We start from the raw sequence: 115,829 nt of genomic DNA, 5'->3' as shown, positions 1-115,829 counted from the left end.
CAGTTCCGCGCAACCAATTCAATTGGCGACATCTTCTGCATCATTCAGATGCAACTCCTGTAATACGAGAACTTTTACCACATATAAAGGTTTGAATATTCATCTTAGAACATGTTTACGAAAAACAAATGAAGCGACAATTACAACCTCTTCAAGCCAACCAGCTGCCGAACGAATTATTCCAACAACTGTAGTAAATGAAAATTTTTATTGGAAGAACATTCCAGGGTGAAAATTTACGCATGATTTAGACTATACATATGAAAGAATAGTTTATTGGAAAAAGAATTTGTTTTTACTACCTTCTGGTGCGGCTGGAAAATCGTTTATTCGAGAAATGACACGTCTTATAAATCTTTGGATCGACGATTCGCCGATGAAACCTATTTCGTTAAAAGCACTTCATGTAATGCCTTCACTGTTGTTACAAAAACCCAGCAAGAAGTCGAAATCAAAAGACCATACAAAAGCTTTAGAACGGCGCTTGACACTATGGGAGAATGGTGAATTGTTAAAACTTTTTGATGAAGCTGTCGCTATTCAGGAAAGATTTCAACCACCAAATCCGAAAAGTGATATTTCATCTATTTCGAAAAAGTTTCGATTGTTCATGCAGAAGGGAAATATCAACAGTGCTTTGCGATTATTAACTGACAACATGACGCAAGGTATCCTTCCACTTAACGACGAGACATTATTATTATTGGAACAAAAACATCCAGATCAGGGGAATCTTAGCGAAGATACGTTAATAGATCAACCGTCACAGCGAATCCATGATATTGTTTTTAATATCATTGATGAAGACATGGTATTGAAAGCTGCCACGTATACCAAAGGTGGTTCTGGTCCGTCAGGTTTGGATGCTGTCGGATGGAGACGTATACTTTGCTCGTCCACATTTGGTACAACCAATACTGATCTACGTAAAGCCATAGCCGAGTTAACGAAGAAGCTGTGTATTGAATCTATTCCAGAATCTGATAGATCTCCGCTTGAAGCTTTTGTTGCTTGCCGTTTAATACTGTTAAACAAAAATCCTGGTTTACGACCAATTGGTGTTGGTGAGGTGCTTCGTAGAATAGTTGGGAAGATTGTGATAAACATATCTAAAAATGACGTAATTAAAGCAGCAGGTTCGTTACAAGTTTGTGCTGGTCAAAATGCTGGTGTTGAAGCAGCCGTCCATGCGATGCATGACATTTTCGACAACGATGATACTGAGGCTGTTCTTCTAATCGATGCTGAGAATGCCTTTAACTCAATTAATAGAAAGGTAATGCTGCATAACATTTCGAAGTTATGCCCAATGATTGCTACGTTCATTAACAACTGTTATGCTGTGCCTGCACGTTTATTCGTGATAGGCGGAAAGGAGATTCTTTCGAGGGAAGGCACCACACAGGGCGATCCGACGTCGATGGCTGCGTATGCTATTGGAATCATACCATTGTTGAAAGCACTTTTCAACAATACACGTTCGAATGACCACACCCTTAAAGAGGTTGCATACGCTGATGATTTTACTGTTGCTGGAAAACTTTACGAAATTAAAGAATTTTGGTCGAAAATCGTTGACATCGGTCCGAAATACGGCTACTTCCCGAAGGCGACTAAATCCCATCTAATTGTGAAACAAGAGTATCTACTTAGTGCTAAGCAAATCTTTGCAGATTCAAATATTTTGGTAACATCGACTGGTCAACGTCATCTCGGTGCAGTCATTGGTAGTCAGTCTTACAAGATTGAATATCTTAATAGCAAAGTTGCAAGTTTAGTTGAACAGCTAAAACTTCTATCAAAGATTGCTGAACTAGAACCTCAATCATCTTATTGTGCGTTTGTAACTGGTTTTAAAGCTAAATTGACATTTCTTCTCCGGACCGTTCCTGACATAAAAAAATTACTTCAACCGATAGAGACAGTCGTCAGAAACGAATTCATACCTGCGATAACTGGTGGTCATCTATGCTCCGAAAACGCAAGGCTTTTACTATCACTTCCCACACGACTTGGAGGATTGAATCTCACTATTTTTCCTGACGACGCACAAGTACAATTTTATAATTCGAGAATGATCACAAAATGTCTTGTCGACTCTATCAAAAAGCAAGACATAGACGGTATCTACGATGTTGGAAAAACAAAAACAGCTAAAGCACAAGTTAGAACTTTAAAATTGGATATCCAGAAAGAGAATCTGGCCCTATGCAGAAATAACATGACGGTGAAGCAAGTTAAGGTAAACGACATCAACCAACAAAAAGGAGTCTCCAATGGGCTCAATGTATTGCCAATAACTGAGCAAGGTTTTTATCTCAACAAGCAAGAGTTTTGGGATGCTATGCGTCTACGCTACAATTGGAGCATTCCCAACTTACCCAGCAGTTGCGTTTGTGGAGCTCGATTTGACGTTGACCACAGCATGAAGTGTAAGATGGGTGGCTTTGTTACGAGACGTCACAACGACATTCGTGACCTCACATCAAAGTTACTTAAGGATGTTTGTCATGACGTACAGTTAGAACCGAATTTGCTACCGCTGACTGGAGAACGTTTCGATTTAAAGAGTGTAAAAACCGGTGATGATTGTAGACCGGACATTCGTGCTCGTGATTTTTGGATAAACGGCCAACAGGCATTTTTTGACGTAAGGGTTTTTGACCACACTGCCTCGAGGTACAACAACCAAACTTTACAGCAATTTTTCATTTCAAACGAGAACGAGAAGAAAAGAAATTACAATCGTAAAATTTTGAGTGTTGATAATAGCAGTTTCACGCCGCTTATATTCTCAATTCACGGAAGCATGGGTCGCGAATGCATCACTTTTTACAGTCGGCTTTCGGAAATGATAGCGGTAAGAAGAACATACCCATTTCAACTGCAGTCACACATATACGCACAAAACTTTGTTTTGCTCTGTTGAGATCTGGTTTAATATGTTTAAGAGGTTCGAGAAGTTTATATAAAAAGTTCGGTGTAGGAGATGATATTGTGGTTGATCATGAAATTTCAAAGTTGAACTGTTAAATCGTTAGCTAGGAATATGTTGTGTTATGTAGTAAATTAGTCCCTTGTAATCATATAATGTTCTAGTTATTGTTGTAAAATTGAAAACCTGTAGTGTAACCTAAGCCTAAACTAAACCTATCGGCTATCGTGAATAACACAGCCTTGCTTATTCATCTCAAAACGGGGCTTAACGCACAGAAAGTAAAAGATCGCTAAGTAAGGTCTTTTAAGCAAAGCGCCGCGGAATAGAAGGTCTGTGTCTTCTTAAGAGTTTTGTAAGATTTATTTATTCAGTCAGTCAGCAACGTTTTTACGTTAAAACTTTATTCAGTAATTTTAGTTGTAACCTGTTTTTAAATTATTGAAAAAACAGGAGAGGGGTCCCCCAGGTATATATATCAAATAAATATATATTCTCGGATCCGGGTAAGATTATCAAATTTTGAAAAAGAAAACAAGGAACTTTTGAGAACAATGACTGGCATATTTGGATTTATCAGCAAAAATTAAACAACATAGGAAAATTAGAATACCAAAGATTATTAGAACAGAATTTATTGTAATTTCTTTATAGAACATCGAAAGTTTGGCTACTAATAGAGGCAGTTGTACTTAGTGTATAAACTTGAAAATTTGCATGTTTCCATAAATTTTGTTGCTGAATTTAAATATGTTGGTCATTTTTGTTGAAAATGATCAGAAAATTTCAAGCATGTTAACACAGATCCTAGAGTAAAGGGTTGCAGAGCAGGAACAGGTTCCTAAGATGACTTTCAATGTTAACGTTTTTACGATATTATTGAGCATGTGTCGAGAAAATCAAAAAAATTGACAGGAAAAAATGCATGCAGACCTTAGGTAAGGAAAGTAAAATTATGGTCAAAAACTTTTGTACTGTGGCTACTAGCATCTTTTCACTGATATATGATCTAAATCTAAACTACATGCAAGCTTTATTCTAATTTCAAGATAAAAAGATTCCTCTAACTGAAAAAAAAGTTTGAAATTGACTAGTTCGCGACTTCGTGCCTGCATTATTTTGCCAGTCGATTTGCGTAAGAGATCTGGGGAGTATAAACAACATGCGTGACACATGAAAGTTGTCTATTATGTTCGCAAGTAAAATATTTACATCATACTCCATGACAAATATGGAGAGAACTTTTATTTACTCAAAAAAGACAGGTTAAATAAAATCTTAAAAAAATGTTTTTAGAGTAAAATGCAATCTTGCCCGCAGAGCTTCTTTTTTACTTTCTTGATGTATGCAGCCCTAACCACTATTAGATTGCAAAAAAATAAGCCATGTGAAAAGATTTTTACAAGTTTTCAGAGCGTATGAACAGTAAACATTTTGCAGCATAGATCCTTATAAATTTCTATAATTAATATGCGCTCAAGACGAATAAGTTCGCCAACATTTTTGTAAAACTTCTAAAACATCATATGCTTATTATACTACTGTACCAGTTTTTTTACTAAATAATAGTTAAATCGTGCTGCGTAACAATTCTTTCACTTGGATAATGGCAGAAACTATCCACCCCTTCAAAGACTCATACATTCACCAGGTTATGTGTAAGTTTCCCAGATTGATTTTTAAATGTCTCTCTATGTGTTCAAATTGATTTGAATTTGATAAGTATAAATGGAAATCAGTAATAAAAGACAGTTATATAAATTATATAAAACCAGAAAACAATACAAACAACAAACATATAATGCATATTTAAAGATTGCAAAATCTTATAAAAATTAACATTTCGATTCGTAAATTCAAGAAATTAAATTTTGGCGAGAATATACTTTTGCCAGGTTATGTGTATGTGAAATCAAGAAATTAAATTTTGGCGAAAAATGTATTTTAATAAGGTATACATCTGTGTATACAACCATTGTTTTGGTTCTTTGGTTGGAAAAATAACTATTTTTATAAAATGTCCACATGATAAACTTCAGTGTTTTATACCCCATTTCCCCCTAACAGCTGGCAACTTGAGTTTGGACCCTCCCTCTAAATCAGAAGGCATCAATCTACATTCAATAATAGTTGAAAACCCCAACTATGTCACCATGAGAAAAAATCTGAAAGAAAAAAATCTCTGTTCAGCAGGCTTTTGCACTTCATTTCATGCGAATGTTAGAGCAAAAAAATCTTTCCACTGAAAAATAAATAATGTTTCGATTAAATTTATCTAAGTGTGTAGTAGTCACACAAATCAATGGAGACTATTGAAAGGGCAATAGAAGCAAAATACATTAAATGTTTAAATCAAACAACAATCTGATAAAAAGTAATACGTTCTAGATGAATTTTAGATGAGTTTATGGCATGACGTGACGAAAAAAAAAATAACAAAGTTTTGTAACAGTGAAGTTTCCATCCTTGTAGTTTCTGTACACTATGAGATACAGCTTAACAAACTCAAACAAGAGAAATATAAAAAAGTAACAAGTGCATTTATTAAAATGATAAAAAGCTGTATAAATGTTCGAAAATTTATTTTTATGACTTGAAACTTGGTGCAGGCATTGTTTTGATAAATACGATCACAATTTCTCGGTTATTTTTTATAAAGCAAGCAAAATGATAAATCTGTAACAGAAAACATACTAAGATGTTAGGTTTTTATCTGAAGATTTCGATGTTTATTTTTTTCATTTAGAACATAAATCAATAAAAAACAACAGTTTCAACATAATTTTTATTTCATGTTGTAGCATACAACATGAAATAAAAATTATTCAGATTTGAACACAAAAAAATGATAAATATGTAACTAAAATAAAGTTATTGTTCTATATCCTACATTGTTACTTTATTGATCAGTAGTTAATAAAGAAATGTTTTTCTAGAAAGTTATCCTTTTAAGAAATTAACTGGGTAAGCTTAAAAAAAGGTTTCTAAGAATAAATATTGTGATAAACCTGTAACATTGTGTGTCATTGATAAAAATGTAACCTTGATTGCATTCTCAGTTACTTATTTATCTGTATATTGATAAAATTGTTTTTAACTTAATTACAAAAATTAATTTATTAAAAATGTTACGTTTTTATCCCTGATTTGAATGAAATTCACCTAAAATAATTATTAAAATGTAGTTATTATAATGTAGTTTTCCCATGAATTACTAATCAAATTATTTCTAAATATTAGATTATATAACAGTCTTGGTCATAAATATTTGCACCCGCGTGGGGTGGTACGTACACCTACACTAATACACCTTGCTTACGATTTTTGGCATGCAATTATTACATTCGGAAGAGCTGCAGCGCGGAGTTTTTGAATCATAGTAGTTGGCAAAAAAATTGCTGACGTAATTACATGAATGGTGATATTATGAAGAACGTAAGGTATAGAGAACATTAAAGTCGGCCCCTTTCCTTCATGCTGACACTCTTATGCTCGGCTGGTGCATTACACTGAGATTCGAAAGAAAGACGGAAGACCATTTGGAATCATGCCACAAGTCAGTCCGACCTTCATCGTCACAGAGAATACTGCGAGAAGAGTGCGCACCCATGCAAGTTAAATATAACCAGAACATGGGAGAGGTTAGGTATCCTGTACCTTAATACACCTTTCGGACAAATTTTCTTGTGATGTAATAATACCAAAGAAAAAACATGTTCAATAAAGTTTAAAAAATCTTTTTAAAAAGGGAAAGAGAAATCAAATATGTTTAGTAATAATAATCAAAAATTGTATATTGGATTAAAAAGAAGTCCAGAAGTTCTGTCTCCCACATGACACAGGAGGCAATAAGTCAGCCCTGACCTTGGATTTGTGAGAAGAGGTGTTCTGCGAAGACTAACAATTGAATCTCCTGCACAGTTTTGCTTTGCATTGAAATGTGCTTGTGACAAGCATTTTCGAAGCATGTCTCCGGCGACTTCTGCGATATTCAACTTAATGACGCCCTGACCTTCAGTTCGTAAATAGCATGTGTACAACTTACTTCCTAATCAGTTGAAAGGTATTTGGGACAGAACTATTAACTTAAGAAGTACACCATCTTACAAAGTTAATGAAAAAAATATTGTCGACGCAATACAACACAAAACATTTGAAATGTATCTCACATCAGGGATTTTAATGAAGGTGGGTATTTAATAGAAATACATTTTAGAGATACATTTTAACACGGAAAAACAATTATGTATTGAGTAAAGTTTGGGTAACGGATTACTCTAAAATAGCTCAGTTCTGCTTGGCGTGTGTACGAAGTAGAACAAGACGTGTTATAAGGAGCACACCTGAATTTCACATGGCGTGTGTGGAGGCGTGTGCGTGCGATCGTATGCCATTTATGACCAGGACTGTATAACAATATATACAAATTTTGAGTCCAAAAAGTAACACACTCATAATATTACGCTTGTTACTTTGTTATCACATATCTTTCTGGGAATAGTGTTACTTTTCTTGTCTGATGTTATTTTTAGCTTTGAATAGGATCGAAGCAAGCAGTTTTGGATGTTTTAGTGCTACGAATAATCTCAAAACAAAAAAAAAGAGATATTTAAGTAACAAAGTTACTTTTTTACCTTACATAGCTTTAGATTTTGGAAGAAAAAATAGTGCATCAAATAATTATCATTTTTTATACAAAGTTTCATGAAAATCAGGGAAATAATTTTTAAGTTAAAATTAGAACAAGGCGTGTGATAATTCAAGTTAGTTTCAAGTTTCAAATTTGGCATTTTTTGAATGTTCACACAAGAATGCATATGCACAGGCAAAAAGTCTACTCTTAAACAGAGAAGATATATAATAGTTAAGAAAAAAGCAATTCCATTTCCAATCTTGCATTCCCAAAAATCTCTAAATTAACATAAATAGCCTATGTGATCCTTTATATTTCCCTTTCAAGATGCAAGCACATACATTGAACTTTGTACAGCTCTTTAAGGTTGTTGAACTCTGGAAGCAGACGCTAGCCATAAATGGTGATGATTTTGTTCATGGCATATGTTTTTTTAATAGATAAAAAAATGAGTGAGGAAAACTGGTTAGAAGACAATGTGACTGCTGATGCTGCTGCTGAAGATGCACTAACAACAGCAACTGAAGATGAAGCTTATGTTCTGGGTGATGAACCAGTCGACTCCTCAATAAATGATGATGCTGAAGATCCTGTAACTATTTTACAATATTGCTTTTGTAACAAACATGTTTTTTGTCTTACTTATTTCTTGTTGTATATACCAAAAAGGAAATCGAAGCCATCAAAGCAAGAGTGAAAGAAATGGAAGAGGAAGCAGCTAAACTTAAAGAAATGCAAAAGGAGGCAGAAGATTCTTTGATGAGTCCCTCTCAAGCGGGAGGTATTTAAGTTTTTTTGTTCTCCTTTGTACTATATGACAGTTTACCGCAAGTTACCGAAACGACTTGTTTCTGCAGTTTCTAACTAATGAAATCTAGGAAAAAATTGAAAAAAATTGAAAAAAGGCTTTGTAAATTCCGGCAAGCAGTTTTCATGCAATAGCCAAAATTGTTTTTTTGAAAGCAACAGCCTATAATTTTGACTTCAGTTTATTAGGCAAAGGTTAGCGGGTTTGAACATAATGTGGCAAAAAGTTAAATGATGAATAAAAACTATAAAGAACAAACATCCTTATTATTTGAAAAAAATGCCCTAATTTTTATTTTTTATTGATGTAAAAAAGCTCCATATTTGACTTGATATTACCAAAGTATCTGCATACAAAGGCGGATACAAAATAGTAAAAGTTTAGTGTTATAAGATTTTTATGTTATGAATTTTGAATTTTTAGCTGCTGCAAATGGAACAGATGACAAAGCTGATGTTGATTCAAGGTCGGTTTATGTAGGAAATGTAAGTAGTATGTGCACTTGATAAAAATATAATAGTTTTGTGAGCAATAATTTGCCAAATTCGAAATTTTTACATTGTATATATAAGCATGAAATATGTCAAATTTTTAAGCACGTACTATACTTATTTTCTCAGTAACAACCTAGGTAAATCTTTGGAAACTACATGCATTTCACATAGTTATTTTTTTACAAACTGATTACATACTGATATTTTCAAATACTACTTTTTAAATAAGTCCAATTATAATTAGGTGCTTGAATACTAGTATTAAACACATAATTTATTTATAGGTGGACTACTCTGCAACTGCATCTGAACTGGAACAGCACTTTCATGGTTGTGGGTCTGTGAATCGAGTGACAATTTTATGTGATCGATTCACTGGCCACCCTAAGGGGTAGGAGTTGTGTATTTATTACATCATCTCAATGCAAGTCAACACCTTACCTTCTCAGTTCTTAATATTTTGGCGTCTGTATATTTTTAGGTTTGCTTATGTGGAGTTTGCAGACAAAGAGAGTGTGGAAACTGCTTGTCAACTAACCGACTCTTTGTTCAAAGGTCGTCAAATCAAGGTAATTCTATGTTCGACTGTCCTGGCAATTCACTTGAAATGAGATTATAAATTGTCCATCATTGTATAATGCTCAGGAGACTGAGTATAAAGCCATTATTCGAACAAATATTAAAACATTGAGATAGACAAAAAAAATTTAATGTGTCTTGTGTTTCAAGAAACGTAAGGAATTATTGTACCTTGCTAAGACAAGCAACTAAGACAGTTTTAAACAGTCGGAAAGATCTTTTTTTAAATTGTGAAATCTTTGTTTTGTTATACAATTGTGGAATGACTTTGTGAGAAAACACCTTTGCTGAAAATATATGAAGCTTTAGAGTTTCTGTTTCGTAATTTACCGAATAGCTGAACCGTTTTAGAAAAAAATGATTCCTTTATGATATTTTTGACATGTAGGTTAACGCCAAGAGGACAAATGTACCTGGAATATCGAGTACAAATCGTGGGCGTGGGCGAGGAAGGGGACGATCCTCGTATCGTGGGTATGGAGGTTACGGTGGATACAGTCCACGCTCTCGAGGAAGGGGCGCTTTTAGGTAGGGGCAGTGTAATTTTTTATTAGTCATCTGAAGCCACTCCATGAGATTCTGTGAAGCACTAATTCTTATCATGCTTTTTTTCTTAGATCTCGTCGCGCTCAGTGGTTCTCGCCCTACTAGAAGGTATGTTTCGCTATATGTTTGTTGTTTCCTGCTGAATATTTTTTATGTTATGCCTGTTTTGCAGATAGATACACTGCAGACGAGCCTTTGTTTACAAATGAACTTACTTCCTATCATAGGTTAAGAAAAAGAGAGGGAAAAGAATAAAAAAAGAAGCGAAAAAAAAAGCAGAAAAATAATGTACCAGAGAAAAAAGAATACCGATAATTCCCTCAAAGAAAAAAAATACGGTACAAAAAAAAACAACTGCTCTAACTTAGGGTTGTTTTTGGTTTTTTAATGATAACTGGTTATTTTTTTCATTCTTTTGCGTTGAATTCTATCTGGTGGTAACTGCAAACACGATAACCACGTTAGACCGGATGTTGGTTGAAGAAAAGTGTTATCTATTTTCGCTTACGCTTTCACTTGTATATATGTTTTTGAAGCAACAGATGTGTACTTTGTTGTTACTTTGGTTTTTGTTTGTTCTTGCCGTGTCCCGACCTAAAGTGAACTCTTGCAGCGTGCATCCAATTTTTAAAAAAATTCCGGACATTATATGTTCATCGGCGTTTAAGTTGTTAAATTGTCCAGATCTGCTCAGGAGTGTCACACCCTATCCTTTCTGATATCGGGACTGCATTTTCCGTAAAACGAATTCTCAACATTGCGGAATTTGTTAGTGCTGTTGTGGACAGTGGGAAACTAATTAGTGCGAATTGTCATTCTTTTAGGCGTTTGGGCGAAATATCACACTGAAACCTTATAACAGACATTCTTTATAGTGACACCTCTCTACAACGAACAGTTTCGTCAGAAAGGGATGAAATGGCGGTCTAAACTTACTCTGTCCCCTGGAACTCACCTCACTACAACGCACACAGTCAACAGTTGGCCACATAAAAAATTGAAAGTGTATCTGCAAAATTCTAAGTCTCAAATTGGCTTTGCTAAAACAATGCAAAAAAGTTGTTCGTGAGCGTTTAAGTTAAAACCAGCACAAGCATCCGGTCTGATCACACATATTAGGATAGCGGAGAATTATGGGAACATGAACTTAAAATGTTCTAGAAAGTTTGGGCCTAACTTTAAACGTATGTCGATGAAATAGGCTGTAACGTGACATCCAACATTCGAAGGATCGCGGCAGCCAAACCACCAAAAATTGGGACGAGATTTGAATCAGCTCAGAATCGAGCATACATAGGCGCTAGGTGAACGCCCTTCTTTGGTTTCTCTGCAGTAAGATTGCACGAACTCACTCAGCAAAAATAAGTTCTTTGCGCATTTTAAATATTGTCTCTCCCCCAAAAAGCTTTTACAAAAATATTAAAAAGCCATAGTTTGAATATGGATCAAAGTCATTTCGGTTGCATACCATCCTCTCCCACAAATACCGTAATTATTCTAATTTAGTGCGGCCGAAAAAATAATTATTTTCGACATGCCGCACTAATTCATCAGGAGTGGAAAAACCAGGCTGTTCTTCAGTGATCTCAGCAGAATCAGATGAAGAACTTTCATATGTGCTTTCAGAATCTGTTTAGACTACTACTGGAAATGCTCTTTTCTTCGGACTTTTCCTTTTTTGTGTTGTATTATTTTGTTTGAACGTAAATATATTTAGCACAGAGCCATTGATTAATGTTTTCCGTCCACAACTAAAACCCAATTTTACGCAGTGTACTTCAAAGTGGACTTCGCATACTTTTGTGTTCTTGCTTACTGCGAACACATCACACCTCCCCTTCTACGATATCTTGAAATCATGCTTACCCATTGTTTTCTCAAACTTGGATCCGATGGAAATGAAAACATTCCAATGCCAGTTTAACTCTGGGTTTATTAAGAGTAGAACTTTTGCATAAAAGTGCGCAACAAAAGATACCAGGTCGAGAGGTCGATTATACCTGGATAGATTAAATTATGATCAATTTCTTGCTGACTTTTCTGACTGCTACTCGTCATCACAAATACATATTCTTCTTTTACATGACAAGTACGTTTTAAATACATTATAAGTAGTTTCGTTAAGAAAAACCTGCAATCCTTTAGAAAAATACACAATAAAAGATCATTCACAACGCATAAAAGTATCACACTCACCAGCCGTACTTTTAATGTTTACAAAGTTTACTAAGAAGTGCCTCGTTTTTATGCCGATGATGTAATCTATAATTAAAATTCGGGAAAGGTGTATTAGAGAAGATAAATTACCATCAAATCATCAACTGAAGAGCGCACTAAATAAGAGAAAAAAAAATATTCTTTTTAATTCACTTCGAAACGTATAATACCCCTTCATTTATAGTTAAAGTTGAAGTTTCTGATACGAAAAAGATGATAAAAGAAAGAAACTTATGTGTCCATTTTATTTCCTCTTTGATAGGAAAAATGTCAACCCGCACTATAATTAGAGGAATTTTTTACCCTTCCCGCACTAAATAAGAGGAAAATTGAAAATTACCAAAATTCCATCCGCACTAATAATAAGAGGAAAATAAATTGTTAAATTTTCGAAAAAAGGCCACCTCCCTTATTAGAGAGGCCGCACTAAATTAGATTAAATACGGTACGCAATATGTCAAAATTAACCGGTTAACAACACAAATTTTTTTTGGTATGCTGGATACTCCCCTTTACCACACATTTTAGTACGGCGTAAAACGTTTTAGCCAAATGATACTTGCTGTTTAGACATACAGTGGCATAAAAACACATTTCTGATAATTACTATTTTTTACTTACTTAGGAGGGAATTTCGAAGTACCTCATCTCGCGCGATCGCGCGAAAACTATTACATGCAAAATCGATATTTTTTTTGCTACAACAAATGATTGTATACGTGTAAATAGAAACTCCTTTTTTGGTTCAGATCATGTTCTTACATTTAAAGTTCTTTGTTACGTAAAACATCGAGGAATTGATTTGATATTAAATCCAGAATCCCTCACCTCAGGCTCTTAACGTTGGTCGTCTAAGCTCCTCAAAATGACAAAATTACTTTAATGCCCTTGAAATGAAGTTGTATTAACGGTAAATAAACACGCAGTATATATTTCGGCATATTATTAAACAATAACATTCGGAATTCGATATAAATATAAAGTTCTTTTACATATATAAATTTAGAAGTTATAATTTACAATAGAGAAAATATTAAACATTCATAAAAATTGCGTGACAGTTGGACTTTTTATTTCTTTGTAAAGACGATCGGTATAAATAACGTGCATCACTGCATGGTATGGTATTCAATCATTACTTGGTATGGTATTCAATCTTGTGTGTACATAGCGCTTGACACTTCAAACATATATTGAGATTGTTTTTTTGTGATAGTAACTGTTTTAATTTCTCAATCTCTTCTGATTGCTTCTTTATGATGGCTTGAAGATCTTCGCACTCCTAATAAATAACGATGCAGAATTGCATGAAATATAATAAACGTGCACTGCGTACGCCAGGTAAAACATGTGATACGAATGTTAAAGAAGATGAAAGAAGAAGATGTCAACTTCCTGTAACTCAATAAAAGTATGTGTATAACAAATACTGTCAAAAAGAATTCATATTGTCTAAAAACAAGGCTATTTACATCTATGCGTCTAAGTTTAAAACGGACCTCAATTTATTATGGTCACCGGCGTCCTGTCACAAGATCCCATAGCACTCTTTCAGTCAAATCAATACGACCCCAAATTTTATTCATGTTTCTGTTAATAGTTAGAATTACTTAGTCATTCTTTTTTCGCCGTTCAAATTCTGTTCTGTTCATAGTAAGTCCAGCAGTTGCGAGTAAAACAATTGTGTAAATGACGACTTACGTTATTTTTATTTAAAAATAAACTTGACGCCAACACTTCGCTCGCTGACGGACGATCAGCGGGATACAGCGATGTCATCGATAATACAAATGAACTCTAGTATAAAGAAGGTTTATAACATGTGATATTTTCATTGACAATGATACAGGTAACAAAGACAGTAAGAAAAACAACAATGATTACAGCACTGATAATGAACGTTCGAAAAGCTTATGCGAAATATTTAGAAATATGTTGTTTTGAAATTTAAAGATGTATAGTCCTTTTCCATTTTTTGATATTGACGAAAGGATAACAAACGCATCACTCAATAATTGATGCGTGTCTTGCATTATACAAAGAGACTAGTCGTCAACCCGTGAAAAAACAGAGCCGCTCATCTTTCAAACCCACAGAAACTCGCAATAAAAATATATCCCATTCGACGACTTTATTTCTTGCGCGCAGAGACAGAACGTGGGTATTATTAATAAAGAGAATATCTAAAAACGAGCCAAATATTCACCTCTTTTACCCAAACCTTTTTCACATCTGGACATAGGGTTCCTTTCAGTGCTGCCTTTATTGAGAGAATTCGTTCCATCTCAGTGTCAAATGGCTTTATAAGCTCGTATAATATAATTCCAAGACTGTATATGTCCACCTACATGAAAAAGTTTAAAAACGTTTAGTGTTTTCAATTTGAACAGATTTCATTTTCCCATTAATTTAAAACTACAAAAAACCGTACTAATCCACGAATTTTAAAATCTAAACCCGAACCACTTTGAAGAAATTCATTTCACAAAATTTAATACACAAGAGTTTATGTTCTTACATAAACGCAGGTGTCTATTTAGTAGATAACTGTTCCAAATGAAGAATTACTTTATAACTAATTCACATTCTGTATGAGCAGCAGTAAGAGAAATATTTAATATTCCGCATGTTGGCTACAAAAAGTATACAAGACGACAACTGATAAACAACAGAAACACGTTAATCTCTTCTAAAAGCTGCCTCGGTATGATACGATTTTTTCTTTTCACGCAACACTGAAAACCTGCGGATGACTTTTGAATTTAAAAGCCTAATATGTTCTAAGATATTTTTCGAAACAACAAAAGGAGTAACGACATAGATCATTACATTTCTCTACAATGTTCTTAGATAGACACGAACCTAATGGTGAGAGATACAGCTTTCTATATTCGCCAAATAAAAAGAACTCACCTTGTTGGTATACTCATGACTGACCTTCTGCTCAGGAGCGGCATACGTTGTCGTCCCAATACCTGCAGTTTGATGGTGTTTACCACTCTGTGACCATTCTAAAAAACAGCAGCGTGTTCAATTTTTTAAGCGTCACCGAACTTGACTTCACCACAACTGGTAGGAAACTTTAATCTTAGCTAAGCGATGTTTTTCAAAATGTATGTTACCTGAATTGTCATTCGAATCTGCCGAGCTAAAACGGAACGGGCCGTGATAATCGGATGGTGATTTCGGATTATTATCATGTCTCGCTAGCCCAAAATCGCCAATCTTTACAAGGATTTTTTCTTGATTTTGAACATTGATAAAAATGTTTGCAGGCTAAAATATGATTAAAAAAATATATACTTTAGTGGTGTTTCGTGAGCAAAAGTCTACATGCATTACTGTTTTAAGGAATCGGGATATCCGAGAAATTATTACAGTACCAAAAGCAAGAAACATCAAATGTTATTGTCATTGAATAATATAGATATTATCATGTCATGAACAAGCGAGTTTATTCTAGGCTACGTTTTAATCGTATCATCTTTAGCTATTTATTATTTAAAGAGATAATTAGAGGATCGAAATCAATCAATCAGATCACAGCAATTAAAGTAATTAACTTTTTCACGGACCCAGATGGAAGCAATAGATTGATTAAAATCTTTCCTTTTTCTAAAAGTTCACTTTATGTTACGTTTCTTTTTCTAAAAGTTCGCTTTATGTTACGTTTCTTTTTCTAAAGGTTCGCTTTATGTTACGTTTCTTTTTCTAAAAGTTCGCTTTATGTTACGTTTCTTTTTCTAAAGGTTCGCTTTTTTGTTAAGTTTGTCCCGCAGCATTTTGCACTTTTTTCTAAATATTCGCTTTCTGAAGTTTCGCGTTTTGCTACTTTATAATTTCCAAAGGCATAAACTAAAAAGCGCAAATAAACAAGAAAGTTTCTGCCCTTAAAGTATATATGTGGATGTATTTTGCAGTAACAGAATGATGGTACTGCTCGAAATCAAAATAACGTAATTTCAACGGGCTGTAAGTGGGACTTTCGGCTCCTCATTTTGTATAGTTGTAAGAACTTTGATAAAAGAAGTTTGGCGAATTAGTAAATTTTGAGGTGTATTTGCAACACATTAAACATGGTAATAATAACAAAGAAAAGAAAAAAAGGCAAAACATTTTGACTGACTGTTCAATTAATTATATTATTCATTTTCGCAAATTTCATACCTCATTCGTGAGCATTTAGTGTGGGGAATCAAAAAATGACATCAATATAGTAGAAATACTAGATAGTAAAATTATGTCAGTAAAAATGAAAGAAAAAAAAGAATTGATTAGCAGCGAATACTTACTTTTATATCTCTATGAAGTAAATATTTTTTGTGGATGTATTGAACACCTAACAACAACTGGTTGAAAATTTCCATGTTTAAAACAGACTCAACATCTAAACAGAACTGATGCATGAAAGAAGAAACACAACACAGGATAGGATGCATACGTTTTTTTAGAAGCATAAAATTTTGTAGTCACGTTAAGTATGTGTTTGCAGGGCTCTCAGCTGAAGTAATTAAAACTTCCAGGAAACTTCCCCTCCTCATAAATTCCAATATAACATCTTGATTTCTTTTTTCATAGTTAAAGCTTTGATATTTTGTTGACCCAGTTCAAGGAAGCAGAATTTTCATATTAAAAATAAAAAACCTTGCTGCCAGTAGATCGAAGTTCTTGTTTTCAGAAGATGGAGTAAGTTATTGGAAAAGTACTGACTAACACGATACAATAAGAAATCTAAAGTAGGTATTTTTAAACCACAGTTCAAGTTCTCACTCACAACACTTCTCAAGAAAGGAGTCAATTCATCTCCGTTACTTCCCTGTTTTTATTCCTGTATTCCAGGTCGACTGTGAGTAGAAAATACTGTGAAAGTTATATCGCAACAACTTTGTGTAGCATTGTATCACAATACACACCAAGTGTAAATATAAATTCAATTTAGAAACATATTACAGCAGCTAAGTCACTTCAACCTTTTTTAGAGTAGTGTGTAGATTCAGCTTGAAAACACTCTCCAGCACAATCATGCATTAGCTGCATTAAAATTCAAACAAACATAACTTACCTCTGGTATGTTTTATTTTTGAATTACGATCTCTTAACCAATCTTGAAGAGTGCCGTGACATAATTCCATTTGAATATACAAAAACAATTTCATTGAAGCCTGGATTGTGTTACCAAAATAAAGGACAAAACAAAGCATTTATAACTCTTTATTAGCAACGCATGTGTTCTTTTTTATACCAGGCGAGAGTAATTTTTACACAACGTAGCAACCTATACATACATCCCTTACATCAGGATGATTTTTTCTAAACTATCAAAATATTGTATTGTTTCACCCACACTGAGATAAGCTACTAGCATGTACGACCTTCAAGAAACATGTTTTTTTATTATAGTGTTTCTTACTAGTGCATGAATTTTACTAAAATTTTCGTGCTTAATTCCAAAAAATCAACCTTTGTCTTACATGTTTCCTAGTTCCTTTTTCATTGTGGAGAGATTTATAAACACTCCTACCTGTTTGGACTTTTTCCGTGTTTCATTTTCGCTTGAATTTATGCAGTAACAAACGTCATCAAAAGACTGGGCACTATATGGCACGTTCCCATTTGATATACTTCGTCTTAGTAAGACCGTCTTCTTAACAACCTGGTTGGGAAAAGCGTGTGAGTCTTTTATTGCAAGTTTGCTTTTAAATGTTAGCGGATTTAAACCAAATTTTCCAATAAAAATGTCGTTTTTGATTGGTTTATCATCATATGTTGAATGTTGTCGTGTTCTAAACACACCAAATACATGTCTACAGTGAAATTATTCCATAACACGACGTTTTTCCCGCGGGAAGACAGACAAAATACAGCTATTATTATATAGATGAACATTAGCTACCTTTGAGAACTTTTTATCTCCTCCATACCTAAAAAAAAAGAAAACAGATTTCTAACAAATACTAAAAATTTAATTAGACTGCTAAACATGTGCATAAAATGTTTTGGGTTTGCACACAATTTTTTCCAAAAATTCCTGTTTATTCGAAAACTACGTTTAAATAAAACATTCCCATCCCCTGCAAGTACACTTAGACAAGAACTGTCTGAAAATTAACAACACATTTAGTGCTAGCTGAAACGTCTGAATTAAGAAACATGGTTTAAAAGAATTTAGATATATCCTTTACATAAGCAAATTTAAAGACTTGAAAACTTTTGCTATTCTTGAGTGATCCTTAGAATATATTTTCTTTCTTATACTTTCCACATACAATTACTATATGTACTCGAATGACTATATCGACACTCTTTTTATTCGGAAATTTTGGGGACGGGCGGTCATTGGAAGAGAGCTGCTCTTTGCCTATTAAATACATTGAAAAGACATAATAATTTTAACATTTTAACTTAAATTAATGTGAATTAAAGAAGGAAACTGAACAATATAAAAAATTTCAATAATTGGAAAACGCTTTTCTTCTGAAAACCTCTATAACATAAGCTTTTAGGGTGAAACACATCTATCCACTTATTGTCTTACTACGCGTTTGAAGATGTATTTTACATACCAAACTTTTCATCTTCATCCTGCATGTCAGAACCATACTCCAGCCATGATGAATGGTATCTTACAATGTTAGGATGGTTTAAATTTGAAATGATTTGTACTTCACGTAACGTCTGCAAGAAAAGTAGGCTGGAAAAACTTACAAATGAATATAAAAAATGATACTAATTCCCCACCCCCTCCTGCATATAAAAACTTAAATTTACAACACAAATCAATTATTGTGCTGAGTAAAGGCGATGTTTACAACACTGCATCTATTAATTCTCTTTCCTAAATGTTGATGTAATCACCAAACATAAAAAAGTCAAACTCAGAATTCACATAGCGCGGAATGGTCTGCAATTACCTTCAAACAAGCATCAGGATGCGAGTCCAATAACGTTACTCGCTTGATAGCGTAATATTTTCTATCCAATTTATTTCTGACTTTCAAAACATGACCGAAACCACCATGACCAATGTTTTCTTCACAGTCAAACATATCATTATACCAAGAACGATATCCAAATGATGCCACATCCCTACTAAAAGCAACAGAAGTATTAAAAACCCTTTAACAAACCAGGAAAAATATTGATAAACAAAAAAGAGACCTACGTCACTTTAACTTGCCATAATTTTTCAGGATATAGTGAAGATACTCCTCCTGTCTAATAAAAAACAAACAAAAACCTATTGGAGACAGTTTTTCTGGATAGTTTAGATAGTAACAAGTAAGACATTCTTATGGCCAAAGTAAATTATTTTCAGATATATATCCATATTTTTTTGTTATAACACTCTGGTCACAATTTTATAGCTATAATACCGTTGTCTACCGTAGTACTGTACTGCACAATTCTTCATAATTTTCCAACATGTCCGGTAAATTATGCAGCCATGAAAAGGACAACTAAATTTTTTACATTTTCTCAAATTAAAGATGTACTTCATTCACGGATCCTCGTGAAACAATTATGACGCATGATGCGCGAGGGTAAAATGAAGTTAGCAGCCACGAATGGGCTAGTGATGGATAGTAACAAAGAAAGTAGTTGTGATAATGAAAATAATGAATTATATAGTTCTAAAACAGATAAAAGTATTTGCAAGGGGATTATGAGTATACTGAAAGTCAGTTGGAAAATATTTGTTCCACAAAACCTGAGAATGATATATCAGACGTCAAGGATGATGATTTAGACTCGAGTAGGTTAGAACAATTACATTGGTGTAAGTCTAAAAAGTGTATCATACACGAGTTAATAACTGTTGAAAAATGCAAGTGTTGTTTGGTTGTTGACTGGAGAAAAACTGAAAGATATTCCATGCAGTACCTTGCATAAAGATTTTGATATGCTTTTGTTTAAATCGCACCGAGAGTGCGAGTATTTGATATTGCAGATATCAAAAAAGCTTCAAAGATGTAAAATCTTTAAAAAAAAAGTAACGTTATACTACCAAAATAACTTTTCAAAACATAACACATAACATTTTATTTAGAGCATGTGAGTCAAAACAATACTTAAAAAATATACGTCTTTTGTAAGTTCCACTTATATTAAAACATATTAATTTATTTTAGGCAACTACGCTTTTCAGCATACAGACAATATACAACTTGGATACAAAAATATATCATTCACATAATAAAAGTAAAATTCATCTCTTCCTTTTATCTTCATACATGAAATCATAAAAAAAGTGAATTTTGTTGTTTTTGCTCTCTATCATAAGCTTACGTTCCTTATAACCTTTTTCACCCTAAAATCCTCATAATATTGCTTTTTTTTACAAAAAATAATTAGCTACTTTTTTGTAAATAGTTTAATAAACCTTTTCAAGAAAAAAAAATCTTAACCTTAGTTTCCCTTTACCAGTGTTCGATGCAGGAGAGGTTGGTACTCAAAAATCTTTTAAAAAAACTTAAAAGCTTATTGCTTAATAAGAAGACATCTGTTTTTCCTATAAAACTGGATTTTACCTGCATACTTTGAATGGCTCCCTTCATTAAGTCTGTGAGAGCAGATTGATGCTTTATACGAACAGCTTTAAATTCATCAAGATACAAGTTTTCTGGCATCAGCTGCACAAAAATATAATTATTAACTAAAGTATTCTACTATAAATAAGAAAAATACAACTATATAACTATATGACAGCGAACAACTTAAAAAACAAATAAGAAACATATCTTACCTTCATTTTAGAAAGTCTTTCACAGACAACTAAAATAGAAAGGGTTTACATCATATATATCATTGCTTAAAAAATATCTTGCTCTTATATTGTCCACTAGATATGCCAAAAAGGAAAAATTTGTTAACAATCAAAAACATGTATTATGTATTTTACTTCAGTAATGATGTAAAAATGCTAACAAAGTGTGATATATAAAATGGATGTCTGTCTTGAAACCATTGCCCGAGTCACAGTAACAAGACATCTTACAATAAAAATATATTACCCATCTCAAGATTACTCATCTGTTACAGTGCGTCACATTTTTAGGTTCATTTTTTACTGCAGGCTACAACTTTCGTTTACATCTTGCAAAATGCTTATGATGCAAAAGGTAAATTTGTCTAGAACAATTTTGCTTTAGTATAAAAATATGTCCCAAGCTGAGAAGGTCACGTGTGTTGTGTGTTTGCATAAAATTAAGCCAGAAATGAAAAATAAAGTCAGGGCTAAGATTCTAAGACCAAGAATGCTATAGCGCGCCCACTTTAAATGATTATATCTGAGAATTGGAGTATAAATTGGTAGCAATAAAGTTTGAGGATTAGTGGGGTCTTTCTTACTCAATTTTATTTAACCAGAAGAACAAAAATCATTACCACTTATTGCATTTAAGCAAAAAAAATGTTCATTGTTAGATATAGTTAAGTCTGTACATAAACATATCACACTTTTGGCAACACAGCATGAACTTTTCGTTTAACACTGCAAGAATCAAGTCAAAATTACATTGACAATAGACAATGCTGAAAAAATTGGACGGCATAACCCAAAGATCAAAATTTAGAGCATACTTTTAAACAATTCTCCACTGTCAGTCTCATCTTGAGCATGTAAGAAACATATATATTCCAATAATGATATCATCATCAAATGGTGCGTCGTGTTACGTTCAAACATGTCCAAAATTGCATTTGGCTGTTGTCCAATGCTTATTGCTGATGTCGAGTCCATTGAAGCATCTTCAGATAAAAGAGAAACAAAGTTAGAGTTACATTTACCACTATATTTGTAATATTTTTGCGTTTGCAAAAGTTATTACCTGTTTATGTGAAAGGAGTGAATACAAAAAAATAACACCACTACGTGACAAGTAATGTTTATAAAAAATTATTTTAAAAATGGCCTTGCATGAAAAGTTCATGCAATGCTAGAATATATTCTTACTTCACAAATATCAATAAGTGTGTAAATTACTACAAATAAGGTATTATTTTATAACTACATCTAAACGTAAAACATCATACCATCGAATGCATTGTATCTCTCGAAGACTATCGAATGACTTTTCGAACTCTCTTTCAGCCACAAATCTGTATCACTATTGCCATTGTTTCCAGCTTTAAATGGATCTTCAAATAACATGTTGTGCTTATTTTGTATAAAAACCTTGTAAATTCTATGTAATAAAGAACATACGTAGAATAGCTTAATATTTCTTTTTTATATAAGAGTTAAATTATTGATCTTATTAATAATAATTAAAACTTGCAGAATAATAATGTCAAAGTAAGTGAATGCAGACTTCTATCTTGACTTAGTTTTTTTCGTGTCTCTAAGTTGAGAAATGTTGAGGACCATGAAAAATCAATATTCAAAAAACTGAATGAAACATATGTATTTTTTTCTCAGGGCAAGCACAGTTTTAAAATTTTTACAATTTTAAGAGATTTTAAGATAAATTGAGAAACTTGGGAAATAAAGAGTCAACAACAACAATTAAGCCTTTCCTAATACATATACAGTGGTTGACTTTTTTTTAAATAATAAAAAATACTTCCCACTTCATAAGAAAAAAAATGTCAGGATAAAAATTTTTCTCCGTGTTGATAGTTCATTTAGGAGATTTTAGGTTTTTGGAGTCTCCATTTTCTTAGACTAGGTTTACATGTAGCCAGGATGAGATTTTTCATGTAAACACCACCTTAGTTAATTTAGGAGATTTTAGCAAGTCTGTCACTTTGTCCCTTGTGGCTTGTAAATAACAACTTTGAATAATATCCTCTTCTCAAGTAATAAATCCAGTCATGGTACCGACCGTTTCATGAATTTCATTGTAAAGGAGAATAACAATTTTGAAGACATCGTCGCTCTTCTGAAGTTAAATCTGGATGCCAAAAATCCAGCAATAAAACAACCCTGTCAACTTCGTCTTCACTGTCTGTTTTATACCTGACGGAATGTGGAAAACTGTCATCAAAAAACACACCTTTCTGGTGTAACCATTGGACATTTTCTCCATCAACATTCATAAGACAAGAAGTTTCTGAATCTGAATTCTTATTGGGTATTTGTAATGCTATGTGACAACGTAATCGAACATTGGTTGGTCCTCTGTGTTTTAAAATAGTAGTATTCGGTGGTAATACTGAAAAAAACACATAGCCAAATAGACAACCCTGCATAACATTACAACATTGTTTTACAATGTTATAAGTAACTGCACATAACTTTTCATTGTCAGTATCTTTCGTGCCTTGATTTACAAGATAAAACTTAGACCAGCCATCAAAATCTTGCAGTTTAAGATTTATGTACTCTTTTAAAATGACATCAATATTTTCAGTTAACAATCTATAATCCTCTTGATATGACAAGGGTAGATCATCATAATTCCATACTGGCCGTGATGACAGCCTGGGGTAATACAAAATAAAATCTTGAGTCTCAGGACTGTAAGAGATTGATTTTGTTAGGTTTTTCACATACATTCTGTTTGCATATTTAAGTAATTTATTTTTTGCTCTTTTTTTTATCTCCACATTATTATGGCATCGAATACAAGCAACTGATTCACATAATGAGTATTGTTTTTCTAAGGGTTTATATAATCCAGCAAACATAACAAATTTCCTCACCCATTCTTGTAAACTACTCAAAATATATAACATGTAATTTCTAGCGTTGTGTAACCAATGCATACTTAAACACAGCAATGTAATAACAAAACAATTTATTCTTTCTTTTTTTCTACAGTTTAGACTGAAAAGCAGAATACAAAACAAACAAAATGGGAAAATCGATTGCTTATTCAGTTAATTAATTAAAAAATAAAGATATGAAGATGTAAAGGTTAAAAGTTTCTCTGCAAGTACCATAAAATAGTTTTGTACCTGTACAGAATGGCCAGCAAATTTTGAAAACCAAATTCCAGGGCGATCCATGGTCTTTTCAAAAGGTGAACTACAAAGGTCGACCTTGCGATATTTAAGGATATAGTGTGCAAGAAAAATCTCATTGAATCAACATCCAAATAAATTTTGCTTCGAAATCAAAAATCAGTGAACATAATCAATCATAAGACACTACTTAAAAACTTTTTTTAATGGTGCAACAGAACAGGCTGTTGATTTTTGACTTTAGTGACTTACATGAGAGTCAAGCTAATGGCAGTGAAAAGATTTAGCACTATAGTAAAAAACAACATCTAATATCAACTGAAGTGTCACATTGGACGTCCAACTATAACTAAAAATTTGTAATTGACATCCATAAATTATTCGATATAAGCATTTACCATGCTATTAAATCAAGTCTTCTGATGAAACAAACTTTGAACTGTTTTGAACTAGCTAGCTAGCTAGTTAGTCTAAATTTTGCATAGAAACACACATAATTATTACACATAAATCCAGTCTAAACAACAGCAATGACGACTTTAAAATATTTTTAGAAGCATTAATTACCTTTTAAAAGCTAGCAACATTTTTTTTAACAAATAAAACCCCTTGTGTTGTCCTTTTTTTCTTGTTAAAACAAACTTTTGATTTACTGATATTCAATATATTTTAGGGACCATAGCTTATTTTAGCAGCGAAAAGAATACTAAATGGAAATGATTTTTTCTTTGGAAATTAGCAATGAAAAAGTATAAATTCATCATATCAAAAGTAATTGTTCATGAAAACGTTGTCTGTATAGCAGTAAAGTGCGTATAATTTTTTGTACTTGACCTTTCTTTTTATTACACACCTTCACTCAGAATGCGCGAAGATGGAAAGTAATATCCATGTCGGAGATCTTACTTGAACCATTTTGTAGCCCCTTTAATCATAAGAGTCAGCATTCAAGATTTTTTTGTAAAGGTCTGCTTTTCTACTGTAGTAAGACTTTTTTTGAAATCGTTTTCTTTTAGATTTCTCAGGCTAAATCAATTTTTTAAGGATTTCCGACCTTTTCCAGCCACTTTTTTCAATGCTATTTTATGCTGCTTATGCACAAACCCAACATAACAAACCACTATAAAATAGCATTACAATTATGTGAAGTTTTTCTTATATGAAAAAAACAATAGGTTTATAAGCATGTGCAGGGTTTACATTGCATACAGAGACTTGTGTGTATAAAAATTTGGTCAACTTTAACAGCTTTATATTATAATTACTAACTTCACAACAGACAAAAAAACGCTTTAACTTACCAAGTAAACAAACATAGTTTTAGAGAGCAAATAAATCTAACAATCTAACAATATCAGCCAAAAGAAAACGTTTTTCCTGCATATCTCTTTCAGTGAACAAAATACTTACAATATTAAACGATATCTTATGATAAAAAATTTTAACAGAGTTTTGTAAAGAGAATTATTTGGAGTTCTAGGTCAAAGAAAATGAATTCACAAAATGTTTTGTAATTGACTGAAATCTAAAAAGTTCTTCCTCAATATAGAGTTGTAATAAAAACATCACACAGTATAAGCACAATGATCCCAGCTGTTATAACAACAGGAAAAAACATTAAAATATTTACATGGAACAAGCAAAAATAACTTATGGAAGTCATCTTATCTACAGAGATCAGACGGTATACTTCATTTTATTTAGGTGCGATCATTTACTGTTGGATTCTGTATTACGATCAACATGTACTCCTTATCTAAAAAAAAGAAGCAACAGTTCACATACATGATTCTCATTTTAATCTGCAATATTGTCAGACAAGATTGCTATGAAGATTTTTTATGCGAATTGTGGAAAGATATGAAGTTTACAATGGTCTATAAATTTTTTTCTAGCTATTTTGGTTGTATTATTTTTGTATATTGAATATTTCCCAAAATAAGCACTTCCTACAATCACTATTTAATAGAATTTGAATAACTTGTTCATCAAAAAGGAGAAAGAGGGGGGTGTCACTTGTTTACTCTAATAAGCAAGGGCATTCATGTTTTTGCTAGTTAATACTTTCCTTGCTTAACTTTAAAATAAAAATTTTAATTTAAATTTTCTAGATTTATCTTTAGTTTTAGACTATGACTCAATTATAAAGTGAAATTAAGGCATGGTCATCACATAATATACTTAACTAATTGATTAAAAAACCTACCCGGTGCAACCATGATTTCATGTTTCTTAGAACGAATTCTCAAGAAGGTTAAATCATTCTGGAAAAACAATACAGTAAATTATTAAACATTCTATAAGCTAAAAAAAAATGTTTTTTAGCAAAAGAAACCGTACCTGCGGGTCAATGTCACGGACAGTGCTACGTGCTTTTGCTGTCAGCTGGTGAATCAGTCCAGCATACTGTACTGTGGTAGAGTTGTCCAGTGTTGTTCTTATTGGAATACCTAAACATAAGTGTGTGCATAAGTTATTTTAAGCATAATGTGTAATAATATATAATCATGAAAATCATGCATGTTAGTTGTGAAGCACCACCACCCCTAGCATCAGGTAAACAAATTAGTGCCAGAAAAGTGGGAAGAATAAAAGTACTTTAGTTAATTAAGAGCAACACAAAATACATCACGTTATAAAATGCTTTGCAACTATAGTTATAATAAACTATTTTTAAGAAATAAATTGTGTTAAGCTTTGTATTGCAATTACTAGAAAATTATATTTTCAAACTTTAATTACAGGTTTTAAATTAACTTAATGTCCTGGGTAGTTATGCTAAATGTTAATTTTGTGCTATTTTGTAAAGATTTCCCCCCGAAAAAGTTGTGTCCTCATAGTTTGAGGAACAGGAATTAATGTGGAATTTCTAATTAATCCAATACTAGCTTTATAATCAACAATTTCTCACTTTTTAAAAATAGAAGAAATTCATTTTCACCAAGGACAAAAACAAAATTTCATAATAAAAGATTGTTTTTGGCATGAATTTTATATGGAGATATATTTGGCATATTTTAAAAAAAAATTAAATTTTACTATTTTTTTACATCAAAAATGTTCTGCTTGGGTAATTTTATTTATTATTTTTTACACACTATTTATACCTTCTTGATTAATCACAATGATTCCAATAACACCTTTGTGACTACCAATTCTTTTCAATGTTTCTTCAACTTCAGACTAAATAAAAAATAAGAAATAAAAAAATAAAAAAATAACAAACTGTTTTCGGTATCCTAGAATAAGATTTCAGTTGACTTGGGAAATGGTTTCACATTTTTTTGCTACTGTACGTGCTGGGCAATAAATGTTTCCTAATTGGTTATCATAAGTCACTCCCTTTATAAATAGTAGATTTTGATTCAACTGATCCAGTAGCATAAGCAATCTCCTCTATGGCAAGGGCATGCTCACTCTGTGATAAACCTGAAAGCAACATGATGACAATGCTTTCCCTGCTAAAGTTTTCGCATTTTTTGCAATTGCTGTAAAGCAATTCAGGATACTTTTGGGCATTTTGTGTTCACCTCTTAGTGATGCTCAAACAAAACAAAAATTCAAATGCTGTCACTTTATTTAGAAAGAAAATTCAACGCGCCTATTCCTTTCGATATGTTGAGATAAGAATAGTTTTACAATGCTTTAGCTTCATAGCTTTAAACAAACACACACGAAAACATGGTTTAAATTTCAAAAACTGAAAAAGGATACAAATGACTTATCTTTGAATATACAACTGCTTTGAGAGGATATCATGTATATCGTTCTGAACGGAAACCTTATTTGGACCAACCTACCACATTTAAACAAGAGTTGGAAAATCCTCAGGATCGTTTTGATGTGGCTGGTTACTACCTAAAAAGCTTTGTGCAGTTACTGTTTGTTGGCCATGTACCAACGGAAACGAGTTTCCATATTTGGTATGCTATAAATATGGTATAAAGAAAGATGCTGAATTTTCTGCAAAAGTTAAATTTGTGTCACCAAAGCCGTCTCCACTCAAGCAAGGTGGATTAGAGATTACCATAACAATGACAGTAAAATAGCAGAATTCTAGGACAATGAAAGTCCTGAAAACATATGTCTAAAAAGTTGTCTAAGTTGCTGCGTTAATTTGATGATTTGTTAATTTTCGTGCAATAAGGTATATTAGAAAAATCTGTTGCTACTAATGAACATTATCATTGCTGAAAATGGTAATTTTTTAATAACCTTTTAAATTTGGTACTAGATTGTGTTTTTCTTAAGGTGTCAGTAAGTTTTTTTTAGCTGATTTTTTTGTTCATTCTTATTTTTTTAACAATAGCCTTTTGTGGTTTCAAAAGACTTTTTGTTAGCATCCACTGCTGCATCGAACACTGTTAAAAAAATATATTCCGAAAAAAAAGATTTCTGCATCATGGCCGCATGGTTCACCAAGCATGTCTGAAAATTTTAAAGTTAAAATTTTAAAACGAAAATGCTATCGAAAGTTAAAGCTTGTGCAGTGTAGCACAATGAAGATCGTCTTAAATTTCTACATAATATGCCATCTCTGTTGTTATTAATGTTTCTCTTTAATAATTACGTCATTTCTTTCTGTACAATTTCGCAAGCGCATAGACTTAAACTATATTCGGCAGAACTAATGAATTATTCATAAATTTTATTTTAAAGAGGAATTGTTGAGGCTGAATATTCTTGGTGAAAGATAATATTATTTTAGCCATTAAATCGTGACAAGTGTGTTATAACAGAAAAAATATGGATATATAGTCTAAAAAAAACCTTTCATAACTAATTATGTAAAAAAAATTTCCGATATTTAAAAGGGTTACTGCCACCTTAAGTTCAAAGGATGTTTATCGTAAATTCTGGCACTCACAAGATAAAAACTTTTTATTTCTGGTGTTTCTAGGGTCATCATGCTTTGCAAAGTAGTTAAAAAATCAGAACAAATATCACTGATGATACAAATGCAAATATGCTATGTTTCTCATTATCTTGTTGTGTATTGAAACAAGGTCATGATCTTTTGTTACAATCCTTGCTTGATTGTCAATCATCATCATTCTCGGCTTAACGTTCGTTTTCCATGCTAGCATGGGTTGGACGGCACCCTTGAAATTAGAATTTTTTTACGTCAACAATAAACGTGAGATACATTTCAACTGATTTACGTCGGCAATTTTTTTTAGTGAAATTTTTTAGCTGGCAATAACTTTCGTCATTCACGTTTTATTATCTCATAATTTTGATGCATTGATCTCCTAAGACAGTGAAAAACGGGAAATAGCATAACTTCAGGATGGTGAACTTTGTTAGTTTAAAAGTCCAATGCCAACTGGCTTTTTATGTTTCGAGATAAATTCATTAGGTTAGAGCATCATTAGGTCGAAAATGCTTGTCACTGGCACAGTTTAACATGAAGCAAAACTGTACAGGAGACTCAATTGTTAGAGTCTTCACAGAACATCTCTTTTCACAAAACCGAAGGCAGGGCTGACTTATTGCCTGCTGTGTCGTGTGGGAGAAAGAACTTCTGGACTTCTGTTTAACATGATATACAAATTTTTCGATTATTATTACTAAACATATTTGATTTCTCTTTCCCCTTTTAAAAGGGTTTTTTAAACTTTATTCAACAATTTTTTTTCTTTGGTATTACATTACGAGAACATTCATCCGAAAGCTGTATTAAGGTACATGACACCTAGCCAATCCCATGTTCTGGTTATATTTAACTTGCATGGGTGCGCACTCTTCTCGCAGTATTCTCTGTGACGATGAAGGTCAGACTTAATTGTGGATTGGTTCCAAATGGTCTTCCGTCTTTCGTTCGAGTCTCAGTGTAATACACCAGCCGAGCATAAGAGTGTCAGCATGAAGGAAAGGGGCTGCGACTTTAATGATATCTATACCATACGTTCTTCATAATAACACCGACCATTTTTAATTTTGGCATTCATAAGCTTTTTGATTTTGGTGACACTTTAGTTCAGCCTAATGGCCTAGCTTACTGAAAATCGAATTTAATTATTTTGTAGTCACATTGAGTGAAAGAAGCTCAAACAAGACCAAAATTATTGTTATTTAAAAATTTCACAACAAGATACAGCGGTATCTTCGTAATTTATGTTGGCAATTACGCCGGCAGTGCCAAATGCCGATGCTAATTTTAAGGGCTGGGACGGAGTATATTAGTGACCCTCTCGGAGTATATTAGTGATCAATCTGATCTAGACTGTGTTAGATCTAAACTCACCTTCCTCTGTATCAAGTCTGTCCTTATAACCTCCTGCCAAGTCTTTCTCGGTCTGCCTCTGGCCTTTGTCCCAGGAACTATCAAGTCTCTACACTTTCTTACCCAATTACCCCCCCCCCCTCCATTCTTTCCAACTACCCCAGCCAATTCAATCTTCTTATCTGGATAACATCTTTAATTCTACGGATACTTAGCCTGCTTCTTAGCTCATCTGAACTCTTTCTGTCTCTCAGACTGGCGTTACACAACCACTTAACCATTCTCATGTCATTCCTTTCTAAACAATCAAGATCTTCCTGCTTCACTGCCCATGTCTCACTACCGTACAACGTAACACTTCTTACACAGGCCTCATACAACCTACCTTTTAACTCAATTGACAAGACTCTGCTAGTCAAAAAAGGAAGTAAATCTCTGAACTTTTTCCAAGCAGAACCTATCCTGCAAGTACTTCTTCCAATACCCCCTCACTGTCCAACATATCACCTAAGTAACAGAAGTTCTCAACTATCTCTAACGAGCCACTGCTGTACATCATTGAAGCTGGAAATACTTCTTTCTCTATAATCTCACCTTTGCAACGCTTACATACAAACTGAATGTCAGCTCAATCTCCCACCAATACTACTGCACTTCTTATGTACACAATGCTTGCAAGTTTGACAAAAAATTCTAGTCTAGTAGAGCGTGGGCCCTACTAATTGGGTCTGCGTAGCTCAAAATGAGCATTAAATACTCTAGGACTCTCCATCTAAGCCATGGCCCCTCCTGGAAATAATAGACAGGGTATATCCCTCGATATTTGTGAGGCTAGCCATGTAAAATATGCACATCGATCTATCTATCTATCTAATCATGACTTTAGACTTTGCTGTGTTCACCCAATGGAAGTGAGTTCATCAACTGAGTTTCTTTAAGCTTCAATATTACGATACCATTGAAAGTTAATAAAGGTACTTCCATGGTGTTATATAAAGTTAGCTGTCACATCATCTACTTGATACTTTTAAGCATTTAAAAATCGAAGTCTTGCAGATGCTTTTTTGCACATGCTATCAAAATTTTCATTCATTAAAACTTTGGAGTCGATAATTGAACCCATGTACTTGTAGGTAGAAGTGGTGTTAATCTCAACTTCAGCTTGAAGAAGGACATCTTGAAAATCATTGAAAAATATCAAAAATAGAAAGTCTCACTTGCATCTATCCCTGATTGTACAATGAACTACACTGAAATTGTTTGAGCTGACTTTTCTGTAGCTAAATTACGCAAATTTGGTACTAGTGAAATTAGGTTATTATGATATATCCTCAACTTGATGAGGATGATGTTATACCATATGCTTCACAAACATTATAAACTTTTTGAATCGGTTCATACATGGCTATATTTATTGACCCATCTTTATGGTTTCATAGGATGATTTGGTACAAAAAGCACAATGAACCTTTACCTTCCTGGACAATCTTGGATAGGCTTAATAGCTCCAGTTTGTTCGAATTAGCCCTTAAGACAGACACTGCCCATCTTTTAACACATTATAGTGTGTCTGTTGTTAAAGTGGAGCTCCCCTGCTAGTGCCCAGTGTTTACTGTCTAATGACAGAGTTAATGTTTAAAGCATTAAGATCCTTTTAAAATGTTTGTGGTTGTATTATAGCACCATTTTTTTAAAATGGAAATTTGTTAGGTCTTCTACATTTCCTTTAAATTGTTTACCAAACTGTTAATGTGGTTAGCATAAATTATGTTTTTAACACAGAGTTAATGAATTTTTTTCTGTTTTTGAGCAAAAGAAACATGGCAATATTTAAAGCAGCCCCTAGCTACATCTGGGGTAATTTGGCAAGTATTGCAACCAAATAGGCTTTAGAAATAATTCCAGTAGATTTTAAATTGAAATAAACACATCATTGAATTGTGATGTAAATCACAGATTTAGGACGTTTCAGCGAATTCCTTTTTTGCATGATCCTTTGCAAACAACTGCCCTGTTCACTGCCATTTTTCGAAAGTTATTTTAAAGGTGATCGATTGTGCACCTTACCTCCAGTTCAACCAACATACCCAAATCCCGCTTAACTAAAATGTATAGGAGTTTGATTCATGTTGGTCCAAGGTTATTCAACATTTGCGGGACCTCTCTGGAGTACCACTTTCTGTTTTCAAAAATCATTTTGACAAGTTCTTAATCCATGTTTCTGTTGAACCCTTACTACCAGAGGTCACCAAAACAATAGAACTTATGACACAAACAGCCTTTTGGCTGTTATAAGAATAGATACTCCTGCTCTCCCTGATCTTCATTTCAAATGTTGTAGCAGAAGAAGTCACCGGTATGGGCTGAAAGATTTTCAAAGGTATCAAAGGTAAAGATGACTTATAGTCAAAACGGTAAAGTTCTGTAGGAAGCAGAGTTGCTAAATCGTTACAAGAACCATTTATGTAGATAATCACATAATATGGACAGTATATTTATATGCTATCTAGCTATATGGGTGAACCCACTTGATACTGCTGTTGTCCCAAACAAAACAAAAAGGGGAACAAAAGTTTTTTATTGCACATTCATTACAGCTCAAAATAGACAAAACTGACTCAAACAAAAAAATACTGGATCAATAGTGGACAGGTGTGTATAAAACAATGGAATTACCTTAGTTAGAATTAAAGGATCAAAAAAATGTGACAACAAAAAGGAGTATAGCTATGTGCAAAAGATCTTCTCACAACTCCAATATCAACATATTGACTGAAAGCAGGGATAATGGCGTGTCTATGTAAGGAAGGAGTACACCTACCATATTTTAAACCAGTGAAAAAAACCAACGTTGTCACTAATGAACAGATAGAGGCAAATTTTCAGTTTGATGCAATGCAATGGAATTAAATCTTTACCATTGATGTCTCATTCATTTCATGGTTTGTCCAATCGAGGCACGTACAAACGAGGCTCTGACCATGACAACCCGGACGCGAGCAGCCTGCACCTAAATAGCCGACCTTTTATAATATTTTTAAGTGTTACCGTGGTTTTTGTTTGTGAGATTATGTTTGTATTTGACAATAGTCGACTCAATTCAAGTAAAATTTTGGTCGCCTCCTTGTTGGGGGATGGAGATCATCTTTGTCCCCAGGGTTTGTTTCTTGGTAGTCAAAAGGAGCTACAGAACTTCTGGCGTCATCTTTTAGTCCATCTACTCATTATCATCGCTTCTCTTTGCAAAAGAGAGCTTTTATTCAGCCGCTATTAGATGTCTAAATTAGCCAACACTCTACCCGGACGAATGTGAATGAAAACAATATATATATACTACCAAGACATTATCGGTTCTTTCTCTCGACTACAGGATACGAGGAATCGAATCGATGGCTTTTATATGACCGATATGTATGATTTAATCATAAAAGATAATCTGCCACGAAAAGCTTGATGGACTCCTTCGCCTCCTCCCCACCCTTCTGAACGATTTGGGACATGCTCTATCGTTTCACTCCGTTCAAATTGGCCTGTAAGATAAACTCTACCCATTCGACGCATCATTTAGACTAAACACATTAGCTTCATACGCATTTGCTTGGTATATTAATTGGCAATTTAAGACAGTGTTTCCAAAATTTGTAGCGTATTTTAGCTAATCTGGAGGTGCTTCAAAATGTTAAAAATTTAGCCATGTTTCGTTGATCCTTACCATGGTGGGACCTAATTAGACATTTATGTTTATCGATAATTTTAGAATCTCTGCCCTCTAAGTAATAACCTATGAAATGATGCCATCATTTTCATAAGTTTTCAGTTAATTAGTGTAAATGACTTTTTTTTAAATTTCCGTAATCTATTTTTGCTAAATTTAGTGAGACACTCTTTTTGACTAATTCACTAATTTTTGTTTTTCCTCAAATTTAATCCACTCATAAGAAAAACTATGACTGTGATTTAATGCAACTAAAAGGTCGAATTTTTTTTAGAGTACGAACGAGATAAGTTAGGGAACATGTCATTTTTTTTTTCTGTTCATTTTATTTTTACTGATCTATGATAAAAGATAAAATAGCCTTAAATATTCATAGTTTGCCTAATAAAATGGCACAAGCAACTTTAACAGGAGTAAATAAGTACAATAAAAAACGAAAATCAATAAAAAAGAGTTATTTGTCCGCCATGTAATAACATCTCCTTCACTTACTTTGAAGTTATACAGGTAATACCACCCACCTTCTCACAAGTATCACCACTTAAGCACATATTTGTCAGCGACGTGAGCACTCGGTGCTGAATCCTAAACCACGACTTTTATACCCCACAAAATAAAAAAAATCCTTTCTTTCCAAATTCTATCCAGTAAACTTTAAGCATACGACAATTAACTTTTGGTAACTCAAACCTCCAAGAAACTGGTTAAGGAATGTTCGAGGTAAACGAAGCCTTCGTCAAGTCGAATTTAGCAAAAACGCGATAAATTCAGGAGCAAAACCTTAAAAGTGCAATTCTGGCGATGAAGAGGGCATGCTCCCTTTTTATAAAATAATTTTTTTAAGACAGGCAACATGTATATCGATATTACGTCAAGAGCTAATGAAAACCAATAAAGTTTAACTTAAGCTAGTCTTTGATTCATTTTCTCGAGGAAAAAAAATGAGTTAGAAAGAAATTAGCAGGGTTACAGAAAAAACTTAACCTGAGTTTTTTAAAAGATAAGTGTTATCAAGAGAATGGTTTGACATTATGAAAGTTCGAGTTCAACTGGATAAAAATAATTTTCGGTATAGTTTAAGTCCTGTAACCTCAATAAACATTGAAATGATGATTTGAAACTTGATAAGATCAAGGAGGTTTAAGCTCCATGATAAAATATATTCTTAGACAATTAGTCTGAGAAATTTGAAGCATCGCAAATTTCTGAATTTAGCCGGTAGATTTGCTTAAAATTTTAAAAGCAATCCTCATTCCCAAGTAGGTCAGATAGATTTAAAATAAAACGTGTGGTTATGTTTGACGCAAAATGCTTTAACCTGTCCGCAGAAAGCGACTTTTTAAAGCCCTGTGCCGCAATTCCCGGTGCTAAAAAGTCCTAGACGTGTGTTATCAGAGCAAGCTTAGTCTATCACTTTTTGCAACTTGCCGATCAAAGAAATTAAAATTTCGAAAAATTCGGAAAATTCCTTCCCTTTCTCGCCCCTCAGAGAAATCTCGTGAAAAATACCTTATGGCCCCAACCGTAAAATAAATCCCGAGAAAATAACCAACCTCAAAAGAGAAATGAAGGCACTTAATTTTGATGTGACGTTTTAGTATGATACACCATGATGTAAGCAAAAAATGTGTTAAAAAACGTGCAAATCGATCGATTCTTTGATGCCCGATGAAAAATCGAAAATAAATGCAGTTCACGAAATTAAATCCTCGCCACAAATTTAAAATAGTTGTTTCGCAAAATTAACGCTATTTCTCTCCGACAAGGTGATAAAAACAGCAGCAAGGCGAAAAAAAAAACATTCTTCTAATGTTGGTATACATATGGTAAATATATATATATATATATATACGAAGTAGAAAAGAAACAAGTATTCGATTAATTTTATACGTTATTTTTTCGTCAGACCTGATGAAGAAATAATCGAAACATTGTAATAAATACTTAGTTTTTCTGACTTCATATACTTATATTTATTTATATTTATATATATATATCTTTTAGCTCATACAAACAATGAAAGAATTACAATAACAATTAATAATATTATATTGATTGGCTTTTTTTTATTCTACAACCGAAAGTCCAGGTCAATGTACATAACATTAAAGAATGCGACAAAAATTTTTTTTTTTACGTCGTTCACTGACAGCAAAATACATGGTGATGTGACCCGTTAGAGTATCCTTATGTACGACTTTTGAATCATTGTGATCTCGGTAAATAAGAAGCACGTCGCTGTAAGTTGCTTAGCAAAAAAACTTGAACTTACTGCGAAAATGCGAAAGTACCGTCGTAAACATAAATAGAAGAAACTTGAGAAATAGTAATAATTTCTTTACATGTCGTTTCTTTAGAACTATATGAATATATATGTATGTATACACTGGATGCAGTTGGAGAATTAGACACGAAAGTGGCTGCAAAATGGCACCAGGTGAGTGAAAAACAAAATGGCGACTGTAAGCTAGCATTCCATGTATTATGTATAATAATAAAATCAAGACATTGGAAAGCTACCTAGCCTAACATACCAATCAGTCTTTTACTGTCTACAACGAGTACAAAATTTCGTGAATATGACCAAGCCAACAGCACCGCTTTTGGAGGAAAACTTCGGCAGATCTCGATTTAGATTTCGTCTATACTCGATTTAGATTTCGTCCATACGGACCTTCATTGTGCTTCACCTCGTCTGCACACGCTCATAAAACAAAAGATACGGGACCGAACCTTGTTGATGTTTTAACACCTGGTTGACACTTGTAGTCTTTAATAAGTTGTCATCAAAATGCACCCACCCAAATGGGTTCCCATGATGCACAGCGGCAGTATAGTGTCCACCGGCTGCATATTTTCCATGATGGTAGATCACTAAAACAATGAAAAAAATCAGATGAAATAGCTGAAATGTGTCCACAACGTTCAACACCTAACAAGAGTCAAAATTTCTGACATTCATAGAAGTTTCTTGTACATGGAGACATTCGCAAAGTGGATTTCTTCAAAGTAAATGCAACACATTACTTAAACATGTAATAGATGCAAATACGTACCAGCATAAAGTTTGTAACTTCTCATCCCAGCACCTAGTTTCGATTTCTGCGATGGTGACAAAACCTCTAAACACAAAAATATAGGGAAGGTTAATTCTCACACTTAAGATCATTTTACCTGAGAAAACAAGAAATAAATTTCGGCCGTATAAGTCATACCATTTCTCTCTCGTTTCAGCCTACAGGGTGTGTTGGAGGTGAATATAAGGGCTAAAAATTTCATACCTTTTGGTATTTCTAAATCGACCGGAATGTCCAACGCTTTGTAAATCTTTTGACAACCGCCTTTCAAATCGTAAACAAAGTACTTTAGATGGAATATCATGATAAGTGGCAGTTCTTCCAATGAACTGCGGCGCGAGGCTTCAACCTGCCAACGAAAAAATAGGGAAATTGCAAGAAAAATCATTACTGCATATTCTAAAAAATGTCTTCACATATCCACGGGACATTCATTACAGCAAGAGTTTTATAACTAATTTAACAAGCATTTCCAACAAGTCGGGTAAACATAACAGAAGAACTAACATGTCGGGTACTACCTTCAACGCATCGTGTTTATTTTCTTTTTAACCAGTGTGTCAAAAATTAGTACATTAGTACACAAAAATATATCTTTATTTGCAACAATATATTATCATTCGAGCTTTTCCAAATTCTTTAAAATGACATTAAACGAAAGTGGGCACAACCAAGATTTTTTTTTTACATTTTTTAAAAAGTTATAGACGCGATTTAAAATCTGTCATTTGCAAAAAAATGTTACTGGCGAAATGCGAGAATAGGTCACACAAAAAACACGCTAGGACATCTCCATCAAATGCTAGATGCTATGAAATTTCAACAAAATTTTAATCAAATCCCGTAATATTCCAATGGAATTCTAGATGCTAATAAATCTCACTAAAATTTTAGGAAAAAAAAAGGGGAACAACGAAATTTGGTTGATACGGTAACTGTTTATAATCAACGTGGTGGATGTTAGTGATAAAATTATACTTTCATATACAGGTCTAGAACACCCTAAATATGCTGGCATTGTACTCTGGGAAAATTTATTTCCAATCTCAGCAAATGCACAAACAATACAGGGTACTGTACAAATTTATACCTCTGTGTTAGTCTTTGAACAATTGAATCCTTGCAAGTTTTCTTTCGTGAAATAACATTGTATGGCATCAACCAATGTCCAGATTTGCTCAGACTAGAAAAATAACTTTTACTACCAGCCTGAAATCATATGGCAATTTTTTTATAGTTTTATCAAGATATTTTCTTTTTGATATTAATATTTTATATTTGACAGTGCATATTATAAGAATCATAATAAAGGCAAACAAAGATCCAATATTAAATTGTTTCTCAAGTTAAAGTGAAGCTGATGTTTGCCAATTTGATGGTGATTGCAGAACAGTACAAACTGTCTACCTGAATGTCAAGTTGAAGTGTGAAAAAAGGTTGTAGTGTTGCTGATTCTTTCATCCCTGTTTGATGTACAGAAGATCTGATCACTCCACCAAACATGTGTTTAATTAGCGATTCCTCAATCACCGCCTACACAAGTACAAAATTAAAAAAAAGAAACATATTAGAACAATAATAACTGAGATGAAGACCAAATTTAACTCCACATATCGTCTATTAAAGCACATCACAGAAAAAAGATTCTCTCATCTCGACAATTTCTCTTGTTTAAAGGCCACTCCATAAAATAAAGAACAGTCACCTTTGTGCAAATCTTCACCAGTGCACAACTAACTTTTCAAAGCATACAATAAATCTTACTTTTCTCATTGTAGAAGATTTATTTTTTGGCCCAACATGTTCCCAAGACTCGTCGTCTTCTTTGTCTTCCACATGGTCTGCCAAAGAAGAATCGCCATTTACCAGAACACCATCATTTGGATGTATTATCTTATGGAGAGCAATAAGTTCATCGTGCATGCCATTTAGAAGAAAAGATAGGAACTCTTCTGCATCCTGTTGACGACCCTAGATGGTGCAGTAAAGTTTTTCGGGTTTACAGACAGATAATAAGCAAAAAACAGAACATTTAAACGAAACCTTTGCACAGCTAAATATGCATTTAATCATATTAAAGCATAAATACTGTTAACAAAAATGTGACCTATTCATAGGTATTGGGTACATACCTTCTCTGATAAAGAGGTTTTCATGACAGGCAGAACATCATACACACAGGTTGGCTCAAAAGCTGCACCAGCCCGCAGATCATCAGTTTGCTTTTTCAATGATATTTTTGGATTGATCGGTTCAAATTCGTTAAAAAATGCAATCCTAAAACATCATTAAATTTAGTCATTAAAACATGCTGCATAAAATACTCTATGCTTTTTTGGTTGCATGATTTCCAGAGGTCAGTTACTGAATTATCTAATTGAAACTTGGTTCTGCGGGTTATAATTGGTAGTTTACCTGACCTAGAAGAATTACACATTAAAACAAAAGGATTATAAAATGACGAATGACTCTGCCTAAAAGCAGTACCAGAGGTACATGTAAAAAGTTAAAGAGCGTTGATTTTAGCTTTAAAATTTTTAAAGACAAGCAAAACTAAAATTTATGTCAACAAAATAAACCATACATGCTATCTGTTAAAGGTGTTGATGTACATTTTGCTTTCTTGTTCAAAAACTGTTTTAAAGACTTGTAAAAATGTGATATTGGTGCAATCCCCAACAGTGCTTGCAAGGTTGTGTTAATATAACACCAATTACTACGGTTAATTAACCCACGCAGCTGCAAATGATGTCGATTATAGTTTGGTGATAACGTTTTGATTAAACCTGAAAAAATACATATGATTCAACATTAACAAAACGTTCTATCCTTTATACACATGGCTTCAGTTTAATATCTAATGACGCATCTAAATCGCTCAATAAACAGAGCAGTTACTCTTTAATCTATTAATAATTTAAACTTTTTAAGGATCTCTTAGAAACAGAAGCCTAACATGCAAACATTTGTATGCAGTTACATACCGTTGGGTACGCATAAATAAAGTACTTTAACCCTTTCGGTTCGCGGGGCCTAATACTTTGACTCACCAACATGAACCGGAGGCAGCTGAAATAAACCAAAACATTGTCAACCCTGAATGTGACGTTGATATAAATGAACAGGAAGCAATTTGAAACGACCTGACAGAGCCCCCTACGGACACTAACATTGAGACAGTTCAACAAGCCTTGCATTGTTTCTGTTACAAAATAAAACTCATTTATGTGGAACAATAAGAACCAATCAAGAAAATTTTCAAAGCAAATTGTGAATGCCAATCTTGAAAAAGGAACGCCAGTGTTTTATATTACGTTGAATCACACAGTAATGTTGGCTTGTAAACACCGCTCTCATAAAGATAAAGGTGGCAATCAACCAAAGGTCGTTCATATGCTGTCCACATATCACCAAAACAGAACACAGATGAACAGTGATGCCATAAAAACTCAAAGCAGTTTGGAATTACAAACTCTACATTGTGAAAAAATTCGAAATGCAATTATTTTTTTTTTAAGCATTTATAAGACTTTTGCAAAATATTCAACGAATGCAGTTGCTGATCAACACGATCCACTCCTTTCCATGCTTAATGCCTCTGCCTTGGCAACCTCTTCGCAACACATTTCATCAATTTGTGCACAGTGTTATATCTTCACTTATAACAGAAGAGCCTGCTAAACCTGAGTTGCTTGATCCTGTCAATGAAAATGTGCTAAGAGTCAATGAAAACATTTCCAGACTCAATGGTCGACATTTCATGATTTCACTGCAAAACCGTCAACAAAAAAATGCTGGGTTTTTTAAGCTTAAAAGAAAAAACTGCAAATGGCCATGCAATCAAGAGATCCTTTATTTGTAAAACTTGCCCAAGTAAACCAGGACTTCATCCTGATACATGTTTTGAACTATTTCATACAAAAAAAACTTTATAGAATAAATGAATGCAACTGTAGCTTTGAGTTTGTTAATTTTACAGACATTTATTTGAGTTCGAGTTTCAATTTTTTGATCTGATTTTGTCTGATTGTAAGTATGATTTTGATATTTTTTGCTAGTTTTATATTTTCAAATTTCAAAAGGAAATATTTAGAGATATTTTCTTTGTTATAAAGCACTCAAGTTATACTTTACTTTCTTGAAACTATTGAAAAGTTTAAAATTATGTTGTTTTTATCACTTGCGGTGTTCACTTATTCAAACTGTGGTCTTCAATGTGAATCACCACTATTGGTGAGAATTTTCTTTTTTTTTTTAATTTTCTAAACAAGTATTACCTTTGAGTGAATAAAGAGAGAAATCTTTGTGAATCTTTGTTTGTCCATATTAGACCCTATTTGATGTTTAGTCTTTTTTATGCTTAAAATACAGTTTTTGAAAATCTTGTGCAGGGTTCATTTCGTCATTTTCTGTCTAGTCCTGTCATTTTTAAAGGAACATATTTCAATAATATTTTATTAAGAAAAGAAACCATTCTAATTAATTCCTGCAGGAACAGGACACTTCAAAGTTGATTTTTTACTTTCTCTCTCATTTTGATTTTGCTCAGTAAAATAGTCATGCATAACTTGTAATAATCAAGCAAGAGAGGAAAAAAAATAATTTAGATATTCTGAATTTTTCGCAATTTTATTTGACAATTTTTAAAAAAATGCTTTGTAATTACACAGGGTGTGACCTAGTGTTAATTGAAATTTGGAGCCTGTAGTGAGGTAATTGAAATTAATGCAGCCATTTTTAAACAAGAAGCAAGTAACTGACAGAACTAATATAATTAACAGAACAAGCATGTAGAGTAATGCAACTTGTTAACCAAAAAGTACCTAACAGCAAACAAATAAAATATAATTTTTTGAGGAAACAAGATATCAAAAATTAAAAATTGAAATTTGTAAAAATAAAAAAGTTCTGAAAACAGGAGAATAATGTCTAGCATTCATTGATACATATAATAAATAAAATGTTAAATTAATGCTTAATAAAGGTAGTGTCTGCTACAAAACAAGAACTTTTGTATTAACTGATATTAATACACAAATTAAGAGATCACATACTTTTTTATCAATAATATCTGGAAATTTATATAAACAAAACTCTTTTTAGTTCGCCGTGTCAAAGAACAGCTAGCTTCTTTCTGAAAAACGTTTGTTGAAAAATGCCTGGTATAAATTTTATTAAGTGCAATTATGCGTTGGGGCTGTCCTGCACTATATATGTAATTTTTCAAAGTTATTTTTTTTAATTGTGACCTTCTTACAACAGGGAAACTGTTTGACAGTTTTTACAAAAATATTCGTTTTATATAACTAAAATTTGTCCTGACGTTTTCTGTTCTTACTTTTCCAACCTTTTTCTGTCTGATATGTTCTTATTTTGTTCTCTTAAGGTTACTGTGAAGGAAAAAACTCACTTGATGAGTAGTCTCAGAAAAACCCTTTTGATCGTGTTTAATCGTGTTTAATCATGATCGTGATCGTGTTTCGTGAGATGGTAATTTTCCAAAAAGAAAATATAATTAAATAAACACACACCAAATTTTTTTTCATCATACATTTTAAAATGGCTTCTTTTTACAAACGCGTGGTCGCAGACTTCTCATTTGCGCACCATTATATTTAGCATAAATTAAATTCAAAAAGGTTCCCGGTTTTTTTTCTAATAACGTCGTTATGAAATTATTTGTAATTATATATAATCATTAAAAAAATGCATATTTTTTTTCTTTCTGTCGTCATAATTCGCTAATCAGTAATTTATACAAAAAAATCCGGGAACCTTTTGTGCATAATTTATTCAGCTTTTCATTACCGAAAATTTTAATGAGCCAATAGGAAGCTTTCGGAAAAAGAGACCACAAACGTAAAGGCATGTATGCGGAAATTTACTAATGAGATATTTGTTTTAAAAGATTTTCGTAGGTGTTATAAAAATGTGTGAACTGAGTATGCAGAAAGATGATAGAAGTGCGAACTTTTTCTTTATGCTGAATATGCGTGTACGCGTTCAGAATTATTAATAGACAGAAGTCAGGTTTACAAGAGACAACTTGTATGCATATTCCTTAATTCCATTTTTTTTTAATTCGATAGTGAAAGTAAACTATCTAAAAAATATTATTATGCATATTTTTATACGGGAGTTCCATATTATGCATAATGTTTACAAAAAATATGCTCAACTCATTTTGCACATATTTTTTCAAAGGTGTGAAGGATATAACACCCCTAAAAAGGCTTTTTCCATAAAAAAGGGGTGTTCCAAATATTTTCATAGAATACAAAATATGTCATTGGAAAGAGAATTTTTTTTTTGTATCTCATGAAATTTTTGCAAAAAACCTAAAAAAAAAAAATGTTTCCTTTACAGTAACCTTGAAGGGAACCTTTTTTTGCTAACGATCAGTAACTCGATCTGCAACTTGGTTTGCAATCAAATTTTGTGGGAAAGCTTGTATAAGCCCTATACGTTTACTCACAAAATTTGATTGCAAACCAACATGCAGATCCTAAGTTACGAGTTCACCAGCAAAAAAATAAGAGGCCTGGGACGAGCAAACAAGTGTCATTTAGGCAAAAAAAATTATGGTAATCAATTAACCTTTATAATATTAATGCATTGATAAAGTGTGAATGCACACCCCTTAACAGGTCTAAAATTACTGATGAAAGAAAATGTATAAATTTGCTATTACTGAAATATGACATCATAATCCATGCAGCATAATTAAATCTGAAATTCTTTAAATGTGAATATCTTGAGAACAAGAGCTTTGTAAAAAATTTAAAAAGACTTGTTAGCTAACTTTTTAAGCTCTATAATATATTTTCAACATCATTTTATACCTTGGGTTCCCTTTAATAACAAGGACACAGTTGAATAAATCAGCCAACACGGCTGCAATTCATCCCTATTTTGTTTTTTGCTTTAAATCTCAGAAATGATAAAATCTAATTTCTGGTGCAACTCTATAACGTGTTCATAAATAATCGCACCCACATGATTATTATTTTGTAGTTACTGTAAATTCTGCAATCAAAAACTCAGGCGTTTATTTAATTTTTAAGATTCTTATAGGGGGGCGTTTATTGAGATGGGTAAAACATGTCCCTCAAAAGCTAGTGGCAAAAATGAAATTGCAACTAAGCATATGCTGAAACATTCTTTGCATATGATTATGTCATCACATTTTTTCGAGAAAAATATTAATAATTCTTATGCAAGAATTTTTTATCCATTTAATAATTTCCATATAATATCTTTTTTATAAGCACATGTAAACAAAAATAATATTAGAGTTATACTCAAGAATAATATTGGTAAAAAAACAAAGCTTTAATGAATGATGTTTAATGCTTACATCACTCAGTAAAGAAGAAAATATATGTTTTAAATACCTCTGCAGGTGAACATTTCAGTTTACTAAGAGCGATGTGTACTTGGTGCAAGAGCGTGTCAAATCATATGCATCTCATGAAATTCTTTGTATTTCTAATATACTTCGATGACTTGGAGGAACCTCTTCAACATTTAGATATAATAAACTTTGCAGGCAATAAGGTCATAAATGTTGCAGGTAAAACAAAACAACAAAAATCAAGATGAACCAAGATTTGAAGAACGTTCAATCATACTTTACTATATATAACCCCTCTAAGTTTCAATTGTTTTTTTAATTTTTTTATTGTAACTATTTTCTGCTTCAACAGGTATTTATTTACTGTATTTATATGTAAACTGTAGCTAACGTCTTCTTACTTTGCTAGTGACAAGCTAATTGTAAATTAAGTCATCATAGAAATAAATATTAATCGACTATACAACATACAAGATACATACTTTGACTTCATGTTGTTACTATATTTTACGGCACAGTAGACTTCCGTTAATTCGAATGCCGCTTAATTCGAACTTTCCGTTATTTCGAACAAATTGCCAAGTCCCTTGAGTTTGGTTTAATAAAGTCTTATATAATATATCTTTTGTGTATCGATAAATAAAATCTTCTGGGGAAATAAAAAAAAATCGTTTTTGTTTTTATTTTTATTTTTATTGCATCAATGGTGGCAATCTTTCTTTCAATTTATCGATTAAATTGATATTTCCAATAAAATGAAGTTTAGGAATTTGGAGACTTGCCCATCTCGAAGCAAACAACGTTAAAAGATTTTTATAAAAAGTTGTAGTAAAGTTGTAATTGAGTTATATTAGCATAAAACCTTTAAATGTTTATTAAAATTCTTGTTTTTTCTGAACTTCCGATAATCCGAACATTTGTTAATTCGAACAAATAATTTAATCCCTAGCATGTTCAAATTAACGGACGTGTACTGTACTTTCAAATGAACTTTTAAGTTTGTAATTTGTGACTTTATTTTTCCAATGTGTTAATAGCCTTTTGAGTACAGGATTCAAAAATGCTTCTAGCAGTAATAAATTATTTATTTGAAAGTGTCTAGCTCGTAGCAAGGGCTAATTTTTAAATATACAGAGTTACAAATTCATTTTTTTCTTTATAAGTCTCCGTGTTTTTTCAGGCTTGATATTGAAACTTGTCGTTGACGTAGGCAGACATTAGATAAAGCTCGTTTTTGTGTGCATAGTGTTTACAAAATGGAGAACGAAAGTAGCCACACAATGAAGGAAGCTCTAAAAGTTTCATTAACAACAATGCTTTGGTACATGAATTTTTAATTTTTAACCTGATTTGTTAATAATAGTATGTAACTTTCAGTTTTTAACAGACAATACCTTTAAACTTACATCAGTATAACGAGGAAAAAATTCTGCATCAGCACAAAACTAAAGCTAGTGATGATACTGTGTGCTGACACAACATTAACAGATCAGATGAGGATTAGGGGGTAAGGGTTTGCTTAATTTTAGTGGTTTGTTATAAATGGTAGAAAACTTGAAAAAAGAAAAAAACACACCAGCAAGTCGATGAGCCCGCTCATCATTCTCCATTGCAATCAAAGATAAATCGTTATGCAGAGTTGGTGTCATAAAAGTGGCCTTGGATCTCTGCGCATCCATTTGCTCAGACATTATTACACATGATTCATTGCCTTTTCCTGTTTGATTTTTTCCAGATGTATCTGATCCTTTAAATAATGATGCCCATGATGAAGGCTTTGGATGTTTTTCAGCAACAAAAGCAGTTTCTTCAATTTTTAAATCAGCAACAGATGCTTGAGGGTGATTATTTACAGTTCCGTTCAGACTGCAACTTCCAATCTCAGTTACACCACTATCATCCTTGTGTGGTTGTTTGGTTTCATATTTTGGCGCATTGTTTTCAGTTACGGAAGTTTTTACTTCATCATCTATTGGTTCCAATGCAAAGCTATGCTTACACCCTGAAATTAATATTTAAATACTACAGAAGGATTTTCTTCTTTTTCGAAGAAAGAAAGATACAATAGCAACAGTTCAAAACAGGAAAAGATTGGGAATTATATATCCAATTTTAAAATTTAAAACTTCTTTTGGCACCATATTTTGAAAGACATTAACTACATGTTGATGACCTAAGTGAAGTAAATCTACTATGCTAGTAATAGAAAGCTACTGTTTACTCACCCAACACAATAGTTAATTTAATTAAACGCCTTTTGCGTCTAAGGCGCCAAGAGCCAAAAAAGTTCCCTAATAAAGATTCAACTTATAGTTTGCCGTTTTTTGAGCATGCCAAACGAGAATCTGTTGCAATAATAAAGAAGGTGAGCAAAAATTTTGTAGACAGATGTCAATGAATATCAGAGATATTTTTTGGTAAAAAAGGAATAGCTTGTTAAAAAAACAAAGTGAGTCTATTTACAAGCTTAACTTTCTGAATAACTTTCTGGGTTTTCATAATATAAACATTATAATTGAACTGTGGCCAGATCTTTTTTTCTGCAACGAAAATACAAACTGAGGCTGAATAGCATTCCAAAGGCTATTTATTTGCACTTTCGCATAACTTACAATAAAATTAATGTCATTTGTATGTTTTTTGTTGATAAATATATTTCGTTTACTAACCACACTTTTCATTGCCAAAGCACCATTTTTTAAATTTATGCCTTGACTATCTGCTTCTTTGTGGTTGCATGTGCTTCAATTAAAAAACTGCCTTTTATTATATTTTTGATATCATGCGTTCAGCCATTGATCACGAAATAGTAGGGTAAAATTTTGCTGCCTGGCTGAATTGAAGGCAAAAAATAAAACAAAATAAGACTGAAAAGTGAGTAAAATATAATAACTAAGGTAAAGAAAAAAACAGTCTTTATGAAAAAGTATTTGCCATAGTGAAATGTATTACCTTCTTCGACCCATGTCTTCGTTGCATTGTAAGTGTCACAAAGAAACTAGATAACAAAAGAATCAATTACAAAAAGAAATAATAATTAAACTGTAATTCATTTTTCATTTATTTATAAATATATGATATAAAATTATTTTATATGATATAAAAATTAACCAAACAAAGGTTAAAATAGAACTTTTAGTGAAATTATTTTGATAGCCAATACCTTATGCATTGTTTTGCAGAAAGATTTGAGGTATGTGAGATATACAATGTAAGGATGGTTTTATAAAATTATATAATTAAATGTTTTATTTATTTTTATTCATCAAAGCCTCCTTTATCCAGGTTTCCAGGCACCATGTGAACTTTTCTAAACATCTTAAAAACCCAAGAACATGCTAGGATCACTACAATGCAAAAAATATTTTAACTTAACTATCAATTATAAATACCAACCTCAACACCAACATTTTGAACACCATTGTTTATAAAAAACTGTTCACATTCAGCTGACTCAAAATCCCCAAAGAACACCACCTGAAAAGTAATATGTACATTAAATGTTGCGTCTCTCATATCAATACCAAAACTTTGTCGGTCTGTCAAACTGGCAAAGTTAAATATATTTTTTACAATTTTCTTTAAAAGTTTCCATAAAATATCCCCTATATAAATGTTCTGTATTTTTATGAAAGTTTTGCTTATGTTTTTTTACGTTTTCTGCATGTGCTCAAGATAAAAAATATATCTTATATACTTATACTCTCTGTCTGTCTGTAACAGGCAAAGTAGATGTTTTTATGTCTCATATATATAACATCTTTGACCTTTTTTAATTCGATATACATCAGTGGGACTTGCACTGCAATAATTCTTTTTCTTTATTCTCGCTTAGTGATAGTGGCCTGACATAGCTTATATTTCAGGTGAAAGACCTTTAGGCAAAGCATTACACTCCAGGGTACTTACTGAATTTTCATAACGTTTTTCATAAGATTTTGTACCCAATATATTTCATGCAATAATTCTTAGCAAGCACAGTTTTTTAAGAAACAAAAATAATATTGGTAGTACAATTAGGAGAGATAATTTGCATAATCTTGGCTATTTTGTGGTTATTTCTGATTGATAATGGCACAATCATTTCTGTACATGCAAACTCATCATCCCCCACGCATTTAATTTTTTGAACTCTTGCAGGTCACCTATGCTTACTGTTGATATTAATATGTTGTCTCCATCATATAGACTGTAAACAATAGTGAATGTTCTTGGTGGGGCCTCAAGTAGTTGTGCAGTTGTGTTGATATCCAGTTGTGTTGTTGTGTTACGGATCAAGTTGTGTTGTTGTGTTCCTGCTGGTTGTGTTTGTGATACCGCAGAGTAATCAAGTGAGACAATCAAAGTAAGTCATTATTGTTACTTAACACTTACAACAAATGACTTTATCTTCATAAATTGGAAAATAAGCAATTGGTCAATTATGTACTTTATGAATGTCCATTATTACGCTTTTCTACAAAACTAGCACTAGCAAATATAAACTTAAGGAATAAAAAAGCTTTGAACATAGTTTAGGGGCCACTCGCAAATCAAAAAGGAGGTTTCACTGTTCTACATCGTCTTTGTTGTAAGGACAACTTCATTGGCAACCCTAAAGAAGAACCCTACCTTCCTGCGAGTACTACTGGCATATCGTTAGGTGAGTCTATGACTGGCTTTTCATTAAGCTTTCTACAACCATTTGTTCGATCTTTGATCAGTGCGATAATCGCCGGTACAGGCAATTCTTTAAATTCTAGGGTGATGGATCTTAATAAAATTCATCAATTACAGGTAGGTTGTCATTTCTGAGCTTGTTCCACAAGGTGGCCTATGTGGCATTTCATATCATTGTTTGCAGTCTTCATCTCATACCACAGGGGTCCAGAAACTTTCGTATGACAACAGGCAGCCATCTCAGTCCTGATGCGAGTTACGGACATAAACATAATCTTCACTTTGAAACTTCTTACAAAATTTCAATCATCATCGAGGTTTCCAGTGTGAAGAGTTATTCTGTATGTAAAGAAGAGTCGATTCAACTTCACATTGAAATCCTCAGCAGAAGACTTCTATATGTGTGGAATGAAGGTCTGAATAGCTCACTCAGCTAACCCACTTGATGCTGGATGATACTGTGCTGCCAAAATCTGTCTGATTTCATTTATTTGAAGAAATTCCTTAAACTCTTTCTTGATAAATGCAGGGTCATTATCCGACACGCAAGTTTCAGGTAATGTGTGAATAGTGAACACATGACACAAAGTTCCAATGGTTTCTGTTGACCTAATGGAAAACACTTGAACACTTTCATTCAGCATAAACCTGGATAAGATTCATGCAAATCAGTTAGTATTGCTTGTTGAAGCGTTTTCGGTACGATCGCTTGTGTTCTCCATTATTTACCTTTAAGCTAATATATAAGTAGCTTCATTGACAAAGAAATCCCTACACAACCAGAAACTATCATCATCCTTGATGACTGGAACTATGGGTGTTGCCCACTCAGAAAATTCTACCAGTTTTACAATACAGACGCAATTAGGTTCTGCGCCAGACAACTCCCTGCAACATCCAACGAGGCTCTTAACAAGGGTCTCTTTGCTTGCGGTAAAAAACTATCCCACTATGGTCTTCGTGGTATTCCACTTTTCTTAATTTGGTCTTTTCTAACAAACAGAAAACAATTTGTAATGCATTAATATAACTCTTCCTGTTCTAAGAAAACTACAAATGATGGTGTTCCACAAGAGGCTGTAGAGTACTGAATGTAATCTACCCCGTACATGCTAATATCACATCTTTGTTTGGAGGACGACAGTTGTTTATCTAAATCCCTTAAGGGTTTCTCGAGTTTATATTTGCGTGTTAAAAAACAATGTGCTTGCGAAGAAATATCGGACCAATTATATTTCTTGTAAAGCGAGATACATTGTGTGAATGTATTGATAAGCTATTCCCTTAAGTATTAGCGTAAAGTAATTAAATAATAAAATCTTTCGCGAAGTTTTATAATACATTTCGCAAGAATGTATTGTTGATTTAATTACTTAAAAAGATCCCAGGGCGTTTAATTTAAAAAACATATGAGAAGCATTGTTCGCAACTATTAAATGCCGCTTTTCGTTTATAAACTTTTAAAATGCCATCTAAAAGAGCATTTCTATTGCCGTTTTTCGTTTTTAAACTTTTAAAATGCGATCTAAAAAAACATTTCTATTGCTGCTTTTCAATTTTAAACTTTTAAAATGCGATCTAAAAAAACATTTCTATCGTCGCTTTTCGATTTTAAACTCATACAAGAAGCCCTGGGGGCTCTAAGAATTTCCGCTCGCTACCAAAATATTTGATGAAAACCTGCTAATTCGTTGTGTTATTGTGCCAAACATTCGAGGAGGTTTGGTGCATGAACCTCTGAAGATAAAGCACACAAGTGACATTATATCTTAAAACAAACGCAAACAAAACGAAACGTGTCATAATAAACTCACATTTAAAAAAAAAAGCTAACAAAAAATACAGCCTATCATTCATGGTTGAAAGTCTTGCGATTGAAACGTTTATGGTCTTAAACGGCATTAAGTTGACAAAAAATCAAAATTTCGATGTCACCATTATGTTCAGCATACTTTTTTTGTTAACTTTGCCAATTTTTGTTTAAAATGAAGTAGTTTTAATTTTTGGACCAATTTTGTCCTAAAATGACATTTAAGGTGGCAAAAATCAAAATTATTATGTCACCATTATGTTCAGCATACTTTTTTTGTTAACTGTGCCAAATTTTGTCGAAAACAAATACTAATTTTGTCCTGAAACGTCATTTAGATGAGTTCCCAGTAGTTACATCTGTGACGGAGGAACGTGTAATCCCAGGGTCGATTTTTTCTCAAAAAATGCTCCAAAAGAAAAAAACGACGGTTTTAAAGAATTTCCTACGCCTTCGGGCGCGGAAATACAAAAATGTGATCTAAAAAAACATTTTTATCACCGCTTTTCGTTTATAAACTTTTAAAATACGATCTAAAAAACGCTTAATTAAAAATTTCAAAAGAGTTTGTCTAGGAGATATGTTTTGTATATATACCTGTAAATTGTATATAGTTTGTTATATTTATATCTCAGTGTTCCCTGTCCTGCAAACATGGCATTTGTGTATTTGTTTTGCAGTGAGTCAGCCATGTTTGTTTTGCTGTTCTGTCCTGTACTTTCCCCTGACCACCTGGGCTCTAGTCAAGCCTCTCCTTTAGCTGTAGGATGGAGAGTCCAGGTATGGTCAGTGGGTGTGCTAGCTTGTATCAGTAGGCAAGAGACATGTAACAAGTGAGGATCTTTATAATATATTCAACAACATATAAAGTGTTCTTGTCTGTCCAACGCCTTACAACATTTGCGCAAAATAGCTTGCTAAAATTGATCTTGCAACATATTGTGATTAAACAATCGATCGGGTCATTGTTTATCAGAGAGGCAATTATTTTCTTAAAAAAACAAAAGATATCGCAATGTTATTGTCTGTGTAACTACAGACTGTACTGTACTTGGTCCACTTTTATTTTAAGTGTACATCAATGATCTGTGTATTGCTATCGATTTTTCTCTAATTCACCTTTTTGCTGATGATCAGAAAATCACCTAAACAACTCGACTAGCATATAAATATAGATATCAAACTCCTTTTTCACTGACTTTGCAAATAAAATTCCTCTGAATAAAATAAAAACAGAATATGCCTCTTCATTTCAACTTTAAATTAAATAAAAAACTATTCTAGTGATCAAGTAAAATAACTCGGACCCATTCTAGACTCTGATCTAAGTTGGAAATCTCAAATAAATTATACTATTGCTAGTCTAACAGGCCATTCCTTGAGACGAGTGCGATCACACGCGCACTCGCCCGCACACTTGTAAAAAAATTTACGAGTGCTAATTATCTCACTCGTGAATTTTTTCTTTTTTTAAATATTATAGAGCAATGAAAAAGGCTATTACGCTGATTACATAACATTCATTTCTTCGTGATTGATTTGTTTAAAAAGTATAGAGAACATTAAAGTCCCCTTAAAGGCCCCTTTCCTTCAAGCTGACACTCTCATGCTTGGCTGGTGCATTACACTGAGACTCAAACAAAAGACGGAAGACCATTTGGAACCATGCCACAAGTCAGTCCGACCTTCATCGTCACAGAGAATACTGCAAGAAGAGTGCGCACCCATGCAAGTTAAATATAACCAGAACATGGGAGAGTTTAGGTGTCCTGTACCTTAATACAGCTTTTGGACGAATGTTTTTGTGATATAATACCAAAGAAAAAACATGTTGAATAAAGTTTAAAAAATCTTTTTAAAAGAGGAAAGAGAAATCAAAAATGTCTAGAAATATATTTAAGGCCAAAAACATATAGCAAATCTGCCAACACATCATCGCGTTCAACGTTTTTTCAACCTTGCACTTGTGGTTAATACGTTTTACAAAATTCATTTCTATACAGCTTAAATAACATATAACGTTGTGGTAAACAAAAAATAGTTAAGTGTGAATCACACTTGCAAATATTCACATCGCACTTGTAAATTTTGTTTACGAGTGCAATTTTTCAAGAAATGGCCTGGTCTAAAGAAAGCTCTTGGAGCTCTTGCCGAAATATGTCAATTTGTCTCCAAAAATATACTGCTGCTGATTTACTATGCCATATTTTATTCACATATTTTTTACTGCTCACAAGTTTGAAGTCAAAAAAGTTATCGTACACATCATATTGAAATTCTTCAAAATCATGCTATTAGACATATTTATTTCGAAACTGCCTTCACACCAATCAGTTTACTCTATTCCAATCTCAAATTTCCTGACATAATCTCTATGCAAAATATTATTTTTCTGCATAACTTAGCTCTTAATAACCTGCCTGGCACTATAAAAATTAATTTTCTCATTATCAACAAGGGCTTTTAAAATTACCTTTTGTTTCTTCAACATCATTTGGTAAAAAGTTCATCACATTTCACTCTCTAAAATCATGGAATTAATTGCAAAAACCTCTTCCTTTCAGCAGTGCAGCACTTTTCCGATCCGGTGAGTCTCCCCCGATCGGGGTAATCACCCTATTGGGCGAGTCAACGCGGACGCTAACTTTTTGATACCCCGATCGAGAGTGGCGCTTTGGAACTTGTAATCACTCAATCGAGTGACTCTCCCCAATCAATGTTACGACATATTTCACAAAAGTTTTGGCCTATCTTTCTACATTATAAATGGGTTCGCCTGCTCAGAGTTTATTCTATATATGTGAAACCATTACACCAATAACATGTTTCTTATGTCTTTAGCTAGCTAGCGATATAGGGTATCAATCATTATTTCTTTCACAAATATATTTTTACATTAGTTTTTTGCTTTGGCTAGCCTAATTAATCTTATTTGTCACCTAAGCCGTTTGTCACCTAGCTGTTTTGGTGTATCCTGTAAGTATGCAGTAGCTGTCATCTGTACACGTAATAAAAGACACAAATATAGTTATTATTCACAAGCTACCCACTATTGCTTGCTTCAGGACATTAATAAAATCTCTCCAGCATGTTAGCCAGAAACAAATAGTATTTTAAACATAATTGTGCCAGAACGGCATGGTGATTTTTTTTTAATTGGTGAATCGGCGCCAAATACGCATGTGACTTCATATAAACAAAATTGGCACGCACTTTTGTCCAGCGGCTTGCGACTCACCCGATCGGGGAAAAGTGTTGTACTGTTCAGACTTCTTAGTAGACGTACTTTTGAGATCAAACAAATTCCATAAAAACATTTCTTAGCCAGCTACTAAATTTAATTATATTTCATATTTGTATCTGCCTCCTTATTTCTCTCGACTCGCTTTGTGTTTGGATATTGACCTACTTCTCTTGGCGAATTCCTTATGACTAAATTTATCTACTTAAACCCCTGCTTGTGCATTGTATTTGTCCCAGTCCTGTCCTTGTACCTTGTCCTATTGTGATGTTCTGTTCCTTTATGTGGTCACCATTTTTATATAAGCTATTTGCTTTATGGTGATTATAAAATATTACTGCAGAACAATATTTCTTATTAAATCATTAATGAAACTTATTTACTATTAATATCTTTGTTAAATTTTTGGAAAGAAAAGTTAAATCGGGAAGTTTGATATTATAATACAGAATTCACACTACATTTATATCAATGGGTGCTTCGTGCTTTATCAGTTACACCAATAAGTATTGTCTTTACCTCAACATTTTCCATGGGATCAAAAGTGACCAATTGATTTTGTTCTGGATAATAATTCATTTCTACAGCCCACCAGAATTGGCAGGTCAACAAGAACGCCACATTTTAGAGTAATTCACAGTTATCTTTCTAAAAGTAATTCCATTCTCTAACACAAAATACTCTTAAAAATAAAATACGGTTGTGATAGTTTCTTTCTTCAAAACGTTGGATCAGGACGCCATTTTACTTCGCAATGGAGGATAGTGGTTGACTCTATGTAAGGAAGTCCTTAAAGTACTGATGCAAAAACAACAAAAAACTTTAAACGAAGAAAAAAGCGAAAATCAATTTTTTAAAGGGAAAATATTTTACTCTTACTCATCAGTGCAAAAAAAACTGCAAGATTAAGAAAACAAATTAATCTTAGCTCATTGATTCTTATAATTTACCCCCCGTGTGAAAGTTAAATGCAGGGCCACGGAAACGTTCACGGGTGAGCATGTGAATATGATTTCACCACTACGTGACGGCTGAATAACTACCACACCACACAAGTCTTTTTTTGTTTGACCGAATTATAATAATTTGTAACAAAAATTTTATTCAAAAAAATTTTCCGATTTAGGCAAGAACCTTTATGAGGATCTCACTTTTGCTCTTAACACATCCCATTAAATATGCGTATAAACCGCATTGGGGGAGATTTGTTGACCCGGCACCTAACCAAATCTTATTTTAAAGCTCCGCAGGCTTTTTGCGATATACAAAAGCTGACTCCCATCATCGGCTATCATCTCTGATTATCCATCACCCTCAAGGATGGTAAATACCAAAACTTTAGATGAAGTCAAACAACACAATGATGGAAAATCTTGCTGGTTAGTGATACACGATAAAATATACGACGTAACAAAGTTCCTTGAAGAGGTAGAACTATAATTTAATAATGTAAATTTACTGTGAGGCGTACCAACTCAGACTGTACTAATGCTTGCTAGAAGTTGTCTTGGATAAATTACCTGTGGCAACATCCACAGTGTCATTGTTCAACCTTGGAAATTAGAACGGCTGATATTAATTACCTTTAATTGCAAAAATTAGTAGATTAGATGTGCATATTTTACATGGCTAGCCCCACACAGTGCGCCATCTACCCAATTTCCCTCACATGGCTTGGGTTAACCCAGGGCTATCGTAATATTCAATTACCCATATTGAATCACTGCCAAGGGGAATCAAACCCTGGTCTCCCGCACAAAGTACGGGAGTGATAATCCCTAAACTTCTGCCCCATATGTTCAGCCCTTAAAATTATAATTTTTTTATGTTAAGACGAAAATGATAATTATCACGTCGGCAGTTTCACTGCCAACTTGCTTTTTATGTTTCAAGGTGAACTCATCAGGTTAGGGCATCATTAGGTTGTATATTGCAGAAGTCGCAGGTGATATGCTTCGAAAATGATTGTCACCGACAAAGTTAAACATTAAGCAAAACTGTACAGGATACTCAATTGTTAGAGTCTTCGCAGAACATCTCTCTTCACAAAACCGAAGGTTGGGCTGACTTTTGCCTGCTGTATCGTGTGGGAGAAAGAACTTCTGGACTTCTTTTCAACACCATATACATTTTTTTTTATTATAGATGACTTGCTAGAATCTTTGTTTACATTTTATTTCGGCAGGCAAATAGTTTTTTAACCAATCAGATCTTCTAAAAAGAATTATTAGCCAATTAAATTGCTTTATTTTGCCTGCCAAAAAATAAAAACAAAAAAATTATCAAGATAGCAAGTCATCTATTATTACGAATAAAATGGTACTATGGTATTTCTGTAGCGTGAATGATTTTAGTTAGTAATAATGGCTTAACTTACTGAAATCATCATCATTCATTCATCATTCTCGGCTTAACGTCCGTTTTCCATGCTAGCATAGGTTGGACGGGGTATATTAATGACCCTCTTCCAATCTGATCTAGACTGTGTTAGATCTAAACTCAACTTCCTCTGTATCAAGTCTGTTCTTATAACCTCCTGCCAAGTCTTTCTCGGTCTGCCTCTGGGCTTTGCCCCAGGAACTATCAAGTCTCTACACTTTCTTACCCAATTATCCTCCTCCATTCTTTCCAAGTGCCCAGCCAATTCAATCTTCTTATCTGGATAACATCTTTAATTCTACGGAGACTTAGCCTGCTTCTTAGCTCATCTGAACTCTTTCTGTCTCTCAGACTGGCATTACACATCCACCTAACTATTCTCATATCATTCCTTTCTAAACGGTCAAGATTTTCCTGCTTCAGTGCCATGTCTCACTACCGTACAACATAACACTTCTTCAACATAACACTTCTTACACAAGTCTGACTAAAAATTGAGTTACTAACAACCCCTTTCCTGCAAACTCCACAAGGCCACTTTTCAACTACAAGGTTGGAAAGTGGCCTTGCAATGCTACTAATCATGACTTTAGACTTTGCTGTGTTCACCCTTAGCCTTTTCTCTTCTAGTCCTTTCTTCCACTTCTCAAACTTTTCAACCAATTCTTCTATCGACTCTGCTATGAGAACCAAATCATCTGCATACAATAACTCCCATGGACAACCTGTTCTGAACTCCATCGACAGTGCTTCTAAGGCTAGAACAAACAACAAAGGACTAAGTACAGAACCCTGATGTACACCAACATTTACACTAAATTCATCAGTAAGTGAATCGTTAATCTTGACACGACTTCTAGCATTGCTGTACATAGACTGTACAGCAATCAAATGTAATTATTTTGTAGTTGAAATGAGTGGGAGTAACTCAAACCAAACAAAAATTATTGTTATTTAAAAATTTAACAATGTATTGTCAAACCTCTTGCTTTTGTTTCACTAAATTTTTTTGTTTTGATTTTAATAAACCACACAATTTCTTATACAAACACGTGCTTATTACAAATTTATAATTTTTTTAGCATCCTGGTGGTGAAGAAGTTTTGTTGGAAGTTGCTGGTAATACTTGTTGTTGTACAAAATATAACCTTTTGCCATTAGGTCTTTATATGACCATGTGACGAGGCTTCAAAATTAAGCATATGCTAAGCTTGGTGGAAAGAAGATAAAAAAATTTAGTGTATGGATAAATAAATGTTTTAGGAAAGTATAAGCAGAGGATGAGTTTTCACAAAAAGCAAACATGCAGGCAAAAGCATAACCAATAATGTAAATAAGTGAATGAAGGAAGAATGAATGAATGATACTGTTGTTTTTATAGGAGGAAATGCGACAGCACCTTTTGAAGAAACTGGCCACTCAACAGATGCACGAGAACTTTTGGAACAATACTACATTGCAGAACTAGATGAAGTAAAAATGTTATTGCTATTTTAGTTTATATCGCTGCAGGTTTTTATTAACTAAGTGTGTCTACTCTGTCAGCAATTTTGAAAACATAGACAGTGTCAAGAAAATTTGGTCGTATTATAAAAGTTAGGATAAGATATCTTCAGCTTGTATATACTTCATCCTTTGTTTTTTTCCTGCTATGTATATATATTTTGCATTTTTCTTCCTTGAACAGTCAGCTAGTTCATCAACCATAACGATATGACAAAGTGGGGAAGTAAATTTAAAAATATAAAGATTTTAGCTCAAAAAATTGGATGGCTAATTTTTTCTATTTATTCTTATATTTTTAGAAAGACAGAGTTGACTCAAAACCTACCCCAAAGGTATGTGTTTCTATGTGAAGGTAGGACTTCACGAATCTCCTTTGTAAATTTTCGTTTCTTGTAAAAATGCCAGTTTTTCCCATGAGAAGTTTCATGATTAACTATTTGTTTGCGGTCAATATAAACTGGATTATCTGTTCTGTCAGAAAGGGCAGCATTTTTAAAAGAAACGATTGTCAGTACTTCAGGACATTAATTTTTGTGGGGAAGATGAGTTGAGGGGTTGACTGCGAGAACCTTGCGATATTTGACTCTCTTGAATGCACAATCATAAGAAAGGAGTTAAAATCGGGTAACTTTTTGCCAACGCAATGATTTAACGAATGCTTTGTGTAGAATTTATCAGTAATGTGACAAACATTTTTGAGTGTGCAAATTTTGCCTAGTTTGCCTCTAATGTGTTTCTTCTTCTGTAATTTTTTATTCTTAAAATGGCATGGTTTCCATAGGTTGTTAATAAAGCTTGTACAGAAAATAGGCCTTAAACGCATGTACCTACCCAATACGTAGTATAGAAATGAATTTTGCTATTTTTCAAGAAAAATATCTAAACCTTTACAAGCGTATAAATTACAACCTGTTGGCAATCCTCTTGTATTTTGCTGCATATTCTTGTTAATGTATTGCTTTTTTTCTTTCAGGTTTCAAAAGCACCTTCAATTGACTCAAACTCGAAGTAAGTTGTGTAGACTTCCATTGCGTTAAATTCAGGGGGTCACTTAATTTAGAGTGTTGGACGAATCAAATCTATTCGGAAAACAATACATGTCAATAGACACTACATGTGAATCTTTGACCCATGTACGAGGCTTATTAAAAGTTTATAACAAATTATTTTTTGTTGTTTTTTTATAAGCCTTATAAAAACACTGGGCAATGGACATTTGGTTGTCGGTACATTCTGTCTGTTATAACTTTCGTCCTCTTGCTTTTTAGTTTATCCACGATCTTGGTAGCTGTTTCACTCTTAGCCGTTGGTGTGGCTGTTGGATACTATATCTTTATAAATAAATCTTGAAAGCATCGTTAGATTCCCTGCAAACAAATAACAATCAAATGCTAAGCTTACTCTTTTCTTGAAAGCATCCTTAGTTTCTCTCCAAAGTAACAATAATCAAAAGTGGAACTTACTTTAGTCTAAATTTCAAGCATTCTAATTTTTTTCACATGTACACATCTCGACATATTTCGGCTATGTTGCTTCTCCTTCATCCTAGCTATTTTATTTAAGAATCAATGATGTAGTGTATTGAGTCAGAAAAGATATTTTTATTTTATAACTAGATGTCAATTGTTATGTTTTAAAGGCTGGTTTTCACTTATCATCGTAACCTTACGTAATGCTACAACCACCACAACCCTTACGACAGTTTTAAGCGACAGTGTGAACATTAAAAATTGTAACTTCGTCGTAACTGTTAACAGTTGTCTTTATTTTCAAAATAGTGTGAAAAAATAGCGCGCAACTCGTAATTCGTCAATAGGGCGCCACATTCACTTCAAAAGAATAAATTTAGCACAAATACCTGTTATAAATGATAAACATCTAACTTAAACAGCTGGTAGAAAATTCTTAGTGGGAAAAATGTTGCAGAAAAAGAAAAACTGGAATTTTCCATTATCTAACAAATAAATGAGGTCATTTGATCTTCTGAAAAAACAAATCTGTAGTAGTTTTATCATAAGATTTCCTATTGTATTGAGTTATTGAATTATTTCGATCAAACAGTTTTTTTTCCTTCTCGAACACTAAATAACGTCATTATCACGAATTCAAACATTTTTTGCTCATTCAAAAATATTTCTGTCGCAATTTTTTGTTATTAGTGTAAGGCTTCGATCCTCGTATCAAAGGGGTGCGACGAAAAGTGAGAGCCAGCCTGATTTTTATTCCTAAACGGTCTATTCGCTGGATTTTTGAAAATTTACATTTTGTTACACGAAAGCATAAAAAATATCACACTATGAAGTTGTGATGTCAGATGGTACATCTTTTTCAGGGATCATAATGACATTATGCTTGCTTTTTCTTCGTCATTAAATTGTCCTTTTAAAATTCAAGCGCCGAGGAAGTTTTTTTGTATTTCCCGGTATACTCTATTGTTTGTAGCGACTCGTGGTTTAATCTTTTTGCCTGTTTTTCTTTGCCACCCATTACATAAGCGAAGTGTCACTCACTCTGTTTCTTCCTAGCCCAAGAACTGAATACACCCAGAAGAAATCACATCTGCTGTGTGGCCATTATGAATTTTAAGCTAGAAAGTTTACTTTTTGCAAGTTTGAATGCTTGTACAACATGCCTTGAATTTTATTTGTTTTTTACGTTTACCAATGACTACGTATGATTTTTTCTGTGAATGTGTGCGCACGCGCACTTTAAAATCATAAAATATGGCAATAGTTAAAAGACCTTAAAAGTGTTTGTAAATGTGGTCCAATGCACGGCGCCTGCTAGCAAGACAGATATGTCCGTTTACACTGCAACGCTGAGACTCAGCTCAAGGAACTACAGCTGACGATTTGCTGTCTAAAATTCTAGTAGGATTAGTCGTTAGCCCGTGGAAAATCCACAGACAGACAGACAGACGTATACGGGTATTATAATATACAAGATACAAGAAGAGCAGCGCACATGAAACTACATGATGAAAATGACAATACATAGAAAGTTCGTCACACCGAAGGAATCTCCTTTAGCAGGTACTTTTACAAATATTTAGTATACTGAAAAACCAACCGAATATTAATCCTGTCAAGATGTCGACCTTAAAAACATAGTTAAGCAGAAGAATATGTTATCATTACAACCTTGTTCCCAATGCTTTTTGGTTTTTCATCAGAATGACACAAAAAAGAGCACTGTGGACTTGTTTTTGTTCCTTGTCAGAAAAAACACGAAATGAGTAATCTATCAATCAAGATCCTTGCAAATCATCTGGTATAAAATCACTGTAAAAATCATATAAGTATATAAATAAATTACAAAAATCATTTCCATTTCCATACCTCTTTTCACCAAATAAGTTAAACTTAAATGAAGAGAAGATTGGAAACGAAACAATATATTACTTCTCCACACTTTCAGTGCTACAAATTTTATAACCTTTTTTAAAAAATCATCCTTTTAAAAATACATATGAAGTGAAAAAATAATTCAACAATTTTCTTATGATTCTATGTGCAACTTACATGAAAACACTGAGCTAAGTAACAGATAGTCACTCTTTATGAGAAATCAACCTCGTTTCCAGGGATCATTTTTTCTAACGGAACGTCATAAAATACATTCTTTCAAAAAGCCTGACCAACAAACATGATAATTAATCTGGTAGATTTATTCTTTTTTCTTTTTATTAATTTTACTACGCAACTTGACCCTTTTACCTTTTTTAAAGAACAACTTTTGTCTTTCGTACAAAAATATATACAGGCCCATACAACTCTTCTTCAAGATCGATTGGATCACATGACACTACACGCTTTACTTCCACTTGGAACTTTCACATCGTCCGTTTTAATCTTACCCCCGTTCTTCGTCGCGTCCGGCTGATTTTTTAGGTACTAAAATAAAAAAGGTGTTTTTAGAGGAGAGCAAAATGGGGTATCAGTTTCAATTTCATGATTTACACCGAACACTAGGTTGGCCTACAAGAACCTTGACATTGACGACATATTTAAAACAGTAAAATTTTCTATATGCTTCGAAAAGATGGCGCAAATTCTTAAGAAAATCAAGGTGCTACTAAACCTACTCAAAATATCCGTGAACTGTTACGATTTTTTGTGACATTGGCGCATTATGCGAAACTTATTTTTGCGATTAAAACTTCTCACAAAAAAGAGTATATCATAACACAGCATCAAAATCGAATATCAAATAAAATATGTATTTTTTAAACATTATCCTTCTGCTCATCGTCTTCAAGAATTTCAAATATATTTGTGTTTTTAAAAAAAGTATAGTTTGTTAGAGATGTAAACTCTTGTAACATTGAAGTATAGTTTGTTAGAGATGTAAACTCTTGCAACATTGAAGTATAGTTTCTTAGAGATGTAAACTCTTGCAACATTGAAGTATAGTTTGTTAGAGATGTAAACTCTTGCAACATTGAAGTATACTTTGTTAGAGATGTAAACTCTTGTAACATTGAAGTATACTTTGTTAGAGATGTAAACTCTTGCAACATTGAAGTATACTTTGTTAGAGATGTAAACTCTTGCAACATTTAAGTATAGTTTCTTAGAGATGTAAACTCTTGTAACATTGAAGTATAGTTTGTTAGAGATGTAAACCCTTGTAACATTGAAGTATAGTTTGTTAGAGATGTAAACCCTTGCAACATTGAAGAATAGTTTGTTAGAGATGTAAACTCTTGCAACATTGAAGTATAGTTTGTTAGAGATGTAAACTCTTGCAACATCTCTAACTAAATGTCATTATGAATAATACTTACTGATTGTAGAAGATTTACTTTGTACTTCAATCGTCCTCTCTCGTAAAACGCAGCAGCATGAATTGCTCGATGGAAAGCATCGAAGTCCTTCTCGGGTTTCTTACCCCACTCTTCCACCAAGTTCTAAATCAGAAATAATATGGGGAAAAGTGTAGATCATGCTCATTGTTGCTTACTGATAAATTTGTTCAAGTTGCATTGCTGTTTCTTGCAATCTGCTCCATTTTGAAACAAAAATTTGATATATCCAAAAATCGTAAATATGGGAATACAACCAGGTTTACCTGTATTCGTTTCTCCTTCTGCAACATTCGTTCGTATCGACGTTTGTATAAAATCACTTCAGATTTCAACTGGCCAATTTCACCGAAACTTTTATCGCGAAACGTAGCTTGCTTGGCTGCTAACTTATTGTTTTGAATCTGCTCCTTCTGACGAAGTTCCTTAAAGAAGAACAGAAGAGCATCATTCATCTGTTCTTATTTTGACATAAACAATAACAATCCTTCATTACATTATTGGAGGGAAGGGTAAAACGATTCCTTCACCTCTGCAGGAACAATATTCGCTCTATTATTTTTAGCCTTGTATTATTTAAAAAAGCTACCAAAATATGCTATTTCCTATTTCTCTCGGAATTCACAGACTAAATAACAAGTTCATCAATCACCGTTCTGGTCAAACTTACTGCCAAATAAGTTTTATTGACTAACTTTGTATAACTTGCTGGGATTTTAATACTCGGACACGAAGAACCGAACACGTGCGTTCACTTCAATATTTTATTCGCAACTAATTAGAGATCTAGAAACTAAACTAATTTACATAAAAAAACTGGGCGCTATAAATGTCCCGAATATAAACACATGTTATGAATATTTTACAAACTTTGAGCGAGAATAAAATTTAGGAGTATACGTTGTTCGTATTAAATATAAAGTATAATATTTTTGCACAGGGAGAGTAAAAACTACTTGAGGAGATTTTTTATTAGAGGGAAAACACATACAAAAATTGAACAAGACAGACAAATTAGATTAAGCAGATTTCATTTCCACATTAGCTGACGCAAAATATAAATATTTTGGACTATATTCCACAAAAAGAAATACTGATTACAAAAATTTAGTTTGACAAATGGATGTTCCCAAAAAAATTAGGAGATTTAAAAAGGATTTCACATTTTTAGGATTTTTAGGAGACGTGGAAATCCTAAGGGTGGTATTTTTGAAATTACTTTCTGTTTTTTGCTCTATTTGTTATTATCTATCTTATTGACATCGCTATATCTGAATCGTAATTTATTATTCATCCTCAAAGTTACAGACTGTAGATTATGGTGGTAGAGAGGTACAGAAGGAAAGAAAAATATTACTACTACAGATGTCGTCCAAATTGATTGACCAAACACAAAGAAATAGAAATTTTTAACGAACATCAGAACCGATATAGAGATATGCAAGAGATAATTTAGAGATATGCAAGAGATAATTTAGAGATATTAAAGAGACCACTCACCTTCGTTGTCATTTTTGCTAAACGTTGATCAGTGACTTTATCGTTCTGTTTGCCATACAAGTTGAAGGACAAATTACCAAACTCAAACCATTGTAGATGGTCCTCACCAATAGCTGGTATGGAAAATATTTTTGAGAAATTAAACTCAGGCGATAAAGTGTTGGCTTTTACAGGCGTTTCTGCTTCCTTTGTTTCACCGTAGCTTTTGAATTTCACATACAGTCCGTGGCTGTATCTGCTCTTTTGAACCTCAGCATTGCGAATCGTCACCTGCAAAATTACAGCGAAAACAAAACTTACACAAAACACGAACACATGTTGAAAAAAAGAGGCGAAAAATATATATATCTAAAATCCGCGTCATTTACATTTCCCCTTAAATTTTCGCGCTCAGAAAAATTAACGGAAGGAAATTAACTTGTTTGTGATTAGTTGTCTTCAAAGGAGAGAAAGTAGCATCAGAGTTTGTTTAATAGAGAATAGAAATTCCGTTTCCACTTTTCATTTTCGCTTTTCACTTTTCGTTCATACCATAAAGTGGAATGTGATCTTTAATCAAATTAGGCGAGTGAATCTTATCAGTACTATCCTTATTTTATTTTTGTTAACCAATCAAGGAAAACATGTGTGTGAGAGAGCTTTCGTTAAATTTATGAAAAAAGTACATTATATCAAAAAAGAAATAATTTCTCGGACTGATCTTCGTGAAAATTAAAGACAACATTACATGAAACAGGAAAAAAATATATGGGTGCAAAAATAAAAAGGTTGGGGAAATGAAGCAAAAATACTTAAATAATTTATGTTAAAGTGGTCTCTATGGTAAGAAGATAAACAAAACCACTCGCTTATATAACACTCGCAAACAGACTTGCAGATATATTTTTATACCAACTTAGTAAGCAATTAGACTACAGGAAGTATAACATCCTTGCAGAATTAGCCCTAACATTAAGAAATAAACGTCAATAGGCTACGCTTTTACAGAGAGGTCACAAAGGTTTGTAACAATGCAATGCATAAGCTAGTGGCAGCTTACGCTTAGAGAAGACTAAACCATGCTGATTGCAAATCGGAAACTATTAAATTACCTTAAAGTGGTAAGGTTTGCCAATAAGATCCTTCGGTTCTTCCACAAAATAGTCTTCATCCAAAGGTTTACCTTGCTGTGTACAGGGTGCAACATTGATGACCAGACTACCTTCTTCCGAACCCTAAACAAAATACAAACATAATTTATTATAATTATAAACATATAATTATATAACATAATTATAAACATATTTATTATAATTTTGACACGTAGTTTTCAACCGAACAAGTGTGACCGACACAAGTCTTGTGGGTAAAAACTGTAATATGTAAAAAACAAACAAGTATTATTATTGAATACAACACCAACAACATTGACGACAATAGCGACGACGACGACGACAACAACAACAACAATGACAACAACAACAACAAGAGATCTAAAAAGCACCTTGTAATCTGTCACAGCTAGCTTATCATCAAAATCTAAAGCATACGACAAACTTTGCAAAAACACATTAGCGGTGCCGATTAGAACATCTTCGGGAGGTTCCCAGAATGGATCGTCATCTTTCTTGATTTTTTTTACATCTTCACCATCCAAAAACCGTTGATAGATATCCTATAAGAAGTATCAACAGAATTTGAATGTTACCACGACAAAGATTTTAATCTTTCATTTTATATTATTTTATCATTAGTTTTTCTTGCTTCATAGTTTGTCCGAAGTTACTGCTTCTTTGTGTGCATTCAATTATTTTCTTATACTTTAGGTGTTCTGTTGACTTAGCAAGTCATGAATTTATAGGAACAAGTTCATGGAATTAAAAGGTAGTTAAACGAGGTGCATCGTTCACAAACAAGGCGAAGCACACTTGCTAGTGAAATTCTTTTTTTCTAAATTTTGGATCTTTTATAAGGCGCAATTTAGGTTTTAACGACTTTACAACGGCAAAACTTCTTAGCCATTTTTTTCAAAACCCTTATAAATTTTGTGACTCAAAAAAAAGAGCTTTTTTATTTTATATTTATTTACGAGTTATGTTATTCTAAATTATGAAAACAGTTCCAGTTTGCAGGGTTGTCAAAAAATGCTACGCGCTGGAAGAGTTAAGAACTTTAGATAATTTCTCACACAATTTGGAGGATATTTCGACAAAAAGGGTTTGAGGGTTTTAAAAAGTTTAAGCTTTGTAATTCCACATTCACCTGTTGTGAAAATTGACGTAGCACTTCTCGCCAGTAATTTAGTGTGATACAAAAAATGACCTTGCCCTGAAAACCTTGTCTTAGTGTGTTGGAATGGTAGTAACCACCCCTCCAACGAGAAACCATTAAAAAGTAACTGACTAAAAATTGTCAATGTTTTCCGGTCAAGTTCTATATTATTGATTTAGAAAGGCTAGAATATCGCTCCTCCTTTTGGCAAGAGAAAAAAAAAATCTCCTCACCTGCATCAAGTACCGTCTGTTTGTAAATTTACCACGATCCCACAACCAAACGTTATCGTTCAACAAGTTCTTCATCTTCACACTCACCCTAGCAATATAACGCACATACGATGTTTCAAATAGCTTGGAAACAAAGAAAAAGCTGGTTACCTATTATTTTTTTCCATGTTAAAAAAACTAGGTATTAGTACTTCATTTTTTGCGCTTTCATTAAGCCTGAAATCAATATCTGCGTTCTGACAGTTTAAGGAGCAACGCAGTCCTTATCCTGTGTAGCAATTGTTGTTTTACATTTCTCACGCACTGTTAACGTTTTTGTGTTGCAACTGAACTAAATTACGGTGTTCCCATATGGTTTCTTTTTGTAAGAAACTTGTATGAATTACAGAAAACAGTAGGTTGGTCATGAGTAAGTTTAAAAGAACGAGAGAACTTTTAGTAACACTTTTTTTTTGAAGTTTGTGTTGTTCTTAAAAAAAACATGCATTATACATCACACATACAAAACTTACTTGGTTCCCTTGTCAGCACCACCACCTTGCGCAGCAGCTGAGATTAAAATCACCTCGAAAGACCTAAACTCAAAAATAGTTATATGCACCAATTTTGCATAAAAAATCACAAAGATCAATAATATAAAGTAGCTTGCTCAACAGCACTAAGATTAATGTCATAAAAATAAGTGTTTATTATTGCCAGATGAATCCATGCTGACGAGCGTTAGTATTGTAAAGAGGCTTTAAAGTCTAATTAAAAGAAATTTCACATTTTATTGAGAATGTTTAAGGTGATTTCAAAAGTAACGTTCACAAGCAAATTTTAAAACACTAGTCGTAAGACTGTGGAAATTCATCAATCGGTAAAATCCACAGGAATCTGCCTGTTGCTACTAACAGCTACCATCGTTGGATCACATTGAGTATTATAATATAGATTCAAAATCCATTTAAATGGTAATAGGTATTTTCTTTAGGCGTCTTCTTCATGGATTCAAACGTACATAATATTTAAAGGAGGATTTAATTCAACAGTAAATTAAACAAAAGAGACCTCATAAAAATATACTTACATTTTCTTGTCTAATTCTTCACTCATTGCATTCACTTCACTAACCATAGGTAGCAACTCTAACACTTGTTCTTGCGCAAGAGCTTGATCTGAAGAAAATATTTTTGACACGTAAGACTCTCATTATTATTATTATTATTGTTATTGTTATTATTCCACTTCAATGTTGGAAACACTGTCACCGATGCGAGTCCTGTATTCTGAATGTATACATTAAGTATACAGCGGTATGGCCTACCCAATTTTCCTCACATGGCATGGGTTGACCCGTAGCGGTGGTAAAGGCAATTGCTAAAAATGCCCGCACTGATGACCGAACCACGGACGTTGTGATTACGAAGCGAACTCCATAACCACAAGTCCACGCGCCACGACGTTGACCACCAAAACCTATACACTCAAGGTGGCGCATTCGTTTTTCAAATTGGAAACAATTAGGGTATAACCGCATTTGAGAGGAGAGAAAACTTTGTGAAACAAGCACAACCTTGGTTGCGAAAACAAATGAAATGCAAAGCAAAGATTGGAATAAATCAAACTTATATTTCCATAATTTTCAGCCATAAATTATTTTACTACACAAAGGAAAAAGAAGTGGCTTCAACCTCTCAACTTTGATGCTGTGACTTTGATGTTGAGCAACACCTGTAATTAGCTGTTGCTTAATTTATGCACTCGTAAAAAATTAAGCGTAATTAGTTTTGAAAACATTTAAAACGGTTTGAGGTAATTTTCGTACATATATACTTTCACAAATTACAATGTCACAAATGGCTGAGAAAAATAAATTTGCAAGAATGTTGGAAAATTTTTTTCTCATGCAATTAAGTCAATTCTCAAAGAGTAAAGGCTAAAATACACGGTAAGTTAGAACGGACCGTTTAGTTGTAAGGAAAAACTTGAAGTTTAGTTGCAGGTAATACACCTGTCTACACGTTAACATAAAATGTACAAGTTTTTTTAAAAATTCTCTTTTCACAATAAATACCAAAGAAGAAACACGTAATTCTTCCGTTGCGGTTATTGCTATAAAATAAGCAGGGGTAATGGTAGAAAAAAAAGCGGTTATGATTAGAAACCGAAAAAATAGGCTCAAATCTTTAGTTTAAACAATAGTCCATTAATCATTCTGTTAATTTCAATAGAAAAAACTTAGCAAAAGTTGAACATGTCCAACTTTTAAAAAAATTCATAAAACCGAAAACATCTTTTTTACGGTAAGTTTAAACTTACCGTGTATTTTAGCCTTAAGGTTAAACTCTAAAAATTGTACCTTTTGTTAATCCAGCACCACCGCCAGTCGAAAATCCCTTGGCTTGAGCGATTTCTTTGTTTGCAAATTCCCAATCTACTGACTCTGGTGCACCCTCTCCCATTTCAGTATTCAGTGGATTTACAAAAAAGTACATGTGATTGGATCCTAAAAGAATAATTTATCAATTTATTTCTTCAACAAAAAGGACAAAGTAACAATTGTTGAAGCAGCATGATGATGCAATTCATTGACAGAAAATTATACATTTTTTTTCATAATTATGTATTGAATGTCAAATTAGGAACCAAAAAAAGCAGTGACTTGAGTTTTTATTAGAATTTCACAAAGTTGTTGTTGATCACTAAAATTACATACCAAACAGAACACGATCGTGGTGCTTTAATCCTTGCTCGCCTGTGATAGGAATTCCATTCACTTTCGTTTTAGCACCAGGACTGGCTGGTTTGATGGTTACTTCCTTATCTTTGAAGGTGAGGATGGCATGTTCGCTGCTCACACTGAAATAAAAGCTCTGTATAAAATCAACAAGATTGACAACAAAAAGAACAACGACGATTACAACAGCAACAACGATGACAACGACAACAGCGACGACGATAACGAAAACAACAGCGACAACGATGACAACGACAACAGCGACGACGATAACGAAAACAACAGCGACAACAACAGCGACGATTACAACAACGACAATGTCAATAACAATAACAAAAAAGACGACGACGACGATGACAACGCGACAATAAAAGCAACAAAATTACCTTAAACCAGTCATTGGAATATCTGGGCTAGAATCTTTTCTTCCAATTCTTGTCATACCTGCGAAACATAATTTTTCAATTCTTGTTACACTATAAGCTCATTTTATTTCTTCGTCTGATTTTTTACAAATAATAATCAGTAAAAAACAAGCATAGATACGATTGATTTACCCTGTATAAAAAACTGGAAATTACATTTCTATTTCTGATTTCAATTAAAGAGAAAAGTTTTTTGAACTTTCAGTATATTTTTCATACACAATAGGACGTAGAAGCAAGTGACTCTTTTGTGTCGGAGAGAACACCTTTTTATCGCTGATCGCTGATCAGCTATCGCTGATTTTTATCGTTGCTTCTCGTTAAATTTAACTTTCCCTAGACACTAGAGTATGAGACTTTTACAGTTTTAAATTTTAAAGAAACGCAGTTTATCTGTACATTGGTAAACAAAACACCGAAGTAATCACCATTTTTATGAACATAGTCATACCTCCTTTTAAAAAATGTTTGATGACACATGACAACATAGGATCTTCATTCAAATTGACCAAGTGAGGTGTTGTTTTCGCTTGTTGTTCTTTTTTATCAACTTCAACAATCTCACTTCTGGCAACTTTCAGCTAAATATACAGTTAATTTTAAAATCCGTGTTTGACTTACAGTTACATATACCTTTAAGACAAAATTCTCTGCACAGAGTCTGCACCTAATATCTCTTACAATGTTTCTCGGTCTACCTTCAACTTTAATGATGTACAACTGGACAAACCAGATATTTCACTGTCGTGAGCAAATTTGTTAACTTTAAGAAACTTACAAGTAATTTACTATCGAGTACCGAAAATTATTTTATTCATACTAATTTTTGCAGCTAATGTTAATACCTACAAAATTTTCTTTGGAAACTTGTTTAATTTGGGGTCCACAAAGAAACATGTTTATTGATCAACTAAAATTACAGTGGTAATTGTAGATGATTAGTTACAGTAACTTTTAAAATTAGCAGTAAAAAACATATTTGTTAAAAAGTTTATCTATTTGCAAAAATTTATATATGTCATTTGTGAAAATAAGTATTCACAGAATATGAGTAAATACTATTTATATACCTTATCATCCCAATTCATCATAGCATCTGAATTTGCTTGCAACTGAGCACGGATTTCTTCTTCCATCTGTTTTCTCATTGCAATCTTTTCTGCATTCAAGAAAACACACATTAATATAAGAATTTTCAATGAAACAAAACACTTGGCACGTTAGTTAATTTAAGTAATAAGAAATTTGCTTTAGTATAGCATTTTATTGCACTGCCTGTAAATAGCATTGTGCCCAAAAAGAAACCGCTAGTTGCTAACTAGAAGTTTTAACTTTAGTGAAGTATGTTTGGAATTATACTTAATACCCCGGCAAAATTGACCCTAAAAATTATAATTTGGAAAAATGAAAAATAAGAAAAATATTTTTTAAACCCTAAACACTGCACGACCCTAGCAATAATTGCTGGATTTTTTGGTTTTAAAAACCTTTTGGTTTTAAACCTCACTAAAACTTTTACCGTATTTAACAATTCTTATTCGTTAGTTAATTTAGGTCAAACAAATAATTACTTAAGTACAGCCCAAGATATATCTTTAATTTTACCTTCCTCAGACATTGCACCACCACCACCGCCACCACCTCCTTCGTCACCAGTTTGAGCCATAAGTGCACTCAAATCTCCACTTTGCATGGCTTTTTTTAATTTTTCATTCTCTTCTCTCAATTCACGAATAAGTTTATCCATAGGATTTTCATTAACAACCGCTTTGTTTTTGATTTTCTTTGCTCGATCTGCATATCTAACAAAAGTTTTAATTTTTTTTTCAGTTAAGTTAGTGGTAAAACGTTGCAGATTAATATACTACAATATATTTAAACATTAAAAAGTATTTCATTTACCTAAGTGTACCTAGTGTCTCATCATAATTAATATCTGCAGGCGACAAGGCAGCAATCATAATAGTTTTACTGTTTCCACCAAGAGCATTCTGTAGAAGTTTGGTCAAAACAGAATCACGATAGGGAACCATAACTTTCTTCTTTCCCATTGATAAATCAGCAAGGGCGGATATGACATTTCCAAGAGCAGATAGCGATTTATTGATATTTGCACCTTCCTTTAAACGATCACCAGTAGCACCAGTGGAATCAGCACGCTCAGATCCTTTAGATCAAATATAAACAGCTTATCTCATTACTATAATTTTAACTTTAGTAAACACAGAGTAACACGTGACAACATGGAAAACCTACCAGCCAAATCAACCAAGTTTATAACACTTGTTTTCTTTGTTTCTTGACCTGCGGGATTCTTTTCAATTTGATCAAACTGAATAGTGACAACAGTATGAGCTCTTGAGCTTGTAGCATTCATTTGTGTTGAAGCTACAGTTCTGTTAGCAGTGCCTTAATACAAACAAAAAAATATTCTCATTTCGATATCAAAAATACACCTGATTAAAAAAATCATACAGCTTCATGTTATATTTAAGCCTGTCTTCAAGTCTGTATGTAAAAGAAATTCTGTGTAAAAAGCGCAATACGGGTAGAAAAATGGTAAATGCATAAACAAGTATGAAGTGTCACTTTAAAGGGTGATATAATAGGATTATTGCTTGAAACTATGTTCAAAAGCGAAGTAAATAAAATTCGATTCTGCTGAGGTCAGTATTATCCCTTCATCTATCATGGATTCTTAGATTTTCCTGTATAATTGTGTTTAAGATTTAAGGACATAAATGCATTTTCATCATTGAACTTACAAACCTTCCTCTGTTCTCGCTTCAATTTCTTTGTAACTGCCAACAGCAACAAATTTTAAACCTTGAACATAAAAGGCTCCTATTTTCGGGTTTTGGCGCACCTAAAAAATTAAATGTACTTGATACCGCACTATATGTTCAGATGTATAAGGATCTTAAAGTTATGCAAAGTTTAATTCTTTATTTTGAGTTTTTCTTACCCTCTTTAATTAGGTTCACTTAGTTGAAACAACTCGTTCCTATTATCTTCCTCTCTTAAGGTAACTTAGTTATCAACATGTCCAGTTTTTAAACACAACATGGTTTCCAACTAAAGCTTAGAAATCATTTTTTTTTTCAAATTTACCAGGATTTTCTAGGTACTTGTCACCTTGCCCGGATAATGTCCTGGTAATATACAAAGAAATTTTAAAAGTAAAGTTTTAGGACTCGAAAGTTTTTACTAAAAATAGATATACATGTCAAATAAATAAATACCTGTAAACCCCCTTTAGGATTGTCTTTAGTAAGTAAATCTCGAACTTGTTCATTGTAAATTTCCAACATGCTAAATGTGACTTGGTATTTCTAGGAAATAGGAATACGATACTAATTTTTTGCTTCACATTACAAGGAGAAAAATGTGACTATTTTTTATACACAACATAATGTCAACAGTACTATGCAAAATAGTATTAAAATGTTTTTTATTAACAAAATGCTCAAGTGCAATTTGTCAATTTTTTATTAGATAGAACATTTCAGGTGAAAATTTCCATACCATTCGTTCCCTCAAAGAAGCAGGGGCGTAATTCCAAATTTTTGAAAATTTACACTTTAGGATTTTTTTACAGAATAGACCTAGAAATTTTACGAAAAAAATTAGACAGGTCTTAACTCCTGCTCACATTCTATTTCTAGCAGAGGAAGACCATAGGGAAAGAGGCGTATCTCCATTTGAAAAAAGTTGGACCCTTTCTACTTTAAGAGAGCACATTAAAGGTAGAAATTAATCTTAACTTTAATTGGGAAGAAATTCAAAGTGCTCAAAACCATTTCGATTGGAGAAGAGCACAAGAGATCCAGCTCAATAATTATATTCTTCAATATCTTATGTACATCAACTTACCGTTTCAGTAGTGCTAGCTTCAATCATTTTGAACAATTCATCACATGTAATAGGCACAATTCCCCTAAATAAAGCAATAGGCTATTAAGTTTCCACCCTCCGGTATGTGCTACAGATAACGCAGGAAATACGATAAAGTTACCTAAATGAACTTGCACTTACTTATTTGGTCCATATCCTACCATAGAATAACTTTTACCAGCACCAGTTTGACCATATGCAAATAAGGAGCAATTAAAACCTGAAAAAAAAATTAGCAATTTGTTATCTTATCTCATTTGATTTTGTTTTGCACAATAGTTCTACGGTTTTCTAAAGCAAGCGCTGCAGAGGTGCATAGTTACTTATTGCTTTTATACTAGTGAACTAGTTTTTGTAGGAAATTAATTTTCGCAAATTTATCATAAAACTCACTAGTTAAAAAACAACATGTTATTAAATTCTCCTTTCGCGAAATTCACAAAATTTATAAGGACTTTCCAACTTCACCAAAATTAGTTCTCATAAAAAAAATAAAGTTATTTCAAAAAATTCTCATTGATGATTAGATTTCAGATTTTTACATAATGTAAATTTTGTAGTAGCTCATGCAATAATGTGATATATCCTATCAATCTACATTTATAAAAATGTAAATTGATAGGAATTATAAAAATTTTGCTATATATAAATTTTGCTATAAATAAAAACTTTTTGTACGCAACATAATGATGACAAAACACAGTCTAGTAACTTTAGGTATGTGAATTTAATTATAATAAGACACCTTGATAGACTTTAAACCAGTTTATGGTTTTGTTTATTATTGATAATAATCCATGCAATAATTGAGCATAAAAAGTTCTGTGAAATATCATATAAATGCAAAGAAAAGCAACTTATTTAAATTTTCTATATTAACTACCTTCTAGAAAACATCGACAATTCTAGGTTTCGTGACGGACTAAGTGTGGTGAATATGCTGCTTTAAAATTAGAATGTCATCTTTTTATGGCTATGGGGAAAACCTGACTTTGTTCTTAGTAGCAAAATCTTCAAAAAGTGCTAATTGGGAAATGGCTAAATGACTAAATCCGTTTAATATGCTGGATACAGCCAGATGTGCTACTCTTAACAGTCATTTTTACACCCTTTACACCCTATGCAACTCCTCACCTTTAACTGCATTATTAAGCACACCCTGACCTAGATCATCAAATACTTTTCTCTGATCAGCGTACTTCGGTGTGTCAGCAACAAAATTTCCTGCATCGTCAGTGTGAAATTCATCATGAGACCTACAATATTGTAATGTTAAAAACAAATTAATTTTATACAACATCATTTGAATAAAATTAGTTAAAGCTTGCTCCTACGAAAATAACAAGTTAATTTCATATGGAAGAGCTTAAAAAGTTGTTTAAAAATTTAAGTAATTTTTTTCTTAATTGATTCCACTTAAGCATGACATCATGAACTAGCTCAAGTGAGGTGTTGTAATTAACATTTTTGCCAAGCAATATAGGGTTAAAAATGCTTTTTGGCTATTCAGCTTGACGTTAAACATTTTACATAAATTTCAATATTTAATTATATCATAATTTCGCAAAATTAGTGAACTTTGAAGACATTTATCTCGAGAACCAACTTGTTGACTTGAATTAAAAATAATTTGTGATGATATATAGTAATAAAGTGTCACAGTATGCTGATGCGAAAGCATGCCCACAGTCATATAACTTGGTGGTTAAACACTTAAAAAAGCAGCATGATGTAGACAAGCAAGAAATATTGTGAGAATAAAATTGTTTCTGAGCTTTATTTCATCAGTGATTACACAAAAAAAGAAGTACATTGTAGTATAATTTATGAAATATATTTATGATAGACCAATCTTAAGAACTAAATCGCTAACTCCAAAGTCTTCACATGTCTTTTTAGATATTTAGTCATGTTTGCATGTTTTACGTTGCATCAGAAAATTATGGTTTGATGCAAAAAGTTACACAGCATATACTTGGATGTAAAAAAAACAAAGGATTGGTGTTAGATAACTTGTGTCTAAAACTTCTTTCTTTGCAAAAAAGGAATTCTAAGAAAATTCAAGTGTTGTTGTTGTAATTGTGGTGACACACATTGTGTACCAAAGAATTTTGTGAGCTTTCCCCAAAAAAGCTGAGCCATTCTTTGCTTAGCCTCTATATAATCACTTACTACCTTTAAATCTTTTTTTTTTTCTATTTAGAGTCTATTTAATTGGTTTGTTTTTACTTGTAGCCACACTAGTTCTTAACAAGGAAACCCTGGCGGTTTTAACACTCATCCCTGATTTGCTTTAAACCTTTGTTGTGGTTTATATTTTTTAAGGCTGCATGTTTTAGATTAGACAGAGCACAATGAAATAAAATATTCAAAATTACTTACCAATAAGAAAAATCAAATGAAAACTAAAACAAAAAAAGTTTCATGATATTAACACACTAAATGGTCATTAAAACATAAGTCTAAAAAATAAGTCAGTTTTTTCTTTTTGTCATATATTACAACAATAAAGATTACATTAAATGCACAATCTTTTTCATTGAAAAAATGAACTTTCCTGATTGCCCATAATAACAAAAGAAGTATGGACATGATTCTAGTACATAAGAATAAATTTGGAATAAAGAATATGGGGGTAATATTTTGTAGAGCAACGAAAAGTATATTCCCAGCCTAACAAACCTGCCTATAAATAGTTGATTTAAGATGATTTCATTTGCTTAAAAAAGAGCCACAACAGTACATTCGTATTTTAATTTCTATTTTGTAAGAGAAGTTATATGGCTGAAAACAGGATAAATTTATGTCTTTCTGTGCAATTGTTGCTTTGATGCATGACAAGGTATTTCAGAGTGACTATACCACAATGCATAATGCATTTAACAATCATTAAAAGCTCCTTATGTAAAAAATAAATTGTATCATCAATGCTAGTTTAATGAATTGTTACATAAAAACTTTTGCTTAAAACGTGTATATCAGGCTTTTTCAGAAATATTTGTAAATATTTGTAAATCAAGTAACTTGTGCGATATAAAACGCACGTGCAAAGGTTGTTACGCGTCTGATACGGGCTCCAAAGTTAATTTTTGATGCGCATTCATTTTGTGGTAGAAAAGTAGGGGACATTTTAAATCGTGAACCCCAAACACGATGATTGAGCGTCTACTGGTATAGCAACTCTCTCAATCTTAACTTCGTTTTCTACATGTCTGAAATAGCATGCATGACTATACTGTCATTTTTATATTTATTCTTTATTTTTCAGGTCATCACAAGCAAATAGGCAAAAATATGCTTTGTTTACAAATTTAAAAAAATTCATCTTTATCCCTGTGGCTTAAATAAAACTGCAAAATTCATTCACAAAGTTCAGCTACATTTTAACAAACTTTATACAGAAAAAAAGAATTATACCGCACGTGGGTTTCGTTTTTAAGTGCATAAAGAAAAAATCCATTAAATTCAGCATTTATCAATTTAGTCCTGGGTACTAGCTTGTTAAAAATACCTGTCAATAACACCTAAAAATGATACCTGGCATACTGCCCTATTACCAGAAGCAAATCATTTCAATATGCTTAATGTGATTGCAAAGATATAAATAGGTTAGAATAACATTCAACACAAAAGAAAAATTAATCTCCAGAATCGTGTTTTAGGGAGAGTGAGGAAATCGTTATTGAGAGAAAAAAGTGAAGCACGTTAAGTGCAGTGAGGTCATAAGTATTAGGTTCTTTTAAAAAACAAAACTAAATGGCCTATAATATTACTATATTTCATTAGAAAACTGTTTACACATCGCAGGATTTCTTTCAAAAACTGTTTAAACCTTGACATGATGTATTTTATTTGAAAATTGTCAAAACGGAGTTTCCCTAACTTTGTTCTTTATTTTAAAAATATGACAAACAATATGAAACCCAACATCATCCTAATTAATTTAAAAAAATAAAAAAAAAATAATAGCGTAAACACCGAAAAACATTTTTAGAAATTATCGCAAAAGTTTATCGTTTAATTTTACCGTTTCCCTTTCGTGCACGCTAGCGAGTACTGTGTGAGAACAGTAGCAAAAATGTGTGAGTATTTTTGACGTACTCGTACGCGCAGTATATTGTCGCGTACTCGTGGAATACCCACAGGAGAAATTACTCGTACCCGTAGTTTAATACTTGTGTATAGTTACTCGCAATCGGTACTGTAGCTAGGATGGTCAGGTTGGCTATGAATAGGCTTGCTCCTCGATTAAAAGGACCGGGACTCTTCAATAATTCTGAGATCTGAAAGTGTCCGACCAAGACAGAAATCTATTGGACCTTTTGTCTGAAGAGTCTCCAAAAATTATTTCGAGAGCTACCATCGCACACTACAAAATGGATTTTTAGGTTGGTTTTGAAAACTCAATATTTATTTTTCAGCCATGCGATTAATCACATGCCTAAAACGATTTACGCGTGTGGAGAAGGTGTGCACATGCGTGTGCGATCGCACGCCTGTCCTGAAAAAGCCTGGTACATAGATGCTTTTTAGACTTTGAAAGGCGTTTTGATATTTTCTTAACAAATTGCATCATTAGTAGTTTCTTGAAAAATGATTCTTTTCGTAAGAAAGCTTTTATGTAAAATAATAATAATAATAAAAATAAAATAATAATAAAACAACTTGCACAATTATTGAATTTCAATGCATTCTCCAAAATATCTAAGCATAACTAATTTTGAGTTTTTTCCTTGGGCGAAATTATGGTTTGTCCTCAAAAACATTCAGCATCCTGTCCCACTCATACAAGGTCCTGAATAAATGACCAGGGTAAAAGTACATGGCATATGCTGAGCACCAAGCTTTGCTTATGATAAACTGCATAGCCAGTAAGTTATAATTAAAGCTGAAAGTCCACTTCAATCTTCGATTTCACAACTTCAACTAGTGAGTTCGCTTAAATCGTCGCCATTTTGAGCTAGAGCGCTTATTCCTGTTTTCAGTAGCTATTGTGCTGCTCACTCACACAATTGTGCAGTTTTTTATTTTAAGTCTCGGTTTCCACCATCATGATTTTAATCATTTTGCCTGATTTAAAATCCAGGGCACCCAAAAATGAATTTATTTATGTATTGTATATTATAGCATACATACATACTTTGACTTATATGTTGTTACTAATTTCTATTGCATGTTTTCAACTTTTAAGTTGTTTATTTGTGATTTTATTTTTCCAAAGTCTTAATAACCTCTATCCAAAACTACTTATAGCAGTAATAAATTATTTATTTGAAAGTGTCTAGCTCGTAGCAAGGGCTATTTTAAAATGTACAGAGTTACAAATTAAATTTCTCTTTATTCAGTCTCTGTGTTTTATAAAACCTGGTCAGTGATGTAGCATATAAGAAAGCCTCATTTTTGTGTGCGTAGTGTTTACAAAATGGAGAGCAAAAGTAGTGGCACGAGGAAGGAAGCTCAAGAAAAGTTTGAAAAACAACATTGCACTGGTACATTGAATTAAATTTTCAACCTGAAATTCGTTAATAATAGTATGATAATAATTTATTTTTTATGTAAAATAACTTTCAGTTTTTAGCAGACATTACTCGTAAGTTGAGTCTAGTAAGTTCTAGGTGTCTAGTAAGTTATAAAAATTTAAAATATATTAAATCATAATCAATTATGATTTAAAAATATTTAGACTTAATTGAAAAACACTATTAAAAAAAAAACTTACTTCTTTTGGTGGTTGACCTGAGGAAAAAAAGAAAAAAGAATTACTATAATAATTTTTTTTCTTTCTACAAATGGATATAATAAAATACGAAATGTATTACTTGGATTTTCTGGATCTGTAATTTGGGTCATTGCCCCAATCATTTCGATGACACATTTTGAATTTCTGTCCTTTTCTCTAAAAAATATTAACAAGCCATAAATAATAAAATGATTATTAATGTTTCCTTTTTAAAAAAAATTAAACAACCTTGGCAGTACTTTTACCAAGAGAACATGTTCATATGTACAAGCATCTTAACTGAGTTGGTCATGTGGCACAATGTCGCTCTTTTTGACTACTTTTTTATTGCAATTGGAATAAACGTTTTATAGCAATTGGAAAATATTTAGTCTTTCTCACAATAAAAATAAAAATTTCTAAATCGCATTTATATACATTGTTTGTGACATTTCAGCTGTTCACACACCCGTTAATGGGTGTGAACACCCGAAACATCACAAACAATGTAGTTTTTTTTGTTATCAATTCACTATCGCGGTGATTCTCATTGCATTTATATACCATTGAATTTCAAAAATACAATTATGCATACTTTTTCGTAAATATTGTGCATGGTGCTAATAATGTATATCTTAGGTTTAAAAAGTAAAGACAGGCTACACCTGGGAACAACTTTTTTTATAAAAAAAGATGTCTTTAGATGGTCAAATTTGAAAGACACATTAGATGACCAATGCAGAAAATATTGCAACATGAAGTTAAAGATTTTGCATTAAATATGTTAGCCTAAGGGATAGTAAAAATGAACTAAGGCATTTATTTTTCTAATGTTCCTTTTATTGGTTAGACTGGATACACCACTAAAGTTTGATTTTTTTTACTTTCTCTTGCTATCCAGGAAGCTTTTCAGTTCTTAATAGTGAAGTTTTTTATACATAATATTGAAAATATTTAATATGCTTAAATCTCAAAAATTTAAGAGGTTGTCCAGACCAATGTATACTATCAGTTGAGTAACAAACAAAAACATGGGCTTAAACAAGCTTACAACAACATATTGTTGGTAAGCCAGAAATTTTCAGAGACAAGAACATATAATCCATCCAGTGATATAACTACATCGACAAGCTTGAAACAAAAAAAGCATCTTATAACAAGTAAATAAAAAATCCCAGGATTCTTTTAATTAAATTTAGCTCACAACTCTCTGGCTCCATAAGACAAGCTTACTGTGTCACAATGTAATGTCTTCTTTCATTGTGTGAAACATGCTATAAGTCCTGTAAGCCCAATTTTTATATTTTCACCCAAAATTTAAAGTTGTTTAAAAAGTGCAGGGCATAACGTTGACTTTTACTTGCATCAAAATATTAATATGCATAACCATACATAGAATGAGAAATATAACAAACAATATAACATTCCTTACTGTGGTTTGGAACTTGTAAGTCATAAAATGCAAACCTCAATTTCTCACATTTAACTTAACATACAAACCTGAAAATTTCACTAAGCCAAACATATACCTTTATGAACCATTTTCCCAAAGTTTGGAAGCCCCTTAAAACTTTGTGAAAAAAAAAGTATGCTTAACTTCTGTGAGCTGACAAGAACAGATGTGTTCATTGTGGTATGGTCGTAGAAAGTAAGTATATGATAGCTTACAAATGAAAACCTGGCAAGGTGTAAGACAGAATTTTCACTGATTTCAAATGCTTTTTGAAGCAGCTGATGTTTTGAAAGCCAAGTCTTTTAAGACAGTTCCATAAATTATCCACGTTTGGCATGAATAAGTCATATTATATGTCAGCCCTTTTTTCACCTGAATAGTGTTTTGAAGTGTGGTTTGTAAAAATTTCACACTCCTTATTTTGAACATTAGAGTAATAAATTAGCTTTATTCAATTTTAAGACTAATAAACAAAATTCAGAATGTTTTTTGTGGAATTATCTTTTGAGAAAGTTGCATACTGCAAAAACTATTTCTATAGTACAGTAATTACTCTATTATCTTTTCTATTTTTTTGAACTGATTGAAAAATATATTACTCTCTTTATTCTTTTTGTGTTTGTCGCAACATATGGCACTAGACAAGGTAGTAGGGGGCAGATCCTCCTTCCTTTCCTTCCAACTTGGTTGGTTGGGGTAGCCAAAATAATAAGCCATAGAAATGAAACAGATCCATGTAGGGCTATTGTAAACAAGAAAAACAAAAGCAAAGTTGAAACTTCTGTGAAATTTTTTGGTCATTTTTAGGAGTAGATTTCAAAACTTCCTGGACATCAAAAAGGAAATACATTAGAAGCAGCAGCAAGTGCGACTAAGCATTTTACCTAGTAAAGGGCAAAAACCAGAAAAAAAATTGGATAAAATTTATACTTGGTTTAATAATCCTACGTGCAGGATTGATATTCTTAGTAGATTAATTGTAAGGGGTTAATAAAACTTGGTAAATTTTAATTCGCCCCTTTAAACACACAATATCACCGTGCCACAAAAATTAGACAATCCACATAGTCCCTCTTAATAAAATTAAATGGATAGAAGATCTTTTCCCCCTATCAACAGGATACCTTTTAATAAATCATAATTATACAGAAGGAGATATTTGATATATAATAAAAGACATGCGTATTATACTGGAAGGGTCACTTAAACACATTGATAATTTACAGACCAACGTACTGCATTCGTGTTAATAACTCTTATCCAGATTATAAAAAGGGAAAATAAAGTTTCGTTACCTTCCATTGAATGGTCGAACACGTACAGCAACCTTCACCCTAAAAAATTAAAAAGGTGGAGAAAAAAACAAAACATAAATATTCCAGAAAACCAATTTTTTATGTTGAAACAAGCACAAATTTGTTAGCAGTATTATTATGTAGGAAAATCTGATAATCAGCCAATTATTTTCTTAACATATCGTATACTAGCTCTGTCTTGAATATAGTGCATAAGAGCTAGATAGTATAGAATACCTTGCAAAAAATTTTTGGAAATGATTTTGTAAGTTTATATCTTAACTGACAAAACCTATTTTTATTAATGAGAGCTATTGCCTGAAAAGGGTGAATTTTATTTAAAAAGTCGTCTGATCTTGCCCTCATATATAACAGTGTTTTTTGTGTTAAAATAAGCAAAAATTGCAAATGTTCTTTCTTTGGGTCTCAAGCAATCCAAAATCTGAATCACTGAACTAAAAACTTAACAGAGATGGAAAAATGTTTTTGTTTTTGTAAAATGAATTTTTTTAATGAAGGTAGATTTTCATATTTCCTTCATAAGCCAAAAGCTAAATTTCTATTAAAATGATATAAAAATTGGTTGTTGTTGCCCCAAAGTAACATTTTTTCTCTCTTTAAAACTGCTGTTATTAAACCATTAATAATCACCCTTGTTAACAGAAAAGACTTGCTTAGCCCACACAACTCTTGTTGATAACATTATGTTTTTCTTAGTTTAATAAGTTCTCTGTTCCTGTACAGTGTTAAGAAAAAACATTGGTGCTTTGGTACAACCAAAAAGTTTCTAGTTTTTCTAAAAATGTCAAGATCTTTGTACTTTTTGCGCTATGTTCTGGCAAGTCAGCACCCTTGTATTTTAAGATTGGGCAATTGAAAAGGACCTAATATATTTCCAGGAACAGCTTTAATAAGGTTCAGTATAAAACAATTTTAACTAAAGAGCTATAGCGCAATTATCTATTTATTAATAGCTAGCTTTCCATTAAATGAGAAATCACAGCGGCAGAGTATGTACACGTTTTGGTTACATAAAATAGGTAGTACTTACGATTCACTCATGTTGGCTTAGGCGAAGCTCGTTACCAAGTCAAATTTGCATCCACCATTGCCTTTGCTTCAGGCTTTAGATTACCTACCAATAAATTCTATTTTTTTTAATTTCTTTCCTTCACCCCGTCTTTCAATTCCCGCAAGATACAGGTTGTCAACATAAATAAAATAACTTTCGATTTCTACGTGCTGGCACATCACTCTACTGAACACCTACTGTGTATTTTAAATTCGTGAATTTATCTGTTTTGACGTGCCCACAACAAATTAACTTTTAAATGTATATTTTGCAGAATGTCTTAAGCGCATTTTGCTCACATTTGGGGTCTTATATATTCTTGTTCTATTGATCAAAACAAACATTCGTAGAACACTATAATGAAAAACAAATGTAAATAGTAGTCTAGGTCACATTTTGTCCAAGGGGTAAGATAAATCTTTAAAACATTCTTTGATTACCCAGGACAACCATCAGGAATCGTAACAAATCTAAATATGCAAATTATTTGAAACCCGCACACACATGTAATTCTTAAAAAAAATCAAAACAAACAAAATGGCGTCCGACGAGGTACTCCAACATCTTTCAAGTAAAAATGACGAACGCCTTCGATACCTACTCACAGCGATAAACACTGCAAAATGTGCTGGGAAGGTAGATCAAATTGTTAGCTAGCTACCTGCCCCTCTTGTGGCGCCGTAGATTAGTGGTTATAGCTCTCGTACTCTGTGCGTTAACCCAAGCCATGTGAGGGAAATTGGGAAGATGGCACACTTTGTGGGCCGTTGGATGTTGCCGGGAGTTGTCTAGTAGAGCGCGGGCTCTAATTGGGTCTGCGTAGCTCAAAATGAGCATTAAATACTCTAGGACTCTCCATCTACGCCATGGCCCCTCCTGGAAATAATAGACAGGGTATATCCCTCGATATTTGTGAGGCTAGCCATGTAAAATATGCACATCTATCTATCTATCTATCTATCTATCTATCTATCTATCTATCTATCTTAATCCATTTTTGTAAAATACCAGCCACTACTAAAAGAGCCATTCATCATCATATCATCATTCTCTCTCCATTCTCAGTTTAACGTCCGTTTTCCATCCTAGCATGGGTTGGAGGGGATGTAATAATAACCCTCTTCCAATTTGATCTAGACTGTTAGATCTAAGCTCAAAGCCCGCTGCTCTGTTTACAAATTAAGAAACTAGCTATAAGTTAACGAAAATAATCACCAGTCAGGGAAATCCTCTTAATTAAGCTGTACAGCTTAATTTAGATGTCAGCTTAATTAGGATGTATGATACAGTCTAATTAGGCGTTTTACAGCTTAGTTAAGATGTACAAAACTTTGATCGTCTAAAACACACATTTAACTGAATTTTAGCATCTATTTAACTGAATAAATCCAATATTTACGTGCATATAAATGTCTCCAATGCATTAGTTTTTTCGTAGCACCCCGGAGATCCGCTAAATTTGAAGTTTTAAAAATATGACGTGACATCCTAACTAGGATGCAGTACAGCTTAAATAGACTATCGCTAACAATGAACCATTGTTTATAGTGCATATCTTTTGAACCCGGAGTGCTGGAAATACCGTTCTTTTTTTATAATATAGTGGTCAAACTGATGATGAAAGAGCTGCAGTGGTGATTCTGCTAAAATTTACATTTTTCGAGAAATCAGGAAAAAACTTTTTCTACCTCCTAACTTAGATGTATGTCACCTAATTAAGCTGTATGATACAGCTTATTTAGGAGATCTCCAAATTAAGCTATACAGTTTAAGAGGATTTCCCTGACTGATCACTGCCAGGAAATTCAACAAACAGGCCTTTGCAGGATTTTTCTTAGTTTAGTGACTCTTCTTAGCACCAACATAAAAAGGAGTCCTGTGGATAAGGTTTACTCTTTCTTTTAACAGTTTTATGCCAAGGGAAATTATGCTAGCTAGTTAGCTATAGGCTAGCTACAGTTTTTTAGGATAACTTATAACGTAGAATCTGCATGTCGGTTTTCAATCAAACTTTGTGAGATATACAGTACTGCCTGAATGTAACTGTACATGTACGCGATAGTTATCACCTTCGCATGAGCTTTCGGTAGCATCAGAACTTTCGTTGTTATTGTTAACCTATTATATTAAATACATGAGCTATTTTTGCATGTTGAAAACGATAGAATTCATGTGCATATCTTGAGAAGGAAAGAGCTTTTTAAAAAAATTAAAAATACTTGTTTACTAACTTTTCAAGCTTTATAACATAAGTCCAACATCATTCAAACATATCAATATATAAATTTATTAAAAAAAACAGCATTTTTTTTTATTTGAACATGTGTATAAGTATCAGGAGAACTTTTGTGAAATTAAAGGATGACAGATTTTCATTTAGCTATGTCTATAGACCTTGTTTACATTTTTTGTGGTGAGTTCTTTTGGCCTTGTGTGGTGAACAAAAAGATGCACTCTTCAATAAAAATTTTTCTCTTTACTTTCACTGTATATAATAATATACTATAATAAGGTTTAATATTTTCGGTATATATACTGAAAAAGTAGGAGCCAGGACTCTATAGGAGTACCAGGTGTCAGGACCAGGACCAAACTCCTGTTTGTCACATACAAAGTAACATTACTATATTAGAAAAAAATACTACAAGACATCAATATCTTATAGAAATAAACATTTCTAACATTTGTGGATCTTTATGTCACTTGCCAAGCACATAAATGTTATTGCTTCAAATGTTTTGGTTTGTGTAGTGCCAAAATTTCATTTGCTTGGAATCTTGAAATTTAAAATAGCATGCTTTTGAAATTAAGCAAAAATTTTTTGCAATATTTAATAAATGAAAAAAGAGATTTAAAGGCTACACAAAAACAAAATAGAACTCGTAATGTGAAATAACTGGTCAACTAAAGTATAACCAACAACATTCAAAAGCTAAAGAAGATGCACAAGGTGTACAATGCACAATGTCCGACTTTATATTCATCTCTAGTATTTAGTTGTGGACGTAATTGATTAATATGTAAAGCCTCCAGAGTCATCAGATGGTTCACTGATTTTGATGTTAAAACAATGATGTCATCCATTAAAAGGGGTTGATGACACAATGTCATGTGAATAGCTACTGCTGCATTTTTTTTATATGTTCTCTTAGTGATCAGATGCTGGCATGTCTGGCCAAGATTCATTTACAGATGATTTTAGCAACTGTAAAACAGTTTCTTACAAAACCTGGTGTTTCACATGTTATAAATCCTCCCAACTCAGTAATGTGTAATTTCACTTTAACGTTAGTAGAATTCACTTTTCAAGTGTCTCAAACAATTCTTAGAACAGGAACATGTGGAAGTGATAAATAACTGCAGGAGTTTTTAAATGTGACAGTGTAAACACTGCCGTTCTATTAATTTAAAGTTTTTTTCTGTTAGTTACTTTCTCATTATTTATGTGGGTGTATCCTACAACTTACACATTCTATTGAAATTTTCCATTTTTTGCCAGGTTGAAGTTAAAAAATGATTAATGACAACAAGTTTATCATGAATAAAAACATAAATGCTTTTTAATTTGAGTCTTTCATTAATTTAGAGGTTTTCAATTGTTATATTTTGGATGTGTTTTAAAAAAGTGTAAAAATAATATTTTTCATTATGTTCTTTTATTCATTTATTTATTTCCTTTCTATGTATTAGCTACTATACTTGTTCTTTTTAAAACACAATGAAGATGTATGTTTATTCTGATTAAAGTATTTTTGATATGACTTTAATTTAGTGATTTACATAATAAGAATGACATGGCTAAAATTCAATGCTAAAAAAACTTCGCCCTCGGTTCTGATCCAATAGCAAGGCTAAAATTTGGTACTGAGAAAAACCTGGCCCACGTCCTGGTCCTATAGCAAGGCTAAAATCTGACACTAAAAAAACCTGCCCCTGGGTCCTGGTCCTCCTATAGAACTACAGTAACAACATATAGTTTGTGTGAGCAGGATACAAGACAACTCTGTAGACAGACAATGCTAGAAAATGGTATAATAATAGTATAGTAATATATTTAATTCCTGACCAAATGTACACTAATGAATCCAGTATCTATAGCAAAAGCTTATGGAATTAATCTGAAACTAAACTGTAACATATAAACTTATTAGGGCCATTAACTAGGCAAGTAACTTACAATAATAAAAGCAAATTAAATCTGCAAAAGTGCCAAATTAAAACAACAGTGATTGTGTACAACCGTCAGGTCAAAATATTTATTTTTTTATTGATAAAGTGAAAAAAACATAAATGACTACTAAAAAATAAATGATAGATATATTTTTTCATTGCCACCTTGAAGTGGACTTATATTTTTATAAATACAACTTCATAATTTACCATTTGTACTTTTAGATTGTGGAAGAGAACTATTACAAAGTCAAATCATATGCTGGTAAAGGTGATATTACTGACTTAGTCACTGAAACAGATGAAGCTGTAGAAAAATTTATATTTGATTCTCTTCGGAAAGAGTTTCCAACTCACCAGTAAGTACTTTCAGCTTACAAAAATCTCCAACAATGAATGTATTCTCTTTAATTACGGAACTTTTTTATCAATTCCAATACGGTTTTTGTTTATATTTTCTATTGGGCTCCTAAGGTTAGAAATCTCAGCTCAGTATTTCCTGGCAAACACAATTTAACAATTTTTGTTGGAGAAGGGGACACCTAGCATTTTAAATAAAAATTTTCACAGTGAACCTATGTGTATTCACTCATATTGTCTCGGTGTGGGAAACTATCTCAGAAGCAAGAAAGATCTTGTGTATTGTTACCATGTCACATTACAACTCAAAAGATGTGAGATAAGCAACAACACATTTTTCGTATTAAGTTTATTTCACAGTTTTATAGGAGAGGAATCAGTTAGTAGTGGTAATTCAGCAAAATTAACAACAGAGCCAACTTGGATTGTCGATCCAATAGATGGCACTGCCAATTTTATTCACAGGTACTAATTATTTTAATATAAACTATATGACATTAAAATGTATTTATAAAAAAGAATGTGTGTGTGAAATTATGTGGTGTGTGAATCTTTCAATACAAAGTGTGATGATCAGATGCATGGACACACTGATAACTGTACAATACACATAATTTAACATGGATGTTTTTGATATGTGAAGTTGTGCTTTCTGAATTCTATTTGTATTGCAACACAGGCTTCATTTTATTATTGTTTAGATTTCCATATGTTGCTGTTTCTATTGCGTTGGTAATAAATAAAAAGGTAGGTGTTTTTGTAATCAACCTAGACAGAAGCTTTGTATAATACACACAATCCGGATCTAGTATTATGGGCCGTCTAAAACAGTATTTCCATTCCACTATTTCGAAACAGGTATCATCCAGTTATTTCTGACTATCTGCAAGTAGAATCTCATCACCATGTTTCGAGCTGTGCACTCACCCGTTAGCTTTGTCAGCTACCTTTACATTATAAAAACAATGACCAGATAGTCGTTTTGAGTCACAAGGTTGATTACATGCTATGCGTACGTACAAGGCCATCATATAAAGGCCTATTTTAAATTTATGTGTTCAAAATTGACCACAGAGCATGTTAGTGGGTGGCTGCCTCACACAGTAGCTATCTACTAAAACGTATAGTGGGATCAAGAATGGCAGTGGTAGAGAGGACCAAGAAGGCTGGCTAGATTGTAGTATCATTTATAATCACTGTCATGTTTGGAATTCTTTTTTCATCTGAACTGCACTGCAAATTCGTTCTGCAGTTTTTTCTTTAGCTTTTATATTTAAGATAAATTTTATATCTTGATTTTCATAACATAATGTTTTTGTAGCCTGAAGTTGGACTGGTATATGCTCCCATTTTGAAAGACTTTTATGTTGCAGTGCGTGGAGAGGGTGCATATTTAAACGGTGAAAGACTGCGCATTGAAAATCCTGTGAGCTGTAAGGCGATATCAGTACAATGCCACTATTGCATAAGAATTGTTACAATAATTTTAGTTCAGGATTTACGGTCAATGTGACGTTAGTGAAATGTTAAAAAATTTTATTACTCTGGATCAAAATTTCGAAAGAGAAATTGTAAACACAATTCAAAATATATTCTAAAGTAGTTGTTACACATTTAAAAGGCATATTAATATCATCGAAAGCCGATTAAGGAAGGAAAAACGAAAAGAAAAACATCACTTTTTATTTTTGTAAAAAAAATTAAAATTGTCTTTTCTTATATCCATTATGTGAACTTTCCTATCAAGAAACGGATGCTGATGGTCACATGACAGAATTTCGGACATGGAACATACCATAATCAGACTGTAGAACTCTAATTCTTTTCCAAGTTTTACTGATTAATGTTCTATTTAAACAGCTTTAGCCACTGCTGTAGTTGCTACCGAATGGGGAGCTAATAGAGACCCTGAAAGAGTGAGACAAGTAGGGAAGAATTTCATTGATGTTGTGACGGAACATGGTATACATGCGTAAGTTGTCAAACCTTTCGAAGTCTACCCATAGATCATCTTTTTTTATTTTTTTTTATCATGTTTACAGCCAAGTTACTGAGAGCAGCAAAGAATATGAAAGTTATTTTTTAAAATAAATTTCTTTCAGGGAAACCATCAGTGTCGATTTTCTTTCTTCTCTTTAATTTGATTCATTTTATTTGAACTGTTATAGTCCTAATATTGCACTAATACAAAAATAATAGTATGTATTTACTCACTGTGTTTTCACTTTTTTAGAATTCGCAGTACTGGTTCGGCAGCGTTAAATGCGTGCCTTGTATCATGTGGTTCAGTGGACTTGTACTTCGAGTTTGGACCACATTGCTGGGATGTTGCAGCTGGATGTCTTGTGGTTGAAGAAGCTGGAGGTTGCAACGCCACCACAAAAGGTTGGTTAGTGATATCTCTATTGTGTTCATTGCGTATTTGAATATATGTATATTTTAACTTACTAACGGTTTAACCAGGGAGGAAAAAGGACTAGAGAAGGACCTAATAAAATACTTCCTTTTAATTATAATCTACACTGATCGCTTAAATGTTGTCTATTTTGTCACCTTTTCTGTTTCTGATTTTGGATAGCTAATTTGATTTTTAGGAGTGGGAGTGATAGGGTAGGGTTAATCTGGTACTAAATATTGGATCAACCCTCCTTCCCCTTGCACATAATGCAGTCTGAAAACTAATGGTGTCACACCGACACTTTCGGTTTGTGATAATTGACTTCGGTTTGAAACCGAGAAGTATGCCACATTACGTCCTTCATGGCTTCACCTGGTATGCTGAATTCAATTTTTACAAAAAGGGTATATGTACAGTGAACATGTTCCTGTTTATATTTGTTTGTTTGTTTGTTTGTTTTTGAAGTTGCATGTTATTTTTTAGGTGAAGAGTTTGATTTGATGGGTCGAACATTTATCTTCGCATCTTCAAAAAAACTCATCGGCGAATTAGTTCCAACGTTGACACAGATACCAACGCCCAGAGACGACTAAAATTCTAGTTTTATTTTAAACTGATATTATTCTCTACAAAAGAGAGTGATATCTTAGATAAAGAATGTTTAAATAGACAATATTATAAAATTAAAAAAAAATGATAAAATTTTAGGCTTTATTTCTATTACATGTTTCATCTATGCTAAAAATAGATCATGTGGCGTCACATGCTGTGCAATCTACACATTTTATACATCCAGTGTAACGAGTGAATTTTATCTTTTTATTGATTTTTAGTTTTAATTATTTAAGGCGGTATTGGATATTTATTTTAAAAATATAATTATTTTAAGTTTCGTTCAAGTTACTATTACAAAATATTATATAGAAGTTTGCTGTGTTTTTGTTACCACCCGAAATCGTCAAAAAACACATCAGCATGAGCGTCAGAAACAACATCTCGAACATTCGCTAAGTCGGACGAATATCTTGTCCTCGCTGGGGTCCTACTTGGGGGGGGGGATTCTATTGTAACTATTAAGTTCTTACTTTATTAAATTTTATTTTGTAAAGAATGTTTAAAATTTTGTTATGTTTTGAAATTTTTCTCAATTTTCGCATTCGCCAAATAGTAGTGCGATACAAAAAAAAACATTCTCGGTCGACAGCCATTTATGTACAATCAGTATATTCTACATCCGAACATAACAATTAGCGAAACTTGTGTCAAAATCACTCAGCGTCCCATAAAAAGAATGCTCGGATTTAACAAGGGCTACTGGGGCTCGTCACAACGAGGCTCTAGACACAGTATATCCTAAGAACAAGCTTGAAGGGCTGATAATTGCGTAGTTCCATTCTTTTGGCGCATGCGTAGCTGATGGTATCTATAACAGCTTTTGTTTGTCGTATCACTTTATATTGAAATCAAACATGTCAATATTTTTGTTGTTGTTAAGCTTTGTACTTGATATGTGACAACATGAATTTTTTTTATTAAACATGTTTACAGGAATAACCACTCAAAAATCATGTGACATCAAAGACTGTTCTTGTTTTTCTATGATGAATAAAAACACACCGTGCACTCCACCGCAGGTCCAAAATAAACAGTTGGAAAATGTTGACATCTTCGCATATCAATTAAATTTCTGGTCGATAAGTTACTAAATGAAAGTTATTTGCATTATGCTTCACGCTTTCGATAGGTGCAATTTTTTAAGCTAATTAGAAAATAGGCGAGTCTGTTTGCCTTATTTATTCCAAGCTTCGTATGATTTTCCAATTTGAAAGTATCCCTTCCACACTCGAACACATAGAATTTTCCTTTTGTGTCATCTGTATCTGTTCCAGTATAGACAATTACTGTTTCATAGTGTATCTAAGAAGGAGGGTTGTAAACAAAAAAAAATTGTCCCTATGTTTACAAGAGCGCATTCGCTTTACTTGACAAAGTTTATACAAACGAGGTATTCACAGGAGGAGAGCAAAAACACGAAAGCACTTCAAAATAAAAATTATACATGTTGTGTTTTCAAAATATATGATTGTTGCTGGCCTATAAAAGTTGGACTGTTAATGTCACGAGCGTTAAAATGACGCAGGGAAAAAGTCCAGTGGCATGGCTCTCAAGAAGAAAAATGGGAATTTTTGCTGGTTTGGTCTTGCTGACTATACTGTTTTTTACCATCCGAGAGAAATATTTTTACAGAGCTGATGTTTTAAAAGCAGTTGCAGCGGCGCCGAAAAATCTTCCTAGAACAAGCGTTAAAGTAGAAATAAAAGAAGAGAAAACGACGCTATGGAGCTATTTTGGTTTTGGTGGTGGAAAAAAGCAGAACGAGAAGAAAGTTGCCAAAAGCAAATGGGATGTTTGGGTTGAAAATAATCCAGGGTTAACCTCTATCGGTGATATTTGGGACAAATGTGGTACGTCAAATTAAAATTCTGTTAGAAAAGTTTTACCAGTCGGTGTTATATTGTTTAGTACATTTTCCTTGCTTATACGGCGAAGAATTTTCACGAGATTGACCTAACGTCCTTTAACTTTTTTTCTTTGAAAAAGACAAGAAAATTGCAGTTGTCGGTAAGCACTCACGATACCTTTTGAATGATCGTGCCAATTTAGATCAAAACACAGACAATATGTATACAAGGAATTTGATTGTCAAAACTGAGAAAAAAACACATTTCATGTTAATTTAACAGCTTGTCGTGCCATGTCGTTAAAACGAGATCCAGGTCTTTTTTGATAAGAAGTACTGAGGAAGAGTATTTATTCAAACTAATAAACCAGCTGATTTTTCAGATCCTTACTAGGACATGACATGTTTTAGCTGGGACATAAATGTAACCTCGTTCTCGGGGTTCTTTTTTTAGTTTTTCAAAACACAAGGAATAAAAAATCCTCTGAGAACAAAGTTAAACATAAATTCCTTCACCCGTACGCCTTGAATGTATCGACTCGTTCATTTCCCTATCAGCGTTAACAATGGCGACTCCACTTTGATTCTCCCTTCACAACTTAAGGACGACATTTTGTGAGCTGAAAGCATTAAAATCAAATCCAAATTTACTTCATTCACGCCTTCACATTTTTTCATGAAAACTCAAAGGTTTAAATTGCAGAAACTACTTACATCGAAAAAACAAAATTTGACTGCAGGTCTTCAGAGAAAGGGGGAATAAAGTTTTTTTGCCGCACTACTTGCGGTACCATTTTGCGTGACAATAGACATATACAAGTACTTTTATATGGACCATTTGTTCTCAAAAATTTGAAATACTGTATTCTCTCCAATTAACGGACACTCTAAAAGGCGGACTCTTCTAATTTGCGGACACTTTGGTCATACATCGGCCGTTTTCTAGTCAAAGTCTCATAAAAAACTTTTCAAAAAGCGGACACTTAATTAGCGGACACTCTAATTAGCGGACAATATTTTTTGCACCAAAGAGAAAATCAAAAGCGAGCAAAGAAAAATAGACAACAATGAATAGTTTTTTTAACATTTTCAAACATTCTACAACTTTTGTGTCTAGCGTGCTTTTAATCTCGCCAATCTTCTTTATTAACCACTTTATCAGCTTGTCATGGCCATGAAAGCCATAAATAACAGGTACCTCTACAACATCTTTAATCATTTATCCATTATTTGTTAAAATTTGTTTGAAAGACTTTAAAGATCTGTAAAGATTGAAAGTTTGGTTCGTTATCATTATGTTAATATTATATTATCATTTATTTTTGCTTTGTGATACAAAAATCGGCTTTATTTTCTAATTTTCAGCTTAAAATGTAACACTTTTCAAAAGGTGGACACTTCCAATTAGCGGATACTTTAGTCATACACCGATGGTGTCCGCTAATTGAAGGATATACTGTATACTGTTTAAATTCTGCAGTAAGTTTTCCCTCCCTAAACTTCTCTTTTCCCATTTGTTCTTTATTATTACTCTTTTTTATTTAGATAACAAAACGAGAACAAAAATTGGGAAAGTTGTTTTGGAAGCAAATAAAGGAGACGAAGGAGTCAAAATTATATCATACGTTAATCAAACATATAGTGAGTAACTCAATAGGGTTGGATTCAAGGTTGATCTACAATAATTTAGTAGTGGCGTAATAAAAAATCACAAACCTCGTCCTAGAATCTCTTTTTTGCTCGTGTTTGTGTGACAATGCAGGATACACACCAACTAACACATGGTCCATTTAAGTGACGTGAAATTTTAACAACATTCTATTGATATCATTCTTCAACTTCACTCTTTACAAATAACTGCTTTCTACTATTTTGTTTTTGATTTTTAGCGTACACAATCACAAAATCGACAGGATTTATGAAAGTGTATTACAAAGACAGTTTATTATACGATAAGAAATATGACATGTGCGTCAAATCGCTCAAACTTGACACTCCATATAGCTGTCCAATATTAGCAGGTAGGCTTACAACTCACGTCAATGATATATTTTTAATCTTTTATGTGAAAGCAGATAAATTAAAGACAAAGCACTCGATTACGTAGATTAGACAAGTTTTCTTCTTTTGTGCAACTACACGAATAAAGGCGACTGTCAAACGCCCTCCTTGGACCTTTTACGTCCTTGCAAAAATGATGTAATGGTGGAGGTGTGTAAAAGAAAGAAGATTAATGTATGTACGTCACAGGTGCAGAGGAGGGTGTTAATAATTTACTGTATGTAACACTTGTTATATTTAGGCAAAACTCTTATTATACGAGACGCAGCAAAAATGCCAAGTTATATCCCAAAGGTAACTCTATTTCTTTAACGTGTAATTTGTTGCTATGAGACTGCTCCGAAGAAAGTGAGATTCAGGCGAATATTTTATTTCCGATTGGAATTAATTTCGGGGTTGGACGATAAAGGTCGATATGGTAAATTAACTATCGCAAAGACTGTATGTCTCTTAACTGACTTAAACGTACCTTATATGTCCAGGGTTGCCATTGCGGGAGCCAGGTGAATATCTCCCAACGCTTCCTAAAAATGATGCAAAAATTAAAAGGCTAATTTTCCATACTAATCTTAATGAAGCTGTTTAACTTACAAGTTGCAGGCCCTGGATTACGAATTATTTGGAAGCATAATTGGATTTAAAATAATTCAAAATAAGTTAAATGTTAAGTTTTCCGCAGCTTTAGCAAACAGAACTTTAGAATGAGCTCATCATCTCATCCCCAGCGCTCTTTGAGACTAAAACCTCGAAAGTCAAAACATAATCAAACATAATCAAACGCGAGCATACTTCGATCCTTTGTGTCTCCACCGCCATGTTTGTTTACATTCACATGCTTGGAATGTTTAATAATCAAATCCAGCTTGTTGAGCTGGTTATTTCTAGACTTAATGTCGGTATTGTCGGTTTATACAAATATTTTCAAATTTATTTAAAAGTATATTCACCAAATGTTTTTTGAATTTAAACAAAAATAACTTTTGACCTTCTGTTTTAAAAGAGAAGACCTGAATGTTTTGTTATGAAGGTTTAGAAAAGCTGTACATAGAATAAGAACATTATTTTTAAAAATTTGAGGTTGGAGAAAAGTGCAGTAATTTTTAATTCGTCAATGCAGAAATTTGTTGGCTATTTTTGAAACCTGCCGCAGAACATCCCACCGAGTAGGCTGAGATATTCATTTATAAATTGAGACACACATGGCGAAATTAAACTTATGTTATTTTCCAGGGACAATATCGCATCTCAGCGTCTATTTTGGACCAAGATGGAAATGAAATAGGTTGCACATATGCAAAATTTAAAACTGGTGAATAGCGAACACCCTCTATCTGAGTGGGTAGCCTTGGTCGCAGATCTCTGCTTTGAAGATACAGATGTCTTTTTATAGTTTACATAACAACTCTGTAGTAACATTATTTATGTTCAGTTTAAACTAGAAGACATTTTCAATACGATTCGAATGGATATGGGTTGATTGTTTTGATAAGTTTTATTGTCCCGATAAAATGACACAAAAGAAACACCTATGAAGATGGATTACTGAGTCATGGGACAAAAAATTGTGACTTGACTTTTCTTTCCAGGCAACAGCTGGACAAAAGTAAAAAAATGTACGTCTCGTCAATTTCTTTTATAATCCGCCCTATATTTTATAGACTTCTTTGAAACATCAACATAAAAAATAAGCAACACAAGAGACCCACTTTAGTTTGATTTTGTTTTTATGCAACCTAGTTTCCAGTGCATTGTAAACTTTAAATAATCCACAGAAACAGTGGGAACAAGAGTGGCATTATTTTTCATCCTTTCATTGGACAGTTTTGCTTCGTAATGTTGACAAAGTAGTGTTGAAAGGTTGTGGTTATTTCTTTTCAAAATGATATTATCTTGGACAAAACGTGTTAACTGACTAATTGTAACCAAAATTAATTTATATTTTAGTACTGGAATACTCATAATGTAGTCACTTTGTACTTGATAAAGTCGACTAGATTTTGGATTTATTAGTACGGTTATGATTGATATTGTTAGAACTAAAAACGAGAAATTTTATATTAGTTGTCTACCCTTGTAGGATAGTTTGTATTGTTATTTTTCAATAAACAATGAAAGTAGTTTCAATCAGTTGCCTACTGTTTGTCGTTTTTTAGTTCAAACACGGAATCAGCGAAGCTCCTGTACAACCTTGTTCCCAGCGCCTGTTCTCTGGACAGCAAGACGACCGCTGCGCCGATGTCAAGAGATAAAATATGTCCTGGGGACGAGGTTGGTTCCTGCGAAGCCAATTCGAGTTTATTCTTGAAGGATAGGTTTATCCGAGTTTTCACTTGCGCGTCAAGCGTTAAGAAAGCACCGGACGTTGTGTAGAAAATAGAAGTGACGTGCACTTCTATTTTCTAAACAACGATCTTGTGTTCAATTTTTCAGAATTTTCACAAGTGAATATTTAAAGAAGAATCCAACACATGTTAGTTGATTGGGTACTACCTGAAACAACATAACGTAGAATTGTTGCAGCTGACTTAAAAAACCAATACGTTCTGAGCACTTTTCTATAACTATGCTTTAAATCCCCGACTATCAACGAGCTGTTTTAACTAATTAATCATGTGACATTTTGACTTACAGAAAAGAAAAAGTTGTGGGATGTCACTTTGAGGAATGTACATTTAAAAGTCAACGAACAGAGCTTAAAAATGTTTTTCCAAAAGTTTTGTGGTTATCAAGTATAGATATATCGAACAGTGCATCACAAACATCTCTAAAACTCTAAATCTCATCTCTAAAAGAACATTCCATCTAACTATCAACAAAAACTTCTTGATGCAATTTTATCGTCAACGAAAAGAAACGAGAAATTATGATGCCAATGTACTTGTCTTTTAAAAAATCGAATCAAAGCTGAATAAACACGCGCACTTTTAGTCTCGCACGAGAAAAAAAAACAGTCCGTACTTTGTACTGCATTTTGTATATGCTTGTTAATTTTGAGAAACACATATTTATACATATATAAACAATGTAGAAAAAAACAACAACAAAAAAAAACTTATAAATAAAAATTAAAAACCAATCACCTAATAGTGTTGAGACAAAATATTGATTGTTGTGCCAAACAGAGAAAAATATCACAGAGCCAGTATTGTCTCCAAGTCCCCTGTGGTCTGGTCCTTGGGAGCAAATTGTAGAGGCTTTTATTTTTTTTTAAAAATAGGTTTAACCACGTACGAGCGTAGAAATTACAGAATTTTTTCAAAATAATAACTCGGATATATATAACACACTAGTGAAAGAAACACGCGTAATAATTGGATTGAATTATGTTAAGAAATTTCTGACGTCACGTGACGGTAACAAGTTGGAAATATTTGGTTTAAAAAATTAAAAAATCAATAACATTATTTCGAACACACTGCAGATTCAACTGTCAACTTCATTTGAAGTCATTTGTGCTGAGTTGACATGTAATACAACAACCTGGCAGTTTGAACAACAATTTTCCGCTTCAAATGTCAGTAAAAAGTCATAAACATAAAGGGAGGGGGGTTGAACGTGATGTTAAAAAAGTAAAATCAATTGGTTGGGACATTAAACAGCTCAAATTCTCAAAGCTACACCAAAAAATAACCTTCTCCAGTGCAATAAAAACTACTCCTAAATTAGTATGAAAATAAAGGGCTTTTCAAAAAAACATGTCGGAACGTCTTAATGGTATCACAGTTAAAACGCCCTAATGACGTGACAGTTAAAACGCCCTAATGACGTGACTGTAAAAACGCCCTAATGACGTCACTGTTGAAACGCCCTAATTGCGTCGAGTTGTGATAGTGTAGAGAAGACAAATACAGGGCATTTGCGGATCTTAAGCTAGAACAGATCATACTAAAGCCGTACTCTTTAACGTAAATATATAAAAAGTAAAAAAAAATTACGTTTGGAGGGTATAGCAGAATCGTGAAACTAAATTTCGTTACACATCGAAATAAGAATATTCACTTCGTTTGCGAGCCTGAGCGTTGGAAGAGAACGGAGAAAACCAAGTGACGCCAAACGTACCACCGAACGTGTTTCTCATACGATCTTTCCTAAAATAAAAGGTTAAAATTATTTTCCAAAAACCCAGTTCTGGAGGCTCGCAAAAAATTACATAACATACAATCTTTTTAAACTCCTATTCTCAGATAGTCTAGGTCTGTTTTTGGGCTATGGACGGAATAAATTACGAAGTGCATATTACTTTTATATCCCATAATAATAAAGAAAACATTGCGGTTTTTCTCGTTTCGTCGATTATTGGTAAGCCGGTCTACGAGCAAGCGGAGTAAAAAAACGTACCAGGTTCCGTCCTTTTCTACAGATTGCTTCTTTAACTGCTCAATACCCTATAAATAAAATAGCACATTGAAAAAATTATGATAAAAGTCGACCGGGTGTGTGGAGAAAAAGAAGATCTTGACAAATAACAAAAATTCGATCAACAGAAATGATGATATCCGGAAATAGTTTGTATCACAATATCACGTGTTAAAAAAAATTGGGTGAAAAGAAAAAGTAAATTTTAGGATAATTCACTTTCCAAATCCCAATGTATATAATTTTTTGAAAAAATCCGCATCATTTTGTTAAATGGTTAACGAAAAAAGGTCAAGCATAAAAACAAGAAAAGGCGGAAACTTCTTAAGAACTGAGCTCACCACCAGCATAAAGACCATGTGCGACACACACTACCTAACTTTCGCGTTTTTGGTCATTTTCGCGAAAGTTTATGCCTTTGGAAACTTTAAATCAGCAAAAGGCGAAAGTTTTTTCACGTTAAGTCATGGATATTTTCAAGATGCCAAAGTTTTTTCACTACAAAAAATTCAAAAAAAGAGAAATCTCTAAGTTAGTGATTTCGTTCTTTTTTCATCATTCACTACAACAGCGTTTGGTGTTTTTTACTTTGGTGCTGCAACTATTTCTCGGATATCTTGATTCCTTAAAACAGTAATGGTTGAAAAAAAAAATTCTATTAGCGAAAAATTTTCCTATGCAAATGAAGTGATCTGGATTTTCTCGAAAGTTTTTTTTGCAAAATTCGTCTTAAAATTACAATTGGCCAAAGCTTTTGTCCCGAAATTTCGCGATTTTTGACGCAAAACCTTTTTTTCCTAAAGTAATCAAATTTTTCAAGTTCAGTAAATCTACATACCGTTTCATCATTGACCACTGAACTCATCTGAGTACAAAACATAACAAGCGTAAACAAACCAAACAATAGCCCCTCAAATATTAGAAACACTATAAATATGATGGTCGTGGCTGGAGCGAAATATGCACAACCTAAAACGAAAATAAGCAGCTTGAAAACATTCCTGATAAGTAATAAGCGATTATTTACCGTATTTCATCGATTAAGTGCCCTGCATTATGTTAAAATATGACGAGCTGTAAAGGATTTGCATGGGTTTTTTCCAAACATTTAGGAGCATTCAATCGAGGAAACATGGTACTCACTTTCGTCAAGAATTTGAAGCTTGTGTTTTGATTTGAACTTGGAAAATGTGGCAAGGAATCCTTCTACAATATTTGAGAAAAAAAAGGAAGTACTTTAAAAACAGAACACTTGGAAAATATTTGTAAATATTCTTCTGGCTAAAAGTGAATTTCAAACAGGAAGATCAACAGGAAGGTAGACAAACAAAGAATACAAACCTTTCCAATCTTTATCTGAGCACTTAAAAATGTAATGAACTGCAAGCGCCATTGCATAACCTGATATTAACATGATATAGAACTGCAAAAAAAAAAAAAGAAAAAAAAAATTAAATATTACAAGTAGCATTTGACAAACTCAACATCATTCCAAAAATATAACATGAAACTTACAGTAAATAGAACAAAAAATTTTTGATTGAATTCGCCAACGCAATTGTTGATCCTGTGGCAAAAGAGAAAAAACACATAAAAGTGTTGTGCAAACAAGTTGGCAGTATTTAAAAGAAGAATGCAGAAATTCATGCAGAAATTCTTGTACAATGAATATTTATATAAACCCTATTTATGCTAAGGGTGGGGTAGATTCCACCACCAACTCATTGTTTTAGTATAACTCCTAAACTTATGCTTTAGCTGGGATAAAACTTGGTGACTTTTAATATTATTCTGTTTGGAAACTTTTCATGAAAAATCATTCATATATGTGTGTTGCCATGGCAGCTGTGTAGCTAAATATTGTCCCAGAGAAAAATCCCAAACGAATTAGCAAACAAAATTTATGTGTAAATCAATCTGATCAACTCAGAGAAATGATGATGCCATAGCGAAACAAACTGACGACATCTTTACATCTTTGCTCCACTGATCAAATTATTATATGCTATACTATAAGCCTGCCAAGATTTATAAACATTGCTTAAATGACTTAAAGGAGGTTAAATCCACTTCAGTATATATATATTTTTTTTTTAAAAAAAAGTATAAATTAAAGAATATTTTCCATTTCAATTTATCCTGTGTTAAAATATAAATTTACTTAATCAATTATTTTAGAAAACGTTTTGCATGGAGAATTTTTTGCAGCTTGAACGTACCTTGAATGTAGGTACATACTTGAATTAACAATTTTAAGAAATAGCATAAAAAATACAAAAAAAAAAATTCAAAAAATAAATACAAAAAAACAAATATATAAAAAAAATTGTAAATCTCAGGCTTTTTCCGGAATATTTGAGTGGGTGTGTGATGATTCGCACGTGTAAATCAAGTAACGCGTGCGATGTAAAACGCACGCGTAAAGGATGTTACGTGTGCGATACGGGCTTAAAGGTTATTTTTTGTTGCGCATTCATTTTGCGGTAGAAAAGTGGGGACGTTTTAAATTGTAAATCCCAAACACGATGATCGAGCGTCTACTGGTATAGCAACTCTCTCAATTTTAAGTTCCTTTTCTACATGTCCAAAATAGTATGCATGACTATACTGTGGTTTTTATATTTATTGTTTATTTTTCAGGTCATCACAAGCAAATAGGCAAAAATACGCTTTGTTTTCAAATTAAAAAATATCTTTATCCACGTGGCTTATATAAAACTTCAAAATTCATTCAGAGAGTGCCAAGGTGTGCGCGTGCGATTACACGCTTCTCCTAAAAAAGCCGGATCTGTGCTGCTATTGTATAGTTGCTCTGCTTGTTATGTCAAAATATACTACAACTAACCAACCAAATACTTCAAAAAATATGAGCTATACATGCAGCAATAACCTTACCATGGGCAATGATGGTCCATTTTTCGAATGCATCGTTGGCATGTACTACAGTGATGCGCTCTGTCGGATTTGATGCATTCACAACGAGTACACCTGACAACAACATCACCTGCTTTCAATCCCAAATTTCTCACATTTTCATCTGTAAAATTGCCTTTTGGGATAGTACCCTAAAAAAGCAAATCAAATTTAATTAAGGCAATATCCACGATGCCACTCCTCTGCATTACAACTATACAACACGCATCATTAATGCTACGTACAACATTATTGGATGTTAAAACATTATAGACACAAAGAGGGCTGACATGAATTGTTAGAACAAGGTAAAAAAAGACACCAAAACAGAAAAGCAAAATTGTTTTATAAAAAAAAATTAAAAAAAATTATAAACATCCTAATTGTTTTGTATTTTATTAGGCTTAACTGCCACTTATTATACAAAAGTTGATTCAATATGAAAGAGCTTAAAAAGTTGTGTGGGAATCCTTTTATTCTTTGAACATCTTTATTGTGTCTTTTATAATTATAATTTTCACTAATATGCATGTCAGCATCTACTGCATCTAAGAAAGTGTTGTATCTAATGGTTCAACTGATATTTAGAGAGCATTCAGTTATTACAATTATAATTGATAACAACAATTGTTTCTCAACATCTGCAACCCTACGAACATTATATTTGTTGAAATGGTTGTTTATTGGCCATTTCTTAAAATGATCAAGCAGTATCATTTGGTCACTACTTTGATAAGGGTAAATGTAAAAATATGCTGGCTGCACTTTTTAAAGAACAATCTGCTTCACAGTCCTTTTTGGGCCGTGGAGCAGATTGTTCCTTAAAACAGTCTGTGAATTGAAGTGTGCTGATGTCAGCAGGGTGCCACAAGTTTTCAGAGGCAAAATCGAGGTAAATCAAGGAGATACAGGGAGTAACTTTCTAATTTTGAGGAGGAAACATTAATAGCCTTCTTCCAATTTGATCTATACTCCTTCATTTCTTTCAAGTGTCCCAACCAACTTAATCTTCCTATCTGGATAATATTTATAATGCTACAAATACAGCCTGCTTCTTGCTTATAAAACTGTTTCTGCCTCTCAAACTACTGTTACCCATCTACCTAACTATTCTTATATCATTTTTTTTCTAAATGGTTAGATCTTTCTGCTTCTGTAGAAGGCTAAAACATCACCACAGTTAACAAAATAACTATCAAACAGGACTAAATTTGCCCAAAATTTTGTCACAGCGTGCTTGAAAACTACCAAAATAGGACTGTAGCAGGCTAAAATGTCACAGTAGTTTGTTTAAAAAATATCAAAATGATAATGTAAAAGGTAAAAACATTGTTGTACAGTTCTCTAATTGACAACTATTTTAATGTTTTTCAAATGATTTTTTCATCACTATGTAGAAATCTCGTCTTTCCACTATTTGAGTAACTGGTCAGTCCTCTGGGGTTCCTACAGTACCAATTTCGCGAGAAACTATACAAAGTATTAAACTATGGGTACGAGGAATTTCTTCCATGGGTATTTCACGAGTATGCGACGAGTATAATGCGCATACGAGTACATCAAAAATACTAGCACATTTTTGCTACTGTACTCACACAGTACTCGCTAATGTGCACGAAAGGCAAACGATATAATTAAACGAGAAACTGGCAGAGAATGCACTTGCAGCCAATACGCTTTTATGTTGGTGTTGAATTTATTGAAAAACATTATTTTTACAGTGCTATTTTCTTTGTTCGTTAGTTTTCTATGTTCAATAGTGAGTTGAAGCTGGCATTGAGATTACATGCTAACACTTTGGCGTTTTGTTGATTTACGATCGAATCAGCAGTCCCATTTGAAACCATGCCACAGGGACATGACACTCCGAAAAGCCAGACAAGTCTAAACTGATTCGGATTATAATCAACTGAACTGCGGGAAAGTGCGCACCAACGCAAGCTATATATGACAGCCAGAACGAGGGAGAACCTCAATTGCCTTACGACAGAGTCGTAACTTTCAAGCAAACTCTTTTTCTTCTGAACAAACAAACAAACCAACGCCACTTCCGAAAAATGATTTTTAAGTCTAAAAATACTGAATAAAATTTAGTTGTCTGCGTTATTGAGAGAAAAAAATTTTCTCTCAATATATAACTCAATAAAACACGATTCTGGAGATAAATTTTTTTTTGTATTGATTGTTATTCTAATCTATAATTATATCTTTGCAATCACATTAAGAATATTGAAATGATTTGCTTCTGGTAATAGAACAATATGGCAGGTATCATGTTTACAAGTTATTGCAGGCCTATCAATAAGAAAAAAGCTCCCGCGCGACAAAACGCGCGCGCTGAGAGGGGGAAATTCTGTTCGCGCGAGCGATCTTACAGTTCCAAAATTAAGACAAAAAGAGAAAAGGAACATTAATTTCTGAAGTCGGGGGACGATTTAACCAGTGAACCCCTGAACACTGGAGACTCGAAAGCCTTTATCTTGACTTCATTCGTTACGAAAATTGTATCATGTATATATGTTAATCTCTTTTTATCTACTTGTGGTGCTTAATTAATATAACAAAATTCTATTTTTTTTTAGGTTCGTATATATATTTGAAGATAACTATTTATAGAAAGTGTTTCATTATAGTTTTACAAATAGAGATCGTCCTCTCTGTCCCAGCTCTCGTCACTTGAACAACTATCATCATCTGAGCGATCATCATCAGTTATATTATCGATACGGTTTTGTTCTGACGTATTCAACTTGAGCCGCCTGCGTTTTGCCATGTAGAGCACTCTCGCTCTTTCGATGATTTCTTCCCGCTCCTGAGGTGACCACAGATTATCGTTGCCAGAAATGATCAAAGTATCCTCCAATGTATCGTGAGCCATTGAAAGTCGCCGGTCTGATAGAATGGAAGTGACAGTACTAAAGCACCGTTCAACACTGGAGTTTGATCCGGATATGCTGAGAATCAAAGAGACGAGAAGGCTCACGTTGGGAAATGATTCTCTTTTGTATGTCAACACCGACTTCCACATGTCGCGTACTGCCATTTTATTGTAGTGAGTCGCTGCGTGTATTTTGAACTTTTTCCATTCGACCAATGATCGGTTCAAGTCGAATCCTGCATACACAAGGGGCTTGGCGAAATGATTATGTAGAAGAATTATTTCCCGATTACCGTAATCTCTATCAGATTCCCAATATTCCATGTCGATGAATCTCATTGATGTATACAATTCCTTGTCCCTCTTATAATCACAAAAGCGCTCCTTGAGAACTTTAATCAGTGACTCGCACAACTTTTTTTTTAGAGCTCGAACAACATCAATGGCATGGTCTTGATTGATTTTATTAATTTGGAATTTTACAGTGACGAAGGTTTTATCTTTTTTCCGCTTTTCGCCACCTTTAATGAATTGACCCTCTAATGCTCCACTCAACCAATTCTGATCACCCGCTTTGGTACTAACACTGTAACGTCCAACATAACTGTCCAAAAACTCCAAATCACCCCCAATTTCGTCAATGTTTTCATTTAGTTCAGAAGTTGTTTGGTCGATAATCGAATTGACTGAGTAAGGTAAAAGATCATTCGATTCAAATATTTTTGAGACAGGAACAACCATTTCAAGCATATCGAGGTAAGTTGCTATAGTCAACAAAAATTCATAGGATTTGAACTTTTTAAGAAGGCCTGAAACTTTCGCTTTCGTAGTAGCATTACTCCCTTTATCGTCCGCGATGTAATTTTCGTATGCTGTTATGTACGCTGGCCATGATTCAAGGATATTCTGAAATCCCCGCCTACGATGCCCAACAAACCTTGTTCCTGTGATCTTCGATATGTTATAGTATGTGATACCTAACGCCTTTGCACATTCTGCAACTTCAGATTTTAGTTTGCCACTATTTCGCAAGAGATAAAAATTTGTTGTGTAGAACTGATCAACCTCGTTCAGCTTGTTTATATTGAATGCTTCCTTAACTGCGAGTTCTATGCGGTGGTTTGCACAGTGAATCATCAACATCCATGGCCGCCCCTGATCCTTCATCTGCATTAAAAACACCCTTGTATTTACCAAAGTTAACACTGGCTCCGTCCGCCGTACAACTGACAACCTTTTTAGTGAAGCTCTCTTGGTCCATCAAAAGCGCACTATTGTCGTCACGGAAAATACTTTCAATACCGGCAACAATCGAACAAGCATCACCCCCACCGAACCTAGCCACTTCCAGCAAACTCGCAACCACGTAAACTGGAACACCACTCCTCTCAGTTCTCACTAAAACAAGTTCTTTTTCCCTTCCAGTTTTTCTGGCTTGGCTACCATCTGATAGAATCGACATAAAATAACCACTTGCAAGTACAACTGCACATTTTTCCCTGACAGCCTCAGCTATGCAATGAACAAACTCACGTCCAGAACGACCGTCTTCTTTCCTCTCTATGAGTCGCACACCATTCTCCTTGCAGCATTTAACCTGAAAAGTCAGATAGATAAAACAATAATGGTCGTACTCAAACAATACTCGAACATGGTTTCTACCTATTTCGAAAACTTTAAACATATTTATAAGGGCAACTTACCAAAACACCAAAGTGTTTGTGTGGCATTGTCGGTTCCATCGCCATGTGATACGCACATTTGATAAGCTTCGTATATGCCTCAGCCGCGGATTTTGCGTTTGCTGATTCAATAGTCGTTTGGATCTATGAAATATGAAGTGAACGTAATTGTGTTAGAGTGAAAGTAAATAAAACTTGAAAAACCCTATTTTGTAGAAACAAACCTTGTCAACGCTAGCTCCCGTCTTAACACATGTGATTGATGGTAATCGATCTTCCTTTGGTTTACTTTTCTCACACGATAGTGCGAGAGAATGACCTTCGCCGGAAATATGTCGCGTAACAGAGTGTTTTGTTACGAAACTTGTCCCATCAATATATGTCAGGACAGCTTCCTTCACTGGTCCCTTGCAATTCGAATGCTGAAGAATAGCAGGCTTGTTTTTCGCACAAAGTTTGCACCAAACGAAGTTAACAAATCTATTTCCGTTTTCTTCTAAAGTTTTATGTCCGATAATATCATCAATACCCCATTTCATGAAAGTAGATAATTGGATTTTGTTCCCTTTGATACTTTTTTTGACGAAGACATGTCGCGATAATGATTTCAGATAAATATAGCAATCGAGTTTTCAAAACATACGACCTGCTGTATTCTATTCCATTTTAGAATAACGTTTCGAACGCTCTCACCCAGAGATGTTCCCATAACAAAACTATTTTTGAATGAATGGAGAAACAGGGAGATGGAGTGTTATGTAAAACAAAAGAAATACATTACTCATTTTCTTGTTTATTACAAGAACAGGTTCCACATAAATACGCGTGGTGTGATCAACAAAACAAATTACAAGTCTTGTTACACAACTATAGAAAAAAACGACATTTGATAACTGAAAGTACGAAAACAAAAGAAATATATTGCATTCACAAACAAAGAGAATCATTTAGCAAATATTTCTTGGGTTTAAGGCAATAAATAACAAATTAAGTTTGATAAATTTTCTCCCTGATCTTTGTCAGAGCATCTTCAGATCATAACTAAAAACGTCTTTCAACATGCATGTAAATCATAATTGTTACGTTACAAAAACATCGTTTGACCATGTGACTATAAACATCATCCACTTCTAACTTTTTCATGTCGATGTATCTTCGTACGATTCCGATTTTAGCATGTCGGGGTCTGGTAACAAAGTAGATTCACAAAACGGAATATCTAAAGGTCATTACTGGAACGATATGTTTTCGCTTCGCACCTAACGTGAATGGTTGGTCAGTTTATGATTAGTAAAATGAACTACTCTATCTAAAATAGAAAATACAATCTCAGGAATTTAGGATATTATCGCTCAGCTACATAACATGGAATCAATCTAGGCGAGTGAAAAATCACTCTACAGAGGCCTCATATTTCAGAATTAGGCGCGTGTTTGCGTGCGCGGGAGCGATCGCGCGCCTCTTATTGATAGGCCTGTTATTAACATGTATTTCACAAGCTAGTGCCCAGGACTAAATTGATAAATACTGTTAATAACACAGTAAAAAATGTAACAATCCGGTTTGAATGATATTCATTCTTTCTTTTCTTTTTTATATTTGATACTTTCAAACAACAGGTGCCCACAAAATATGTGAAAAAATTAAAAATACAATTTATAAGACACGTGAAACTTTGTCCTCCCTCTACTGCCGCTTATTTTATTATGATTGGTAAGATGAAAATAGATAATAAATTATATAAACATGAGAAAGAATCTTCCGTACATCGTTGTTAGAGAACGATCTGTAATAATTCATTATTTTGTTTATTTTTATGCATTATAACTAAGACGCAGATCCTTTAATATAATATTTTTCATATAAGAACATAAGCTTCATACAAACAAAATTTAGTGCTGAAATTAAGTGTTGAAATGCTCCTTTAAACTTTCAAAATGGCGAAATGCTGATAGGTGCATGATAGACTTGAAAGCTACTGATACTTTATGACAACCCATTTTGAAGTAATTAGGAAATTCACTCAAAATTTGGGTGCACGTCATTTTCACTGGATCCAAGATTTTTCTGCTGGGCACATTTTTACTTTTTGTTACTTACAAAACAATAAAATTAAATGTGATTGGCTTAATTTAGTCTCCAGAGTTCATTGTTTAATTCATGCTTGCGAAAAAAAAAGAATAATGTTTGAATGTAGCAACAAAACATTTAGCTAGGAGGGTTTCCTCGTCAGTGAGAAATTAACTATATATAAATTCAAACTATTACAACAATGTATACATTTTTTATGTAAACTAAAAAGAATTTGTTGCAACATAAAAAAAAAATAATGTAAAATAAAATGTTATTTCTTACGACGCTAATACAAAGTAAAAGTTTTCACAATGTGAAAGGTAGCAGACAAATGTGAACTATCGATAAAAATTACGCTACGACCAATTCCTGTTTTTTATCTTATACTCGCACATGTACTCACAAATCATTCACTTATTGTACTCGCATGTGCAAGAGGCTATACTCAAGGGTATGGAGTAGTATACTCGCCGATTACTCGTACTTGTCTTGTAATGTACTCAGCGTTTAATGTACCCTTACTCATATACTTGTGTAAAGTTACTCTAGATCGACACTTTACATGATGGTCATTTATTTGTAAAATCAGAAATTAAAACCACAATTCTTACTGGGAAGCCTTAAAGGAATTAAAACTGTCTCATTGGAACGCTGGCAGAAAGTTTGGAAAGATAGATAGATAGACAGATAGATAGATGATGGATATGCATCTCTCTATTATTTCCAGGAGGGGTCATGGCTTGTATATCTTGTTATAGCTGAAAAGGGTGCTGACTCGCTGAAAACGGCGTGTATGTGTCTGGAAGTCGTTTGACAGCCCCGTGATTTTTGCAGCGTTTCCAACGAGTCAGCACTCTTGTCTCTATATACATACTGTAGATGTAGCTATTTTTTTTTATAAAGTTGAACCACTCCACCTCAGTGGGCAAAAAATTACAACATTTTTTATTTTTAAATTTTTTGCACATGCCGTTTCTTTAATATATTACTATTGTTCACTTTTTCTAAGTTGTATTACTTCTTTGGAGTATTTGAAAAGTTCTTCTAGAATTGCGGAATCGTAATTTTTCAATAGATCGACTATATTTTCATAACTTCTTTGTAAAATTTCTGTGGATTTTTCGCAAGAAAAAATATGTTCCGTGGTGTCCTCTGCTTGTGACATAGTGGGCATGTCCTGTCTAGTTCCTTTGAAATTATTTTTTATCATATTCAGTATTAATTTTATTACACCGATAACGTTTTCAGCTTTTAATTCGTTTACTTACTGTATTGCTTTCATTTCATTGGGTTGTATAAATCTCATTTTAGTTCCACTGTTTTGTTGTATTTTTCTTATCATTTCATTGTTTAGAAATTTTTTTATGTTTTTTTTCCATTCATACTTTGACATTGTTGTAATTCGTGGGATTGTGATGTCCACATTATTTTCTCCTATTATTGTTTTCATTTCAGAGAACCAGCAATTCGGTGTTTTTCTGTTAATTTGTTGCATTAAAATCTGTTTGGCTATTCTGCTATCGTCTGATGTTAGTAGAGTGTGTACAAATAAAAGCATAATACATACATTTCAACAGCCCACATCTCAATTTCATATAGTAAACCTAGATATGGCGTAGTTTTTGGCAGTTTGTACAATCTGAATAGTATTTTTGCATTAATTCAAGCTGTTTCATATTATTTGATGTTAAGTTAGACCATGTTTCGTGTTAATGTTATCATGGGCAATGCTATGGCTTTGTATACTTTAATGACAACTCTTATATATAAAAAGCCTGTTTTATTGGCATGACTCTTTATTGTTGCTGTTATATGTTTTTTGACATTCTGCTTGATACAGCAGTCTTATCATATCTTGCATCACTGGTAAAAATGTCGCCTAGGTATCTGTAGGTATCAGTTGCTTTTATAACTCCATTTTTTAAGTGTTCTTTGATACGTTTTACTACTTCATTTGAAAATTTGGAAGTTGCTCTTTTCACAGTTAAAGGTCATTTTCTTTTCCTCTTCTAATTGTCTAGCCACAGTTTCTAATTGTTTTTGTTGTAGCTATTAGCTATACAAGATTTCAAAAAAATGTAAACATTGTAAAGTCATTAATATACTATCAAATGCTTACTAGAAATGTTAAAGAAATACAATAAAAAAAGATGCAGCTAAATGCATTTACTTACTGGGTTAGTTGTCATAGCTCGGAGATGAGATGAAGCAGCTAAGAATGCTAAAGTTGTAAAAACTAAGGCATGTACATAACTCCAAACAGATAAAGGAAAACCAGGAAGTAATATAACGCCAATAACAACAAATTCTGCAAATAAAATTAACCCATAAGTCATTCCAGAGCATGTAATGCCAAGTCCATCTTTTACAAACCAATCAGGTCGACAGCGACAGCAGTGTACTTTTACCATTTCTTTATTTTCTATATTGTTTTCTGCAATACTAATATGTTGTTCTTCATTCACGGCATTTGTTGTATTATTCAAATTAATAATTTTTTCTATAGGTATATATTCAGTCATGATACAATATAAAAGGTTTTCGTTTTCATCTTTTCATTAACAACTGTCGCCATTTTTATGTTATCATTTCTACGATTTTTTCGTATCGTAACCTGTACGGCTGTCGCATTAGCCAACCTAAGTTTCAAACGGGTAAGATACTAATAGTTAAAGAGCAAGCATGCGGTAACCTCAGGTTCAAAAAAGTTCTTACAGATGTGGAATCGCTAAATTTTATTGTTTTATGTGCTTCCCTCTCTTTCACGTATTAGATATGCTATGACACTTGTCCATTGATTCATTCTAACATCTCTGGCTTATTTACGTACTCGTTTACTATCGATTCGCGAGAATCGATAAATGGGCCACTCACTTGAATCAAAACAGAAGCGGTATTGATAGTCTGGTCCAAGTGTGCAGAAGGGGTAGCCAGCTATATGAATGCTCAAGATAAGCAGCAGTGTATACTATTTCAGTTTGCTAAGCTATTTTATTTTATGTAACTTATGGCTCTTACATCTTTAAGCATCATAATAAAAGTTTCGTTTTTAATTTCCAAGGAGTTGGAACTATCGTGTACAAACTGCGCGTGATGTTTTTGCTGCCTGATTACAAGAAATTGGGTCTTTTCAAAAGCTTTCCATAGCTACCCAAAAGGATGCTGTGTCAAAAATATATATTAAGTAGTATTGTAAAGAGGTATGTCGAGCAAGTGCATTAATTGAAAATAACATAACTTCATTAAAATGTGTGCTTCAAGTTTTGCACAGATAGCTCTTGTGTCCCTTCTTTCAACGCCAGCCCAACTATTAACGCTTGGTCGTCCCAGTTGTAAACCGGGTGCTCTGTTAAAGTTGTGTCGAAAGAATGACAGCCCAACTATCAACTCCTGCGTGAACAGTGCTCAAAGATTTAAAAAAAAATCTGTGGTGTTTAAAGAATAGGGCACCTGTCTCAACCGTCAAGCTTGTTCTTATGCAAGTTTTTTGAATAAAAAACTGTGACATATACGATGGTAATGCAGTCTTTTCTTAGTGTACTTTATACCTTTTACCAGATAAAATTTACCAATCGAAATTTTCACAGTATATGTCCCACAATCCACAATCTTTTTTCAGAAACCCAAGTTTGCGCCATACTTCCTACTGTCCAGCATGTTTTGGGTAAGAATATAATGTGACACCAAAGGTGCTGTATTGTTGACTGCTTATAGCATCTAAATAATTCATAAATTAGAAAAGAAAAAAACGTGATCAGTTTTAGATGCTTCCTACAAAATGATAATTTTTGTGATTATTTTACCACACAAGAATTCAAAGGGCTGGTTTTTTTAAATAGTAGGGAAGAAATTTTCATATCTCTTGATATTTGCAATCAATTTAATCTTGCAAAAATTTGAATACTCGTAATGTTTTAGGGGCCGTCGACAAACAGTTTTCGTCTCTGTTAATGGCAAATTGGCCGTTACGGGGGGAGGGGGTAATGTATCGTCCGTTAAAAATATAAAAATGGAGACAAATTTCACTTTCTCACCTTTTTTGTTTCTTTTAGGGAAAATGAAAAAAATTCAACAAATTAGAAAATGTTTCCACAGTAAAAATCCGCCATAATCTAGAATTTGTTGTTAAAAAAATGTGTCTCGTGCTCGTATAAGTCTCCACAAAGATTGTTCCTTAAAGCGCGGAGGTTTAACTCCATTTAACGGCAAATTTGCCGTTACAAGAGACGAAAACTACAGTACGCTCCAGATGTAAGCGTACGCGTACGCTCAACTTGCAAAAATAATTGCTTTCATTAAAAAAAACAATAGGATAGCGAGTTCCTTTCAAATTGCGCGAAAATAATTGCTTCGTGTTAAAAACAAAAGCATAGCAAGAAACGTTGTTTAAAAACATTACTCTGCGCGAGAATAAATTAAACGCGAAGGCCATTGAATTTTTATTTTTTTTAACAACAAAACTAATTATAGTAACGCGATTTTAATCTCAATTTATTTAAAAAACACAAGCTCTTTTAAAAAACAACAAAACCAATGATCTAAATATTTAAAAAAAAAACTAATGCTACTTTTAAAACTTTCAGTAATGTTTCTTTATCGTCGAAACATATTTTTTAACATACGAAACCTTAAAAGTTCTTTGTATAAAAAGCAACGTTTAGCAACGCAAACAGAAAAACCCTACGTTCGGGACTTTTCACTTCGCGATAAGATTTCAAAAACAAATTAAATTTTAATACCGAAAGAAGAAAAAATCTAAAAATATAACTTGTGACGTTTTATAGTATCACGCTACATTTTATTGTTAAAAACATTGTCTTTGTTTTTTCTAGCACAAAACAGCTCTATCTCTTAAAAGATTTAAACAAAGCATCTCGCTGTCTATTTAGTTTTCACGCAAATCTTTTATTTTATAAAACTATCAAACAATGGCTCGCCTGGTCACATTGATAGAGTTGATAACATTTTAAATACTTAAAACACTATCTAACAAAGCTTTCCTATCGCCGTTCTTCATTCTTTAACTTCCTAAAAAATCATTTCTACCGCCGCTCTTCATTATTAAACTTTTAAAATGTAATATAATGAAGTTTTTCTATCGCCGTTCTTCGTTCTTAAACTTTTATAATGCGATCTAAAAAAACATTTCTGTCGACGCTTTTCGTTTTTAAACTGTTAAAATGCAACCTAAAAAACATTTCTATCACTGTTTTTCGTTTTTAAACTTTTAAAATGCGATCTAAAATAGCTTTTCTATCAAAATTAAAGTTTCAATCTTTGTTAAAATATAATAATTTCTATCGCTTAAAAGCTTAATTTAACCCGCGCAACCAACAATGCCTTCTCGCTAGTTTATTTAGTTTCCACGCCAAACTTTTGTTTAATAAAAATATTAAACAATGGCTCTTCGGGTCACATTGATAGAGTTGATAACATTTGCAATTATGCTATTGGGAATAGTTATGTTAACACTATTTAACACTAGTTACGCGCAGTTAAAATAACCTATTTTTTCTTCAATAATCTTTTGTTTATTACGCGCAAGTTAATGACTTACAAGACTCGCAAGATAATTAATAAGAACAAAATACAAACAACTACCGCCTCGGAGAAAAAGGTGTGAAACTTGAGCGTACGCATACGCTTACATCTGGACTGTACTGTATTATATTATATCATCAAGTTAACCCTTATACTAGAATTTTCCACAGGAATTGTGTGAATTAACTTGTATATGTGCAATAATGTTGCCAAGTATGGAGACGTGTCAGCTTTTTCAAAACCAATTGTTTGTTGTCCTGAGAGAGAACTAGGATTACAGGGTGACCACTCCACCTTAAATTCCTTAAATAACCTTAGAAAAAGAAAATCTCCTTAAAAATACCTAAATATGCTTAAAAAAGTTGAAATTTTAGCTATTCTCCTTAATTTCTCCTTATTTCTTATTTTTTCTGATTGTAACATTTTTGGAAATGTGTTCATGGATATTTTTTCACCAATAAAATTAGACTAGATAAATCCTATATTTTCTATCTTTCAGGGCATAATTTATGTGTATTTGTATAATATGTATAATTTTCTTGTCATAAAACATAGTATGTAACATTAAAGATAGAGAACTAAAATTGTTTTTTTCCTTAATTATCCTTATTTTTTTATTTTTTTATTCTCATTCGTAGCAAAATATCCTTAAAAAATTTCAATTTGTCTCCTTAATTATCCTTAATATCCTTACTTTTGTTGTCATTTAATTAGTGGTCACCCTGGATTAGCCCCTTATATCGCCACTCAGGACAATGTATTTTCTAATCTGACCCTACAATATATCCTTTTTTCGTAATTTTACTTATAACAAATTACCTATTACTCTTACAAATGCATTTGCCATTGTTTTTTCCTGTGTGCACCTGGTTGCCAGACGTGGTCTAATTAATTTACCCCTGGTCAAGTTAACTGTGCATAGTTTAAAATCTATTTCACTCTGTAAAGGGCTGGAATGAGTTGCAACTGATTTTTTTCTTTAGTATATCAACTTTTCAGATACAACCCATTTCCATAAAGCATTTCATTTTGACAACTACTAATGTCATTGCATTTTAAATTGCATCCTCTCTTGTGTTTTCTCGACATATACACTTCTGTGATTTGTAACAATTTTTATAACAATTTATCATTTTGTCTTGTAATGTCTTTGTTTATGCCTAGTTTGTGTTGTTCATCTTTTTTTTAGCCTCTGCTTAAGCTTAATGCTTTGTGTCTTTTTCTTGTCTCTATGCAACAAGTGAAAGACTTTATAAAGCTTATAACATTGTGATTTTTACTACGTGACAAATAATTTACTACTTATTTATATATTTATAGATGTCATTCTACTAGAACCAAGTTTCACGATTGCAGTTGTCTAAAATTTGAGAACAACCTTCAAATAAGTTGATACGTAATATACATATTTCAGCTTAAAGTAATGCTTTTTTATTTTTTAAAGAACACAACTTTCAGATTTTACTGAGGAAATAATAACAATAAGTAC

The 115,829-nt window shown here is 33.0% G+C and overlaps 10 protein-coding genes across 15 annotated transcripts; 4 read left to right on the top strand and 6 right to left on the bottom strand.

Moving 5' to 3' along the window:
• The first annotated feature begins 3,206 nt into the window (after window positions 1-3,206).
• LOC130614385 (polyadenylate-binding protein 2-B-like) lies at window positions 3,207-10,555 on the top strand. 4 transcript variants are annotated; one of them, XM_057435815.1, is made up of 9 exons: window positions 3,207-3,267; window positions 8,009-8,160; window positions 8,238-8,349; window positions 8,800-8,861; window positions 9,155-9,261; window positions 9,352-9,439; window positions 9,838-9,977; window positions 10,067-10,103; window positions 10,223-10,555. In XM_057435815.1, the coding sequence occupies exons 2-8, from the start codon at window positions 8,017-8,019 to the stop codon at window positions 10,098-10,100; spliced, it is 687 nt and encodes a 228-aa protein (XP_057291798.1). In that variant the 5' UTR covers window positions 3,207-3,267; window positions 8,009-8,016; the 3' UTR covers window positions 10,101-10,103; window positions 10,223-10,555. The 4 variants fall into 4 exon arrangements, with proteins under 4 accessions (XP_057291798.1, XP_057291799.1, XP_057291800.1 ...); XM_057435814.1 differs by lacking the exon at window positions 3,207-3,267 and adding an exon at window positions 4,086-4,593; XM_057435817.1 differs by lacking the exons at window positions 3,207-3,267; window positions 9,838-9,977 and adding an exon at window positions 4,054-4,593.
• Window positions 10,556-13,142: 2,587 nt separating this feature from the next.
• LOC130614377 (eukaryotic translation initiation factor 2-alpha kinase 1-like) lies at window positions 13,143-22,583 on the bottom strand. 2 transcript variants are annotated; one of them, XM_057435805.1, is made up of 16 exons: window positions 22,245-22,583; window positions 21,792-21,959; window positions 20,956-20,984; window positions 20,741-20,842; window positions 19,375-19,427; window positions 19,124-19,301; window positions 18,776-18,887; window positions 18,106-18,133; window positions 17,734-17,995; window positions 17,275-17,374; window positions 16,505-16,599; window positions 15,335-15,488; window positions 15,126-15,223; window positions 14,419-14,556; window positions 13,914-14,009; window positions 13,143-13,494 (listed from the first exon to the last, which is right to left on the bottom strand). In XM_057435805.1, exons 1-16 carry the CDS (start codon window positions 22,360-22,362, stop codon window positions 13,348-13,350), a joined length of 1,878 nt encoding a protein of 625 aa, XP_057291788.1. In that variant the 5' UTR covers window positions 22,363-22,583; the 3' UTR covers window positions 13,143-13,347. The 2 variants fall into 2 exon arrangements, with proteins under 2 accessions (XP_057291788.1, XP_057291789.1); XM_057435806.1 differs by having other exon boundaries at window positions 19,124-19,298.
• A 128-nt stretch (window positions 22,584-22,711) lies between these two features.
• Window positions 22,712-64,284, bottom strand: LOC130614383 (aspartate beta-hydroxylase domain-containing protein 2-like). Its single transcript, XM_057435812.1, has 2 exons — window positions 64,274-64,284; window positions 22,712-25,017 (listed from the first exon to the last, which is right to left on the bottom strand). The coding sequence occupies exon 2, from the start codon at window positions 23,916-23,918 to the stop codon at window positions 23,049-23,051; it is 870 nt and encodes a 289-aa protein (XP_057291795.1). The 5' UTR covers window positions 23,919-25,017; window positions 64,274-64,284; the 3' UTR covers window positions 22,712-23,048.
• LOC130614389 (dynein light chain roadblock-type 2) lies at window positions 25,612-33,322 on the bottom strand. The gene is made up of 5 exons (XM_057435820.1): window positions 33,164-33,322; window positions 27,224-27,299; window positions 26,457-26,566; window positions 26,323-26,380; window positions 25,612-25,872 (listed from the first exon to the last, which is right to left on the bottom strand). Exons 1-5 carry the CDS (start codon window positions 33,164-33,166, stop codon window positions 25,817-25,819), a joined length of 303 nt encoding a protein of 100 aa, XP_057291803.1. The 5' UTR covers window positions 33,167-33,322; the 3' UTR covers window positions 25,612-25,816.
• LOC130614379 (ubiquitin carboxyl-terminal hydrolase 10-like) lies at window positions 36,519-54,974 on the bottom strand. Its single transcript, XM_057435808.1, has 12 exons — window positions 54,718-54,974; window positions 47,885-47,965; window positions 47,441-47,486; window positions 46,065-46,490; window positions 39,719-39,920; window positions 39,267-39,411; window positions 38,899-39,105; window positions 38,542-38,667; window positions 38,225-38,317; window positions 37,339-37,483; window positions 37,114-37,179; window positions 36,519-36,931 (listed from the first exon to the last, which is right to left on the bottom strand). The coding sequence occupies exons 1-12, from the start codon at window positions 54,775-54,777 to the stop codon at window positions 36,744-36,746; spliced, it is 1,785 nt and encodes a 594-aa protein (XP_057291791.1). The 5' UTR covers window positions 54,778-54,974; the 3' UTR covers window positions 36,519-36,743.
• On the top strand, window positions 55,358-59,700 carry LOC130614388 (cytochrome b5-like). The gene is made up of 6 exons (XM_057435819.1): window positions 55,358-55,626; window positions 57,660-57,696; window positions 57,959-58,050; window positions 58,383-58,415; window positions 59,057-59,091; window positions 59,352-59,700. The coding sequence occupies exons 1-6, from the start codon at window positions 55,519-55,521 to the stop codon at window positions 59,431-59,433; spliced, it is 387 nt and encodes a 128-aa protein (XP_057291802.1). The 5' UTR covers window positions 55,358-55,518; the 3' UTR covers window positions 59,434-59,700.
• On the bottom strand, window positions 61,062-94,571 carry LOC130614376 (kinesin-like protein KIF28P). Its single transcript, XM_057435804.1, has 28 exons — window positions 94,553-94,571; window positions 83,427-83,510; window positions 82,376-82,414; window positions 79,728-79,804; window positions 79,628-79,644; window positions 76,291-76,313; window positions 75,043-75,164; window positions 74,050-74,128; window positions 73,888-73,951; window positions 73,257-73,346; window positions 72,784-72,880; window positions 72,271-72,423; window positions 71,917-72,181; window positions 71,620-71,816; window positions 71,085-71,173; window positions 70,466-70,595; window positions 69,976-70,033; window positions 69,569-69,711; window positions 69,212-69,358; window positions 67,940-68,027; window positions 67,383-67,445; window positions 66,871-66,958; window positions 65,871-66,041; window positions 65,479-65,601; window positions 64,388-64,657; window positions 63,154-63,312; window positions 62,870-62,992; window positions 61,062-61,976 (listed from the first exon to the last, which is right to left on the bottom strand). Exons 2-28 carry the CDS (start codon window positions 83,435-83,437, stop codon window positions 61,878-61,880), a joined length of 2,985 nt encoding a protein of 994 aa, XP_057291787.1. The 5' UTR covers window positions 83,438-83,510; window positions 94,553-94,571; the 3' UTR covers window positions 61,062-61,877.
• LOC130614382 (inositol monophosphatase 1-like) lies at window positions 83,785-91,301 on the top strand. The gene is made up of 8 exons (XM_057435811.1): window positions 83,785-84,083; window positions 87,843-87,976; window positions 88,338-88,442; window positions 88,679-88,724; window positions 89,299-89,410; window positions 89,838-89,949; window positions 90,211-90,362; window positions 90,859-91,301. Exons 1-8 carry the CDS (start codon window positions 83,985-83,987, stop codon window positions 90,966-90,968), a joined length of 870 nt encoding a protein of 289 aa, XP_057291794.1. The 5' UTR covers window positions 83,785-83,984; the 3' UTR covers window positions 90,969-91,301.
• On the top strand, window positions 92,374-97,030 carry LOC130614387 (uncharacterized). Its single transcript, XM_057435818.1, has 5 exons — window positions 92,374-92,840; window positions 94,382-94,477; window positions 94,726-94,857; window positions 95,139-95,191; window positions 96,128-97,030. The coding sequence occupies exons 1-5, from the start codon at window positions 92,507-92,509 to the stop codon at window positions 96,212-96,214; spliced, it is 702 nt and encodes a 233-aa protein (XP_057291801.1). The 5' UTR covers window positions 92,374-92,506; the 3' UTR covers window positions 96,215-97,030.
• An 822-nt stretch (window positions 97,031-97,852) lies between these two features.
• On the bottom strand, window positions 97,853-111,587 carry LOC130614380 (palmitoyltransferase ZDHHC3-like). 2 transcript variants are annotated; one of them, XM_057435809.1, is made up of 9 exons: window positions 111,515-111,581; window positions 110,974-111,438; window positions 102,149-102,318; window positions 100,769-100,820; window positions 100,595-100,676; window positions 100,397-100,459; window positions 100,092-100,222; window positions 99,236-99,282; window positions 97,853-98,985 (listed from the first exon to the last, which is right to left on the bottom strand). In XM_057435809.1, exons 2-9 carry the CDS (start codon window positions 111,319-111,321, stop codon window positions 98,871-98,873), a joined length of 1,008 nt encoding a protein of 335 aa, XP_057291792.1. In that variant the 5' UTR covers window positions 111,322-111,438; window positions 111,515-111,581; the 3' UTR covers window positions 97,853-98,870. The 2 variants fall into 2 exon arrangements, with proteins under 2 accessions (XP_057291792.1, XP_057291793.1); XM_057435810.1 differs by lacking the exon at window positions 100,397-100,459 and having other exon boundaries at window positions 110,974-111,587.
• Window positions 111,588-115,829: the final 4,242 nt, after the last annotated feature.

Source organism: Hydractinia symbiolongicarpus, chromosome 11, assembly GCF_029227915.1.
Source record: "Hydractinia symbiolongicarpus strain clone_291-10 chromosome 11, HSymV2.1, whole genome shotgun sequence".
Taxonomy (NCBI): Eukaryota; Metazoa; Cnidaria; class Hydrozoa; order Anthoathecata; family Hydractiniidae; genus Hydractinia; species Hydractinia symbiolongicarpus.
This window is presented reverse-complemented; position numbering and strand designations above follow the sequence as displayed.

Excerpts from the sequence above, each read along its gene's own strand:
- LOC130614385 (XM_057435814.1), top strand. The coding sequence starts at position 4,542 with ATGGCAGAAACTATCCACCCCTTCAAAGACTCATACATTCACCAGGTT. Across the intron at positions 8,350-8,799 it reads GAGTCCCTCTCAAGCGGGAG|CTGCTGCAAATGGAACAGAT; the intron begins GTATTTAAGTTT and ends TTGAATTTTTAG. Across the intron at positions 9,978-10,066 it reads CGAGGAAGGGGCGCTTTTAG|ATCTCGTCGCGCTCAGTGGT; the intron begins GTAGGGGCAGTG and ends TTTTTTTCTTAG.
- LOC130614377 (XM_057435805.1), bottom strand. The coding sequence starts at position 22,362 with ATGTTATTTGAAGATCCATTTAAAGCTGGAAACAATGGCAATAGTGAT. Across the intron at positions 16,600-17,274 it reads AAAAATAAAACATACCAGAG|ATGTTGAGTCTGTTTTAAAC; the intron begins GTAAGTTATGTT and ends AGTTCTGTTTAG. Across the intron at positions 15,489-16,504 it reads TACTTCATAGAGATATAAAA|CCTGCAAACATTTTTATCAA; the intron begins GTAAGTATTCGC and ends ATCATATTTTAG.
- LOC130614383 (XM_057435812.1), bottom strand. The coding sequence starts at position 23,918 with ATGCATTGGTTACACAACGCTAGAAATTACATGTTATATATTTTGAGT.
- LOC130614389 (XM_057435820.1), bottom strand. Across the intron at positions 26,567-27,223 it reads CATTGTGATTAATCAAGAAG|GTATTCCAATAAGAACAACA; the intron begins GTATAAATAGTG and ends ACTTATGTTTAG. Across the intron at positions 26,381-26,456 it reads TCCGTGACATTGACCCGCAG|AATGATTTAACCTTCTTGAG; the intron begins GTACGGTTTCTT and ends TTGTTTTTCCAG.
- LOC130614379 (XM_057435808.1), bottom strand. The coding sequence starts at position 54,777 with ATGAATTATTATCCAGAACAAAATCAATTGGTCACTTTTGATCCCATG. Across the intron at positions 38,318-38,541 it reads CACTTCAACTTGACATTCAG|TCTGAGCAAATCTGGACATT; the intron begins GTAGACAGTTTG and ends TTATTTTTCTAG. Across the intron at positions 37,180-37,338 it reads CGATTTAGAAATACCAAAAG|AGGTTTTGTCACCATCGCAG; the intron begins GTATGAAATTTT and ends TTTTGTGTTTAG.
- LOC130614388 (XM_057435819.1), top strand. The coding sequence starts at position 55,519 with ATGGTAAATACCAAAACTTTAGATGAAGTCAAACAACACAATGATGGA. Across the intron at positions 57,697-57,958 it reads AGTTTTGTTGGAAGTTGCTG|GAGGAAATGCGACAGCACCT; the intron begins GTAATACTTGTT and ends TTGTTTTTATAG. Across the intron at positions 59,092-59,351 it reads TCAATTGACTCAAACTCGAA|TTTATCCACGATCTTGGTAG; the intron begins GTAAGTTGTGTA and ends CTTGCTTTTTAG.
- LOC130614376 (XM_057435804.1), bottom strand. Across the intron at positions 72,182-72,270 it reads AAACTTGGTTGATTTGGCTG|GATCTGAGCGTGCTGATTCC; the intron begins GTAGGTTTTCCA and ends TTTGATCTAAAG. Across the intron at positions 63,313-64,387 it reads TAGCAAAAATGACAACGAAG|GAACTTCGTCAGAAGGAGCA; the intron begins GTGAGTGGTCTC and ends TTCTTCTTTAAG.
- LOC130614382 (XM_057435811.1), top strand. The coding sequence starts at position 83,985 with ATGGCGTCCGACGAGGTACTCCAACATCTTTCAAGTAAAAATGACGAA. Across the intron at positions 84,084-87,842 it reads CTGCAAAATGTGCTGGGAAG|ATTGTGGAAGAGAACTATTA; the intron begins GTAGATCAAATT and ends TTGTACTTTTAG. Across the intron at positions 89,950-90,210 it reads ACGGAACATGGTATACATGC|AATTCGCAGTACTGGTTCGG; the intron begins GTAAGTTGTCAA and ends TCACTTTTTTAG.
- LOC130614387 (XM_057435818.1), top strand. The coding sequence starts at position 92,507 with ATGACGCAGGGAAAAAGTCCAGTGGCATGGCTCTCAAGAAGAAAAATG. Across the intron at positions 92,841-94,381 it reads TGATATTTGGGACAAATGTG|ATAACAAAACGAGAACAAAA; the intron begins GTACGTCAAATT and ends TTTTTTATTTAG. Across the intron at positions 94,478-94,725 it reads ATACGTTAATCAAACATATA|CGTACACAATCACAAAATCG; the intron begins GTGAGTAACTCA and ends TTTGATTTTTAG.
- LOC130614380 (XM_057435809.1), bottom strand. The coding sequence starts at position 111,321 with ATGACTGAATATATACCTATAGAAAAAATTATTAATTTGAATAATACA. Across the intron at positions 100,460-100,594 it reads CTCAGATAAAGATTGGAAAG|AAGGATTCCTTGCCACATTT; the intron begins GTTTGTATTCTT and ends CAAATATTGTAG. Across the intron at positions 99,283-100,091 it reads CAGTGGTCAATGATGAAACG|GGTATTGAGCAGTTAAAGAA; the intron begins GTATGTAGATTT and ends TTTTATTTATAG.